General features: G+C 38.2%; 1 long non-coding RNA gene across 1 annotated transcript; it reads right to left on the bottom strand.

Annotated features, from left to right (window-relative positions):
• Positions 1-13,218: 13,218 nt before the first annotated feature.
• Positions 13,219-108,682, bottom strand: LOC309495910. Its single transcript, XR_014204866.1, has 4 exons — positions 108,072-108,682; positions 14,192-14,378; positions 13,829-13,982; positions 13,219-13,757 (listed from the first exon to the last, which is right to left on the bottom strand). It is a non-coding gene; the product is annotated as an uncharacterized lncRNA (long non-coding RNA).
• Positions 108,683-144,179: the final 35,497 nt, after the last annotated feature.

The following is a 144,179-nucleotide window of genomic DNA, read 5'->3' on the forward strand; positions in this document are numbered from 1 at the left end:
GAAGCCTTCAAAACAAATATGGCACTGATAAATATCTACTATAGTGATGCAGTGAGAGCCAGTCAGATGAAGGAATGAGGACACAAATAAATTACTTCTTAATAGCACATAGTATTTAATAATAATCATAACAGTTAAAAATGATTTCTATTATCTCTGAGTCAAATATTCTTGCGTAAGAAGAATAAAGTAGATACAGGTCCCTCTTGAAGTGCGAGAGAGAGGTAAGAGTAAGCTAGAGTCAGAAAGTGTCTTACTATGCAGGAAACATTGCACACTTCTTATACCCCTGTCTGGATCCGATAAGCAAGGGCAAGTTCCTACTGGGTGTAAATAAGGTCGATGTGACCTCTTGGTACCACAGCTGCAAAATTAGATAGCTGTTGTGGTTTTTATACCTTCAGAGCAAAAGTAACTTTTATCATATAGCTAGAGTTGTGACAGAACATTTAGTACTTCGATTCAAAGAAACAATACCAACTCATGCTGAAGTGAGAGATGATAACACTGTAGATGTGGCACTTGAATAAATCATAAAAACGTGATTAACAACAGCAGAAAAACAACCTGTTCCAGCAGTTATATGAAACATTGATCTTCAGAACAAATGTTAACTGAGATATTGATATGGTATAAATATAGATTTGGAAAAACAAAAATGATCACTGGGGAAGGGGGGCGTTGGAGTTCTCTCTTTTTCCTCACGGTGAAGTGAAGTGAAATCTCACTCCTGCTGCTGATCTGCATATGCGGAGAAGACCAGCCTGCAGAATCACATACTTTCTGCAAGGGGGTGCCCCTTGCTAAAGCTTGGGAGGAAGCGACCCCCCTGGTAGAATGAGCCCTAACACTTGAGGCGAAGCTTGACCGCACACCTCATGGGCTAAGGCAATAGCATCCCTCACACAGTGTGAAATTGTTTGCTTGGTTGCAGCCGCCCCCGTTTCGACCCCCATAGTAAACTGGCTAGTGCTGTGGATGTAGGTCTGAAGAGCACGAACTAGACACAGTCTGTGAAGTTTCTCCAGAAGCTTGATAGGCGCTGACTCTACAAGTTCAAAGGGGGTCTCAACCAGCCCCTCAAGGACTATGGCTAAGGCCCCCGAGGGGATCTGAAGTGGGCGAGCAGAGGTTGCTTCCCGACTTGCACCCCGTCAGTCAGGGCGTGGCAGGCTGATATGACGGCCATATAAACCCTGAGAGTGGCGGGGTATGTGCCTGCTGATCATTTTTCCTGCAGAAACTCCAGCACTAAAACAATCTAGCAGTACACTGGGTCTGCATGGCGTGCAGTACACAACCTTTCAAAACACCCCATTTAGTGGCATAAATCCTCGTGGAGGGAGCCCTAGCCCTGAGAATGATCTCTATGACGTCAGCTGAATGCCCAGTGTCCCTCAGTTGGTACCCTTCATTGGCCAAATGTGAAGGTTCCACAATGAAATATGGAATATAAAATATCCGGAGATGAAATATTGTCCCCTGCACTTGAGACGGAATGTGAGTTGTCGAGGAGAGACATTCTCTCCGAGAACCAAACTCTGTTCGGCTCTGTTTCCTAAGAGGCGAAGAGGTCAACCTCTGCTTAGAATCTGTTCCACATTTGTTTCACTACCTCGTGGTGGAGTTTCCATTCCCTGTTCGGCACTGTCTGTCTGGACAGTAAATCTGCTGCCACGTTCAGATATCCAGGGATATAAATTGACCTGAGGGACAGGAACTTGTCCTGAGCCCAATGCAGAATCTGTTGTGCTAGCCTGTTCAGATGGCGCAAATGCAGACCGCCGCTTGCGATTTTTATAGGAGACTACCGCAGTGTTGTCCACCCGCACCAGGAGATGGAGCCTCTCAGCTGCTGGAGGAAGTACTTCAGGGCCAGAAATACAGCCATCAATTTGAGAAAATTGATGTGCCAATCAAGATGATGGCCTCTCCAGATCCCTTGGGCTGGACAGCCATCTATGACCGTTCCCCAGCCCAACCGAGAATCGTCTGTCGTTAGCATCTTGTGACGACAAGACACAACTAGAGTTGGACCCAAGGTGAGGAACTAGGGTCTTAGCCACATAGAAAGGGTTCATAGTCCACGGCGTTTAACCCTTATTTACCTTTGTGGATTGGCCCTTGGAGCCACAACCGAAGCGCTCTAATGTGCAAAAGGTCCATAAGCATCACCATGGACGCAGCTGCTATAAGACCTAAAACTTATTGATGCTAATGTATCAAACAATAATGTCCTGACCTAGCCTGCTTAGGGTGTTAAAAATGGTCTCGACTCGAGCTGGAGACAGTTTTGCCCGCATGGTGACAGAGTCCCGTACAACCCCTAAGTACGTTGTCCTCTGGGCAGCAGAGATAATGTTTTTCTTAGTGTTGAGTCTCAACCCCAGAGAGACGAGATGAGCTAGGACGAAATCTTAATGTCGAAACGCAAGCTCTAGTATCAGCTAGTCGTCGATGTAGTTCAAAATGCAGATGCCCTGGATTTTCAGCCGAGCCAGAGCTACATCAATGCATTTTGTGTGTGTGCGGGGTGATAAGGCTAGGCTGAATGGAAGTACTCGAGAAAGCAAACCTCAAGAACTTTCTGTGTTGTGGCAGTATTTCTATATGAAAGTATGCGTCCTTGATCGTTTGTGACGAACCAATCGGGGTGTTGGATTTGCGACACAATCATCTTGATTGTTAGCATCTTGAACTTTCTGAGGGAATGGTTCAAGCCGCGAAGATCTAAAATTGTGCTGCTGAGTGTGACAAGCCGATCCCCAGCCTTGCTTAGGGGGAGTGTAAGATAATTTAGTGATTCTGACAGGTCAATTTAGCTCAAAAGGAATTATTAATTCATTTATAGGGAATTCGAAAGAATCACTTATTTACGACCGAGCAAATGATTCGTCCAGGGTTCATTTGAACCGGCCGCAACTATCAGCTCTGCAGCGGATATAAATATCCAAATTATAGTGAAACACTATTAGCAAGGTAACTTAGATCAGCAGTTTAAGACATTAAATTCGTAAGCACATAACACAAGTAACACTTCTCTTTAAAATACAAACAAGACTTTATTGATTATTCTAACACATAAAACTAATATCTAACACAAACACATGCACACACATTCATACGAGTTGCAGAAAGAAAGAGAGTGAGGAAAGAATGAGTTTTAAGAGTGAGATGATAAAATCCCAAGTTTCTATGCACTTATAAGACCTGACCTGAACGAACCATCAATCATTAATTTAACCCTTCTATGATTTCTTAGGCGGGTTATTAAATATATATCAATGCACCAGTTCAGCTTAAAAGTCTGAAGGCTACTTGCTTGTCATTTTGGGGATTCCCTTTTGTCATAGTAAAAAGGGGTTTCCCAGGTTCATTGGCTGGCGTTTCCTTGTGCCTGGATAGAGGTCTGGGGCGGCCAATCACGTGGTGTGCTGGCGGATGGATGGAAAGTCTTTGAAGTGGGAAGCAGGCTTTGCAGTCGAATCGTGGACCGAAACTTTGTCGCAAAACTTAACTGTTTTGCAAAACTTAACCGAGACTCACAACAGAAAAGAAAAGAAAACTAAGAAAAGAGGGCTTGAATGAAGCTGTTTAACCCATGTTCTTCTGATCTTGATTTGGGTTCTTTCGTCTGCTCGTCTACATAGTTACTGGTCTTCCTGGTTACTCCGTCATGGCTTCTCCATGATCGTTTTTGAATCTAATTTATTTTCTTCTCTTCTGCCCAAAGCTTTGTTCGGGTCCTAAGATTTTAAACTCAAATGTTTGTCCAGCCTTCTGGATGAGTTCTGACCAATTAGACACTGGTCAGTGACACTGGTGGGAAGGAAACTAAACAAAAGCTTCCTCATGCCTTTTCACCTCCCAGAAACTGCTAACTACTGTGTTGACCGAGTCGCCAAACAGCCTGGAAGGTGAGAGCAGAAACACTCTTTGGCTGTCTTTGATACCTGTTCGATTTCTCTCCGTGGCGACCGGGCCGTTTGTTTAGTCGCGCGGACAGATCTGTGGCCCCTTATTTGAGAGGTGGCATTTTCTTCACTTCTCATCGTAAATCATGCGTTATCTGTGATCCCCTTACTCTCCAAGCTCTAGCAGAGAGTACAGAGGCCACAGTTTAGACATCATTACTATTATAAGAATACGAAACATTTTACACAGATTTCAATCAAGCCATCTTTTTAATTAAGAACATACGATCATACTGATAGGAAACAAGATACACCTTCCTTTAAAAAATCTAACAGTTATAACAATTACATGACTTATAGGGGATCTAAGCAGATTAGACACACATATAGGTTGTAGACACAATATAGAATTATGTAGTTGAACGATGTTTGATTATAAGTCCATCCATAATTGTTTTGGGATGATTTTATGTATTTTTGTAGGTAAAGTCTCAGTCTCTTTGGTTTTAAGAGATTTCAACCTTGGGGTCATTGGGAGTTCCTTAAGAAGATGTAGGTCTGTTTTGTGTATCTGTCCTGGGATCCAGCAACTTCTGCTGTTATCTTGATCAAGCTCTAAACAGTGCCATCTCTGAACCAATCAGTCTTTTCAAAACCATCTAACATTGACAACGTTCTTCCTTTAGTTGCTTTAGTTGGCCATAAAGTTCTTAGCGTAGTAGACTGGCTGGAGCCTGGATTTTATGGCTCTGGATTGGTGATTTGGGGTCTGGAGTGTTGAGTTCTGTGTGGAATTATGTTTGAACAAATCACCTGGAAGATTAATTTGTGTTTGGTTCGCCCTCAAACCCTACAGGAGGGTGACTTGCAACACTCTACTTTTGTGCCTCTCTTTTGTGAGAAGGACTGGGTTGGGGCTGGGGGACTGACAGCCCCTCCCCTGGAGTGTGGTGGGATGGAAACTAAACAAAAGCTTCCTCATGCCTTTTCACCTCCCAGAAACTGCTAACTACTGTGTTGACCGAGTCGCCAAACAGCCTGGAAGGTGAGAGCAGAAACACTCTTTGGCTGTCTTTGATACCTGTTCGATTTCTCTCCGTGGCGACCGGGCCGTTTGTTTAGTCGCGCGGACAGATCTGTGGCTCGACAAAGCCCAGAGAAAGCCTCTTTGTTGATGGAACCACCTGCTCTCAAATCCTTACCAGGTCAGCCTGGCATGCCTGTAACACTGCCATGGTGTGGCTGAAACACTTTACCCACCAGCATGGAAGTTGTCCTGCACTACTTGGTGGGAGAGTTGTTTTTTTTTAATGACGATGCAGACCCAGGCGAGAGATAGCCCGATAGTCACCACCTTGAGTAGTTCCTCTTGCGCTTTGTCATCACGGGAGGAACGCTCAGAGATGGTGAACTTGAAATCCATGCCGGAAACAAGAAATTCACTGCCCTCTGCCTGAGCCGAAGAGGCACTGGGGCACACTTCGAAGTCAGGCAATAGGACATCCCGGTCTGAAGAGTGATAGGTGATGGACCTGTCTTTTGCTCCTCAGCCAGATCGACACGCGAGCCCCACAATCTCATTGTGGGTGCTGGCCCTTCGAAGTAAGCAAGGCGAGTGCGAAGCATTTTAACTGTGAACATTTAACACTGTTCGCAATTGCCATGCTCCAACGCAAGGGCAGCATGCTTTCCCCCAAACATACAAAGCAAAACTGGTGTGTGTCATATTCAGGCATGGGCTGTGAACATGGAGGAACACATCGTTTACCTTGAATGATGCTCATTTTCTTTCTTTCATCGTAAACATAGAGAAATTTCTGCACACTATCAGATTAACTCTTAAAAAAGAGTGACAGACAGAGGGTCTAGCTGGCCCTTCTATTTTAGAAAGGGGATGATCCTCACCTAGGGATCATCATATTTGGGGGTCAATGGCATAAAAAATGTTAAATGATGAATTTTCTACTTACTTTTGGCATATATTGTTAAAAAAAAAATTACAAGAAAAAGCTATTTAAGTTTTTCTACTTTGTGTTACTTGTCATATCTCTGTAATTATTTGTGAAATTTACTAGCAAGTTCTGAGTGAAAATAGTTTCAAAAGAAATCCTGCACCAAATAGTTGCAGTGTAGTTGATATTAGTTCTAGACTTTATTAGGGTGAGAGCACATTATCTTCCTTGACAGCACATTATCGAATATAAATTTCTGTCTCCTATGTACAACATGAGTCATGGATATTTTTGTACATTTTAAATGTGTCTGCTGGAGTGCTAAAAGTTTTTTTTTTTTACCAAGTTTTAGAAATGTACTCATATATAGATGGCCTCAAAACTAACTAACATGGGCTTTAAGCTACACAACTTACATTTTGATTTTGTATGGCTCTTTTCTCCTTTTATGAATTAATGCCATCTCATTTTTTAAATTAGTATGTTTGTGTATATGTGAGTGATATAATGATATAAATTTCTGCATTTTTATGCTCACTCAGCCCTCAGATAGACTTGTCGTCAACAGGGATTTCTGTTTTCCTGTGTGTGTATATGTGTGAGTGTTTGCTTGTCTTTACAGCTTTCCAACACAACCCCAGAACACTGACAGGAAGCTGTCTCTCTGTGTGACTTCTAACAGCATGACAGGCTTTAACATACAGAATGAATCTTTATGCTAATTTATTTCACTGCTAATATTTCATTACTCGACATCACTGAATTATTAAAGCTCAGACCAGGGGACTGATGCAGATTTGTTTGGATTTAGAAGTGTGAATCAGAAAGTGGTCTGTCACTAAGCTGTGTAGGCTATATGTCAAACAGAAAGATACACTGAACACATGCTGACAAAATTATAAATGTAAACTGATCATTTAAATTTCACACTGTGTGCAAGCCATGAAGCAGATAAGGGAAATTATAACAGGACTGTAAAAATACTATACACACATGCTTGCATTTAGATTTTTTGAGGGTGGTTTTTAACTTTATTATCTTCACCTATTTTGTATAATAAATGTTATCTCTGAGACTAAATTATAGTTGGACACTGAATGCACATCAAAGCTCAACAGTGGGGTCCAGTAGTGATGAAACTGTTATTTGTTCTTTCAGACTAATGATGCATTGCTATTAAAAATTTTACAATCAGTGGTCTTGCATATCCATTTTTATGCATTGCAAACTTAATTGAACTTAAACTTAATTATTGATTTGTAACCAAGATATTGGTGTCCAGCACGGTTGTAAAATTGCAGAAAATTGCAGTTGTGATAAGAATGTTGAAAACTACAAACCAATTAGTAATGTTTTGCTTAGTATGTCTTAGTTTTTGTGTTCATGAATGTATAGAATTTATAGAACATTATAGCTGTATTATTCCCAGCGTGTTGCAAACGGTCTTTCTGTAAAGAAAGATACAATTATTTTAGGGGGGGGGGAATACTACCAAATACAAAAAAATAAAATGTTATCATTGTTTTCTGTTGTCGGGGGTAGTGGATAATGTTGGCAGGGCAATTCATTCCTGGCCAACAGAAAAAAAAAAATAAATAGAAAAAAAAAATGACTGATGCATCCTGACATTTTAAGCACATTACTGGTACACTTTAGAGTTTGTATTCTGTTTTGTCTAACCTAATTACCATTTGATTGTAAATGTGGTTCTTTCGCAATGATAATAATTAATAATAATTATTCATTACTTTTATATAGTGCTTTTCTCTGCACTCAAAGCGCTTTACATATGGAGGGGGGAAATCTCCTCAACCACCACCACTATGCAGTATCCACCTGGATGAGCATCCACCTGATCAAGTAATAATTCTCTGTGGCACTCTCCCAATAACCATTTTATATAATTGATGTCTGTTGTTTATAATACTCAATATTGCTGCAGAATTTTCTCAAGTTGGCTTCTTAACTGTTCTAATACACATAATAAACGTTCTAATAAGCGTTCTAATAAGGAAGGGGGGAATTGTTGGATTTTACATGTCTGATGAGTTTGAGGACAATAAAATCATCATTTTAATTCAATGCATTTAATTCAGTGCAGAGGAGATGGTCATTTGGTCATTTGGTCCTTGAATAAAAGGACTTTTTTTAATGGGAATATAAACTGTTTAAGGAATAAAAACGAATGGAATAATCAATGTTTTTGACTGGTCATACAATAAAACAAAATTACTTTCAAAGGATTGGCCAATGTAGGCTGCATGATATGCGTGATGCCCCACCACCCAAAATCAGGGGTCACTTATTTTTGGGCTTGCTTTTCCAGACCGAGTTTCTTATTTCTCAAACAAAACTTGGTAACACTGTATAGCAGTGGGTTTTTATATTTTTTTTTGACAATGGCCCCTTATTGTCCAACACAACATTCGCTCCTTATTGTCCAACCTAATATTCGCCCTTTATTGTCCAACACAACATTCGCTCCTTATTGTCCAACACAATATTCAAAGAAATAATTCTAATATATTTTTATGTTTCCGATGATGACGTATATAATAATAATAATAATAATAATAATACTATATATATATATATATTTAGTCATTCTAAATGTTTACATTTTTTGCAGTATTCTTTAAAGAATAGAAAGTTTGAACGGTTTTGTGAACCCAGATAGGCCGGCACTTTGCTTTCACTGCAGATAAGTAGCCACAGTGAAGAAGAGCACTCACTGTTTCTCCTTAATCTTTAATATTAAGCATTTTAAGCATTAGTAAGCATTTTGGTGGCAAGAAAATGGATTTGTTGTCTACAACATGGAATAGGCAATCAGTAGAGAGGAACGCCCACTATCAACCTCACCACCAGCCACTGGCAGTATGCAATAACAAAGTTGCTGGTGGTGTGAACAGGGCTTTACTCTGCTGCTTCACTGGGTGTGCAGGTGGTATAAAATGGGCCTTTATAAAATTTCAGTAGACGTGAGGCTGCAGTTGTAGTTGTGTGAGGAAGAGGGCTTTCAACCGGCTCAGCATTAGCAGAGGTAATGATGCAGCGTTCTGCCGTTTGTTTGAGTGAGAGTCCTGACCTCACAGCTTGGGTCCTTTGAGACTCCTCTGCCCCGTTACCGTAAGCTAACTCAGCACATCCAACGCTCGGCCCCCACCACACAGAGAGAGTGACTAAGAGGAAGATAGAGATAGGAGAGGAGAGAGAGGAGAAAAAAATCCAACACATGCACTTTTCCCCAAGTCCTACCTTAGACTCTGCCGTGCCTCTTAATCCTCTGCGTCAAGCCTAACTTGCATTCCAGGCACACTCGTAAGAGGAGGAGAATGCTTGGCGTAACCTCTGCAGGTAATCATGGAGGAAGATGAGGGAAAAAGTGCAACCCTTAGGCAATTCTAGACCTAATTTAGGAGGACTTTCTTTCTTTGCAGCCCCCCTAAGTCTGCGATTAACACAATTGTCAGCACCCTAAAAATCTGACCATGCGATCTCACTTCATGTTTGCTGAAAACAGCAGCTACAGAGAGTTATCTTAGGTTATTTCACTCTGAATCCTCCTCTTATCAGTCTTTAAAAAGTTGAAAGTTTATTAGACTAAGTATTATCATTCCCTCCAGTGAGGGGCGGGTAGGCGTAGGCAAGAGCAGCACCATTTCAGTTAAATCACAAAATAAAGTGCATTCAAATATGCAGCAATCACTGATATGCATCTACTGGCAAAGAGATGCTGTTTTAATTGTTTAAAAAAAATAAAATGTCAGTCGAGCAAGATGAACTTGTGACCTCTCATGTTTAAAGTAAGAAATATTCCTCTGGGCAGCAAGATCTCATATTCAGACAAGAGGCTGAGCCTCGCAAGACTAAAATCCTAGAATCTCCCTGTTACAGCAACATGAAATGGCTGTTAAATGTTTAATAAGCATAAACTTGAACATCAGTTTAAAAATATTGATCAGATTAATTACATAGTGTGGCAGTTAATTAATAAACGTAACTGCAATATCAATGTTGTTCTGAAAATCCCCTGATGAAGTCACAATAATAAACATTACAAAAAGTAAACTTACAATTGAATATATTGTTGTTTCCCCCATATAATTTATTGAAATAGTAATACACTACCGTTCAAAAGTTCAGGGTTGGTAAGATTTTTTTTAAGGTTTCACAAAGAACTTTCTATGCTCACCAGGCCTGCATTTATCTAATCAAAAATAAATTAAAACAGTAATATTGTGAAATTATTACTAGCCTATTTTAAATGTTTTCTATTTTAAGTACACTCAGAGCCGCCTTAACCTAATGTAAGGCCCCGGGGCTGAGAGGTTTTGTAGGCCCCCCATCCCCTCGATTTATAGAGTCTCATTTAAAAAAAGTGTAATATCTCTAGAGGTAATCTACATCACAGAATGCACTAATTTCTTTCGAGACCTACAACAGTGAGTTATTTTATATTGTTTTCAATTTTAACATTGTTATTAACATATCACTGAGCACATAAACACAAGACACTTTATTTAACAACCACACACAGAAACTAAATTTAAACTTTATGCAAATGAGAAGCGATTTTCGCGAGCGACAACCAATAGGAAAGAAGCCTTTCAGTGAAGCCTGGTGAAGCTCAGCTCCCGTCACCGTCTGGAGTGCAGTGCAGGCAAGACAGAAGAGTTCGAGGGCGATTTCACTGTTTTATATGATTTACTGTAACCACAAACATGGATATAATAAAATGATGCATGGAAAAGAAACTGTCGACAGTCTCAGTGAGTTTGCTGGATTTAGTGCGTAAATCATTTTGTTTACAAATTAGACGCTTTGCAGTTGTTATATACATGTTAAAGATTTTATTTTGGATGTGTTTAATTGTGATTATATTGGCTGGGTTTATAAAAGTTTATAAAATTGAAAGGATCATTGCTTGGTACATTTGGAAACAAAGCTTGTCTATTTCTAAATGTAATCGCGTGCATCGCTGATGATTAGCCTATACTGTCCGTGTGTTGAAAAAAACTTAGATTAAACACACTTGCAACAGACACACCCCAAAGCGGAGACGTTACAGTGTTGCCAGCGGCACTGAGCGGACTTTTGTCGCTGTAGTGGACACGCACCGTAACGCCTCATTCGCGCCGCGGGACCTCTAGACGTGCGTAAACGCGTCTTTGCATTGACTTAACATTGAAATCACTCGCGCCTGACGCGCTATTCGCGTTTGGTGTGAACGCACCATAACAATAACATTAGAGCGACAGCACTACCAACGTCCACAAGCGACTAGCGACATACAGCGACAAAATCTGACAAGTTAAAACAATATGACCATTTCAGCTCATCGTGAACCTGAACATGGGAGGCCCCTGAACTTGGGAGGCCCCTGGGCTTCAGCCCAGGTAAGCCCGTGCATTAATGCGGTCTTGACTACACTCTCAAAAAAAAAAAAAAAAAACATCTGTCACTTGGACTGTACTAGAGACCTGCGCGGGACACAATTTTCAGTCCCGCTCCCGCCCGCTCCCGCAGTGTTCAGTCCCGCTCCCGCCCGCTCCCGCAAAGATTTGTCATTTTTAGTCCCGCTCCCGCCCGCATCTGTGATGTCCCGCTCCCGCCCGCAAATGCCCGCAAGACGGCAGGCAAGGATGTATGTTCACTTTCTGTCTCACGAAAGGTCTTGGAAAAAAATGCGATTTGTGTCCGTTGTATGTTAACACCTTTTGGCATTTATCGCAGCAGGCAAAAGGTAGTTGATTCCCCTCTCCATCATGCACAACCGAAAAAGACTGCCAAATGTCTGATTTGAGGTTTCGTGATTTTTTTTTTTTTTTTTTTTAGTAAATGTGCCTTTCTTTAGAGAAGTGCTTACATCTGAAGCGCTTAGGCCTATATCTGAAGCACTAGAGGTGCTCTTTTCCTCCTCCATGCTGTCTATTTTGAACTTGAAGCTTTCGAATTCGAACACGGAGCAGCGGGAAGGAATTGTCTCTAAACAAGTGTGCGTGAGATTAGGCCCCGCCCTACCCCAAACGACAACATCCAAGTTTAGGCTGCTTAAAACGTTTTTATTGCTGCCAAACAGAATCTCACTCACAACTACAAATTATGTACGCTACTTTAATAATTTATATATTTTACTTTACACTCATATTTAATTTGCGGGAGTGCAGCGTATCATCCCCCCCGCCCGCACCCGCAAGTGCACCTTCATCATCCCGCCCGCTCCCGCAATGACCTTTCAAAATTTGTCCCGCGCCGCTCTGTTTTGCGTCGGGTCCGCGGGTACCGCGGGACTCCCGCGGGAGTGCAGGTCTCTAGACTGTACCCTTTAAAAAGGCTCTAATATGTACCATTTAGGTAATAACATTTTGATACCAATATGTATCTTTGAGGTTCTAATATGCACTCTTTAGGTACAAAGGTGTACCTTTTGAAAGGATACCTCCCAGTGACAGCTTCTTTTTTTTTTTTTTTTTACCTTTTTTTCTGAGAGTATATTTTAACATTTCTGTGATGGCAAAGCTGCGTTTTCAGCAGCCATTAGTCTTCAGTGTCACATGATCCTTCAGAAATCATTTTAATATGCTGATTTTGTGCTAAAGAAACATTTATTCTAATTATCAATGTTGAAAACAGTTGTGCTATTTAATATTTTTGTGGAAACCTTGATACATTTGTTGCAGGATTCTTTGATGATTAGAAAGTTACTTGCCCTTTCTAGCTAATGCTGCTTCGTCACTGAAAATATTACCATGATTTATCTTTGTACATTCATTTTAGATAGATGGATGGACTTTGGAAAACTCTTACATTCTGTTACACTCTGTTGCGCTCCATCGAGCTGTCTTTGCAATAACGTGACCTGTGTGATCAACTTCTGACTCGTTCTGTGCCGTCCGTTCTCGGTAAGTGTGGTTCACTTGTTTCCTGTAGCAGCTGGGGCTGTGCTGACTGTAACGTACAGAAATAGGAAGGTGATACACTGTTAGACTTTTCAAGGGTTTTTTACAGTAACTTACTGGCAACACTGTTGCCAGTAAGTTACTGTAATTAAGAGTTACAGTACCAAACCGTATTTCAGTTTTGTGTAATACAGTGCATTACTGTAAAAACGAAGCTAATCAGTACAGTGCATTACTGTAAAAACTAAGCTAATCAGTACACTACTGTAATTATTTTTATTTGTACTAAATAAAAATTAGATTTGATAATTTTGATATATGATTAATTTTATTTTTATCCTACATAAGTACTACTTTCATACAAACCAATTAGACAAAGTTATCACAAAATACCATTTTTTTATTTAAAACATTTCATATATATCACAAAATAAACATGCCAATGCTGGAAATGATGTGTGAAATTTTTACACATTAATGGGTAAGTTTAGAGACAACATTTTTTGTGTTAATTTTAACTCATTCATTGTGTTAATGATTTTAACAAAGTAAATATGTCAGAGAGGTTAGCACAAAGATGTGTAAACGTGTTAAATTAACACATTATGTGCTGTCCTTCACTGCAAACATTTTTGAAAACATACATAAAATCATAAACAAAACATTAGCATTTGACTAAATGAATGTAGAGTCATTGGTTGTTTAGCTTATACAAGTATTATAATGAAATATCAACCATTACATTCATAAAACTGCAGAATATAAATACATTAAGCATTCAAAAAGGAAATGTCCAAAACAGGACAAAACACAGTTCTTTTCACAATACAAGACACATAACCCCACCTTCAAAATAATTTCACTTATTTCCAAAAATGTGTTGGATTCATGTACACTGGTGGCCAAAAGAAGTATTTAAGTGGCGTAATGTTTTTGAAAGAAGTCTCTTTGATGCTCAAGAAACATTTATTATTATTATCAATGTCTGACTGTCTACTCCATCTTTTCTACAGCATAGGAGTAAAAGTCATCATCAAAATAATCTTTAAAAAGCCAACACAATGTTTTTGTCCACCTTTGTGAATAAATGAACTTCTCCAAAGATTGGTTCCTGTTCAGAACTTGATTGACAACATCAGAGTGTTCCCTGGTCTGCATGCGTGCCCACAAACACAAATGTACTCAGTCCTTCAGAGGAGATCCCGGTTCCAAAACTATATGAGAGAGAGAGAGAGAGAGAGAGAGAGAGAGAGAGAGAGAGAGAGAGAGAATATTAGTGTCACATTATTTTTAACCTCCTTTTTTGTTAATTTTTATTATTATTTTCACAAAAACTTAATATATATTTGTAAACAGCTTTTGTCAATAAATAGCATACAAAAGAACTAAATTAAATTATGCCAGATTAAATTTTAATACTTACAAATCCTAAATTCTGTCCAAAAATGCTGAGATGCATAGAAAGAAGTTGAACGACTGAAATAGATGATTTTAGCCCATTTCAGCTTGTCTGCAGTGAAGGAGTACCTGTTTGAGACAAATACACAGTAAGATACATGCAAGAAATCACTGTGTGATGATCGTTCTCCTTCCTACAGTAGTTAACCCACCTGTGCGCTGATATTAGGACCTTCCTAGTCAGGTGGAACTGCAATGGTAGAGTCGCTGGCTAATAAAATATAAAAATAATGCAAAAATATAAACTTAAGTTGTTTAGAATGCTAGATTTGGTCTGAATGAATTAGTGAGAGTTTTACTGCAGTGCTTACCTGGATACATTTAATCTGGTGAGACTGAACAAAGACAATGGTCCATCTTCTGATTGGTTCATTTGCTGTGTAATAAAGTTAGACATAATGCAAAGGTCACTTATTTGATATAAAGTTAGCCAATTTTATAGAGATTTTATAAGATATTGTTAGCTACCTAGTCTGCACCAGTGGCTCAAAAGTTCCAAAGTAAATTTTCACATAGTGTATGCTAATCATTTCAGCAAACTTATCTCAAAATATATCACAAATGGGCTGGCCTACCTCTGGAATCTTGCTAAGTCACTGGCGCGAATTGGCGCTTTGTTGCAGTTGCCTTTAAACACAAAAATGGAAGTAAATATTAAATTCCATAAAAAAAAAAAAAAAACTATAATATGGTATAGTTTGCAAACTAATGCTAAAACTATAAAGGTTCTCATCAGTAGGCCAACATTAAGATATAAACAGAATTTCACATTAGTTTATTCACATTTATTGTTAATGTAAACGCGTTGCTCGTTGGCATTTTAACTCGACAATTCAATAATCTAACAAAGTGTGTAAAATGAAACGTTAGCTCAGTTTACCATGGTAAAGTTCGTTACCGCCATGTTGACGACGAGTAACGTTAGGCTAACGTTAACGTTATAACATACGTTAAACTGGGCACAATCCTGTCAACATACACAGAATGTTTTTTTTTTTTTTTTTTTTTTTTTTTACCTTGCTTGCTGATCTCTCTCTCGGTGAAGTGAATTCCGTCTCTTCCCCGGGCCAGACACGAACGTCGCGATCCAACAAAAGACAGACCCCATTACCTACACTGGATGTCTGTCTGACGCGACACGACAAATCCCAGACAGTGTAGTGATGCGCCGCGGCCGTTATATTTCAGACGTAGTCCGATACGAGTCCAAGCGCTCGCACTAGTTCTTACAAGGGATAAACAGGTTTGCATTTAAAGGTCCGGTCGCTTCAATGTGTCCAATATAGACAGCCTCTGGCTATTATAGCGTTGTAGACACGTGGTGTAAGGCAAAAATTAGGAAATAAAAAGCACGGTGGAATGGTGCCAGCCAGAGAGGCAGTTACGTCAAATACAGTAGTATACAGCAAATTTAAAAAATACAGTAAGTCTCTGTATGTGGTGTTAGACGTCACAGAAAATTCCCATGATGCAATTGGAATCACAGTTATTTACTGTAAAGAGAAATAGCAGTATAATACTGGGGGATTTAAAGTAAATAACTGTAGAAATTACAGAAAAGTCTAACAGTGTACTTCAGGTTTGATTTGCTCATATCATTGAAAAATGCATTATATGTACGGTTCAGGGGGGCATGATTAAATGCATTAATTAATCACAATAAATTAGCATTTTAAATTGACAAGCTTATAAATGAATATGTGCGGACTTACAGGGAGGGAGAGAGAGAGAGAGAGAGAGAGAGAGAGAGAGAGAGAGAGAGAGAGAGAGAGAGAAACACATCAGGAAAGGATGTGGGCACAGCTTCTTTCATCAACATCTCTTCAAATGTTTTTCAAATTATCACATCATTTCAGCCCAATCTATTTCCATTCCACTCTAAAATTAAAACCTTCAAACTTGAAGCCTTTCCTGGTGTGATTTTTCATACATAGATACACATATAGCCTTCTATCTTCACACATCTCTGAAGTGAAGCTGATATGATCACAGACATGTCTCTTTTTATGAACTTAAACATATTATGCTCTTTTTGGTTCACATACATTTTTGATGTTCTTTATCAGTGCTATACCTTCATTCATTAATGTTCATTAAACATTTCATCTGAGTTCTCCAAACCCCTGAGATGAAAGGCAAGCATCCTCTTTCAGACTGGTGTGCATGCTTGTTGTGATGAATGTATGTGACAGGGTTTGACCCTACCATGTCGCACTGCCTCTCACACTGGTTGAGATCGATGGAAGCGTTTGACGAACGCCCCTCAGCCGTGACATGCTTGGAAAGAGGATATTCTCTGTCCTTCTCATTAAAGTGCAAAATGACTTGACATTTACATGTAGATTGGGTGCCGGCTGCCGCTTTGCAACAGATAACATTATTTTAGAAGAAGGTTAGGGGAAAGTGACAGTGTGTGAGAGCATCTGTGTGTGTGTGTGTGTGTGTGTGTGTGTGTGTGTGTGTGTGTGTGTGTGTGTGTGTGTGTGTGTGTGTGTGTGTGTGTGTGTGTGTGAGGGTGTACAGTATGTGTGTGTTTTAAAGAGAGAGGGGCAAATTGTTTAACAGTTATTTGAGCTTCCTTTTTTTTTTAGCTTTTAACAACAGTCACCTAGTAGTATAGTAAACTGACTATGGCAAATAAGTTATATAAACTAGGGTACTTTTTCTAGATTTGTATTTGCTATTTTCTAAGTTTGTTCCGTTGAAGTGGTAAAATGTATTGATTATGGTTGCAACATGTCAACCAAATAAAGTTTATCTTGCATTCATTCAAACTTTCAGCTGGACATATGTTAAACAGTTACCAGTGATATTTGATTTTGAGTAAAATATTTGAATGTATTTTTAGAATACTAGAATCTTTTTTTACATCAAAACTATGTTGTAATTATATATCTTTATTTGCACATTGTCATATATTAACACTAACAGACAGTCAGTTAATAGACTAATTCAAATCATTAATTCACAAGTGAGTTCTAGGTTGTTTCGTATCTTAAAAAAAAAAAAAAAGAAAGAAGAAAAGTAGACTGAGACGTCATTAAAAATAAACAGTAATTTCTTTCTCGCAAATTGCAAATCCTGACTTACTCTGTGTTTGTAATGTGTGTGGCCGGTAAACACTGTTGACAAAACCACATATGGATGTTTACATGTTTTTTTAGACTAGATTCCCAATTATTGACAATTTTTTTGTTGCATTTGCAGCCATTTTTGTCAAAATTACAAAATGTTTGCCTGCGTTTTCAGCCATTACCTAATTTGCATAATTCTTTTTTATCGAATTGAGAGCTAGACAAAAGACAGGGTGTGCACTTCTTAGCAATTATATATATATGTAGTACATTTTGCCAGGTTTATGCGTAGAAGTAAAATTTTCTGTTGGTTATGGTCCCTCTTCCAGCATGTCACCCGAACAAAATTTATCTTACAGTTGATTCAAACTTTCAGTTGGACAACATGGGCCCTATCTTGCACCCAGCGCAAATGACTTTGTACAGCGACGCATGTATCATTCCTATTTTGCACCCGCGCAAAGCGGACTTTTCCCTCCACAGACGCACGTCGGTAAGTTAGGAAATACACTTGCGCTCCCGGGGGCGGTTCAGCGCAAAGAGGAGGCGTGTTCCAGCGCAAACGTTCCTTCATGCTATTTAGAAAACAATTGCGCCACTAACCAGGAAAAAATAGTTTAAAGTCAGTGGCGCGTTGCGCATGTTATTCATATGCTATTTTAAGGGCGCATGCTTGGCCATAATCAATGTAGAGTGTGCACAACGCGCACTTTGATTCTCTCATCTACACAGAAGCAGCAGTTTTCATTTTTACAAATCATACATTATTACGATAGATAGATAGATAGATAGATAGATAGATAGATAGATAGATAGATAGATAGATAGACAATTTATTATAAAAGCATACATCTAGCTTACACATTTACCCAAATTATCATACACCTGTTTAACCGAAGTTAATTTGGGTGGGTTTCTCCATCCCCAATGTCCCTGACGAGAACGTCGGTCTCCTTGGCTGTGAACCGCTCCTGGCGCGCACCTGACAAATCCGCCGTTATAATAGGAATCCACTTTAGAACAAGCGCGTCTGCTCTTAAAAGGAATGTGAGATGTCGCTCTGATTGGTTTATTTCACGTTACGCCCAAACCACACCTATGAATAATGAAGCTACTTCAGACCAACCCCTTTTAGATTTGCGCCGGGCGCAAGACCCTCCCACAAAGTTACTTGCGCTTTGCGCTTGATACTTGCGTTTCAGATCGTTAAAATAGGGCCCACTATGTTTAATAGTAACCAATATAATTTTTTTGTAAAATATGATATATTTTTAGAATGTTTAGTCATTTACTACATAAAAAAAAAAAAAAATCTGATTATGTATCTTTATTTAGACATTGTCATATTAAAGTCACCATGAAATCAGATCTTATTTCTTTTCATGGAATATCGCAGTATTGATTGTGAATATCCGTGCACATCATTATTTTATTTTTTTTGTAAACCACATTGATCCAACGATCCAATCAATTCCAGATGGACAAAAAGAAGTCCTGCCTTGCAATATGTCTAGAATATATCCATTTCACTCAGATACACATCACCATGGGGAAGAAAAGACTATCACAACTTTCGTTTCACGCCTACTTTACGAGGCAGTCACTAAAAAGAAGTCTAATTCAAATCATTATCACACTTGTGAGTTCGAGGCTGTTTAATGAATCTTGTAGACTGGGTCATTTAAAATAATGGGTTCATAAGAGTAATTTTTTCCGCAAATCTGACATCCATTGCTGTATTTATGTGTGCGGTAAACACTGTTGCACACACTAACAAAGGGATTTCTGTTTTCCTGTCTAGATTTATTGTCATGCATTTTTTGCATTTTTGACCATTTTATTTGAGGTCTGGAGCCCTGATTCAACACGAAATGCTTGCATGCATTTGCACTCATTACCTAATTTGCATAATTGCAATCGTATTGAGTGCTAAAAAAGCAGACAGGGCATGCACTTCTTAGCGAATTCCTTCTACTTAACTTCAAGATATCACTGAATATATCTGTAACTGAATTTGTTTTTTAATTATGAAGTGATTGTACAAAAAAATTGTAGGCTACCATATTATCGAATTACTTTTGTGCCAATAATAATGAACATAACTTTTCAAGAATCTCTAATGAAAATATAAATGAATAACATATCTTTGAAACTGAAAAAGAATAAATTGCAGGCACATTTTTTTTTTACTTTGTTTTTATACACTGCATGTTTTGCTAACTGTTTTCTCATCTTTCTTTCGCTGATCTGAACTTACAAATGCGCTTCCACAGTTTTCATTAATGACAATTGCGCTTATAGACGCTCACATCCACACATGGAAACACAACACTGAAGTCTTCACTTCCAGGTCAAGAAGCTGTCAATCAAAAACTCAGTAACCAATGAGAACACACTGCTGTTAGCCCCGCCCCCATGAGAGCAATGTGCCAGAATGGCGAACGAAAACTCAGGGAGCGTAAACAAAAACTTCAGAAGCATAAATTAAAACTCTGGAAGCGCATTTGTAAGTTCAGATCAGCGAAAGAAAGATGAGAAAACAGCTAGTAACATGCAATGTATTAAAAACGAAGTAAAAAAAATTGCTTGTGATTTATTCTTTTTCGGTCTCAAAGATATTTAATTTAGTTTCAATTTATATTTTCATTAGTTTCTTGAAAAGTTTCGTTCATTATTATTGGCACAGAAGTAATTCCATACTATCTTGTGAGGTTTATGCATAGAACAACATATCTTCCAAGACAAAATACATTTAGTAAGTTTTCTTAACACAGAAAGATATTCAGGATAAATACCCTGAAAACAAGTCTTAATTCCTCAAGGCATTTTCACTTCTCAGGGAAATTTATTTAATAAGGCCTTTCTTCAGATATTTGTGCTAAAAAAACCTTTTTTTTTTTTTTTTTTTGGAGGAATGAACTGCATGTATTGGTTACTATGTCTCTGTGTGTTTGTGTCACCTAGTAAACGTATCACAACGATTTTACCCTTTGTAAGTAATCTCCTTGGCATGTGGTGGAAGCTCATTTGGCCAATGAGGCATGTTTGCTTCTTGGCAATAGTAAATCGAGGTCTGAATCTATCACACTGAGAATGAGGATCAAGCCCTTGTCAGAGAGGTGAATGGCTCCGGAGAGAGCCCTATAAATCCAGAGCACTGGGGGCGGGGAGGTGGGACAGCACCTGTCAGATCAACCTGATGTCAAATGGTAATGCATGGAGCTCACATTATATAATTACATGACAATGAACTGTTCTTGTGTATAACTGACACACCGATCAACTGATTCTACGGATACCTTATATCATAATGTCTCTACTCTCTGGTGTTCATACAGCATGAAATTGTATTTAGCTTTACTTTTATGTGTGGTTTTGAGTGCTTTAGTATGACAGTGCAAGTTAGGCCTGTGATATTTTTGCTTTAGTAGATGAGTGCAGTGCATGGTGGGGGGTGGGAGAGAGAAAGCAGTCAAGACACTTTTACTTGGTCACACTGACAAGTCTCAGCATTCCCCTCGACGCACATAACCTCGTCCGAAAGTGTGTATTTTTGTCCTTGAGTGGACCCAAATGGCAGCAAGGAAAATTGTTGTTAAATGCTGACAATCTCCCTTTGCTCCTCTTTCTCTTTGTGTGTCAGTGTTTATAAAGACAGAGAAAGACAGAAAGAGACTGTAGGTAGAATTCAAAAAGAAGAAAATAAAGCTGCGACATGTAATTTCTGCACTAATAACAATGGAAGCCTGTTTCTGCCGTAAGAGTAAAAAATAAGTAAATAAATAAATAAATTTGCATTGTAAAATATAAAGCCACACTACAAGATAAAAGGTCATAGAAACAGAATTAAAGAAATAAATTCTAATTCTGACTGAAACAGAAACAGTCACATTTAGAGCTTCAAATAATTAAAGATGGGATCAGTAGTTTTGGAAATATGCTGTTTGGATGTTAGTCGGTCCGACACAATAACAAACTGTGTAGCCAACGAGCATTAGGGGGTGAATGACGGTGGAGGAGAGAGAACGAGCAAGAGGGAGATTTGAACTGAAGAAAGACTGCAGAAATAGAGATGAGACACAATACAAAGAGAAAAGCTCAGAAGAAATCACTGGAAAATGAAGGGTTATGTCTGGGCAAGAGCTTTAGGACCCGTGTTAATATTAGAAAAGCTTTCCAGTGCTGCAGAGAGTGAAGCGGGAAGGCCTGAAAATAGACGCAGAGGTTGCTTTGATTCACTCCACACGTGAGTAACACTGGGTTTGTCATTGTTTGTCTGGAGCTACTGTACGCTCGTTTTTTGTGCTTTCTTGTCATTCGTTCATCATCTGCGCTTTATTTTTCGTGAAGGATTATTCTATTGCGCTTCTGCTATGATAAACAAACATCCTCTCTTGGATTGCTTATGTAACAGAGGCCAGCTAGTCAGAGTCGTGCTGACGACTGCTAGTGAATGCTGTGTTTAGTGTCTTTGTTAGTGCACTCGACTCGCTTGCAGGGGGATCGGGGTTTGAGACCGACTCAGAGCCATAGACTGTAAAAAAAGATGTACGACGCCCCTTCGCTCTCTTCCATTGGTGAGAACTGAAGCCGCCAGTGTCCCGATATGGCGCTCACATCTTGGAACTTGAGTCTGCGCAGTAGCGATTTCGGGACCAGCTGTGCAGTAGTGAGCAGGAAGTAAAGCCACGAAATCAACGCTCTGCCCTCGCTCTCGCAGAAAGCACTCTCCCTGAGTGCACTTTTAAAAAAATGATTGCAGTACGACAAGAGGCTTGTTAAAATAAAGTAAATACAATCTCCTCAGTCCTCCAAAGATCCCGAAAAAAATGTCCGTTGGTGCTTCAGTGACTACTTCGCTCAGAGAACCTGTCAATCACAGCTGTCAATCATGACGTTACACCACCGTTTTTATAGCATCACGTAACTAACTAAAAACCAACTTATGTTAGAAACAGACACTTGAACTTACATCAGCGTGATAAAAACGACAGCAAATGAAAGAAACCACCTTTGGAAATGAAGTGTACCTTTTGAAGTGTAATTTAATTGTTTAGTTGGTCTCACGTCCCGTTGAATAACATGGGGAGGCGGGGCTTATGACCTATACTAGGGCCAGTCACCGGGGGGCGATCGAGACGTTTTGGCTTCACTTTTCAGGGCTTGTGCAGCACGCTTGCTCGGAGCAGGGCTGTTTGGATTGGAGGGTGAGTTTTGGAGGCGGAGCAATGAAGAAGGGGTGTGTTTGTTTGGGTTGATTTCAAATATCAACATTGGCTAACAGCATATTTAAAAAACTACTGATCCCACCTTTAATATCCGTAAATATATATATATATATAAAAAATATAGACTGTTTTCCAAACTGTTTTTGCATTGTAGCCCCACCCCTAAACTCATGCAATTGGTTGACACGATGTCGCTATACAGAAGAATGTTAAAAGCACCAAAGATCTACAGTTTGTTTGTGTGTGTGTGTCTTACTTTTTGTTCTCTGAAAATAAATGAGGCTGGAAAAGAAAAAAAGGGTTGTTTAAAAAAGAAAGAAAATAAGTACACCGCTTTAAGTCATTAACATTAAATATTTGTTAGAAAGGCCAGGAGAAAACAGTTTAGTTTTAAATTTCCACATCTTTTGAAGTTCGCAGTCAACATTAAAAGTGATAATTACAGCTGAAATCAACAGTCTGTTATTTCAGTGGACTTCTAAAAGGAAACTTTATGAACTTCGCCGCCTGAATTTGGGAAATCCATTAACAGATTATGTTTTCCGCATTTGGACTAAACAAACTTTTAAAATAAACCCAAAAACACAGATTGCTTATTATCTGTGCTAATTCTAAATGAGCAATTTCACACTAACAATAATTGATTTGCAAAAACTTTTTTAGAAACCACAACAGAATTAGCAGGCCTGAGTAATATCAGCTTCTACTTCTGTTTGGCATGCATGGTCTAATTGATAGAGACTAACACTGCCCAGTTACTGGTATATTAGAATTGATTATAATGTGGTGCAGACTTGAGTGTCCGTGTGCATTTATCACAGTAATAGTGTGTATTAGATGGTGCTGATGAATGCAGCATGAGTTTAGCCGATGCTAATGGAGTTGCTTTTGTCCGTTTGGCACTGAACTCCTGATTGAATCAACTGGATGGAAGGTCAGGGACTCAGGGGAGATGCGCTATTTATTTACATTATGTGTTTTATGGGTGGAGTGAAAAGTTTACTTGTGTGTATGCATGTGTATCTTAAATGTGGGAGAGCATTGAAAGTAAACTTGGTTTTCAATTTTGCCCATGCGTCAATGTGATTATCTAATATATATATATATATATATATATATATATATATATATATATATATATTATTTTTTTTATTTAAATTTTTTTTTTTGCTAAAAGTGTTTTTATTTTTTTGGTGGTTGTTTACTGGCCTAAGTCAAAATAGCCCCTTAAGTCTCTATGATATTTAGATTAATGTTTGCTCTTTTTATTGTCTGCCAGGTTAAAATTGTTACTTTGATTGCGTCAAAAAATTGTCTTATTGAGGAGAGATGCCCTATTACATGATTTGAGGTATTATTTGGGTTGAAACTGCATGATTTTCTTATAGGGAAACTGGAAAAAAAGGGGAAATCATGAACTGAAAATCTTGAAATCCACCATTTTCTCAATGGCATGGAATTAAGAGAATTAATAATGTCTGATTCATAAACAAATAAAGTCTTTTGAACAATTCGGTTGATCCAACCAAACCGATGCATATGATTTGTTTACAATTTGGACTGATCTAGTTCTTACCAACTCAATGTTTCAGAGTAGTTAACAGTCAGTGAATAAAGACTTAAGTTCGTATGGCTTCAGAAAACAAGAATAAGGATAATTTGATATAAAACCGAAATCGTGATATAGCTCAATGAGTTTATGAAATTGCAAAGCCTGCGATTTAAATAAACGAATGCGCTGCATGTTTTAAGTGCGGCACTGTGTTCTCTGACGCATGAACAGCTCATGATCCTGTATATTGGGGGTATAAATCAGCTGTTGTAAACAAAAGAGAAGCTTTAAAGGCTCAATGTGATTTTCAGCCAAATGAAAAGCTTGATGGTTTAATCGCAATCACGATTATATATGATATTTTTTCCCCCCAGATCGTGCAGTCCTACTAGAATATTGTAATGAATTTCCACTGAAGGCAAGTTGAAGTGAACCCAAATGCAACTTTAATTCAAAAACTTGATCAAACATAAAACAAAAGCATGATGAGGCATGGAACTCAAAAAAAGAACATGAACTTACACGACGTTACAGGAAACATTCAATACTCAACCAAGACACAACATGAGAGCTTACACAGACTTACAAGACAAGGAACACCTGTGAACAATGATCAGACGATTAACCAATGACAAGACACATGGCAGGATCACATGACAAACAGGGAATCACATGACAAGACACAGAAACATGACAATGACAAGAACAAGAACCAAAACCCAAAACGTGACAAATATAGTGCATGAGTCATATGGACCACCTCTGTGATCATCTCTTATCATGCTGGAGCTTGACAAACCCACTCCTGATTCTTTTACACTATTATTCATCTATATAATATTATTTACAAATTATTTATGTCAGGATAATATAAATAAATAAATTAAAAATCACACTTTATGTTTCACTGAATAAACAAAACATTTTTGGTGAACTTTTCCTTTAATGAGCAATAATAGTAGTGATTTTTTTCTGTCTTGGCAAGCACCAATAATCATTACGGTTTTAGAGAGAATGATGTGTGTGTGTGTGTGTGTGTGTGTGTGTGTGTGTGTGTGTGTGTGTGTGTGTGTGTGAGAATGGGAGAGGAAGAAGTCTCTTCATTTCTGTCATGAAAAGGGTCTCCATGGGACTGAAGAGAAGAGAAGAAGAAGGGGGGAGAGAGAGGGAGGGATAGACAGAAGACTATTTAAATCCATCACCTTGAGCAATTGTCAGTGCTGCAGAAGAGGAGAGAAGAGGATTGAGGGACCCGGGGAGGGAGGAGATGGAGGAGTGGATCTTGTCTTGTGATTCATCCCTCTATTGGGTGAATTAAATCTCAGTCAGTTGGCGAGCAAACAGATTTATTTAGAGTGGGAAACCAAGGCTTGGGCGCGGGTGGTGTGACCAGACCAAGCTGTACTGAATCAGCTAGCACGGGTGGGGGCAGGCTGTCAATCACCCATGCATCTACCCTCAACGTGATGCTGACTATCCCTCAGCCTCTCTGATACACACACACACATACTCGCTCATCATTCTAGGGCTGATCCTTTTAGGGCGGCCTGATTTATCATCCCCCCTGCGGATGAGAGTATGACAGCTGTCAGTCATAGCTTTGGTGTAGGAGATGGAGGAGAACGCTATTATGTGCACATACTGCTTGCATACTGCTTGCTGACACACCTATACACACACATATCCAACATAAGCCCTATTTCGATTGTAACAAGGACGTACAGTCATTTTTACATTGACAGGGGCTAGTCACAGTGATTTTATTGCCATCCCAATCCAAAATGTTTTTCATCCACCATCCACGTAAAAATTCCCAGCCGAATTGAACCTGTTTTTTGACAAACACCAAGGATTTGTGATAATTTGACTGCCATTCGAATCCACATCTTTTTATATCTTTGTTCTGTATAGAGTTCTATAAGGTTCTTGACTCAATTCTAATGAACCTTTTTAAGGAGAAATATCTTAAATGATTGCATAATACTTCCACGTTTACCAGGTTATTTCATTTTTTTCTAAGGATGAAGTATGTTTAAGAGCTGTATACTTCATCAAATTTTATTAATTTATCAAACTAAAACAAATTTATTTTCATGTGGTTCCTTGCACTATACTATGTTATGACCTCAAAATGCTTTTACCATAGTGCTGGATTTGTAAACTAATGCATTTTGATGCATTTTATGACTTTTATGAAGTAGTAAGCTCGGTAGCTCACCTGGTACAACTTTGCACTTGAGTTGTGAAGCGCTTAGGAGTGAATCCTGTGAAACAAGATATCACCAGATTCACGTTCATCTGCTTTGAATAAAACAGAATGCGTTTTTAATGCCACTCACTGGACACTTGACTTTGAATATGTTCAAAAATGTACGAATATGTCTTTTTGCAGAAATGTCGCCAGAGGCGTGTTTTTCCAGTGAGCCTGGGTTGCACATTTCAGTTCACACATGTGTTCAAGCTAAAACAGCAAGTCTTCTTAGCACAGTAAAGGAAAGCTTGATGTATGACACACTTTTCACAACCAACACAGACGCTTACCGAGTTCAGCAGAGGCACAAGCAGTTTTCGCTTTTTTCTGTAAGTCATTTTACATCTATAGCTCTTCTTAAAACCCAAGTGAGGTGTCTCGCTGTCAACTATCTACATAGGCAGCGACCTTCTAAGGCGGCATCTTGACTAAAATGAATCATCATAAGAGACTGATCTGAAATCTTCTTCATAAGCATCAACTAGGTTAACTGTCACGTAACGTGACCCCCATATGAAGCACATGAGAGACTTGACTAAACGTCAGTTGATTCCAATAGAGTTGGACATAAGCATTAGAGTTTCTAAGCTAATGACTCAGTTCTGTAATACACATTTTATTTTCATTTAGGCATTTGGCAAACACTCTTATTCAAGGGCCTACATTTGATTAATAGAGCAGTTTGTGTATTTAATTGGAATTGATCGAACTACATGGGGTGGCACAGAAGCTCACTAGGTAACACTGTTTCACAGCAAGAAGATCCCTGGTTTGAGTCCCAGCAGAGCCAGGAGGCCTTTTTTGTGTAGTTTGCAAGTATTCCCTGTGTCAGCGTGGGTTTTCTCTGAGCGCTCTAGTTTATCCTATGTAGTGTAAGTGAATAGAAGAGAAAACATTTCTTGTAGGTGAGAGTGTGCATGTCTTTACATCTGTGTGTATTAGCCTTGTGATACATTGGCCACCTGTCCAGGGTGTCCCCTGCCTTCGTCCGGAGATCCTGCGATAGGCTTCAGCCCTTTGCCGACACTACAGAGCATAAGTGGTATTGAGAATGGATGGATGATTGAGCTATATGCCTCAATGCATTTCACAAACAAATAGATCAACCCATTTTCTATCAATAATTTTTAGTACTGAATGACATTGACATTTTCATGATCAATATTCCCATTTGACAGCTGTATGATGGATGACAATTTCTCTGATCTCACCACAATGCATTCTGGGATTGCCTTATCAGGGAAGAATTCATGCAGGTTTAAAAACTTAAGTTTACTAAATTTAAACGAAAATTCGAAATATTGCCTTCACAACTAATTGAAGTAAAGATGATTTAAGGCACGATGAATCGGAAGGAGCAACATCTTTTCTTCTGTATTGTGATATACATCCAAGTGTATCGTATTATCGTTGTGAGCTTGCAGGGTTTGGGTTTAAGTTGACAAAATAATTAGAGAATTCTTGCATACTTCACCAGAGAGAAGTCTGTCGTTTTCCCTGGAAGGTCGAGTAATGACATTTTGAGGTTAAAACATTTACAGTTTTTCTTGATTGCTAACACACTATAACTGGTTCAGTTGGCCCAATTTCCCAAACCATTCATTCATTTCTAGAAACAAAGACACGTTTCTCAAAACGTTTAACACATTTCACCTGTTTTCATACACGTTCCAATTTTCTCAGTGTTTTTCTACAAAACTCTGCACAAAAATGGCCTCATTTTACACAGGTTTAACCATGTTCTCATTCAGAAAACACAAGTACACAATATAATTAACTCAAGTGTCACAATGTGAACTCAAATAGCACACATTTAGCCATGTGTAAACATTTAGAAGCAAAACTGATGACACACCAAAACAGAATCTCAGGATATTATAAATACGGCTATGGGAGATATGTGCTTTGGAAAATGAATCCTGGTGGAAGACAAAGAGGAAGATGAGAGGAAAAGAAAAGAAAAATGAAGGGGACAGGGTCAAAGGACATTTGTTCCTGATGAAATACAAAGCAAAATAGTTGACCGTGTTCTTTTGCAGAAGTGACCATGAGGGAAGTTGGTCTACAGGCTCATCAACAGGGTTTTATACTACTTGCGTGTACAGTATAATTAGAGCACACAATAGCAGTACTACAGATGAGAGAACTTTCACTATTATGTACAGTAAAAACTGTTGCACATATTGTACACCCTCAAACTAGTAATTGTCAAATTGATTTGTAGCCAAGTAGTTCTTAAATGGGGTATTTTTTAAAGCTTATTGTTGAATTTCACAATATCTGTACCCCTCTATTTATGTTGTATTCTGTAATAGACATTGAGCTGTAAAATGATTTCTGATTGCCAAAAGCAGGTTTTTGTAACAGTGTTTTGAATTGATCTCATCTGTGTGTAAGACTATGTTGGAATGTGTTTGAGGACTTTTGTGCCATTTCTGAAGGCAAAGTTTCAGCAATATTGAATGTTTATGAGTGGAGTGCTTTATCTTGACCTGAAGATAGGAAGTATGGGGAATTGGGTGAAAAGTTATGGATTTGTGTTTAGAGTGAAAGAAAAGGAGGCATAATTTCAAGAAATGTATGTGTTTAAGCAATCGAGAAAAACTGTAATGGGTTAGTTCACCCCAAAATGAATATGGTCCCATAATTTACTTACCCTCAAGCAATCCTAGGTGTAAATGACTTTTTTATTTCAGCCAAACACAATCAGAGTTATATTAAAAAATATATATCCTTGCTCTTCCAAGCTTTATAATGTGGGAGAGAAAAGTACCTGAGATTTTGAAGCCCCAAAAAGCGCATCCGTCCATCATAAATAACAAATAACAAATTTGACCTCAGTACAAAATTCACCATTAGAGACAAAATAACTTTTTGTTATTATTGTATTATTATCATTGCATGCCGTTTTAAGCCTGTATGATTTTCTTTCTTCTATGGAACACAAAATAAGTTATTTTGTCCATACAATGAAAGTCAGTTGTGTCCAGTGTTGTTTTGGATCCTTAAGTTTTGACTTTCATTTTATAGACAAAAACTTTCTTCAGAATATCATTTTTGTTTGTATGTGGGGTGAGGGTGCACAAATGATGACACAATTTTATTTTTGTAAGAACTGTCCCTCTGCTTTGAATATCCTTTACAAAATCAGGATGCATTTAAAGCATATTTGTAACATATCTCATATTACTCTGCGTAAACAGGTACAGAGGGAGAGGGAGGGGTGGTTAAATGTACACTCTTATCAGACACAAATAGATGAAAACATCAGGGAACAGAGGTGATGATAGGGACAGTTCCAATCATCAAAAGACAGATCCTGTGGATGTCTGTTTGTAGACTGGGGTCAAACTCATAGTCAGTTCCCAGACTCATCCGAACTTATCACTAGTCAGGCAGTCATGTTCCACAGATCACTGAGCTAAGTGATAAGATCCGGCGAGAAAAGATCAGATAATTTCAGCATAATTTAATCTCTCAGCCTGAAACACACAAACACGTGTTTGTGTGATTTAGTGGATATTTGTGTTAGTGATGAAGACAGGCTTCAATGTTGGGGAAGCTACTTTGAGTAATTTAATCATTTAAAAAGTTAAAATATATTTGGTTGAATATAATTATCAGATGAAATTGTTAAGGATAGCCAAAAAAAACTAAACGAAAAAACAATCTTACCATACCTAAATATATGATCAGCAATTTTTATAAAAACCAGTTTATATAAATTAACTATTTGAGAGAAGGGATGAATCTCTGATTACCCATTGCTTTATATGAAAGAGAAAGGTGACATTTTGGCTGAGCTCGTTTAATTAGTTATCTTGATATCTGTGCAGCTCTCAGCATTGTTTGGCAGCAGTGTCTCTACTGTTAGGGAAGTTTGATGTATACATTTACAGTAACATTACCACCTCGACACCATAGCTTTATAAAGTAACGAAATTAATAAGGTTATTGAAAAAGGAAACGCTGGCAACAAGTTTCCTTGTGCATGTAAGTCTGTAAATCTGTGTGTCTGAGAAAGAGAGCAGGAGAAAGATATTGAGAATGGAAATAGTCATTTGTATCCTATATTGTTTGCCATATTAATTTGCTTGGTCAATGTCTTTGTATAGTTTTTGGTTATTTTGTGATTGTATAGGCTTTGAGAATTAATTAAAAACTTGTGGCAGATCTTGGAACTACTAGCTTTGCATTTACTGAAAAATAATTGCACAACTTTGAATGTCCGTCAACCAGTCATAATCAAGCAACAGCCAATTTGTGTGTGCGTGTGTGTGTGTGTGTGTGTGTGTGTGTGTGTGTGTGTGTGTGTGTGTGTGTGTGTGTGTGTGTGTGTGTGTGTGTGTGTGTGTGTGTGTGTGTGAATGAATGAATGAATGAATAAATAAAGAAAACCAGGAGCGTCGCCAAGTGGTCAACCAATAGCGGTCAAGAGTTCAGGCGCCTGGCACGGCCCAATCCATCATGATCACAGAGGAGGCAGAAGGTAGAGGGGGAGAAAATGTGGGGGAGGAGCAGAGGAAGAGGCAGAGATGAGTAATAATTGAGTCAATGGTGTTGTGTTACAGAGGAGAGAATCTTTAATAGCATGCGTGTTAGTGTCATAGATTCAGAAGATGATGTGTGTGTGTGTGTGTGTGTGTGTGTGTGTGTGTGTGTGTGTGTGTGTGTGTGTGTGTGTGTGTGTGTGTGTGTGTGTGTGTGTGTGTGTGTGTGTGTGTGTGTGTGTGTGAATGAATGAATGAATGAATAAATAAAGAAAACATATTTACACAAAATTATTGTTAACAATTATTTTGGGCTGAACTATTTCGTTAGGTTTGTAGTTTCATTTCTACTTTGATTGGCTTCTCCTTAACACTCACCAGGTTAACATTGTTGTTCTCTATATGAAATCGCCCAAGGCCCGCATCAGCCAAAGGGAATTATCGAAATGATCAATTATGTGTGTGTGTGTGTGTGTGTGTGTGTGTGTGTGTGTGTGTGTGTGTGTGTGTGTGTGTGTGTGAGAGTGCTACTGAATAAGTTATATAGCTGTTGGCTATTGGAAAGCAGTTGGTAAGATTTTGAAGGATAAGAAGAGAGAGAGAGAGAATCAGAACTCAGCAGAAATATTGAACAGAGAGGTTGAATTGACAGACCACCGAGGAGGCCGAAATAGAGTCATACTGCCGAAATAAGCAAAGGGTGTGATAGAGATAGAGGTAGTGATAAGGAGAGTGAAATGCCAGGGCATTTCAAAGATGGAAAAGATAAGACAGGAAGGATGGAGCCAAAGAGAGAAATAGGGTGAGAATGCAGCAAAGAAAGGGTGATCAAGGGAAAGGATGAATTGAGGTGAGGCTGCAGTAAACCACTGAACCCATCAAAGAGCCCTACATTTACTGAGGCGTGTGTGTGTGTGTGTGTGTGTGTGTGTGTGTGTGTGTGTGTGTGTGTGTGTGTGTGTGTGTGTGTGTGTGTGTGTGTGTGTGTGTGTGTGTGTGTGTGTGTCTGAGTGATTGCAGCAAGGGAAACCGATCTAAACCTCTTTTCACATTGAGGTTTGATACTTCAGGAACAGCGCTGATATCTAGGTTACGATGACAGAAAACGTGAAGGGGAGTGAAATCTTGGGGGCAAGGCTAGTGAGACACGGAGAACATGAGAGCTGCAACAAATTCCTCTGGAGGGACAGAAAGATACATTTCTAGAGTGAAAGAAATGATCATGAAAAGAAAGAGGGAAAGTGAAGAGGCTGGTATACATTATATTAAAAAAGTGCTGGGTGTGCAGGTAGCAAGACATTTAGAGTCAGACCAAAAAAGGTGCTAGATCTGCGGCTAGGACAGAAATGTCCAATTGATTGAACCTATCTGAAATAGGAAGGACTTATGTTAAATCACAGTTGAAATTCCATTGTAGTCCTTGATAGTTCCATTCAAATCCTAGGTTATCTTGATCTACATTTCACACTGATTATACTTTATCATGGCTTAAAAATCAATGCTGGGTATTCAGGTTTTGAGCTTTCGCTACATTTGTAATTCCTGTGTTAACGTTCTCATTTGCATATTTATGAGGTCAATAACATTGCTTAGACAAACACAGCATGTGATGAGCTCGCTACTTGTTTTAATAACTGTGTGTTTATCTGTGGAAAAGTCAGCACATGGACTAGGCCTGGTTGCCTTGTTAAACATAAAGCAGTGATAATAATTATACTATATTTTTAAAGTCTGTTTGACATTTTTGTTTCCCTATATGGAGACCGAACACAGCGTGCAAGTTTCTGTGACTGTACAGAAGTGAATTAATATTTAATAAGGTACACAGAGGCTGTATATGATTGGTTGTCTGTTGCTAAACAACTTGTACTGCATTGTTTTACACCTTTGGCCTCGCAATTTACAAATTAAACCCCTTGTTAGCGGAGCTAACTCTGCTCTGAATCTTGTTTCTTCAGCTTGTTAAATGAGTCATATTATGCTTTTTTACATTTCCAACTTTCTTTAGTGTGTGATGTTGCTGTTTAAGCATGAAAAAGCTCAGCAAATTTACAAAGCACAAATTCCACTCCAAATGAAGTTATTCTCTTTATCAATAAGCACTGTTTCTGAACTCCCTGAAATGCCTCGATTGTAGTCTTGTGTTTTCTTCCGAGAACGTGCACGCCACAATATACCCTAATTTAAATAATTCCCACCTAAAACTACACAAAAAAAGGGGAGAGGGCTGGTTGACTTATGGTGTTTTGAAACTTGCGGTTATAACAGTAAGTGGTGTGACATTTCCAAAACACTCTCGGAGTAGTTGACCAATAACAACACACTGGTTTAGCCGACCAATCAGAGCAGATTGTGTTTTTCATAATGAGGGGCTTCATAGAGACTGGAATGCTGAAAAAACAAATTTAATAATAATAATAATAATAATAATAATAATATATATATATATATATATATATATATATATTAGTGGTGGGCCGTTATCGGCGTTAACGTGCTGCGTTAACGCGAGACTCTTATCGCGCGATAAAAAAAATATCGCCGTTAATCTATTCTCCAAGTTGGGTTGGGAGATGGCTCTATACTACAAAAGCTATGATGACGCAATCTACCCGCGGCCGCGAGGTAAACCCGGCTGCAACGCATATTCGTCGTCATCTTAAGTAAACACGGCTGAAAGTGAAAGCTGGTGAAAAAGATCGGTGCAACATCCATTATTTGGACTTGGTTCGGGTTTAAGCCGTCAGACGAGCAGCAGCAAACTATATACAGAGTGTGTGGGGTAACAGTTCGGTAGGTTAGCACACGACTAATCCGTTCGACCACCTCAAATTCAAAACGAAACATGATGTCACCAGCGCGCGCGTATTATTCCCATTCCAATATATCTTAGTGGTGTAGTAGCACATAATCTCGATTTTAAGAATCGTTGTTGTGTTTCTTTTTAACTGAAAAAACATAGACAATATTCTAATTTTAAATTTGGGGTTTCATAAACTCCAAGCCATAATAAACATTAGACCTACTTAAGTCTCTGCAGCTAGTGTACTTAAATTTTATTTATCTGCAAAATTATGTTGTATATGTTCTCAAAACTACATACACCCTTTAAAAAAAAAATACATTTAGCAGTTGTTTAGCATGGGTCTGTGTAATCTGTTCTGAAATGGTTTTATTATAATATACTGTATATCGTTATCGCAAGAGGCTGCAATGTATATCACAATATAGATTTTAGGCCATATCGCCCATCCCTAATTGATAGCCTATAGTAGTTGATAATAACATAGGCCTACCTAATGTTGCCTACGGACGGTAACAGTACAGTAGTAACCTTTTACAGTCTATGAGTAGAACAGCTTTCTCAAGCAGTTTGTGATGCATTTTGGAAACAGGAGATGAGCCCCTGGTCTAATGCGCCACCTGGCTTGAGAAACCCGTTCTCAAAGACTTACACTGTTAGAAAAATCTGTAGAAATTACAGTATTACTGGCAGCTACTTGCCAGTAACTTACTGTAGATTTAAATTGATGTTATTTACTGGCAACAATTTGTTCAAAATTAAATGAACATTAAACATTAACAAGTCTTTATCTTTACAGAATAAAACTAAAATAACAGCCTCATGCAAAGCATTCTGGGAACCAAAATCTAAAGGAAAAAAAACAGAAAAAGGTTGATGAAGATTTCTGGTTCCCAGAATGCTTTGCATTAGATTGTTATTTTATAATTTTATTCTGTAAAGACAAAGACTTGTTCATGTTTAATGTTCATTTAACTTTGAACAAACTGTTGCCAGTAAATAACATAAATTTAAATCTACAGTAAGTTACTGGCAAACAGCTGCATAACTACAGCAAATTTTTTACAGTGTACTTTTATAGTCATTATTTGGGTAGCACACATATTCTGAATGCCTTCGGCAGAATTCAAATGAGCCATTTTAATCTAGATTAATCTAGATTAATTTCAAAATTAATCTAGATTAATCTAGATTAAAAAAAATGAATCTATGCCCACCTCTAATATATATATATATATATATATATATATATATATATATATATATATATATATATATATATATATATATATATATATATATATAGTATATTAAAGAAATTAATGCTTTTATTGTTTATTTTCCCAATTTCCAGTTTATTTGCAAATCATTGGTATTCTAGCACTCGGTGGATCAGTACATCCGATCCCACCTCTTTGCTAGATAAGAAAGAGAGAGATATATAGAGGGGGGGAAGATTAATAGTCTAATGGAGTCTTATGTTTTATGTTCCTCACATTTTTGAACTTGGCTGTATCTAAAGAGCAGCACACAGGGACTCAAAGGAACAGGTTTTTTTTCCTTCAAGAAATATGTGACCACATCTCTAGTACGCATAATTCATCATCACGCCGGTATATTTATTTCACTGTGGCATAAACCCAACTTGGACACCGAAGTAAATAATTAATAAAAGGCATATATAATAAAACAAATGAATAATAAAGATGTACCCTGCTGTTTAGTGCTCATGGGTGGCTTGACAGAGCTCCAGTATGGATAGTACTCAGTAATGCATTACCCAGTTAATAAATTCATACTTTCACGCTTAAACCACTAGAAGTCATTCAACTTCAACAAAGGAAAAAAATAATACCTTGATTATAATCACTCATTAGCTATACATTGAAGCGATTATAATCAAGATATTAATATTTGTTTCCCCTTCTAAATATCACGAGTTGAATGACTTCTCTAGGCTTATGAGATTTTACTTTGTTATAGAAGTTACCAGTGTGATTACTGAAATGTTCTTTTAATGTATTCTTTCAAAGTCTGTATTAAATATCTGAGAGGTGACTGGAGCTGATGTAGGAATGCAGTAACAGTGCTTGCTCATTTAGCCCAGCTTCCAGAAATGAAATATGGACTTATTTTGTTTGAGAAAGGTCTCCAACATGTGTTAAAACATATAAAGGTCATTGGAACCAATAGTTTAAGGGACCATTTCTTTGTTAAAGCTTTACTTTACTGTGATATATTAAAGGTGTCCTCTCCTTGAGAGAAATAACATATTATCTTGATGTTTTGAGAAGACTCTCCTGTTTATAGTTAGAGCCTGGTCAAATCCAACTTCGAAAAAGCTGTGTGTTGGTGTGTGTCTTAGTCTTTTTGGTTACAGGTTAAGGAACCACTGGCATTATTAACTAAGTTGTTCTGGACAGGCTGGCGCCCAGCAATCCAAATCTGCGACCTGGAAGGTCACAACATGCCTAACTTTAGGGTCCGAGTGTCAGGTGCCTAATCAATGGAGATATTGTCTATCTGTATATGTGTGGAAAATTACTATGTTTATCTATTTCTTAGCAAATCAGAAACTGCAACCTGAAGCAAGTACGTAGCTTAGACCTTGGTGTAGTGTATAACTGCTGTGATCTTTGTAACTGTAAGCGGGACGGCCTACGGACCCCTTGTGAGTCTTGAAGCTGACTTTTGCCTGATGAAACTGCACACTATCTTCAGTAATTTTCTTCAATTTATTATAATTATGACTCCGGGTCTTCATTCATCATTCTGGGTCTTTAACTGTAAATCCCCTTACAGGGTTGTTTTGTTTCAAGATTAGTGCATATAAAGCATAGGTAACTATCTTTTTTTCCTAAAGACAATATGACTATGCTTTTCCACCGTTGGGTCGAACGGTACTAAGAACGGTAAGGAACAGTGTCATATTTCCACTTGAGCTTGGTTCGGCACGATGACAAACCGTTCTCGGCCTGGAATTCCCAGCAAAGTTGGGTAATATATATATATGTTTTTTATTTATAATTTTTTTTACCTGTTTTCGTGTCTGCAAGACACATTTTTTTATATTTGAAGTATTTTTCATCTCCGTATAGTACAAAAAAATGAGTTACATACCAGATACGAATACTTGTTAAAATACTAATTTGGTTTGTTCAAATACCTAATAGTGATAAAGAAAACGAGGGAAAAAATGCTCTTGTTTTTACTTTTCTGCTACTTTGGCTTATTTTATCCAGAGGTACAATGAACTGGACACCTCATGAATGCAGTAAGCAGTTGTTCAAGCATACCAAATTAACTGACAAAACAACTGACTGATTGACGGAATGATTGACTGAATTATAGACGTATTCAATCATGTATTCGTTAAATCGCTGGAGTGGGAGACTGTGTAGCCATTTTAGAGCAATGAATTTAACATAGCATGAAGTGCCTCTGCTGTAGGTTTAAGTCTTGGACTTACTTTGCCCTCGAAAAGACAAAATAGCAAATTATGGTAATGATGTTTAAATGATGAATGCCTTGGTTTCATCTCTGCTGCGTAACTTCTAATGAGCAAGTGAAGAGTTAGTGGAAGAGAATGAGAAAAAGAGAGCGTTCTACAATTAAACAAGTCTGTGCTTTTTTCCCCCTAGGAGAGAAAGGTTTCTTTCCTCATGGTCACATGTAATTTCACTTGAAGGTCTTCCTTTATAGGTTTGGCACAGCTCTGGCCAAACTTCATTAATATGCAATACAATAATAATCCAAATGAACATTTTACAAATTAATTTCCTAACTTTTATAACACACACACACTCACAAAATGAATCAAGTAGGCTGTGAGGGAGGTTTGTCCCTATTTTGTTTGGCCATATTTTATGTTTTAAGGGATAGTGCCTTCGGAAATGAAAATTGGCAATTTTTACAGGCCCAATTTTTTCCCCAAACCTCTCATTTTCGTTTATTTAATTAGTATTGTTATTATTTTGTATAGAGAGAATATTCTGACCACTCTATAAAGTACACTAATTGGGACTTGGGTTGTCAAGCTCCAAAATGACGAAAACACCATGAAGCCATAAGATATCTCTGTGTGAGCGACAGATAACTAAGCATTAATTAGTAAAAATCCTTTCTGCAGTACGTCATATGGACTCCTTTTATAATCATTTCGCTGTTTTGTCATTTTGGAGCTTTGAGAGTCAGAGTCCCCATTCGCTTCCATTATACTGAAAAGAGAGAAGGACATTCTTAAAAAAATGCACCTTTTTTGTCCTACGGATGAAAGTCATACAGGTTTGGAACGACATGAGGGTGATTAAATGATGACAGGATTCTCTTTACTTGCAGTTTTATTTAGATGCTGTAATATGAGACATGGATAAAAGAAAACAGTAACAGTAAAATATCAGTAAGAGAGACAAAACTTATGCAACACAAGAAATCACAATGATTTACCATCAAAAGTCTTTTTATACCTTTGCATAATTCCATTTTTTATGGAAAAAAATGACATTGAAATTCAAATTCATTGTATAATCACACACACACACACACACACACACACACACACACACACACACACACACACACACACACACACACAGACACATCATCTTCTGAATCTATGACACTAACACGCATGCTATTAAAGATTCTCTCCTCTGTAACACAACACCATTGACTCAATTATTACTCATCTCTGCCTCTTCCTCTGCTCCTCCCCCACATTTTCTCCCCCTCTACCTTCTGCCTCCTCTGTGATCATGATGGATTGGGCCGTGCCAGGCGCCTGAACTCTTGACCGCTATTGGTTGACCACTTGGCGACGCTCCTGTTCCTGGAGCGGTTGATTCGCTGATCTCTGTAAATGAGAAATGAGTGTTTCTCCAGCTTATATGAATAAATAAATGTGTATATTTATTTATATCTCCATAAATAAATGAAAGCACTCTTTAAATGAAAGTGACTTATAAAAGAGTGATGCATCACCCGCTATGCGATCCAGGGAGGGAGGAGAACAGTGTGCGTGTTAGTGAGAGTATTCAGAGGTCGAGTGAAAACCACCGAGCGGCAGTCTGTTTTGTTATATCATATTGCATTAAGAGAGACAACACACATCCTGTGGTATTGTTTCATAGGATGTACGGTTTCTCTCTTACACGTATCATGTAAACTTACTCAGGTTCAGTGATTAGAGCAGGCCCTGATGCATGGCAATCATTTGGGTGATCCAGGTTTTTTTCTGATCTGTGACATATCCTGTTTTCTTGGGATTTCATGGTTGACAATGTGAATGAGGAGAACTGAGATTCTAGCTGTTCAAATTCTCAAACTTAGAAACAATGTGTTTCTATGGCAACACTCATAATGCCAAATCGTTTTCGTGTCTGGTTTTACTGATGACCCGTCCTTCGGATGAGACGTTAAACCGAGGTCCTGACTCTATTTGGTCATTAAAAAAGTCCATGGCACTTTTTTTAAAAGAGTAGGGGTGTAACCCTGGTGTCCTGGCCAAATTCCCTCCATTGGCACTGAACAATCATGGCCTCCTTATAATCCCTATCCACTCAACTGGCTCTATCACTTTCTCTCTATCACCAATAGCTGGTGTGTGGTGAGCGCATTGGTACCGTTGTACTGTGGCTGCTGTCGCATCATCCAAGACAAGTGGAGGTGGTTGAGGAGAGACCCCTTGCTATGATTGTAAAGTGCATGGGTGTACAGTATATAGTAAAGTACTATATAAATGCCTCATTCATTCATTCATGATTTTTATTTCTATCCAAACATATTTTTGGGGTTCATAGGAAAATCATAGGAAATATAAAATAGAAATGTGTAGCCATAGTTACCTAGCCAATTAATACTAGAACTTACCTTTTCTTTTCTATTCAAATTTTTTTTTTCTCATAAAAAGAAAAAATGCCTTGCTATGTGTACTCTGCTTGTTACAGCACTTGTATACTGTTGCCCTCTTGTTTGGTCTGATTGCTTCTATTGTTCTCCTCATTTGTAAGTCGCTTTGGATAAAAGCATCTGCTAAAATTTTAAATGTAAGTGTAATGTAGTTAACTATTTTACTGCCAATGCTTCTGCCATTTTAGATTTTACATGACATAATGGTTAATTGAGTCAAGTATTCATCATGCAGTTTCTGAACATTTTATACATGTCAAATTTCGTAGTGATTATTTGCTATCTAGTTATTTAGCTAGTATATAACCAATACTTTGTACCATGTTATAGCGAACCAATTAGTTCTCTATTTAAAAACATACACAAATAACATTTGTTATATTAAATATTACATTAAATAAAAAAAATATATATAATTTATAGTAGTAACAGCACATACAAACAGTGTAAATATTATTTATAAAGAGTTAGAAATGTACATGCTTTGAGAATAGAATATGTCAAATCAAAAACAAAAATCATGGCATTCTATACAGTGCGGTTATTATACGTGTCACCCGTCACTTCTCAATCCAGACTGCTAGTTAAATGAAAGCTCTTTACATACAATGCATGCTTATATCTGACACACAGGGAGAAGTAATAGAACACCATTATTCGCCGAACCAAAAGCGTAGTGGACCCAATTTATTCCGTCTTTGACATTTACAAGAGAGACTTCATGCAAATTTTACAGAGTCTGGTTCTTGAGCACAATAATAGAAGTGAGGAACAAGGCACTTGAACATTGCGGTGGTCTAACAAGCTGTGTCCCATTGCTGAGATTCTGTATTTGAACCCCAATGACATTAGTTTGCAATTGGGCTTTAGAATTGCTACTGACCATTTTTCCAGAAACTTGAACTCTCATTGTAGTGGAGCACCAGTGGGGTGTCGGCTAATCGAAGGGAAAATGCAAAGGCCTGCATGTTCGTCCCTGTAGGTTCTCTTGCTGATGCAGGTGTTTGGATGTCAATGGCTACCGGTATACTTTTAGAGAATTGCCAGTTTGTGAATAATTGACTCTTTCAAATTAGGGGAAAGGGTCCTTTTTAAAAAGAAACGGAGGCATAATGTGCTAGCAGCCACAGAGACATCTGAGAGTATTTGCATTTAACTCAGTGCTTTAATTTACTTTATGGTGTTAATTTGCTTCGGAATTATGAGTTTAATACAGATCCTGAAATGAACCACGAAGGGGAAACCTTACTGACATGCCTCTTAGGAGGTTTTGCAGTTATTGGCCGATTATTTAAGTATAGTGTCCTAAATAATGACTGACAGCTCTAATTGCTTTGTGCTCTGTAGTCAGCAGAGAGATGAAAGAGGCATTTCTGTCAATACTGACACCTTCACCTCTCCTGGGAGGATCAACAGAGCAAGAGAGCATTTCCTTCCTTTTTGCCTCTTCTCTCCACCTATACCCCTTCCTCACCTCACCTCACCTCGCCATAGGCTGAACAACCCCCCCACCCCCCCCAACCCACACCAACCCACACAACCCACACACAGACACACACCACCACACCCCTGCTACATACTGAAGTCAGCAAGTGAAAATGAGTGTGAATTAACACATTCAGAATGAGTTTTTTTAAGTACTGAGTGTGAAAACCAGAGAGAGAAAGTTGTCATTACGGAGTAAAATGTTTTATTTTATAGTTATAGCTTTAATGCCTTTTAGCATAATTGATCACATGGCACCATCCTATAGTAAAAACAGGAAACATTCCATTTTGTGTTTCAAAGTGATTGAAACTGTCATGTACACACAAGTGGTTTGATGTCAGTGTCTGAGGCTGATGTTATTGAAACCACAGTATGTTGTCATCTGCACTTTGATGTTCTTGGCTTCCTATCCCCCTCTTTCACTGAGGTTTGTTTATGCTACTCTTTATTGAGATCAGACTGCTGTCAATCTCTAGAACGCTTCAGGGACAGTTTTATTGAGATTTGCTTTTAAAGATTTTCTTTAGATTTCAAATGCCTTACAACAATTAATTACAATTTTAGAAAGGGTTGGAGGAGTGGGATAAACAAACAAATAAATCTGCCCAGTCCAATTTATCAGTGAATGTATTATTAAATGAAATGGCGTTAAAGGAATGTTCTGGGTTTTATTACAATCACATGCAATCACTGAAATACCGCTCAAGGTCACCTAAAGTACTCAAGGTCACCTAAATGACTCACCATCATACAATCACAGTTACAGCATGTCTAGAAACATGCAATTTGTCTGTCCACACCAAACGTGACAAGTCAAGTCAAGTCAAGTTTATTTGTATAGCGCTTTTCACAATACAGATTGTATCAAAGCAGCTTCACAGTATTACATTTAAATAATACAACAAAGTTTGTTTCAAGAGGAATTTATTGATTGATAAAATTAAATTAAATATCCCCAAAATATCCCCAACTGAGCAAGCCAAAGGCAACAGTGGCAAGGAACCGAAAAACTCCATCAAGTGACCTAATGGTGTCCTAAAACTCCATCAGGTGACCTAATGGAGAAAATAAAAACCTTGGGAGAACCCAGGCTCAGTCGGGGGCCAGTTCTCCTCTGGCATTTATGAGCTAGAGGCCGGATTGTAGTTTGAACTGTGGGATTATATGAATGCCTGGCTGAAGAGATGCGACTTTAATCTAGTTTTAAACTGGGAGAGCGAGTCTGAGCAACGAACAGTATCAGGAAGACTATTCCAGAGTTTTGGAGCCAAATGTGAAAATGCTCCCCCTCCTTTGGTGGTCCTGAATATCCTAGGTATGACCAAAAGCCTTGAATTTAGTGATCTTAAAGAGCGCGATGGATTATAGGGCGATAGAAGATCCGTTAAATAGACTGGAGCTAAGCCGTTTAGGGCTTTATTAGTCAGTAGCAATACCTTGTAATTAATACAGAACTTTATAGGTAACCAATGCAGTGATGATAAAATCGGTGTTATATGATCATATTTTCTTGATCTCGTAAGAACTCTAGCGGCGGCATTTTGGACTAACTGTAGCTTGTTTATGCAGGACAACCAGCTAATAAGGCATTACAGTAATCCAGTCTCGAGGTCATGAATGCATGAACTAACTTTTCTGCATCAGAAACTGATAGCATATTACGTAGCTTAGCAATGTTTCTAAGGTGGAAAAAGGCTGTTTTTGTAACATATGAAATATGATTTTCAAAAGACAGGTTGCAATCGAGTATAACACCCAGGTCTTTTACTGTAGCGGATAAAGTAACAGGACATCCTATGATGTTAAAGTTGTATTGTGCGAGGTTTTGTGGGCGGTTTTTTGAACCGATAAGTATTACCTCTGTCTTGTCTGGATTTAATAAAAGAAAATTACGCGTCATCCAATCTTTTATATCTTTAACACACTCTGTCAATTTGGAAAATTTAGCGTTTTCATCCGGCCTTGATGAAATATATATTTGAGTGTCATCAGCATAACAATGGAAACTAATTCCATGTTTCCTTATAATATTTCCAAGTGGCATCATATATATTGAAAATAACAGAGGGCCTAACACAGATCCCTGCGGCACTCCATAGATGCCGATGCCGATAGACAACAACAAGATGCGACAAAATGTCATGATTGCTAGTGGAGAAATGGGTGGATCCAAATGCAGCAACACAGTACTCAGGGCAGTCCAAATCATCGTCATCCATGCAATGATTTGTAAGTTCTAAGTTATAGTAATCAGAATCGTAGTCATCCATGCCAGTGTCGAAAACCATTTAATCCGTCAGAATAACAACAAAACAAGCACAAAACAAAACAAGCACAAAACAAAACAAGCACAAAACAAAACAAGCACAAAACAAAACAAGCACAAAACAAAACAAGCACAAAACAAAACAAGCACAAAACAAAACAAGCACAAAACAAAACAAGCACAAAACAAAACAAGCACAAAAACGAGAACAGACTAGAAACAGACCTTAGTGTAGACAAATGACATACAATAATGACTCCGTGACATGAACTAACACAACAGGGTATTTATGCACAGACACTAACAACATAAATGGAAACAGCTGGGTGTAATCACAAGTGATGGGAACAAACAAGGAATCATGGGAAATGTGGTTCCAGGAAGAATGGAGACTGGAAGGAAGGAACCTCTAGTGACACACAGTGGAACACAACAGACACTGTGACACAAAACCAATCACAAATCACAGCCAATCAGACGAGCGGGTAGACAGACTCTTTCTCTGTAGGCACACTTCAAAATACATTGTCAAACCACTTGACTGTACAAACTTCATAAAATACACTTCTTTATCCACTGTTTGAGCATTCTTGTTTCCTTTTAAGTCATTTTCAAGATTGGTGCTAAATTATTAATTTACGAAGTTTGTTTGGAGTTTCAGGGAGTTCAAAACAATTTGCCAAAGCGAACTTTCCAGAACAGAACACTGGCTGGTAAACACCTTCAAACTACTATTGGTCCATGGTGAATATGTAATAGTTTTGTGTTCTCTGAGGCTCCACCTTCTTTGATGTGGACATTTTCCAGTTCATGTTTTCTATTCAGTCCGTTGAGGCCACACACAAGTAAAAAAACACACAAAAAAAACACACGAGAGCTGCTTTATAAGAAAAGTTGTGTCTGTTCAAGCACAAGAAGACGTGAAAGAGAACACGTTTTATTATTTGCACACTTTCTGAGATGCGCAGCTTTCTGTGCACATGGACACAACTTCAGTACAGAGTTCTCTTTCGCATTTTGCACTTATGTTTCAATTGGCAAGGCTTAAAAATGTGTGCAAATGATAAACCTTTGTGACCATGCAGCATTAGGCCGTGTATCCACTAAAGCGTTTTTAGCCAGCTGAAAACGCTAGGCGCTCTGCTGAAAATGCCTATGGGCGCTTGAGAGCGTTTTGGCAGCGCAGCATTTTTTTCAGTTGAGACGCTTTGCTTGTTATGATACGGAATATCCGCGAAAGTGTTACTAGTATCTCATTTCACACATATTTTGTTTCTGTGTTGATTCTATATTAAAATGACGATACAATGTAACATATTTTCTCTGGCTCTTGTTTTAAATGATTATGCTTGTAGTTGTCATCTGTTAACGTTGTACAAGCAGAATGTGGCGGTTGGTCGGTGTGGTATTAGTCCCGGCCTTCCTCCACTGTGATTGGACGGTTGGGTAAAAAGTGACAGTGATGAGCGCTGCGTTTTACCCAAAGTTTAAGATTCTTCAACTCTTGGACCTGCTTATAGTACAATGGAAGTAAACAGGCTCAGGCAATAAACTGTTCATAGCAACACGACTTCAATATAATATGTGAGAATAGTGAAATAGCATTTTTTTTTGTGTAAAATTCAATCCAGACAACTCTCAGAATAGTTTTTAGCATGTTTTTGAATATGGCAATGTTAATGTATTTGGTCTAAATATGCTATGCTGCTGCTCATGATGAACAACTATGGATTACTAATAGATACACAGACACGCTGCTGTGAGCATGTAAGGGTCTGTTTACACCTGGTCACTTCATGCGTTTCTGATCGAATTAGCTATCCAATCGTGAAAAGACCAGGTGTAAATGCCCTCCGTAACGCATTCGAGACGGATTTAAATCCTATCACTCAAATCACTTCAGGAGGTGGTCTGAGATGCATTCCAGTCAAAACTGAACAAGTCTAAATGCATCTGGTTGTTAAAACCACATACATTTTTATGAAGGTAAAATAGTAGCAAAACTCGAGAGCACGTAGATGTGAATTTGAGAACTTGTACAATAAATATTCGTACTTGAGCACAGAATATGAACGCAACGCGTTTAATTGTACGTTTTCCTCCCATAGAAAACCAAGAAAACGCTTAATGAGGCTTAATGGACCAACAGTTATAAAATAAAAAATAAAAAACAATAAAAAAACACATAATTCGTTACATTATTAATAAAACACAGGCAAGTTTATTTGCACTGAACACACATTTGCTTTCTTTCGTCATATTCTGTGCTCATCTGCTTTTCTGTAGTATGCATTATAAGCATTGCGTTTACTGAGTTTGATAATATCGTTTATTTCTTTTAATATCAGTCTAATGCATTAAGCCATGTTAGCGTTTCAGTGCACGCGGGTTTCGTGACATCATCGAAGTCCCATTTCATTGGCTAGCTGCCAACCAATAAAACGGCTCCTTTGAACCCCACACTCCCGCCCCCCTTTCTCTCTCGCCGCCTCTGAGTTTCAAGTGCACAAGTTAGTTTTGCACCTGATATATCGCGAAAAGAGTAGCAAAAGTCAAGGCGCGAAATTTGAAATTGCAGTGACAGATTTGAGAAGTTGCAAGTGCCTATTTGAGGTAGTACTGCGAATGTGAACGTAAGATTAAACGCAAAATATATATTACAAGTTTGTGTCTGTCGTTGTATTTCTGTGAATGGCATTTTACACATTTGTGTCTACTTGTCTGCAGCTTAAGATTCAGAATACAGGTTTGTGACTATTGTATGCGAGTGCAAATTTCAACATTCAACTTCAGATTTTTATTTTACAGGTTTTCTCATTGGAGCTGTGAGTGTAAATGTTCATGTACAAGTACGAATATTTATTGTACAAGTTCTCAAATTCACATCTACGTGCTCTCGAGTTTTGCTACTATTTTACCTTCATACATTTTACTCCTCCCAACAATGCTAAAAAATAAACGTGTGAGAGCGTGTTATAGGCTATATGTCATGTAATAGTCAGAAATGAAAGCGCTACTGCAGCACGCATCACCTCAGATGAGCAGCTGAGTATCTCTTCAGCAAACTGCCGCAAATTAAAGTGAAAGTAAGTCGCAGATGCTCACTACACAAATCTTTATTAAAAGTAAAGAAAATAAATAATATTACCAGTGCTGTTGCCGCACTTTCTCCAATTGTGGTCTTTGATTTTGAAATTAGCTGTTGATCAATAAAATGCAGCTCATATTTTGTTGCTTTCGGTGACGTGAATTCCATTAAATCTGCATAGCGCGGGAATTGAAGTTCGGATTTATATCCATTTTGAGGAGACACATTAATGTGACCATGTGTAAATGAAATCATTTTGATAAATCAGATATTTATCTGAACAGTAAAAACACATGAACTGACCAGGTGTAAATAGGCCCTAATATATGCTGCTGCATAAGTCCCACCACCACAGATCAGAGCAGGTGGAGCTGAGGGAGGTGGAAGACTTCAGAGGAACTCCAGGACTTGCTTACAACATGATGCAAACCAAACCAAACCAAATGTTGAGCAAGCAATCTCATAAGCTTGCAGGATCAGCAGAGGCCAATCAGCTTGTGCCATGCAGTAATGATGTGATTGCTCGCAGATTGCATGTAAAGGAAACTATCAGCCTGCTCCCTCTGGAGTTTCATGACTGAACTAGATATTTATGACAAGTCTTTCAGCTTTGTTTTTAGGAAAATACGAGCTTTACATTTTCGGCCTTTAAACCTCTCTTTACTTCCAACAGTGCCTTTCTGCAACTCTGTATTTAAAAAAAAAAAAATCTGTACCTAGAACATTGTTCTTACTTAAAAAAGGCATTCAAATTAGTGGTTTCGTTAAAGAAATCTGAACTATCACCATTCCTCTTTTAATCTACAAAGCACTTTGTAGGCTATTATAGTACTTCCTTATAGTACCTAATGCAGCAGATAGAGGCTAAATTTGGCTTGATAAATGTAAGCTTTCTCTTTTGATGGAGGCCGATTGCAGGCATTTAATAGCTATTGATTTTTAGCGAGCACAGCTCCATTTTAACATAATCTTCAAAAATGCAGCAATATAAATATACCCTGGAATTGAGGCCTTACTCCATCTAAAATGGATGAACTATTGATTTTCATGAATCTGGTCTGCCTCGTGACTCTTATTCTGCCGTAATCATCTGAGGTTAATTAACTTTAATATGTTGTTTTGTGAAGAGCTTGAGCTATAAATGTTACATCTGAAGAGAGGTTTATCTCAATCCATGATTCATAATGCATCTCTGTGTACTGTGTTAGTATCGCTTTGCTACATGCTGACTACCCAAATAAATGTTATGCACAGTGTATCTGAATTGAAGTTTGTTTTTAATATTTTTTTTTTTTTTTTTTTAACAGTAGGGCTGATAAACTTGCCACTAGAGATTGCAAAAGGTTAAAACAGCAATCAAGAATTGTTAAAACAGCCCAAAAGCTGCCATATGAAATCACAAAAGAAAGCTTTGAACATTTTCAGAGCATAAGGGTGATGACTGTGCTGATCCCTGCTGCAGCAAAAGCCACAACATAGAGAGTTTATTATTTGAAGCTCTCCGTGGCTGCGCATCCTCTCAGTTGGTGTAATTTTGAATGGTGGCTTCAACAGATTGGGAAATGTAAGCAACATCACTGAAGTCTGTTTACAAAATGCTGATTTTTGTTTTCACCAGGGTGCTGGCTTGCTCCAAGTGCAGGCATTTTAACCTGTCACAGACTATATCGTCAGTTAACAACAACGAGGGGTCGTGTGTGTGTGTGCATGCATTGGCATACAAGACACATCCAGCAACCCCCACGGTGCACCGCTCATGGTATTATGAGCTATAATGAAATTCTAGCTAGATTTGGCTGTCTAGGAGTATCTAGGGGTTGCGAATAACTAGAAGTTCATCTTGCTAGAACTGCAGTTCCACCGCAAAATGAACTTTACAGCTCAAATAATACACATTTACAGAAGAATTTATGTAAGTATTTTTATATGGCACCGTTTAATACTGGCAACCACCGACAAATATTACATCAGTGACAAATGACTATGTTGATTTTCCCAGAAAGCAAACCTATGCAATTCTGGTTAGATTTAGCTCTGTAGAAGTATAGGGATAGGTTTAGCTAGGTCAAATGCTGTCCTGTGACGTTTTAGAACATAGTTTCATTTAAGATTATTTCTGCAATTGCAAAACCACAGATTAAATCAATGATGACTCAGTGATGAGTAACTGGAAGCTAATTTGCCTAGACAAGGAAAGTCTGGTTAAATTTGACTATTTAGAAGTGCATGGTAGCTGTTGCTAGTTGCCTTAATGTAATGCGTTGCAAAAATGTATGTCGCTTTCAAATAACAGTATTTACAGTTTGCAGTAAAACTAGATTTAAATGTTCTAACCAGTGTAAAGTTTAGTTATGATTCTGTTTTTATGTTTTGTTTTATAAGGTGGACTTGTAGATTGTAGTTATGTAGTTTCCTCGTTTATCCCTGATTGTTTACACCTGTGTCTTGTTAGTCTAATTACCCCCTGTGTATACAACCCGTGTTTCACTTGTTCTTTGTCAGGATTTGTCCTTCCATGGTTGTTTTGTTATGGATTACTCAGTTATGTTCCCATGTTTCCTGGGGCCTATACCATGAAGCAAGCTTAGATGGCTGGCCAGATATGTTTCAGTTTAGTTTGCACCAACCCTGGGTTGTTGGCACCATGCAAGTGGCTCAGCTTTTAGCATTGTTCATCACCATTGTAACTTATGCTCCACAGCTAACCTGCTCCGGGGCAGGTTATGTTATTGGTAAAACATCTAAAAAAAAAAGTGGTTCAATCAGCTGTGAGCAAAGTGCCACTTCCATTATTTTTACTCCAAATTAAAGGTTACTATATAAAGATAATAAGTAGCCTAATATAAATAAGCTTTAAAGTCAATAGATAAAGATTTAAAAATGACTGCATGTTTGTTTACATTTTAACGTCTCTGTATGCCTATATGTATATGTGACCCTGGACCACAAAACCAGTCACATGGATACATAAAAAAATAATAAAAATAATTTCTGAATAAATAAGCTTTCCATTGATGTGTGGTTTGTTAGGATAGGACAATATTTGGCCGATATACACCTACTCAAAAATATGGAATCTGAGGGTGCAAAAAAATTTTAACATTGAGAAAATCGCCTTTAAGGGTCCCATATTGTCAAAACTGAAATCGGCTTTTGTCATGATAACAGAGGTCTAAGGGCTATGAAACTACCATATCAGTTTCAAAACAGTCAATCCACAGACAAATGCACACAGCCTGCATAAAGTAGCTGTGCTTTTCCACAGCAATTAGTTCGACCTTAACCGTCTGTTCTGCACAGTTCACAAGTGACTGCTTCGTCAATCAGTTCAATGCCGTTTTTTCAAAGAAGCTACTCCTCAAAGATGCTGCAGTCCCTACAGTTCATAGTTTTACAAGTTTACCTTGGGCGTCAATTGCAGCATGTTTTCGCGTTCTGTGAGCATCCTTGCACATTTACCACAAGTACACCTTTTACAGAAAAAAGTAACATTGTAAAAGAAATTGTAGCACGTCAACTTACTGTATCAGTAGGAAAGCAATAGTTACATAGCTTACTGCATTCGGTGTCTGTCTGCTAACGTTATAAAGCAGTTAAGTGTTTCAAAATCTGTGTATAACTAGCTACTAACGTACATATTTTGGAGATTTAAATCGTATTTGAGAAAAAAAATCGGAGTTTGTTTACAGACAGTTTTGTTAACTTTAAATCTGCGTGCAGCATTGATGTAATGGTAATTATAATACTCTTAATAACGCCGAAAGTAAGGAGGTGGTTGTTTGTTTCCTGTCGTCGCCGATTCGGGGTCTGAGTCCGGCTCGAACATATAATGCCGGATAATTTCCCTCAGCAATGTCCATCATTACAGGTGTTTTATTTACCTTACTTGTGAGCATCACCAAGCCACAGCAGGCTACAGCATACATGACCCTAGTTACCTGTGGTTGGTACAACAGGCCAATCAGAAGAGAGGCTCATGAATATTAATTAGACAGGCCAAAATCGACCTGTTCTTAAAAGAGCTCCTGAGAAAGGAGCTGTAAAAATATATTGGGATGGTTTTTGGTACTTATACCGCAAATATATATTCTTAAGGACATCACAACCTAAAATAAAAATTCAGAAAGGTGTACAATTTGGGACCTTTATATTCGCGATTGTGCTGCATTAACTCACAAATATAAATGTTTTATATATTTATGGTAGGAAATTTACAAAATATCTTCATGGAACATGATCTTTACTTAATATCCTAATGAGTTTTGGCATAAAAGAAAAAAACAATTATTTTGAGCAATACAATATATTGTTGTCTATTGCCACAAATATACACGTGACTTGTGACTGGTTTTGTGATATAGGGTCACATATATTATCAACTAAATAAACTAACTTCACCTCTTTTACTATAGCATGATGTCCCCTTTAATAGACCCTCTTTTCTTTTTGCTGTGCAAATGCATTTAAATTCTTCATATTTTTCAATCTTGTAATATTCAGCAGATGACAGAAGTGAATTGCAGTTTCACTGCATGTGATTGGCTGTTTGCTACTGATGTCACACTTTCATGGGCATGTGCCCCATATGTATTCCTGAACTCAGGATCAAAGCCTGAGTTGACAAAGAAAGTTGATGATCAGCGGTACCAACAAAGCCAGTTTGGTTTGGTTTTGTCAACTCAAAACTAATCCTGCAACCCTGAGATCATACACTGGAATTGCAAATTTGTAACAGAAATTGAGAATGGAATTGCTGACAACTCAGTTCAGAATCAATTCTTTCTTTCAGGAATCAGTTATTTCTTTATTTGTTGTATCTTAAAATTTGTTCAGACCATTTACATTCACAAACAGCTGTATTACGCACTGCATGAAAAGTAAAAATGCATAATGAGGCACTTAGATATAATATTTTAGCTTCAGCTTTTTTTCAGGTAAAGTTTTAATATTTTTAAGTAACAATAACAACACTGTAAATGACAAAACTTGCAGGTGCGAGAGGCCCCCTAATACTTTTTTTGCTGGGACCACAGATTCGTAGTACACAATTTGTTGCGGTTGATCAAAAGAAAGAAACAGGGGTACATTTTGGGAATGTGAGATTGTATTTTAACATGTTTTTCTTCTCATAAAGAGACTAAACTCTTCACAGCAGGAAAGAGTGTGTGGGCATGTTTGAGCAAATGTAAATTTCACAAATGTCAGGTGTATTAAAGTTTCATTTCATGGCTGTGGTGTTTGGTCTCTTAAAATAGTCAGTTAGGACATGAATTCTAGCAAGGCTTAATTAAGAGAAGACTGCTGTCATCAGCTTGTGCAAGTAATTATCATAGTGCATGAATTTGGAGGAGGAGGGGGTTCTTCCTAATTACCAACACATTGCGCTCTCTTATGATAATGCTATAATTTGATCTTGGTAAACCTCCTGCAGAGTGGAAATACACATGATGTTCTAGAATGTTACACTTTTCCAACTACCTTGCAAATGGGAACTTAAACTCAACATCACAAAATGAAAAATCTTTGAGAAGAAAAGACTGGTATTATCCATGCCCGACCCTCCTTCGTCCTTTTCATCTACTTCCTCTTGTACTACTTGTGCATTTTCCTTCTTATCTTCTTATAATTATTCCAGGTCCAGGTCAGGAGAATTTGAGGGGGCCATGACCCTGAAAATCTTGCGCTGGTCCAAGTAATTACCACTGGACATTTATCACACTACCTTCATCTTGTCCTGTAATTTCTTTCTCCTCAGCATGTGGACATTTTTATATAAACTCATGTTTCAAAATACTGAACCTTACCATCTGAATTTTCTGAAGTCATTACCAGGCTTTTATTTAAAACATTCACGCACACGCTGGACTAATTTTCCAACTTGCTTGTATTCAGTCAGCTAATACTCCTTGATGGGATAACACTCAAAATGTTATTTTAGAGAATGGTGGACGCAACAATGAGAACCCTTACATGAACGTAGACATTAGAGGAATAGCTTATACCCAAAAATGAAAGTCTGTCATTATGTACTCACTCTCATGTCATTCTGTATTATTATTATTATTATTATTATTTGGGTTGAGTTTGTTATATGATTTACAAAAATTTTGTGACTTAAATTTACAATATGTAAGATTTTTGTAATAAAATATCCAAAAATAACTTGCACAGTGAGATATATTTCCTGCAGTTGTGTACTTACAATATCCCAAAAGTTCCCAAAGATTTTTAATTTCAGAGAAATTCCAATTTTAAATAATGGCTCGTCCCTAGTCATTGTCGCCTGTCAATGACGTAAAATCCCAGTTATCCCTGGTTTCTGCTCATACTGCCATAGTAACTATGGCGACAGACGTGGACAACTGCATTACGTCTAGCGGCACGCTCCCGCTGTTGTTGTTTCGTTCAAATGTTATGGACCATGGCCAGCAGACTTTGGGACAAAAGGAGAACTAAATCAAGGATCAATATCAGCGTGGCGTTTTCGAGATGCCAGGAGCTCCAAATCCGCGACTAACTTCGACTTGATAGAGATGCCGCTTTTGCATGTATTTTATTAGACAGGTGAGCAAATGTACTTAAAACTAATCAATGTTATATAGCTCAACATGATGAAATGTTAGAATATGATCAGTATGTTATTCTAATGTTGATCTAGCTTACTGCTAGTCTCATACAGCCAACAAACTAACACAGTGAATAACATTATAACTTTCAACACACTCAAATGTTAAACAGTGCTGCGTTACCTCACAAGTTTAATTCGTCAAATAATCTGACCTGTGTGAGTAGTAATTCAGCACTTGTCCTTATTCCTTTATATCCACGAGACTCGCGTGTGGCGCTGATATCTGTCTCTTATTAGCAATTGTGCTATGCTTCATACCACAGTCATGTTAAAAACATTATTAGATCCATCAGCATGACGACAAGTTCTATAATTCCACTTATGCGTCATCAACGTACGCCTTTGTTATTGTAAGAGGTTAGCGACCCCTAGCGGCGAAAAAAAAGATATATTTTAGCTTTAAAAGGGTATAGTTCATCCGAAAATGGAAATTGTCATCATTTACTCACCCTTACATTATTCTAAATCCATATAAAAAATGTATTCAGTGGAATACAAAGATATTTTGAAGAATATTTCAACTGTACAATGAAAGTCCCATAATATAATTTTTTTTTATAATTTACTCACCCTCATGTTGTTCCAAACCTGTATGAGTTTTCTTTCTTCTGCTGAACACAAAATAAGATATTTTGAAGAATGTTGGTGGTCAAACAGTTGATGGTAGCCATTGACTTCCATAGTAGAAAAACAAACAAAACAAAAACTATGGAAGTCAATGGTTACAGTCAACTGTCTCGTTACCAACATTTTTCAAAATATCTTCTTTTGTGTTCAACAGAAGAAAGAATCTCATACAGATTTGGAACAACATGAATTATGACACAATTTTCCCTTTAACAGGATAATTACCCCAAAATTTACATTTGGTCATCATTTACTCACCCTCATGCCATTCTAAACTCATGTGCTGTGATGTTTTTGCCATAAAATGTATTTGTGCATCAATTCCCAAAAAGCATAATAAAGTAGTGCTTTTCATCCGTACGCTATGATGATCTTCATCTCTGCTGTGGCTCTTCTTTGAAACATAGTGCCTATGGCACTGCTTTGATGTCTTATTGTTTGACTATGAGAACTAAGGACGTTTAATGCTATTCACCTCCAGCCTGTGCCATAGGTGTTTCAATTCTGGTCTGTTGCTTACACAAAGCTATCATATGGCTTTAGAAGACATAGAATGTAGTGCACAGGTTGTATGGACTACTTTTATGGATTTTTTTTTGGAGCCTGTGGTCACTATTTACCATTTTTGTATGGCAAGGATTATTTGGAGAAAAAAAAAAAAAAAAAAAATTGTGTGATTGTGTTTCACAAAGACAAACAAACCAAAAATAGTTAATGGGTTTGGAACAAGACAGTGAGTAACTAACATAATTTATTACACAGCTGTCTGAAATGCTTAATTCTGGTCAGTCATGACATTCCAAAGTCAGTTATTCCACGATATTGACCGTTGTATAATGACTGCTCATCAGGTTCACTGCAGTAATAAATGTTCCAAAAGGGAGTTTTCGCAGCAATCTCATATAGAAAAACAAGTTTGGGTTCCTCAGAGAACATTTTAGTGAAACGTTTTTCTTAGTGGAAAGAATTATTTAAATAATCTGAAGAACCTTTTTTAACTATAAACAACCTTTTGTGCAATGGACAAGTTCCATTGATGTTTAAGGTTCTTCATTAAACCAAAAATGCCCATTAAGAACCTTTATTTTTAAGATTCTATTTGAGGCCTTTTGTATCACACTACGGACACACTTTCTCTCGTTTCATTCAAACACAGCTGGTGCCATCTTGCACCTTATTTCTCGCCTGTATTAACTGTAAAATGAGACCAGAGGACTTAAGTATTAATAGTAGGCCTACGGTGATATTGTTTAAGTGTTTTCTTGTTGCTAGAATGGTTGTTTTGTACACTGTAATGGATAATAAGATAAATAATAATAATAATAATAATAATAATAATAAAATAATAATATAAAAAAAAAATATATATATAATATATATATATTTATTTGTGACAGTTTCTTCTCATATCAGTATATCATATCCTTGTAATTATTTATATGGTGAAAAGCTGTGTAATAAGACTGTTCATTATTACTTAAATGTCCATCTTGTTTGCACTTTGTTTGTCTAGGCTTACATTTTGCATTTAATGAGCAAATAAAATATTTCAGCACAAATCTAATTATTTACTTATGCATCTATTTGGTTGTTATCACAAAAAAATAAGCTTCTATTTTGTGATAGCATCCAGCTGGATGTACATTTTCCCTAACTTTTGTTTTTGAGTGAACTATCTCTTTAGTCTGTCCTAAATTCGAGCCGACTTCTAGGGTACTTTTTACGCTATTTGGACCTTGACAGCCTCAGTCCGCATCCATTTTTGTTGGAACATGTGCAGCCATTTACTGCAACTGCCAAAGCTGGTGACCTGGTTGCTGTTTTAGACCCCTGACGGTGCTTTGCACTCACTTACACCATTTTTTACACTTGCTTGTGTTAAAAGACAAAAATGACTGCTGTTCCTTTGCTGCCAGGAGTACAGAGAAGCTGTAGGAGTTCTCATTGGTTACTTCCCGTTCAGCCCACTTGAGAAGTGCCATTATTGCAGCCACTCTGTTGGATGGTTCCTGGATGTGAAAATTGGCCATAATCATAAGGATAATGAATGATTATAACGCAACTGCTCGATTGCTCAATTGGCGTCCTGTCCTTCATTAAATGCTGCAGAGCCAACTCATATGTCACACTCAATCGGACAGCTGTTTCACCTCTTCGGCAACGTACCATTCGCCAATTCGGCTTCAGGAACATCACGTCATTAATCACTTGCGCTCAAGCAGCGCAGCTCATTAAATGCTTCAAAACCAAACACTGACACCCGCCTGCCCATCAGCATCCCGACAGCCTGTCTTTCCACGCATACACTTGCAATCTCACGTAGGCAGCACATACCCAGCATGTCCGCGTTTATTATGTCTGGCTTGGATGTCCCTTTGGGAAACCCACATCAATCATCATCACCATTTCTTCTTCATCTAATCACATAGCTTGACTTGCCCACTGGAAACCCTCTGCTGGCAATGTTGAACCAGGGTAAGATATTTTTGTCCGAAAATATTTCATCACACCGTATGACCTAATGAACACATCTTTCCATCCAAGTCACTAGTTGCTGGTCTCACCTGCCAACATCACAACATCAACTCCAAACTTTAGTGATGGGACTGTGTTTTTCAAGGTCTTTCAATGTCTTAACACCACCTACACACCAGATGCCAGGCCGAAAACTGTAATGACAACAAACACATATTCCAATGCATATACTCATGTTTTTTTTCAGTTTGAAGAGGATTGCATGCTTCACATTTCTTGGCATTTTCCTATACACATAGTAATCAGCATATTTCATATAAATTATGTTATGCATGTTATTTATTCTCTCTCTCTTTTGCATTTTTTTCTTGCATTTTTTAATAATTCTGAAGATGCTTTCTCTCAAATTCACAATATGCTGCATCAGACCAGCATTCAGTCTTTGAGTGCTTCTTGACACATAAAGGTTGTTTCTTTGGCTTCTTTTTAAACCATTTTCATTCCCGTTATACAGGCATATGCCAGATGTCTTATTTAGATTTCTAGTGCATTTGGATTACATTGCATTTGGAAGACATTTTCATCCAATGTCCATTGTTGCTGGCATGTGTGCTCCCTGGCAATCAAAACCCATGACCTTGGTGTTGCTAGTGCTATAATGTACAGCAAAAACACAATAATCAAGCATGTTTTTATACATAGTAATTAATTGGCTTAAGTGGTTTAAAGAAATTGGTTTAACATGTTTAAATGATATATATATTTGTGTATAATCAGAATATGACCAAACTCAAAAGTATGCAAAATATTCAAGTGCATGTAAACAGATAATGAAAGGAGAGATCTTCCAGCACCAATAGTCCTTATACAGCATAACCTTCATTAACCTTGATATTTTGTGTGTGAATAAAATGCTTAAAACTTGATAGCACTCCAAAAAAATCCATGAACTAGTCTACTGTTATTTCAGTATTTATTTTTATTTTTAGTAATTTTAGTTATGTGCTTGTGTATTTAATTTTTTTTTTGTTTTGTCTTTTTTTTTTAAGTTTTAGTAATAATTTTATTTTAATAACTTTAAGTCTCTGAGAGATTAGCATAATGAATATGGCAATGTTAATGTATTTGGTCTTGGCGGAATAGATCTGTTATGCTGCTGTTGACTATTTCTGCTGCTGCAGAGCAAGTACAGAGACTTACTTCTGCCAATACATTCACAGACACACTGCTGCTTCACTTATAACATACATGAAATAACCCCCATAGCAGATCTATACAGGTGGAGCCTGGGAAGGTGCAGGGTTCTGAAAGCGCGCTGCAGATTGCTAACAGCAAACAATGCCAAGTATTTGAATGTTGAGCAGCAAGCTAATTGGCTGCTGCTGCCATATCATCAACCAATCAGCTGCGCTATAAAGATAATGATGTGATTGCTACCAAATAGAGTTAAGGACCTATCAGCCTGCGCTATCTAGAGTTTCATGACAGAACTTTGTATTAATAATAATAAATTTTATTTACTGTATATAGCACTTTTAAAGCTACTTAGCACAAAGTGCTTTACAAAAGGTAAAAAGACATGAAGAGCTTTATACATAAACCAAAGGATTTATAAAACACAAAAAGACTTCACAAAGTAATAAAAGCAAGTCTTTACAAATTAGTCTTTAAATGAGAAAAAAAAAATCCATTGGCAGGCTATTCCATAACATTGAAGCCTTCACTGCAAAAGCTCTGTCACCTTTTGTTTTATATCTGGATCTTGGAACAGCCTACATTCCATGACTAGAAGATCTGAGACATCTAACTGTTTCATAAGATCTGAAAAGTTCCACTAAATACTTTGGTGCCAAACCATGTAGTGCTTTATATGTCAATAATAATATCTTTAAAAAAAAAAAATCTTAAAATGAATTGAGCCGCTTCTCCACCGTCGGGCCGAACAGTTCTTAGAATGGTAAGGTTAGCTAACCATGCCGAACTGTGCTGGTAGAATCCCTGAAGTGACACCGCCACTCAGGATTGGTCACTTGTCTGTTGAATGGCTACCAGTTTCTCTATAGCTGGTTAAGCATGCTATTCAAGTGAAGTAAACAAAGCAATAATAAAATTAAAAGCAACAGCTGATCATTCTCCATAACGCGGTCGCTATTCACATCTAATATCATCAGTAAACTGAAGCGTTTGATTTACATTCCATTGAGAAAATGAAACCGCAACCGTACCAGCTGGCCCGGATCGGCACGGAATGGAACGGTTGCGCAATGAGAACCGTTCGTCCCGATGGTGGAAAAGCGGCTTTGGTAACTACTGTAATGAAGCTAAAACTGGAGTAATATGATTTAAAGATCTAGTTAGTGTCAATAATCAAGTACAATTTAAGCGTATTATTTAAAAGCAATTTTAGTTTTAGTTAACGATAACAGCACCTCTAGTCTAGTGAGGATTGTATCCTTCAAATGAGCACAGTTGCCTGCTTTGCAAATTTTTAGAGTTTCCCTTAATGATTAACTACTCAAACTGGTCTTGCAAAAAGTAAAATGAAATCATATACTTACTGAATATAAGTAGAACTACTCATTAGTCCTGCGTTACTTCCTGCATAGTTACTTATTAATGACAGACCATTATTCTAAAGTGTTACCCACTAGCCTATTCGAAAATGATTTGTGGATGAGGATGTTTTCTCTATTTATCTGTCTCCCTAAAGAGGAAAACTGCATAAAATTGTTGTTTTCCCTTATTGGAAAACAGAGAAGGACAAAACAAGGACAGTGTGTTTGAACAGTGTTGTACGCACACAAATTCATAGCTGTTCTTTGTCATCAATAGCTGTGAATTTATCACGGTGAGAAAATAAATGTATCTCTACCAGCTTTCCGAGGGAGAACAAAAGCCAAATGCACTCTTCTTTTCCTGCTCAAAGACATGCAAACTTATTTTTGAGTCCTCTGCTGATAGTACACAATGATTATTAAGAAGGATGGAAAACGTATGCACACAAACAGTTTGCTGTCTGTTCTGTACTGTATTAGTTACTGAGAATAAGACTTCATGCGTGCACTGCAATTAGAAATTAACTCTTGCTGACTGTTCTGTAACCAATTTGTAACCGGACCTAACTGTGTGTCTTTTTCTTTCTGTGTGTGTGGAGAGAAAAAGAGTATCAGACTGTGTGTGTGTGTGTGTGTGTGTGTGTGTGTGTGTGTGTGTGTGTGTGTGTGTTCCATGCTTGTTAATAAGCTTTAACGGGGCCTGCATAAACCCTTCATTAAAAATCTCCACTAATCCGCATTTTTCTTTCTCCCTGAATCATCCCTCATTACTTTTCCTCTCCACACTTCCACACTTCTCCACCTCTCTCTCGCTCTCCCGTATGTGTTCTGTTTATTTCAGTATTATGGATTTCCTCTGTATTGTGGGTATGGAAATGCTGCGTGTGCCGTTATGCATTATTTGTGCTTCTGCAATTCAAAAGTCCTTTTAATTGACAAGCTCCTCCTCGTTTGCATATCTCCACCAAGAGTCGTGACCAGGAAGAAAATAAAGCTTGTGCGGTTAATGTGTGAGCTTTCTGTTAATATGGAACATTTTCTGTGACTTATCCACACGATTCTGCATTTGTATGATTAATTTTCCTTCAGAGGAAAGGCGTGGTGCTGCTCAGCTTTTTCACATATTCCTCCAGTCCTCCATTATTAATGCTAAAATTATGCTAATAGACAGCATATATGGCTCAATTTTTGTTTTTATTCTTTCTGTTATTTGTACAGTTGCCATGAGCATTCTATAATATTAAGAACACTGACATGACAACACAGAACAATGACCATGCAGATGTTCCTGCCACATATAAACAGTCATTGACCTCACAACCTGTGGCCAAACAGTCAATAAATAGAGCATATATGATGCAATTACTCTTTTTTTAGACAAAAAAGTAATTGAGATATTTATTTTACTTAAAGGGGTCATGAATTGAGAAAACATATTTTCCTTGATCGTTTGACATGTAACAGGTAATTTTGTACTATAAAATAGTTTCAGAACTTCCTCGTTAGTCCAAAAACAGCTTTTATTAAAACCCAGTTTAGAAAACATCTCATTTTGGATTTTGTCAAATTATTATGCCATAGTGCGACGAAAGACCGCCTCTGCAGAAGAAAATCAATGCCTACTTCTACATCATTGCCTCATTAGCCCCACTCACCCATTCACCCATGTCATGTAGTAGTAAATACGAGAGAGACACAGGATTACTCCAGCAACAAAACTATAGAGTTGCCTCTGAGGATTACAAGACGTTTGGAAGTGCCAACTTGTGGAAAAAAAATACTGGATCCGACACTACTGTCGCAACACACAAGTGTGAGTAACAGAGTTTCCCTTTCTGTCGGTCACTTTCAAAGTTGTGTCAAAATACCGATACTAGGGGTCCCTTGAGAGCCCCAAACACCTGAATACCACGTATTCAGTATAGGCCAATAGATTTGGTGTGTGGAATTTTTGTGTGAAAAACTGTGAGAACATGACCATGCCAACGTTGTGATCTTGCTTCCCTTTCCTGGCAAGAAAGAGAAAAACCCAGTCTGAGTGTAACGCTGAGTTGGCAGCCATGCTTGCCTAGGTCGCTGCAAGCATCGGACGAGATTGGAATTCCCCACCCTGTCCTGAGAACTCGCAGTAGGATGGTTTCTGGGTTCTGGTGCCTTTCTTCCCAGAAGTGCATGAAGAGCTCACAAAGTATGGAAGGAAGATACTGCCAAAACCTACTTCAAAATTTCTTTCGCCCTCAATACCCTCGACGGTGGGATGGCCAGGGGGTACACAGAGCGCTGCCACCTGGTGGAATCGTCCTAAACTCCTGTCCATGGCCTGTAAGACTACTTCCTCCCTAGGGATGAAGGCTTACAGTGCCGTTGGAGAGGTCACTTCCACCCTGGGTGCCATGGCCATCCTGCAGGTCCATCTGGCAAAAGCTATAAAAGAGCTGCACAAGCCGAGGTAGTGCTGAGCCAAGATTGATGCAGGAACTGCATTCGGTGACTGTTGTTGCTCTCAGAGCAACTAAAGTCACGGCTCAGTCTCTCGACCTGACGATGTCCACATTTGTAGCCCTAGAATGCCATTCTTGGCTAACGTTGTGGAGATGAGGAAGCTCAACAAGTGCACTTTCTCGTTGCCCTTTCTTGCACGGGTGGCCTCTTCGGCGACACTGTCAAGGACTTTGCCCAGCAATTCTCCTCTGCAGAAAAGCAGACTGAGGCAATTATGACATCTTGCCTCGGTGAGATGCCTCCAAACTGCGAGGCACGCTTGACTGCTTGTCGCCACACCAGCTCCGCTGCCGCTCGAGTCCACATCTAGGCTGCAGTGTTGAGCTGCCCGCAGGAAAGTGGTGCAGCCTGCTTGTCAGGTGACCAGGAAGAACCTGAGGAAGGCAACTTCGAAGTGTCCCTGAGACAGGCAACCCAGGGACAGCAGTGACTGCTCTTTGTCAGGATATCACATTAAATGGGTCCCATTATGCCCTTTTACAAAGTCTTGTTTTTGTTATTTGGGGTGTACTAGAATATTCTTTCATGCTTGATTGTTCAAAAAACACATAATTTTTCACATATTTTACATTATTACAGCTCCTCTCTCCCCAGTCTGTCCCCACTATATCAACACTAATATTGGCAAGCAGGCGAGCGCATAGCAGCAACATAAAACTTATAATTACAAATAATAAGACATACTTACAAGTTGTCATCCACAAACAACAGATTGTCCTGACAAAGTGGAAACTGCTCCATTTCAGAAGAAGCTTTTGGGTGTAGCCTGCATTGTGTTTCTGGAAGCTGTTCTTCATAAAATGTGCAGGGCACAGATAAACATCGGGATTATAATGTTCAAGAACAGTGTTTAAAATAGATTTTACCCGCACTAAGTTCATCAGCCTTAGGAAGGTCAAACAAATGAGTTAAAAAACAGCATCTCTTTGACACAGCAGCAGCTCATCCAGGCCTTGTCCGCTTTTCTCCGTATTCCGTTGGCGGGGATTATTTAAATGAGGAACATTATGACTTCATAAAGCCCGGAAAAATCACGTTGTAGTCCAAACAAGCCTTTCGTTGTAGTTCTTGGAAAGTGGATTCTGTTAAAATATCTCCCTTCGAAGTGGATTTTGAGCTTTGTAACCTTGCAGATCTTTTTTATGCTCAAACAGCAACATTACACATTAACTAAAGTTGAAAAAGTGAAAAAGCACAATAGGGCCCCTTTAAACATTACCAAACAGTAGATATTTTCAGAGAGAAGCCCCAAGCCAGCGAGAGATTTTTAGGACTTAAGAAGCCACAAGAAATTAAATAAATAACGCAATAATAATAATAGTGATTATTTCATCTGAAAAGCTTGAAATCTTTGATCGATGCGTAATGCATTATCTTGAAATTAATAGCCTTCTAGTTTCTAGTTAAAGACATTCCTATTCATTAGTCGTCCTGGGGAAACAGTCGTGCACACAGAAAGAAAGAAACAGAGAGCAAGAGTGCACCTGTCACACAACGCAATACCCCGATGATATATTTCCTCATAAACAGACAATATATTATTTTCAGTAAAAGAATATTTCCACATTAATGCATTGACACTGACTTTTAGAATCTTAATAAGTGCTGCTGCCCTGATGGATTGGATCATGATTGGCTTGCACACTGTAAAATCGATGATAAATGGGCACTTAAAGTGACATAAAATTCATAAAAAAATCTGATATTGTCATACACCAGAATTCAAAGTGTCCAAATGGTGGTCAACATGTGTGTAAGAATTGTAAAGGAAGATAAAAAGAAAATAGACAGAAAAACAGAGGGTGAATGAGAGCTATTTATATATTTTAAAGGTATAGATGGTTATGCAGTGAAATACAAATGCACATAGTCTATTCTAGGGAGCTCTTTGGTTACCAGGTTGGTTCATATTTCTACCTTCTTCAGTAATTGGCATTTAGCATGATAAATGTAGTCACCTGACCCATACTGAATTATGCAGTAATGCATGGATGCCAAAACGTTTTCTCTTTCTGTTTCAAACATTTGGGACATTTGGTGTGAAAACAGTTTGGGGTCCGTAAGTCTTATGCTCACTTATGCTCACCAAGGCTGCATGTATTCCATCAAAAATACAGTTATATTAAGAAATTTGATTACAATTTAAAATAACTGTTTTCTATTATATTATTTTTAATTTAATTTATTCCTGCAAAGGCAAAGTTGAATTTTCAGCAACATAACTCCAGTCTTCAATGTTGCATGACCCTTCAGAAATCATTTTAATATGCTGAATGTTGTTGTGATGCTTAATATATACAGTATATCTTTTTTTTTTTTTGTGGAACCTATCATACATTTTTTCCCCCAGTATTCTTTGACTGTGAAATTTAAAAGAACAGCATTTATTAGATTTTTTTTATATCAATGTAAAGGTCTTTTCTTTTCTTGTTTTCTTTTTGAGGAATTTAATGCATCATTCTTGAATAAAAGCATTTATTAATTTAAAAATAATCTGTAGTGAAATGCCATCACGAAAGGTCAACATTTGCTAAATGAACATGATTTTCCATTACTTTAACTCATCAAAATAATTTAACTAATTGTCAACTTCATTTTTTAAGATATACAAGACTCACTTAGTCAAGATTTAAAAAATAAAATAAAATTACTTGTACATCCAATTATATTTAAAAATGTAAGTCAGCAACTGAAATTGGTTTTAAGATGAATAGGGGGATTTTTTTTTTTTTTTACCGTATAGGGAAATTTACATTTTTATTTATTTATTTTATTTTATTCAAAAATAAACAGACCCTAGCCATGAGAGACATTCACTGGAGTTAAGGATGTGACAACTAGCCCCGGTCTCCCCTATAGTTTGCAGTATAAGTTAAATAAGTCAACGCAGTTCTCTATGTTAAACTCTCCCATGCTGAGATTCTTTCAGCTAAGTAGCACGTTTCTGAGGAAGAGAGAGCGAGAGGAAGCAGAACAGGAGTAAACGCACACAACATGACGCTTGTAAAGCATTTTGATACCTACAGGGGTGCATTTACGGCACTTAATACTGATGTGAGCGTGTGAATCGGCTTTTAAAGTTCATCATGAAAGAGGAAAGATTACAGGGATGTGTAAATCTGCTGATATGTTTAATTACTCACGAATGTTGGCGATTTACAAGCTTTCATTTGCAGAAGGGAAATAAATGCAGAATTGAATACACAATCATGTTTCCATTTAAGAAACAAGCTGTCTTCTACATTCACAGACGAATATCACCATCATATGAGCGTTCAGGTGGAAAAGCTCACAGTGTTTCATTGCTGGGATTTTTATCTGGGGCCTAGTTAGGCTTCAGCTGGGATCCATTTGAGCATCAAGAATCACAGCTAATTGTGTTTCAGAGTGCTTGATCAATTGCAGATTATCTGCTCTAGGTCAAATGGTAAATATTATCATGACATGACATGATTAACAGCTCATTATTTAGGAATCATTTCAGATTTGCAATGTGATGTTAAGTTAGTCACACAAGACACAATTCTGCATATTAAAAACATGATTACAAAACATGAGCATATTAGAAACATGGATTGTTTGTCAATCAATTATGTGATAACATTTTAATATACCTTCTAGTTTAAAGGATACATCTACATTCTCTACAACAGCATGGATTCGATGTTGCTTAGTTTATTATAAGTTGCATAGATGGGTGAATTATGAACCCCAGACAAGTTGAGTCAAAAGCAAGACCTCCAAAATTCCAAATTCAACCCTTGACTATTTTAATTTTGCTGCATGGCAGTGAACAGTTCGCAAGTCAGTCTTCTCCTTTTCCCCAAGTTCTCCTCTATCCTACGGGCATTTTTAGCCATTAATCATTTATTTTCTAGGGGGAATGCTCCCTCAATATTTTATTTTATTTTATTTTATTTTATTTTATTTTATTTTATTTTATTTTATTTTATTTTATTTTATTTTATTTTATTTTATTTTATTTTATTTTATTTTATTTTATTTTATTGTAAAAACAGCAATACAATCATACTGGCGACTTTGGGAACAGCATTTCCTCATTTCCTTTCAAAAATACAGTACAACATTTACAGAACTACGCTAATTAATTTTTTATCTGAATAGCATCAAAGGAAGTTGTAAGCGCTCAAAAAAGAAAACCAGCAGATTCTCAGGTGCATGGAGCAGAAGGAGTTTTTGTAAACAAATCTGAATAACATTATATATTTTATCACTGACCAAGCAAATGGATTGAAATTAACTTTAGCTCATTTTTAATCATTGCATCAGTCCCACTAAAGTTGTTCAAAGCATTTGTACTTACAAAGCATTGTACTTGTATCACGTCTAGCCAGTGTGTTGTTACTGGCGGATATGATAACAGCTAGCTAAGGCGACATTGATTTACCTGTATGTTTTAAAAGCAGCCTTATCTTATGATCAGGTATCCAAGGTATCAAATCTATTGCAAGGGAAGGGCACAACAGGATATCCATGAAAACGCTAAATAACCCAAACTCGTAAAAACTTACCTGTGGCAATTATGTAACTTCCCAAATTGCGACACATTCAAAGTGAAATGTCCAGTGAATGGTGATAAAAGCTTGCAGTATTAATTTAAACACATGAACGTGAATCTGGTAACATTTAATAACATGGATTGTTGTTCGTATCATGGCAGCTCTATCACATTTGAAAATGACGTACCACATAGACCCTACCCTAAAGCTATCCAATAGTTTTAACAAAAGCAAACATACGATAGAAAGGCATTTGCTGAAGCAACTGTGCCATTTTAGCTTGCTTCTACAAGTAATTGAGCTAATTTATCGTAACTCATGTTTCACAGGACTCGTACCGAAGTGCTCCACATTGCAAGTGCAATGTTGTACCAGGTGAGCTACCGAGCAAGTTTACTGTCAGAAAAGCCATCCATATGGAGCTGGTTATGTGATGCAAATATTGAAATATCTTGGTATACAAATCATGCACTATGGTAAATGTGTTTTCGGGTCATAACATAGTATTTGTTCAAGAAAATGTATTAAAGGGGACATATCATGCTAAATCCACTTTTTTAGCCCTTAAATGCATGTTGTTGTATATTTGGAGTGTTTAGAAGTACAGAAAAGTTGAAATTATTCTCTTCAGGTGCTTCGTTGATATCTTTATATTCTGTTTTGGTCATATTTTTCAACCGGTTCAGATTTTTCTGTCATCTATGACATTTTTTCAACTATTACGTCACAGTATTTGCAGCGGAACTGCCAAATAAGGACACCGACTTCCGGCCCAACACTTCCAGCAATCCGCCATTTTTATTTCTCGCTGCAATTTTGTAGTCCAAGCTAAAGGATGCAGAAGTTACGAGAGGGTAAGTTAAAATGTTCGGTTGTTGGATGTAGTAACCCACACGCTTCATTACACCGTCTAATGTAGATGAACTGCCGCGCTTGTGACAGGGCGCATGTTTAACTGAAAGAACGAGCAGAGAGAGAGACACGGTCGCGCGCGCACACACTCTCTCTCTTCGGAGCCAGGCGAAAGTGTAAACAAGACTTCACCGTCTCCAAACTAGGTGCTGTCTTGCTCTCTCTCCCTCGCACATATTAATCTAAATAAATCGACACGGTGGTAAAAGGTCGGAAGACCAAAGTTTCATGTGTAAATACAGTAACACACCATTGCGATACATACATCCATATGAAGACGTTGTTCTGCAGGTTCGTAGTCTTCATTTTCATCTCTCTCCGGCTCCGACTCTGGCTCGAACATGTAAGGCTGTATGGACAAGTCTTCCGTTGTTGACATTTTGTTAATAACGTGTGAATAAAAAGTTTCTGTGCCGCTAGATAATCGTATCTCTGCTATCAAACTACAAAAATGGCCGAACGGGGTGGAGTTGAACCGAGTGTCACCTCTGCAACCTGGAGAGGGGGCGGGGTATGAAGTGTCTCATTTGCATTTAAAGGCCTGTGGAGCTATAATAATGAGGAATTCAGACATTGCAGTTCCGCTTTATATAGACTACAAATGTATGATTTATATGTAAAAAGGAACGATTTAACAGCATGATATGTCTCCTTTAATCTAATCTGCTCCCGTTATCATAATTTGTTTTGTTTTTTAAAGAGTAAAACGTTTTTAGTGTTAAGCTGCCACTAATGTTAATTTTAGTTGGGAATTGCTGTCAATTGTATATATCCTTTTTTCTTTTTTTTTTCAGGTTAGTACAGTAGCCTATACACATTACAAAACAAAGATTTTTCTGAGGCACAGCGGAATTGCCACAAACTATCCCATAGTGTGATTCGACAGACTCTTGCTTCACATCCAATCAGCATTTCTGATGTAGATTGTTGTCATTGTTTTCACCAACGCTTATTGTTATTGTCCATATCAGCTAGAAGCCACATATGATCCCAAGCCTCCATTTTCGTCAATGAAATGCTGTTCACAAAGGTAATTTGACCACTTGACTTGTAGTTTAAGCCAACAATAATACTTTCCCGGTCAGCTCTGTAGCCATAATGGCATTGCAAGTGCTATAGCAAGCAAGCTTACGTTGTTATTACTTGCACAGATAAAGTTACAGCTCATGTTTTCAAATGAGTTCACAGGCTATTATTTATCTGAAATTGCGGCTGGCTGAGGTTGTTCTTTGTGATGAGAAGCCCTGTCTGTAATTTCAGAAATGCTGATGTTAAGCTTCAATCCGTATAGAGGCAGCATCTGCTGAATGTTTAACTTTGCTTTTTATCTTTGTAGAGTTGTTGTTCCACTGAAATTGCCATGTCCACACGGTTCAACTCACAAGCTGCTCTTTGATGCAGCAAACAGTATGGAAAAAAAGTACTGAAAAATCGGCAGAAGGTCACGCGTGTTTGTCTGCATTCTCACAGACTGTCTGTGCATCACTCCAGTCATTTCATCACCATGATGTTTGTGTCATTGCTGTTTTATAATTCAATGGAATTGTGTGGTTGTGCATGTCGTTGAGAAATATATGGATAGATGGATGGATGCTAGATAAGAAGTTTTCAACCAGGGGGCTGGGAGGGGGGCCTCAGAACTTTCAAGGAGGTCACAAGATGCTTTAAAACTTGTGTCGACCTATTTCAAATAGTTTTTAAATAAGCTTAAACAACTAAAAAGCAAGATATCCCCTAAAATTATATTCTTAGTTTAATTCGTTCTCATACAAAAATTTGGATGACTAATTTCCTACTACTTAACTCTGAAAAAACAGAGATTCTAATTATTGGACAAAAGACTTCCTCAATTAATAACCGAATACTGTCTTACAATTGATGACTGCTCTGTCAAGTCTTCGTCGGTTAGGAACCTGGGTGTGCTCTTTGATACCAATCTTTCATTTCAAAGTCACGTTTCTAGCATCTGTAAAATCGCATTCTTCCATCTTAAAAATATATCTAAATTACGACGTATGCTTTCAATGAAAAATGCAGAACAGTTAGTTCATGTGTTCATAACCTCAAGGCTATATTATTGTAACGCAGCAGCTAGAGTTCTCACTAGAACCAGGAAGTATGACCATATTAGCCCGGTTCTGTCAACACTGCATTGGCTCACTATTAAACATTGTATACATTTTTTAATATTGCTGACTACTTACAAAGCACTAAATGGTTTAGCTCCGCAGTACTTGAGCGAGCTCTTAATGCATTATAGTCCTTCACATCTATTGCAATTTCAAAATTCTGGCCAGTTGATAATACCTAGAATATCAAAATCAACTGCTGGTGGTAGATCATTTTCCCATTTAGTACCTAAACTTTGGACCAGCCTCCCTAACATTTTCCGGGAAGCAGACACACTCTGTCAGTTTAAATCTAGACTAAAAACGCATCTCTTTTACCTGGCATTCACATAGAACATTGTACATTTATATTATTCAGATCTGTTAAATGATTATTAGGCTGCATAGATTAGGTCAGCCGGAACCGGGGACACTTCCTATAACACCCGGTGTACTCGCTACATCATAAGAAGAATGGCATCTACGCTAATGTTAGTCTTTCCGTTTATTCCGAGGTTTACTGAAGTCAGCCAGATCCGGGCCTTATCCAGATCAGACGGTGAACCTGCGCCTTACTGTTTTTGTTTTAATGTCCTTAATTTTAATAAAGCTACTATCACCCGCAAACTGCCTAAATACAAACAGCACATCACATGCCCCACCAGGGTCAGTAACATACTGTAACGATCACCAGCTGGAGTGCCCTTGAGAGCCACCAGAGGGCACTCCACATAAGACTCTCCTATTCACTCACAAACTACAATTCCCATAACTCACTGCCTGGACTCATCATCACTTATCACTGATCACATTCACCTGTACCTCATTCACTGATTGTATTCACCTGTCTCATCCTGTTAGTCTGTCTATTTATACCATGTTCATTCATTCACTCACTGTGAAGTCTTGTTGTACTGTCAGTCTGCATTTCCGAGCGTTTATTCCGTGTTTGTTTTCTGTTTTGACCCTGGACTGTTTATTGGACTCTGTTTATTGCCGCCTGCCTTGACCACTGCCTGTTTACTGGTTTATGAATTTGGATTCCCCTTATTTAATAAAGCTGCATTTGGATCGATCCTCTTGTCTCTGAGCATTCATGACAGAAGACTTCGCCGCTGGTCCCGTCCAGCTCAGAGCCCTCTTCGCCGCTGGTCCTGCCCAGCTCAGAGCCCTCTTCGCCACTGGTCCTGCCCAGCTCAGAGCCCTCTTCGCCGCTGGTCCTGCCCAGCTCAGAGCCCTCTTCGCTGCTGGTCCTGTCCAGTTCAAAGTCCTCTTCGCCGCTGGTCCTACCCAGTTCAAAGCCCTCGCTGCCACTGGTCCCGTCAAGCTCAGAGCGCACTGATCCTGATCCAGAGCCAGAGCTTCACGTCAGTCCTGCCGAGCCAGAGCCAGAGCTTCACGTCAGTCCTGCCGAGCCAGAGCCAGAGCTTCACGTCAGTCCTGCCGAGCCAGAGCCAGAGCTTCACGTCAGTCCTGCCGAGCCAGAGCCAGAGCCAGAGCCAGAGCTTCACGTCACGTCCGCCCGTCCAGAGTCTCGTCCCGCCGAGACTGAATCTGTTCCTGAGCCTGAATCTGTTCCTTTTCCTACACCTGTGTCTTCGGACAAGATGGCAGAATCCACGCCTGTGTCTTCGGACAAGATGGCCGACTCCACGCCTGTGTCTTCGGACAAGATGGCCGACTCCACGCCTGTGTCTTCGGACAGGATGGCCGACTCCACGCCTGTGTCTTCGGACAAGATGGCCGACTCCACGCCTGTGTCTTCAGACAAGATGGCCGACTCCACACCTGTGTCTTCGGACAAGATGGCCACCGCCGAGCCAGTGTCTCAGGACAAGATGGTCTCCGTCGAACCAGTGTCTCGGGACAAGATGGTCTCCGCCGAGCCAGTGTCCTCAGCAGAGTTACCCTCAGCAGAGATGGCTTCCGACATGCCTTTCCCTGAGCCGGTGTCTGTTCCAGATCCAGAGCCGGAGCCAGTGTCTGTGTCTGTTCCAGTTCCTGAGCCGGAGCCAGTGTCTGTGTCTGTTCCTGTTCCTGAGCCAGTGGTGCCAGTTCCAGTGCCAGTTCCGGTGGTACCAGTTCCAGTGCCAGTTCCGGTGGTGCCAGTTCCAGTTCCCGAGCCGTTGGTGGCCGCCCGAGGGGTCTTCACCGCCGTGGCCGCCCGAGGGGTCTTCACCGCCGTGGCCGCCCGAGGGGTCTTCACCGCCGTGGCCGCCCGAGGGGTCTTCACCGCCGTGGCCGCCCGAGGGGTCTTCACCGCCGTGGCCGCCCGAGGGGTCTTCACCGCCGTGGCCGCCCGAGGGGTCTTCACCGCCGTGGCCGCCCGAGGGGTCTTCACCGCCGTGGCCGCCCGAGGGGTCTTCACCGCCGTGGCCGCCTGAAGGTTCGTCTCCTCCCTGGCCGCCTGAAGGGTTGTCTCCGCCCTGGTCGCCTGCACAGCCTGCTCCGCCCTGGTCGCCTGCCCAGCCTGCGCCGCCCTGGTCGCCTGCACACCCTGCTCCACCCTGGTCACCTGCACACCCTGCTCCACCCTGGTCACCTGCACAGCCTGATCCGCCCTGGCCTCCCATCCTGCTGCAGTATCCAGGTCCTCTGCCGCTCCACGGGCCTGGCCCTCCATCCCGCCCCCGGGTCCGCCTCCGCTCCACCTCCCTCCTGGACAGTTTAGGAGCGTCTGGAATCCGCTCCTTAAAGGGGGGGCTATGTAACGATCACCAGCTGGAGTGCCCTTGAGAGCCACCAGAGGGCACTCCACATAAGACTCTCCTATTCACTCACAAACTACAATTCCCATAACTCACTGCCTGGACTCATCATCACTGATCACATTCACCTGTACCTCATTCACTGATTGTATTCACCTGTCTCATCCTGTTAGTCTGTCTATTTATACCATGTTCATTCATTCACTCACTGCGAAGTCTTGTTGTACTGTCAGTCTGCATTTCCGAGCGTTTATTCCGTGTTTGTTTTCTGTTTTGACCCTGGACTGTTTATTGGACTCTGTTTATTGCCGCCTGCCTTGACCACTGCCTGTTTACTGGTTTACGAATTTGGATTCCCCTTATTTAATAAAGCTGCATTTGGATCGATCCTCTTGTCTCTGAGCATTCATGACACATACATTGCTACACTGTTTTGAAGGATCCATATCACGCTGTTCCTCGGGTGGCTCTGGGACTCTCTGATCACTGTTTGGTTCATCTTCTCCCAGCCTACAGGCAGAAACTTAAATCTGCTAAGCCTGTAGTAAGGATTGCAAAAAGATGGACCAACGAAACAGAGTGGGAATTACAAGCCTGTTTCGACTGCACTGATTGGTGTGTTTTTGAAGCTGCAGCCATTGATCTGCATGAGCTCACTGACACTGTGACATCTGACATCAGTTTCTGTGAGGACATGTGTGTTCCCACCAGGACTTATTTAACATATAGCAATGACAAACCCATGGTTCACTGCAAAACTCAAACAGCTTCACCTGGCCAAATAGGGTGCCTACAGGAGTGGGGACAAAGCCTTGTACAAACAGGCCACAAACACACTGACAAAGGAGATAAGAGTAGCTAGGAGAAGATCTGAAAACAGTTTTCAGCTTATGATCCTGCATCAGCATGGATATGCCTGAAAGCCATCACCAGATAAAATACACAATCCCCCAGCACTGTGGAGAATCAACAACTGGACAAAATCAACCTGAATTTGTTTTACTGCAGGTTTGAAAATCAGGTTTCACAACCCAAACCCACTCTGACCGTCTCTCCACACAACCATCAAGCCAAAAATCGCTGAACTAAATTACTACAGACATGTTGCTTTGCTGTCTGTGGTTATGAAGTCATATGAGAGATGTTGGCCTACCTGAAGGACATCACTGGACCCTTGCTGGACCTCCTGCAGTTTGCTTATTGAGCAAAAAGATCCGTGGATGATGCTGTCAATACTACATCCTGCAAAATCTGGACAAACCAGGGACTTATGCAAAGATCCTGTTTCTGTACTTCAACTCAGCTTTTAACAACATCTTCCCAGATATCCTCCTGACTAAACTAAGCCAGCTCTCTGTACCAACCTCCATCTGTCAGTGGATCATCAACTTCCTGACAGGCAGCAGCTATGTGAGGCTGGAAAACTCACATCTAGGACCCTCGCCATCAGCACTGGTGCTCCTCAGGGGTTTTGTGCTCTCCCCACTGCTCTTCTCCCTGTACACAAATGACTGCACCTCCAAAGACCGATCTGTCAAGCTCCTGAAGTTTGCAGATGATACTACAGTCATCTGCCTCATCCAGGAAGGTGATGAGTCTGCATACAGACAAGCGGTTTAGTTGCTGACTGTCTGCTGCAGTCATAACAACATGGAGATTAACATGCTCAAAACTGTGGAGATGATTGTGGACTTCACGAGGAACCCCACACTCACCATCATGAGCAGCACTGTGGCAGCAGTCATTCAGGTACCTGGGCATAGAGTTCTCAACGGGTCGGGTCGGCCCGACAAACCCGACGGGACCCGCGGGTTCGGGCCGGGTTCGGGTCGAAAATATAAGCAAATGACTCGGGTCGGGTCGGACCTCGGGCTTAATCTTTTCCGCTCAGTAAAAAACAAAACAAAATTCATTTATTAATCATCGCTGCTGTTCACCGTAAAGAAAGTCTGGCTGCTGTGTGCAACGTGCATCATGGAGAGGGGCGGGGGCAGACGCCGCTGCGTGCACGCCTTTAGCCTGGAGAAGAAGATGGAGTTGGTGAAAAGTAAACTTGCCGCAGGTGAATTCACCATCGCTACTAGGCCTACAGCCTATTTATATATTTAAAGTTTATTGTTTCAGTTGTTTGTATTGTTAAAAGGCGTGAACATTAAAGGTTGATTTGGATTCGCGTCTGCTGGTCATGATAATACGTGTATGAGAAAAAAAATTCCGACGCGGCGTCGGGCCGCGGGCCGGGTTCGGGCAGATAATTCATGTTGATGTGTCGGGTTACATCGGGTCCGGGCTTTAAAAGCCACGGGCCGGGTCGGGTCGGGTTGTAATTTTCAGGCCCGTTGAGAACTCTACCTGGGCACCACCATTTCTGAAGACCTGAAGTGGGACAGTCACATTGACTCCATTGTGAAAAAGTCCCAGCAGAGTTTGTACTTCCTTTATCAACTGAAGAAGTTTAACCTGCCACAGGCACAGATGACACAGTTTTACTCAGCTGTTATTAAGTCGTTTCTGTGCACTTTTATAACTGTCTAGTTTGGGTCAGCCAGCAAATCAGACAGAAGACTGTAACGGACTGTTAGGACAGCCGAGAAGATAATTGGTGTGCACTTGCCCAACCTTCAGGGCTTGTACATCTCCAGAGTGAAGAAACAGGCTGGTGACACCATCACAGACCCCTCTCAACCCGGCCACAACCTGTTTGCACTTCCAGCAGATGTTACAGATCACTGTGCACTAGAACATCTAGGCATAAAAACAGCCCCATCTTAAATAGCTAGCACACAATTACCTGCTTTTTTAATTCATAATTCAGTATTCTTATGCATTTTATTTCCACCTGAGAGTTAGGCAATACATACATACATGTCAATACATATTTTTATTTGTACAGTTGTATATACAGTACATAATGCACACATATGTACATAAGTGTTCTGACCTAGATGTTTATTACTTTATTGTTTTTATTTATTTATTGTTTTTTATTCTTATTTTTCTTAGTCTCACTTGTTTAAATGTTATTTATATTCTCTTCTGTATGTAGCTATGTATGTATGTACCCAGAGCTCCTAGTCTCGCGTAGCTAGACCTCCAGACTTACGGCAGAAGGTCTGGACTCCATCGCAGCTTTCTTTGGCCAAGGACCGCCCAAGAGGATGTTTGACTGACATGTAATGCAACCAATCACAGTTTGATTTCATCCGTGTCATGATTAGGGGCTTGAAAATGTAAAGTCGATGTTCCTACGATAACAGACCAGCGTGCATCTAACAAATTATTCAATCAAGAACATGGTTCAAGTTTACTGCAACAATGGAGCCACGAACTTCGTCACAGGTGTAAACACGACGGCTTTCTTCTTCCACGAAGGGGGTTTGGCGTCACAATGACTTTTTTTCCAGGCGGATTGTTAAAGAAAGCTACACACGACATCCCGTGGAATTCAACCAATCAGATGACGACTTCGAAAATCCTGAAGTGTGCAATATGCATCAGACATTAAGCCAAAAGTCTGTGGGTGTGACATCTGAGGCTGAGTCTACAGTGCTCCTGAAAACCACAACAAATTCCTTGTGTGTTTGCACACACTTGGCGAATAAATCTCATTCTGATTCTGATTCATAAAGCACGTACCATCTCCCGCAACTCAAACATCACAAACAGTTTTTACTGCATGTCTTAACAGTTAAAAGTAGGATACTTTCAATAAAAGTTTGAATATAGTAGGAAGACTAATTATATGTTGCTACTCCACTCACATCAACTCAAATTATTCTGTAAATAAAATATTCTTTTTTTAGAAATATCTTTGGGGACCTTAAAATATTGTTTTTGACAATAGGGGGCCTTGGAGACAGTTGCTAGGGTATTCTGACTAGTTGCTTGGTGCAGTAATGTCTTGTGCATGGCTAGCTCTGTTCATATGGAAGACCGTTTCCACTTCAGATAAATAATTTTAAAAGTAGTTGTAATTGTGAAATAAAATTTACAATAAAACAAAAAAAACACTTTCTCACAAATATGAGAAATAAAGTTGCAATTATAAGATATAAAGGATATCTGAAGCAGATACAGGCCTCTGTTGCCTAGATGGATTAAGTCGACATAATAAGGGTAAAATGAAACTAAGTTTAGTAAGTGAGTTGAAGACATCAGTTTGCTTTACCAAAGCTGCATTTCAAATTCTAATTCACTCTACACCATACACTTACACTGTTAGTAAAGTCAAATCGCCTTGGAAACTTGAACCCATTGAAAGTAACTGGAGCTAATCTAAAATTCAGCTTTTATATGGCAGAAAATGTATCACATGTTCTCTCTCTCTATGAGAAGTGGATCATGAGTTAAATGAAGTGTGGAGGAGAGGAACCCCTTCAGCTCCTTTAACTGTAGCACTCCTCAGGGATTCCTGCCTAATTCCATTTAATTCCATGGATGTCCTGCCATTCCCAGATGGGCACTAACTACTCAATTATGCCATGCTAAAACTCTTATTCTGGTGGACTGTGGACCTTGCTTGACTTCCTACAAATTTCCCTAACGATACCTAATGAGAATCTTTAGAACGGCTCAGTGTGCTCCTCCAATTTAAAACCAGGAAGTGTAGCCTGCATTTTTGATGCATTAGGTTTCAAATCACACAAATAGCATCAGTAATCTGGGTAGCACTTAAAGTTCAGTGAGACTGAAACTTTATTTTTAGAGCATCATCTTTGCGAGTCCTTTCACGGAAATGTGTGCAACTGAAGAAACTTTTCTTACAAAACCTTTTATCACGGTCCTGGACTCTTTTCAGAGTAGTTGCTCTCATGTTGTGCCGATGGATTACGCTGAGTCATCTGGGAAGAGATGGAGAAAGAGAGGGGGATACAGGGTGAATGCAGAGATATGGGATTTTAGATGCTACAATGGAAAACAGTACTAAATGCAAGAGCTTTAACACTCTTAATTCTGTCAATATTTATTACTCTTATTTATTATTCTTGTTCCATAGAACACAAAATATTTTTTTTGTTCATACTTTCCGCTTCTGTTGAGATCCACAAATAAAAAAATAAAAAATCAACTCCAAAAAAAACAAAACAAGTCCATGCGACTCATGCACTATACTGCAAACTCTTCTGAAGCCATATTAAAGTTTTGTGTGTGAGGACTAAACCGACTAAAATGTTAATTATTATTCACGCATAATCTTCTCTCCAAATATCTGTTAACTCACGAAGTGGTGCAACAAGATCAATAAGTCAAATCACTGATCCGATTCTTGAGTTCAGTTCACTGGAGGGAAAGGTAATCAGTAATTAACTATTTAACTGTCATTTTAATTAAAAGTTTAATTAAAATTAAAGGTAACACTTTATTTTAAGGTGACGTAGTTACACGTTACTACATGTTCTTACTATAGTAATAACAGTAAATAATGCATAATTACAATTAACTAACTCTAAACTAAACCCTAACCCTAAATCTATAGTATGTACATGTAGTTAATTAATATTACTCAGTACTTATTTGAGTAAGTACAATGTAACAACGTCACCTTAAAATAAACTGTAACCAAATTAAATTCTCCTTTCTCATTCGACTTGAGACATGAGACACTGTGTCATAGTAGCGACGCTGTGGGAACGTCTCGTTCCCTTCTCGTGGAACAATAGTTACAGTTGTAAAACCCGTTCCTGCTGGAAGTCTAGCACTGTACCAACAGGGCATTTGACGATTCTCACACCACGGAGTAAACACTCTCCACTTAAGGACGTACAGTTTCCTCATGGAGGGAGCTCTGGAGTGCAGTACAGTATGTTCTCCACAACCACAGCTGAGAGACCAGAGTCTGTGAATTGGGCCCCCTCAGAGGCCAAACCCACAGCTTCCACAACTGTGGGCGGGGGTGAAATATTAAGCTCCCCGCCTGAGACAGAATGCCCCTCCTGATCAGAATCTCCCAAGGGGAGCCATCGAGGTGGGCGCGTAACCTTGATCATGTGTAACGGGTTGCCCCTCGGGAAAAAAACCCTTGGTCTTGAGCCACCATTGCAAGGGTCTCTGCAATGTACAGCAGGCCAAAAGGTATCACGTTGGATGCTGCTGCCATCAGACCCAACAGTCTCTGAAACTGTTTGACAGTAAGTGACTGGCATAGCTTTAGCTTGTTTACGGCTGCGAGGATCAAAGCGATACAAGCAGGAGATAGACACGCCTGCATTATTGTCTAATCCCACACCATGCCCAGAAAAGTGGTTCTCTGTGCTGGAGAAAGCAAAATCTCCTTTGCATTCAGCTTTAACCCCAGCGCTTTCATATGGGCGAGGACGATGCCGAATCGCCATCTGCTCTGATTGAGCTAATATCAACCAATCATCAATATAATTTAATACAGGAATGCCCTGAAGTCGCAGTGGAGCCAGAGCTGCATCCACGCATTTTGCGAAAGTCTGGGGTGATAGAGCTAGGCCAAAGGGAAGAACTCGATATTGGTATGCTTCGCCCCCGAAAGCAAACCTTGGGAATCTACTGTGTTGTGGAAGGATGGATACATGAAAGTATGCGTCCTTGAGGTCTACCGTGACAAACCAGTCCTCGGATCTGTTTGAGTCACGATTTGTTTCAATGTCAACATCTTGGACTTCAAATCTTTGACCGACCGATTTAGATATACTATATCTAATATTGGACATTAAATTGAGCCAGAGATGCCTCTCCAAAGCCACCAGGGCTGCCATAGAATGACCAATGGCTGTGGCCATCTCCTCGGTGACCCAGAGAGACAAATCTGTAGCTCTGCGCAATTCTTGAACTGCATCCGGGTCCACCTCCTCCCTTTCGTCCAGGTCTCGAAGAAGGTCAGCCTGGTACACCTGCAACAGCGACATAGTATGCAGACATGCACCGGTCTGACCTGCTGTAGTACAAGCCTTACCCACCAAAGCCAACGTTGTTCTGCATGGCTTGGTGGGTAAAGTTGGGCCTTGATGGACAATGCCGTATTAGGGGACAGAAACCTAGCAAGCGTATGTTCCACTTTAGACATTTCCCCATACCCGTGCTCTTTCAGTCCCCTTATTTTAACTGGATAGCTGCTGCACCAGGCTCTTTTTCCGGGGGAAGAAACCGCAGCGCATGCTTCCACACCCAGTGAGAGAGTGCTAGATCCAATGGGTGAGGGCAGAGAAAGGTCTCTATCCGCTCCACTAGATCCATTTGTGATCCCCACGATCTAAGACCGCGAGCGTTGGGAGCAGAGGGAATGCAGTGAGAGCCGCTCACAGTGAACACAGTGAGAGAGCTGACCGAGAGCTGACCGTGCATGCTCCACTCCCAAACAAACAACGCACAAATAGTTTAAACACAATTTAAATTGTGTCTCCATGATCGTGTTTAAACAGATATATGATAGTGCTTGGACAGACAACAATAAATAGACAAGGACAATTCAACACAGAGCGGGCACTCTTTATAACTTCCTGGTCATGATGTCACCATGCCTGTGACGTCCCGCCATTCAATTGGACTGATTTGACACGTGCTTCAAGACGCAATCACGCAGAGGCGTTCCCACAGCGTCCCCATAGTATGACGCAGCTCAAGTTCCCTCAAAAGGGAACATACCTGTACATAAAATGCACTGCATTTACCAGGGGAAATGAACACTAGTGCTAGCGTTAAATGGCAACAACTTTTTTTATTTTCACACAAATATTGATTAATAAAGACTTTTTTTTTTTTTTTTACATTTCTTGTGCAATACTATGTCATGATTTCATAAAACTCTTAAAACATAGCATATAATACATTTTGACACTCATCACATAACCAGCTCCATCTGATGTAGTAAACTTGCTCGATAGCCCACCCGATGCAACATTGCACTTGCGGAGCGCTCGGTAATGAATCGCATGAAACTTGAATCATGCTAAAAGAGCTCAAAGATATGCCGCCACGTTTGCTTTTGTTAACACTATTGATTAGATTTAGGGTAGGGTTTTTCATGTAGGTGCTCCATTATTTTTCCAAAACGATAGAGCATTAATCTTTTAACGCCACTCACCTTACATTTCATTTGTCAACTGCCATGCGTGAAATGAACCAAAATATTAAAATGTTGCCAGATTCACGTTCATCTGTTTCAGATAAACAGAACCAGTGTTGGGGAAAGTTACTTTGAAAAGTAATGCATTACAATATTGTTTTACTCCCTTAAAAAGTAACTAATTGCGTTGCTTAGTTACTTTTTTGAAAAGTAATGCGTTACGCAAATGTAAAGACCCTTTCACACCAAAAGTGAAATAATAAGCTCCAGGCTGAAGGAAATGCAAGCAAACCTTTCAGCTGTCCTGCCATTCTGGATAACGGAAGAATAGGATGCAAAAATTATGTGTATGCCGTCACATGTTATGTCATTACGCGGCACCAATCAGGATTGGATTAATTTCATTCATACTTCCGATGCGTTACGCTAAGGGCGTTCTCCAAAGTGTCATATCGACGCAGTGTCTCGTTCCCTTGTGTATACCACTCACTGGACATTTCATTTTGAAAGTGTTGCAAAACATGCAGCAACGTAATATCAGTTCGCATAAATATCACCACAAGCACTTATTTCCACTTAGCCTGGGTTGCCAAAAAAAAAAAAAAATATATATATATATATACAGGTTTGGAATGACATGAGGGTAAATAAATAATGACAAATTTTCCATGTTAGCTTAAATATCTCTATAATGCTAGAGGAAATCAGTTGTCTTGAGTATCACATTAAAAACCAAGGCCCAAATGTAACTAAGCTAAGAAAACCCTTGGTTATATTTATAAACACATTATCACTAAGTGTTTCTTAATTAAGCAGTTACTGTCTTAGCCTAGACTTAGCCTAACCAATACTGCTTACCAAAGCCTCACTGTAGACAATCGTAGACTTTAGACTTTCACTTCTCAGTCTTCTTGGTGATAATCAGTTTCTCAAAGTATGACAAGTTGTGACTTGATCAAGATGATGCATCACATGTCAATATACAAGACCCTTGAGACAGTTAATACAAATTCCCATCATTCAGTCATAATTCACTCACTGTACAATATACACACATATACTGTCTATATATAATAATATATAATCAATTATCAATATACGTATGTGTCAATTATGCAAACAAAACATCTAATTTTCTGTTCTATAAATGAATACAGGCTTGGGACGAAATGGTGGTGAATAAATGATGACAATTTTAATTTTTGGGTGAGTTATTCCTTATATACCAAAAGAGAAAATATAAAAGACAAGAATGAATTAAATTGAAAAACTGCAGTGAAACTCCACTACAGAAATTATACATTAAATATCCTTGGGAAACAGTTAAAATTACTTGCATGCTTGAATTTTTATTTTATTTTTTTCTGGTAGATTGGTCCATTTGAATATTTTCAGAGCTTAGTTAAGGCAGCTATCACTAACAATGTCTTGTAATTTGTCATCTCACTTGGGTTCCACATACATTTTTTACTTCTCACGACTTCCGTCTACAGAACCCATGTCTTCAAACCATTCATTTTTTTTTATAAAGTCAAGAGTGTCATGCCTGAATAATTGCTGCCCAGTGGTGCACATTTCTGTAATTATGAATTGCCTGCACAGACTTCTGATGTCTCACATCGCCTGCATTAACCCTGACAACTATGGACTGTCCAGCTGGCATGTTACATGAAAAGACTTGTGTATGTTTTCATCACCCTCATTCTGAACAGCTTGCATGAGCATGTGAACATGTATGACACATATGTCAGGGTGAGGCTCATTATGTACGGTTCTCCCAATAACCATCCAATCTGGTTATGAAACTGCATAATCTTCATATATGCAGCTCTTCAGGGGATTTCCAAACAAACTACAAATACTAAAAATGGAAAACATAACCTCATTGATGCTGATTTAGAATAGGCAATCCAATATGGATGTTATATCAGTCTCCGACTGTACCCACTCATTTCCATATGCAGCTTTTCATCTTTGGCGGTTCTGCAACCCACAAAAACAGACACATCATCAAATTAATTCATAATGTGTCTAATCAGCAGCACTGGTAAAACCACAGTTCACATGCATCATCTATATATAATTTTATTGCATAAAATAATGTGTGTGCGATAGTGGCCAAAAGTGATGTCTGGAGGGGATATTTGTTTTTAATGACCCTACAAGGTTGACTAAACCATAATCATATGAGGAACATATTTTATCATTTTTAAACATTTGAAATATGAGGGTAGAGCAAAACACTAAACTTGATTGAGGCATTTATCTGACTAAATTATTTGGCAAAAAGCCAAACTACATCCTTTACTGTCTTGTTTTTGCACATGTTCATAATTCCTTTGCATGGCAGCCAGACCAAAAATGATGTCTGCACAATTTGGCATGTTTTTGTGTTATCAGAAATAAAACAACAAAATCGTCAACACATTTTTAATAATATTTTAATAAAGGGTGAGGAGACCGGACATCACTTTTGGCTACTACTGAATGCATCAAAATGCGTAAATAAGTCTAATAACGTAATGCAACAATAGTCGCTTGTTTACAGATGCTTGTTTTTACCTTTATTCTGGTCATACTTTGTAATTCATTTGTGGCTTAGTGACATAAAACTTTTATTATCCCTCTGTCTTTTGTAAAATCTGAAATCCATAAGCATAATTGCTCCAAATGCTCTTGTTAACTGACACTTTTGCCAACCAAAAGTTTTGTATAGTTTTCATATGACTGGACAATGAGAACGTGCTGTTATTTGATCACAACTGCCAACAGATTATCCTGTCTAAGAGCAGGATTACATTTAAGGCTTTAGAGTACCTGTCTTTGATATGTCCTCCATAATTAATGCGAAGCTAATACACCGCGTCATTCAGCAATGGTCATATGTTTTATAGTTTTAGTGTTCAAATAAGTATTTGTTTGACATTGGCCATGTTATTTTTAATTAAAGGGTAACTCACCAAAATGCAACCTATAAGGGCTTTTTGTTAACCTACCCGAGGCAAACTTTCATTTAAAAGCATAATTAGAATGGAAACGCCACTTTTAAGTTTGACCGTATTTTCGTTTTTGGTCAAATTGCCTTTTGAATGGGAGTGCTTGGGGCACTTCTATGATAGCATCAAAAATTAACACTATTTTTAAAACACTAAGAAGGCTCGACACAACATGAAACTTTGCTCGAAGTATCACCAGGGGCTCTACACATGAACTCGAGCATTGAGAACATTTTTTGTGTACACAGAATTTACTAAAAAGAAAGATTTTGAACAACTCACTGTAGCTGTGTCCGCCGGCATTTTGACAGTCAAAAATAGTTGATCTCCGAATGTGAATGAACTGACTCTGAATTTTAGTATTGCTTCTTATATGAGCATCCTTTTTCAAACGCAGGGTCAATATTGATTTTCACCAACGACAAAACAACAAATTATCCATGAATTTATATGGAACTAAGCTTTAGGAGCTTTCCATCTTTGCTCCCTGTTACGTTGCATTCGGAGATTGACTATTTTTGACTGTCAAAATGCCGGCGGACACAGCTACAGTGAGTTGTTCAAAATCTTTCTTTTTAGTAAACTCTGTGTACACAAACAATGTTCTCAATGCTCGAGTTCATGTGTAGAGCCCCTGCTGATACTTCGAGCAAAGTTTCATGTTGTGTCGAGCCTTCTTAGTGTTTTAAAAATAGTGATTTTTGATGCTATCATAGAAGTGCCCCAAGCACTCCCATTCAAAAGGTAATTTGACCTGAAAACGAAAATACGGTCAAACTTAAAAGTGGCGTTTCCATTCTAATTATGCTTTTAAATGAAAGTTTGCCTCAGGTAGATTAACAAAAAGACCCTAGGTTGCATTTTGGCGAGAGTTACCCTTTAAAGTCGTCATGAAACAAAAGTTGTTGTTGTCTTTTTTCTATTTCTAGAATGAGAAATATTTTTTTTAGGATGGGACTGGATTTCGTCCTCGGGAATTGTTTGGATCGTAGGCATTGGTAACTAAATGGAGGCAGATCTGAATGGCAGATATTTAGTCCCAGCCTCCATCGAGACACACATCTGTATGCCCAAAATTTTTGTATTTTAGGTTTCCGCTGTTATGAAGAAAAAATCCAGCAGAATGCGCCGGCACGTTCGTTGACCCCAGAGGGTTAAACAATGTTGTTTCTCTTACATTGACTGTATTGAAATTTTGGGTCAAGTCCCCTGTGCACTTAGCATGTTACATGCTGCATTTAGATACATTATGTACTGTAATATGTTCCAAGTCAGTCACTAATGAGGTTGTGTTTCAATAAGGATTCTGCATAGAAGGCACCTCCATACACAGACAGCTCACTAGGGTAACAGAGCTAGAATCATGCTTGTCCTGTCTCCTGTGACACCAATCAGACATATTCAATTCAGACATGGTTCTTGGTGCATCAAGAGGCTTTCAGCAGTGTAGCTCTCACTTTTGTGCTTTTCTTTTGACTCAGAGTGCAGTTGTTCAGGTCAGTGTAAGGCAATAAGGTAACTAATTACAAGCACAAACATACAGTGCTGACCACATCTAATCCAACTGTGAAGGTCGCCTTTTGCAAGGCCATTTCTAATGCTGTTAAAATGTGTTCCGATCTCTGGAAAACCTTCATTGTGTATACAGTATGTGGATGTGTATTTGTGTTTCTGCTTCATTTCTAAAATTTTTTGTACCACATGATCATTCAATATCAATTCCATAATAAAGAGTGCCCTCTGCTCTGAACATTTAACCTTTTTTAATAGATATACAAGCTATGTCCTGTAATATTTAGTTATAATCTGCTCTGTAAATCCAGCATAGTGCCGAACACACTGACGCATCCATCCTTGCTCCATCCTGATTTAATAAGCACCAAATATTTCATTCAATTATTCAGTTGTGCTTGAGGAATCTGCAGAATTTAAGACAATAGTCTGACCGCTTTCAGTTCTCGTAAAACTTTTTCAAGACACAATGCCAGAAATCTTGGTCCCCATGAGGAAAACAGCATAAAAGTAATTAGTTAGTAGTTAGGGGAAGGAGTATACAGTTTGACCTTGTACAGTATAAAATTCATTATGTCTAAGGAATGTCCCCATAAAACACACACACACGCACGCACGCACGCACGCACGCACGCACACACACACGCACACACACACACACACACACGTGTGTTCCACCATGTATTAAAGAATGTATTAGGCTCAACTTCAGACCTACTGCATATCTAAGGCGGATACTAAGGTTAGTAGGACCTTTTTAGCTTCAACTTCAGTAATACTGAAATATTTACTCAATAGAAAATGATACCCACAAATGTATTATAAGACCATATTTCAATATTTAATAAAGTATTGCTCCATTCAGTCATCTACTGAAGCCCTGAAAATCTACTCGCTCTGCTACGCATGGTCATTGAATTTTCATGAAATCCATATAGTAAAGTGTATTTCACCTTTGACTATGGTGGTTTACCAAAACTGTTGGATGATGATATGTCTGCATTCTAATCTTACCATGCGGGGTAAACTGTTGGCGTCCATCTGTCTCATTTGCAGCTGTTAGATGGCAAAATGTGCTCTAGACTGGTTAACATTGTCAACCATCATGATTTCTGCATTGCATACATGGAACAATAATTTGAAAGAATAACTCCCACATTTAAACGTGGTTGTCATAAACTTAAGCATTAACTTGCATTAAACGTAAGCAGTGTATATGTGGCCTACGGCACCTTGGTATTTCCAAATGTTGAAGGACCACAAACTTTAATTGCCAACATTGACAGTCTTAATGTAACCAACAAAACTCTTTCCAAACATCAACACCAACTGACTTGGTTGAAATGCAGGAGGCGCTCGTACATTACCATCCCTGGAGCTAAAGCTAACTTTTCTTAATTTGTGTAAATGGTAGCTGTTTAATGGTTGTCTCTACCACAGAGCTTTAGTAGAGTTTTCTCTGTTTCTGTTTGCCCAACTCAGAGAAAACATTCTTGTCATCTCCTTTTTGTGTTCAGTAAACAGTTTGGGAAAACGTGCTGGCTTGTGCAAAATTTCCTGTGAAATTCTCTAAAGTATAATGCCCACAATACTCTGGCAATTACAGCAGTACGGCACAGCAGTAATTACAGCTTTTTGTAGAGCTTCTGTCAAAAGAAGTTTCTTGTCTCAGTATCTCTCAAGTTTCTAGAAGGAGGTGTGACAAACCAAATCCTTTCATACGGCGAAGCAATTGATAAGCAGTGGATTTATTAATGACCCTTTTGCAAATGGATGGTCTCATAATATTCACTGTTGGTATATCTTCTTGTTTTTAGTAACATTATAATCACTTTCAAATAAATCATTTAAAAGAATCTTGTAACTAGATAATTTGAAATAGCATAGAGTGATTCCTTTGATAAATGTTCTGTTTGAAATTCTTTCCAAGTCTCTCAGTTGTGGTACAAATTTTATTTTCACAAAAACATTCCCTTCCGTTGCATCAAAAACCAGATCATCATAAACGAATTAATTACTGAAAGAATGTTTGCACATAAAATATGATCCGAGTCGAGTCTCTTTGTAGATGTAAAAAAAAATACGTTTGATTCATCACTAATTACATATTTAAGGTCATGGACTTTTCATTTCACTGACTTTTCATGAACCAGTTGGTTTGTTTGGGGGAAAGTAAGGGCATTTGCGGACCTGTAGATCATTTGCTTTGTTCCTAAACAGGGACTTCATTTTTTACAATGTTGCACTTTCATCGTGGTTCGGTTCACTTTCGCAAGGCAACATTTCAAAGTGTAACAAAATGTCTTAATGCAAGTCACATGCGAGTAAAACTGATTATCTTATTGGTCAGAGTTTCCTCTGCATCACCCACAAGCTTATTGTGGCTTATTTGTAACTGCCGACCGACCCACACGCAAATACACAAATTTAGCCGTCATTCCCGCATTATTATATAGCCTATATGATGCAGTTAGATCAGGAAGCAAGGCTTCAGGACAGCTTTTTTGCAATTCACGAAGAAGAGCAATTACACAACATTTTAAGATGAAGAGGCGCTCTTTGGTTTTCAACTGCAATATCTAATGTGCTTACTCACAGAATCAGACACTGCTGTTTTTTATATAACACATTTGCCGTTATGAATTATGATAACGCTTGGTTCATTTGTCCGTTGGGTCGGATTGCTTTCTCAACTCAACCGAACTTCTCCTTAGTTTATTTACAATTACCTCCTCTTTCAGGCGAGTGATTGTTTTGGTGCGGATCCAAGCGCGATTGCCATGTTCATATGCCTAAATGAACCAAACTAAGAAAATGCACCAGGTTCTGAAACAAACGCTCCAAACGAGCCAGGTGTGAATGCACCCTAAAACTCATGGGAGGGCCTGTCAGGAACACTCACTAATTTTAACTTTGGTTATAGAGATGTCCCTCGGACTTGACACATTCAGTCAGCATTTTCACACTTAATTGCCATTTTGATGTTAGTTTTCCAACAACCAAATTTAAAATTATCTGTAGGCACATTTTACTTTTGTGCCACAGGGGGAAAGGATAATTCTAGTTTCAAATTTAGTTAAGTGGCATAAAAGGGTCCAATGAATTAGTGAATTCAGAATGATATAATTTCTATCATTATTAGACAGTCATTGTTGTAGAGTTTGACTTTGATTTGCTCATGTCACTTCACTTCATGTCACAAAAAAAAGTGACAGTCGGACTGGCATTCTTGAAAGTTAAATTGTACTTTTGTTACCATTCCACATGGACACAAAACTCCATTTTGCCAGTGCATTTGCCGCTTGACTAGTGTTATCTTTGGACTCTTGGCATATAACAAAAGGTGTAATTACATAGACCTTTTAAATGCAAAGAGGCAGCATCAATATACTCAGTAATCGGAATCATGGAAAATTATGTATCATAAGTTTGCAGGTTGATTGTTGATTTGACACAAACTATGCAGAGATACACCATGTAATACAATCACACATTCTTATAAATAAAGGTTCCAAAAGGAGGTTTTCGCAGTGATGCCATATAATGCCATATAATTTTTGGTTCTCCAAAGAACCTCTCAGTTCTTAAACGACCCATTTCTTTTCTTAGTGTGAAGAACATTTTAATAATCTGAAGAACATTTTTCCACTATAAAGAACCTGGTTGGTTCCATGGGTGTTAAATGTAATTCATGTAGCCATTAATGCCCATAAAGAACCTTTATATTTAAGAGTGAAGTCCTGTTTACAAGCTCACTTTTCGTACTATTGTCAGGTCCACGGAAAGACCACACACTGCAACAACAAAACTTCACTCGATACATTGCCATGAATATGTAAATGTACTTTGGCAATTACCGCAGTCCGCATTACAGTAATTACAGTCATTTGTGGAGTTCCTGTCAAGAGATACACCTTTTTCTGGACAAAAGCGAAACTAATTGCAAAGCAGGTTCTTCGCAAAACCGGGTCTACCAATGCTCTTTTGTATTGAGGGCCATTAATATTAATGAATTTCTCTGTTTGAATCTTGTTTAATGTTTTATTGTAACTTTAAGGTATTAAAATTTATACCTTTCAATGTTTTATTACAAGACAGACATTGGCTATTGTTGAGCAGGAATGATACAAGCATTTTTCATGAAAAATAAAGCCAAAACAGGATATTCAAACAAAGGAAGTGCTCAACCTTAATAAAATGAAACTAAATATGATATAAGCCGTTGTATTTTCTGTATGAGTTTTTGCATACTGTTATGTATGCAATAAATGAAAATTAAATAAAAACAGAATGAGACAGTTACACATAAATGTTAGTCAAAATTAAATATAGCTAAAACCCAGTATTGAGTTTTGTTCTGCAAGAAACAATAAATAATTATCAAATAAACTTAATATATATATATATACAAAATAGATAAGTAGGTTATAAGTTTAACCCACATTAAAGGGTTAGTTCGCCCAATATTCAAATATTCTGTCATTAATTACTCGCCCTCATGTCAATTCAAACCTGTAAGACTTTTGAAGATCTTTTTTAATGAAATCTGAGGGATTCTTGTACCTCCATTACAGCCTATGAAACTTCCACTTTCAAGCCCCAAAAAGGTAGTAAAGACATCAAAAAAGTAATCCTTGTGACTTCAGGTTAAACCTCAATATTATGAAGCAATGCAAGATAATCGCCAATGGCGATTAATATTTTGTAATGGAAGTGGTAATTTATGGGGGTATTTGTGCGCAAACAAAGCAACCGCGTTGCTTCATAAAATGTAGGTTAAACCACTGGAGTCACATTTATTACTTTAATTATGTCTTTACTACCTTTCTGGGACTTGAAAAGGGTAGTTGCACAAGCTGTCAAAGAAGAGACAGAAAGCTCTCAGATTTTATTAAAAAGATTTTCATTTTTGGGTGAGTAATTAATGACAGAATTTAGATTTTTGGGTGAACTAACCCTTTCAGTGATCTACCAAGTTTTGGATCAAATGTTAGTTTGTGGTTATTATTGACCTAAAAAAAAAAATAAAAAAAAAAAAATATATATAATAAAAAAAAAATATATATATATATATAGGTTTCATCGTTTTCTCACAATAGCTTGGTTTCGGCAGTTGCAAGAACAAATCAGGTATAATTTGGCTGCTGTTGCTGCTGTGTTGTGCAGTCGGTCTGTATGTGTGTGTGTGTGTGTGTGTGTGTGTGTGTGTGTGTGTGTGTGTGTGTGTGTGTGTGTGTGTGTGTGTGTGTGTGTGTGTGTGTGTGTGTGTGTGTGTGTGTGTGTGTGTGTGCGCGTCAGGGTGAATAAAATTCAGGGGAGGTGAGAATGCTCTAAGGTGCATGGTCTACTTGCCTTTGCCAGTGAACTGAGGTAGTGTAACATCACTTAAACAAGCTTCTGCACTTGGTTCTGGTTCTAAATCAGTGCAGGTCACTCAGCTGCTCTAATGTACATGCTCCAGTCAACTGATTGTGAGGAGGCGGTAAAAATGACTGATCCAATTGGTAGTGAGAATGTCTTACAAGTCTTTCCCCTTTCCCTCCACTCTCGTGAATTGAAAAGGGAATTTTGAGTAGTGCAGGCAGAGAGAAGAAAGAGAGAGGAAGATCTGAAGAAATATTAAAATATGGAGAGACTTTTAGTTCTTCTGACATGCACACTACAAGGACACAGCGTTGCAGTGTGAGCAACACATCTACATCGCAATGGGTTATCATTGTCAACAAGTAAAAAGAAACAGAGTAGGCAATTCACCAAATCTGAAATGTGCCGGCTGATAGTGCCGATTATTTGCACATGCTTTCTGTGTTGTTTTTCTGGCAGGTTCAAATCAGGTAAGGGCGCAAATGTGCTCACAATATCTGCGCTGTACACTTGCACAGTGTAATCCCCAGGGATGGAAGTAACAGATTACAACTACTGAGGTTACTTGTCTTGTATTTGTACTTGTAGGAGTATATAATTCTACTTGTACTTAAGTATAAACAATCTGAATTAATATTCAAACCTTTGACCACATTTGGTATTCATTAAAGACATCCGATCGTAAACGTTTGTTAAAAATAAAAACCAGTGGCGGCTGTTGGGTTTTACAATGGAGGCACACAAAATTGTAGCGGTCGGATCCCCTCCCAAGGATTTTTAACTGCATTAGTTTTAACTGGTCACGTTTAGACAGAAAATTGACAGAAAATGACATATAAAGCAAGACGAATTCCACTCACCTAGCCTATCACTATGATGAGGTGTTTGGCGAGGGCGGGACAATGTGCCACTCACATGACATCACAGCAATAGCAAACCACAACAATCCAATCAATTCCCAAAAGACAAAATCAAGCCCTACATTTTTTTTTTCTTGTTCGAGAAGCTGTATCACTCAGAAACAAATCACAAAAGTCAAGAAAATACTATTTCAACTTACGTTTCTTGACAACTTTAAAATAAGAGGATAAATATAATGGAATACATCACAAATTATATTTTATTGCATGCAATCTGGCATAAAATTATCTGTATGTAAATGTATCTGTCGTGGAATAGATTTAAAACCCTATTCATGTATTCGGCCATCATTGTGTGTCATTTATTAGAGAAAGCCATGTTTTGTTGTTAGATGACTTAATTTAGACTCCTAGATGAAAATATCTGTTCGGTTTTCAGACGTTTGCCGCTTTGACTTTCACATCCCTAATCTCTCTGTCCTTCTCTCGTCCCATTCTTTCTCTCTCCGCCCGGGACAACTCGTTTAATGACATGCTGCTAATCCTATTAGACAGCTCGCTCGTTCTGTTACTCTAGTGGATATCCCTCTGTCACAAATCCTGTTCGCCTGGACAAACCTAAAATGGTTTTCTAATTGTGGATTGTTAATTGCTAATCAAGAATCTAAGATAAGACAGAGACTCTCGTAGGCCTATTATCTATTATATTACTTTGGATGATATCATCTTATACACGTGAGGTTTGAAAGACACGCAAAAGTGCCTCTGTAATTCTGCTCAGCCACCGACGCAAATTTGAATTGTTTGTCTGTTTGTGTTACGGGGTGGAGTGATACGGAGGGGTCGGAGAGATGGAATGACACTTGACAGATCTTATGTCTTGCAAGTCAATGTTCTCTCTCATTCTTTCGCCCCCTCTTTCTTTCTGTCTCTTGACACCTGATGTGTGCATCTCACTCCCTCGGCCTCTGATTTTTGATGCTCTGCATAGTGGCAGAATGAGAAATTGTCATATTTTATCTCTATTTTTCATTCTGTCTGTTTTTATTCTCATCATTTTGTGTGTGTGTGTGTGTGTTTGTGTGTCTCATTTGATTTGACTTGATTCACTTTGCTTTGTTTGTGTCTGAACTTATGTGTGTAAAAAGATTCATACAATCAGTAACCTCCTGCAAAAACACAGGTTAAACCAGCATAAGGGGTTTTGGCTAGGTGTTTTGGGGTACTTGTCAGCTAAAAACCAGCTGGCTGATCTGCTAAACCAGTTGAAGGCCATTTAGCAAAAACCCACTTAAACCAGTAAACCTCCTTTTCAGCTGGGTAAGTAATGTGTTAATTTATAGATTCTCAAGAATAAGAATCCTACAAACCGCTCCTTAAGATACCAGGGAATAAACCAGCAGCCCACCAGCCCCTTTCATTATTAATTCATTATCAGCTCTCAAGAGTAATTTGCACAGTTTCACAAATAACATTTATTTTTATTTTTTAAATAACCAAGCGTTCCTTTTAAAATGGAATCTAGTGTGGAATTAAATATTCAAGCAAAAACAAACAAAAAATCAACTAACATGATCATGATTCACCCACATGTCATTCCACTACATCTGTGGAATACCAAAATATATATTTAGTAAAATGTCTTTTATACAGTGAAAGACTCCAAAGAATAATAATAAAAAATAACGGTAAGCTTAATAAACCTCTCATGCCATATTCCAAATTTTCTCAAGCCATGTGACAATTTAGAAAATTAGGAATGAACGTAAATTTGTTTTTCCTCACTGAAAACCTTGAAATCTTTTGACAATAATTCCTTTTGTGTTCCGTAGCAGGTGGATGATAAAACAGGTTTCAAAACACATGAAATGTATTGAATAGATGTAAATGGAAAACTGTAAGAAAATAAATTCAAGGTTCTGTGTCTGCAGGAGTTGTGTGCGAGTTCAAGATAAATCCAAAACTGTGACAGATGTGTGTTACTGGAGAGAGCCATGTTTTGTCATCAGAAGGTCTTAAATTAGACATTTGGATCAAAATGCCAATCTGTTCTGTTTCCAGACATTTGCTGCTTTGATTTTCACATCCCTAATCTAATGTTATCTAATCTATTATAATCTCCATAAGAGTGTGTGTGTGTGTGTGTGTGTGTGTGTGTGTGTTTGTGTGTGTGTGTGTGTGTGTGTGTGTGTGTGTGTGTGTGTGTGTGTGTGTGTAGCATATGTGTGTGTGTGTTTGTGTAGTTGAGTGTGTTATAATGTCTCTATTAGTCATCTGTAGTGTGGTGTTCTGGTTCAATAGGGCTACAGACAAGACAAAGTGCTGCAGATAAATGTTCCTGTGACAATAAAATGCATGCACCCTCTATCACCTTCTCTCTCTTGCTTTCTCTTTCATACTCTTAGAGATTTTCAGTACTATGTTTACAGATTTACAAAACTTACAAGTGTGAAAAGGCATTTTTTGTGTGGGTAGACACACAATTGTTCACATCCCTCAGACTGTCCTCCATTGTTTTTTTGTGAATCAGAGTCCTGTGTGGCTTGTTAAAGATTTTTGTTGGGAGATTGTCGTGGTGTAAATAGCCTATACGTGTCTGTGTTTCAAGTTCATATCTGATGTTACATCTTGCCTCTCGAGGTTCATTAGAGGGCATGCAATTCTCATGAGTGTCCAGCATGAACCCGTATAAGTTTTTTGGGTGGTTTAGTGGCATGCAAGTGTGTCAGAGTGAGACAGAGTGTCGCAGTGCTTCCTTTGGCCTGTGAATACTAATCTGCATAGTGAGTGCCTAAAGTATTCCCACAGTGTATACTCAAGAGAGCCAGAAGAAACCACTTCTGCTATTGCACACATGCCTAGTTTGACACAGCAAAACACACACATACACAAAAAGAGAATATAGAGTGAGTGCAATGCACTTTCATTTTAAACTGACCCCTATGCTAGTTTTATTAGTTCTAAAATATAATGAAATTTGATATATATTTTCTGTATTTATATTTTAATTATATAAAATATGTATTCGTCCTAAATACATTTATAAAAAAATAAATAAATTGTAATTATAAGAAATTTGAAGAAATACAATAATATAATATAATATAATAAATAAATATTATATTTATTTATTTTTATATTACCACATAAGTCATAAAATATACACCCGCATTTCACCCGCAAGTGAGTACCCTGGAAATCCAGAGTTCTCGCGAGAGCACAAATTGAATTTGCTCAGCGAGTTTACTCTGGCGTTGAGTAATGATGCTCATTAAATATGCCCTTGTATCCGAGCTGCACCAATCACATCGGGTTATCTGATATAGGCCAGAGGCGAGCTAAACGGATGACGACAGCGTTGTGACGTCGAAGTCATTAGTAAACATTGCAAGATGGCTATGGATGAACACCATTTGTTTGAAACGGCTTTGACCGCTACAATGAACGAGTTAGACTTGGTTTTTTATCTAAAAGAGGAACAGAAGACGGCGCTCGAATCCTTCCTTTGCAAGAAGGACGTTTTTGGTGTTTTGCCGACCGGATACGGCAAGAGTCTAATCTACCAGTTAGCTTCGATGGTAGCTAAGCGTATGGGGCTAGTTGTTGTTGTGATTGGTCGTAGTGTTATTCAATTGTGTGCAGTGAGATTTTCAAATGCATGCTTGGTGCCGCCCATTGCCGCTTGGAGGCGGCCGATTTTCATTAGTCGATGCCAGACCCTTAATCTTTCAGAATTGGGTCTGGATTTCCAGGCTACACAGTGCAATTGTAAAGATTTGAGTTCTGTTTTGAGTTTGCATTTTGAGTTCTCTTATCAAGCTTGAATGGTTTAAAAGCACTTGAAAGAATGATTGGCTAATCATAGGACAGGCCTAATATATATATATATTAGGGGTTGCACAGATTAGTCACCTTAAATGCCATGACGCTTTAAGCTTGACATCAACTAGTCGCTGGTCATGGCCTATGGAGGGCGCAACAAAAAATAAATCTTTGAAGTCAAACAGTTAGAAACGACAAATAAATGCATACTCCGAGAATGCTCCACGAGACATGTTTGATTATAACATCTGGATTCTCACAACTGATCGGGACAATGCACGTTTTAAAAAGCTTATTTCTTACTCACTAAGTAACAAAAAACCCACTCTCACACACATAAATACAACTTTCTCATGTCCCATGTGTATATTGATTTTCTCTTGCCTTATTTAAGCCCTGGAGACAAAATCTGTTTAGATTTTAAATAACGATCGACTAGATCACAAGCAACATGCACGCACGCACGCACGCACACGCACACACACACACACTAAAGTACATATATCCATATAGCAAGACCTAATATTGAGGGGGATTCATTTATATCTATTTGTAGTCTGTTGATCAATACCTGTTTGTGCAAAAGAATACAGGATTGTTATTAGCCATAATGTGTTGCCTTATTGATGGGGTCAAATGACAAAACATATCTGAGCGATTTTTGCTTAAAAGCAGCATTTACTCATGGATGCATTTTTTTTTTTTTTTTACAATGTATAGTAGATTGCTATGGCTGCAGTTACAATCTGTGGACAATAAATGAATAGTAAATGTGTGGAAATACAACTATTCAACGAATTGTGTGGAAATACAACTATTCTTTTATTTCAGGCAGAGGGGAGAGAAGATTTTAATTATGCGTTTCAGCTGCAATTATGATTTTCAGGCATGTGATTAAACAATTGCAAACAACATTCATTTATTTTTGCTTTATCTGTGTTTGAACTCATGTGAACTGCAGTTTTTGTGTGTTTGACCCTAAAAGGTTAGTCAAACTCTTTTAAGCAAAAGTAGAAGTTAATTTGTCTTCTTAACATCCATATTTTCATCTCTCTGTTCTCTCTCTCCCCTTCGCTTCCCGTTTTCTCTTCTTTTTGCTTGTTGTTTTAAGTAGGTATTAGATAGGACAACTCTTGCCTCCGGCAATATTGTGCTGAGCTCTCTAAATTTAAATTCACCAGCGTGTGTCACAACCCGACTGATCCGTCCATAGCCACCTACCCAAAGCACACAGCCGCATACACGCAAATACACACACACACACAACACACATGCACAAGCCTTTTATGTTGACTCTGATGTGACGAGAGAAAGCAAGGCACTGACCCTTGTTTGGCATAACACACACACACCATCCCACACACAATGTGTTCATAGATGATGAACACTGGCTTTAACACGAGCATGCATGCCTTGCATGGACATAAACACGTACACACACACCCATACACTCTCAAACTTCCCCCAGGCTGTGTCTGTTTTTAAGCTCTGTCTATCAGTGCATACAGTGTAGAGGAGACAAAACCCCTGACTCTGCAGTAAGAAAGAGGAGAAAAGAACAATCACTCAAAAGAGAGAGAAAAAAGATTGTCCTTCAAAGATTGCCCAACCCTCCCACAACGACCACCTGAGGGCAGCACGCATGTCGCCACAACAACTACCATGATGACTGATACATTACTGCACCTGTTCTGTACCCATAGTCATACATCCTGGTTAGTGATCAACCTGGCGCATTTAGTGCCTCATGGATCACGTTCCATTCCAATAAAATGGAATATAATACAATATTGGTTAATAATTGCATTTTTTAAAAATGCATACAAATACTACACAAATAGTACAAATAAAGCTGCACGTGAGTGAATTACAAAAATAGTGACTGTTTCCAAACAGGTTTACCAAATTCCATGCCCCCAAACTTATGCTGTTGGTTGAGCCTATATATATATATATATTTAATATATATCTGAAAGAACCTGTACTGAATCTGTGTACTGCAGCGAATGAGCAATACAGTTGAGAGCTTTGTGCGGGGGTGGCGCCCGTGTCACCCTGGAGAACATTGGTGCCCTAGGCGGTTGCCTACATCGTCTATGCCAGGATCCGCCTCTGATCCTCATACACTCATACGCCGAAGGGTTTGAATTCAATGCAGAGCTTGATGTCTCTGTCATGTGTGCTAATTAAAAATAGTAATAAAGTGCATCAAAGTACCTTTCAAGGAAAGTCTGTTCACTCTGCGTCTGCGGCCATTTTTGCAACGCCTCCGGGCAACTATTTCGGGCATACAAGACTAACTCCGAGAATAGAGAAATACTGAAATCTCAAAAACTGCTACAAATTCTCATTTAAATAATATATTTCAGCAGTAAAATCTGAACCTGCACTGACCCATAAATGTTGCTTCTTATTGTCAAATAGCATTTAAAAAACGTATATTTCAAGTTGGACCAGCCAATGCACATGTGCAGTCCCAAGCGGAACTGGGAACCGGAGCGTCTAATGTCAGCTTACCGATTGACGATTGCTTATTTTATTTAGACATCAGGACTTGTTCTGCCATATTGCAAAGACATTTTCTGTAGCACGTTCAACAGGAAAACAGCGGCAGACACAAAAACACTTGCTTGGGAAGCAACTTTTGTTACCAAAAAAGTTCTGGGAACGTTAGTCTTCCTGGAAAGTTCTCAGAACGTTCCCAGAACATGCATGGTACCATGGTTAGCCAGGCACGGTTTCTTTCAAAATTAGAATGTTTTTATGTTTGCAGAACTTTCCCCTAAGATTCTAACATTATAGGAACATAACTCTTTACTCCAATATCATTTACCCTGCTATACAGATGAAGATGGATGAATGGATGCCAATAATCAGTTCTATACAAATCATGTCTTATTTTGATCTATTATTTAATTAATAAAAATAATCCAAGCACATCAACCATCTGCTTGTTTTACTGACTGAGAAAATGCCGTTTTGAACATATGCAAATTGATTCAGACTGTTTGACTAATTCACCGAAAAGAAAGAACCGACTCAAAAGAATTATTAAGTTATGAATAATTAGGATCGCTGGTTGAGTCAACAGAAATATGGGACAGACATACAGTATTAACTGTTGATGATATAAATCAAAACTGCCTATTACTGAATGAAATTTCGACCCAGGACGAGGTATATAACTGTGCAAGCAGGGGTGTTGATGAACTCGATCTACTCCATCTATCTTTTGATCATCGTTCTGGATCCGATCTAGAGGTAATGTATCATTCAAGTGTTGATTGAAAAAGAATGCATGAATCTAGAATCTCGTTTTTTTTTTTTTTTTTTAAACAGAGGGTCTTTTTTCTTTTGACATGCATGTTCACGAATTCATACAACAAATTTGAACATATTTTTGTGAAAATTATCAAAAACGCTGGCGGTGGCAAAAAAAAAAAAAAAAAAAAACGTGGGCGGGGAAAGAGTTAATTACAATAATAATGAAAAAAAAAACCCCAGCATAATAGTGTAATTACAGCATCTGCCATCAACCTTTGAACTGATGATTGAGACTCTTTCATGTGTGCTGAATGAATAAAACCTCACTGCACCTCAAAATAACAGAATTTCTTCTTAACCCAAAAAGCCATCATGTCTATATGTCTTTTACTTTAAAATGGTAAGATGATCTATTAAAGAATAAAACCTCATCATATCTTTCATATTTAACAAAGCTCTGTGAGGGTATTTAAAGAACCAGAGAGAGGCTCCAGGGGAGGATTGGCATGCTACAGACTCCCTCATGCCTAATATGTCATGCTTTCTTTCTCTCTTGCGTTCTCTCCCTGTTCTCTTCTTTTTATCCTCCTCCTCCATCCCTCTCCCACTCTCCCACTCTCCCCCTCCATTCTCTCTCTTGCTGTTTCTCCGGTCCAGTGCCTTGACCTTGACACCCACTTTTTACACTCTCCCTTGTTTTTTCCTCCCCTCGCTCTACACGGTTCTCTCTAAATCTTCATGTCTTTATCCAGCGTGATGCCCATCCACTTTCTGCCAAGATTAACCATGAAACTGCTTTTATTAAATGCTTTGTATTCTGATCTCTTCTTAATGAGCCTTTGGAGAGCCCGCTCGTGGATTTTCTCTTTATCTCTTTTTGCTGCAGGTTATTCTCAGCTGGATGTGGAAACCTGCCGCCCCGTGTTAAATCTGTTCAATCAGCATTTCTCAGCTCCTCCCTGTTAGTGCAGGACCGGCTGATGTGAGGTCAGCACACTTTGATCCTTCTGCTTTCTGAAGCCTGACACAATGTCAAGCTAGTGGTGCGACACAACTAGACCACTCCTGTTATGATCAATGAAGCTGCAGACAAGCAATAATGTATAATGAGAGTGTTCTAGTTTTTTTGCGATGTTATCAGTGCGGGGTGTGCGAGTATTGGGAGAAATCTGTCGGCTAGCCTTCTCATTTGTCTCATCAGCAGCTGCTCGCTTGGCACAGCCCCTAGCATACAATATGAAATCTGCCTTTTTTTTTATAAATACAATAAATAAAATAATATATATGATATTAAAGCATATATTTATACTTCATGAGCAAGTATACCCTCCCCCCGGACACCACGCCAAATACACATATCCCTTACTCTAATTAATTATATTTACGTGTGAACTCGTGAAACCCATGCATTTTTTTTTTTTTTTTTTTTACAGTGCTGTGTTGGAGATGCCCACATAACATATGACTAAGCTGGCGGTATTTGAGATATAGATTTTTTTTTTAACTGTAGTCGTCTGTATGTAGGTCTATCCTCTTTAATGGATTGACACTGTTGTGTAAGGTCAGTGGGTTCTGTGGGACACGCACGGCCAACTAGCAGATACATGGATTACTGATATTATTTGGGGGGGGATGAATAAATAAATATGCACAATAAATAAAAAATTGTAAGTAAATAAATAAATATATGGACAAAACAATAAATAAATAAACAAACACATACATACGGTCATTCACATACATATCCATATTGTCATGATTCCTGTCTTGTGTTCTCCTTGTCTTGTGTGGACTTTTGTTATTTCCTATTCTGTGCCATTTTTTGTAGTCCTTTGTAGTTGTTCTTGTTTATTAGTCTCTCCAGGTGTTTCTAATTAGCCCCGCCCCATTGTTATCTTGTTTAGCTTGTTTGCCTGTGTATTTAAACCTCTGTGCTTCAGTTGTTGTTGGTCGGTCGTTGTAGCTGTATCCTATTCCATGTTCTTGTCCTGAGTTCCATGTTTTGTTGTTTGCTCTGGATTACCTGTTTGTTTCATTAAAGTAGTGCTTGCATGTAGATTATCTCTCCGCTTCATACTTGCCTCATCGTTACACATATATGCATGCATAAAAATGTCATAACCTTTTCCATGCTATTTGCCATTTTTCCAACGGAGACAATTTGATAGTTTAGTAATAGATAGTTTAGAGTAATAGTTTAGAGTAATATTTTGACATTCTAGGGTTTGTGACATTTTACACTCTGGATTGACATCTGAAGTTTTTATTTATTTATTTTATTTTATTTACTCTGCATTCCACCCAAAAAAATAAATAAACACCATAGACAAGTTGTTTTCATGATTTCTAATCCTGGCTATATCCTTCTTGCACACTTTCATGTAATTTAATGACTTCCTAGTTAGAAAAAAAAAGATGTCATACTGTGGCCATTGAACGTTAAGTTCTCGAGTGCTATACCTGCTGGGAGATGATGGAGGTGGACTTTGGGAGAAGAAGAGATAATAGGATTAAGTTAGAAAGCAATTTTTTCGTAAATGCTTCATGTTGGCACATAGAAGTGATGTCGTTAAGCTACTTTCTGAAACACCTTTTAGTATGGCAACCTTAAAGGGATTATTGAAAAAATAATTATTTACTGTATGTGAAAACTTAATTGATTAGACCATTTCGAGTGCATTAGCATTTTACGGTGAACATTTAGCCAAGTGCTCCCACTGGACTTGCTCCTGTGGATTTGTTGGAAAGCGTTAATGTTAGAAAATGCTCTCTGTTTGTATTCTTTGGGTTTTTCCCTTATTAATATAGGGAGTAGAGACAGCAATTGCCTAGTGAAGCAACTTTGCAGTTTTTTGATAAGCAGAATATTGCTCTTTACAGCGCTGTACTCTCTCTCTCTCTCTCTCTCTCTCTGTCTCTCTCTCTCTTTCACACAAACACACCGTCACTGCACTGACCATAAAACACACCAATTCCCTGCATGTCCATCCTTGTCAAGGGAGTCACTGGTGCTCTCAAATCCTTGTTTTAAATCAGTGTGATATAGAAACAGCTCACTAAGCTCATGGCAGGTGAGATAGCTGGGTATTTCTTCAATCACAGGCAATGTTGATGTCCCAGTGGTTCAATGCTTATTAAAACAGATTACTTCTTTTTTGCTATGTGAAGGTCACTTTGAAACTGTCTTGGAAACTTTGTATGATGCCTTTGTAATTTATTGCAAATAGTATATTTTAGGATTACTTGTATAATATTAAAGATTATGCATATATATATATATATATATATATATATATATATATATATATATATATATATATATATATATATATATGCATAATTTACATATATCTTTATTATACTATTTATTTATATATATATATATATATATATATATATATATATATAATTTTGATTTTAGTTTAATTTGTATTATTTTTATGTACTTTAGTATTTTGTTATGTGCTTTTTTAGTTTTTAGTTAGTTAAAATATATATTTTTTGTATTTCTATTTAGCTCTATTTTTTAAGTTACCATGAATAATCAAGGTAAATATCATGGACAGAACATTTTTGTTGTGCATAATTCAAATCAAATTGTAATTTTGTCAAATTTAGGATATGAAATTGATCTTATTTTTTGTTCTAAAATGTTTAAAATGTAATGTCCACCATGAAATGAATGCTGATGTGATATGTTTTGGAAAATACATTTATTCATCGCAGTTCAGGAAACGTCCATATTGCCATCTTTGCCAACAGTGGACCAACTAGTAGACAAATTAAATTATAGAGTTTTTTTTGTTTTGTTTTGTTGTTGTTGTTTTTTATGTGGGTTTCATTTCTCCAAAATATCCCTTAATTAAAGAAGATGAGATGTTACATCAATGGAGGAGTTCGAAACATGTATTAGAAACAGATAAACATAAAAAAGTCTGGACAGATAAACATAAAAAAGAGGAGAAAAAGCGTGGCCGAGTTAAAGTAGAGATATAAATCTCAGGATTCAAGTCGGAGCCGGGCCGTGCATTATTTGTCCCCTACGGCAAGACACTATATGAAGTACTGTAATTTAGTCTCTTAGCTGATCTTGTCAGGCTGCATTATGACAGAAGACAGATCATAACTAGTGTTCAGAGATTGTTATGAATGATTAATACTCTAGTGGCAAAAAAGCAGGATGATGGGATTGGGGTTACGCCTGAAGTGTCAGTGAGAGACAACAATGAAACGAGAGAGAGGGAGAAGCAGACAAAGAGAGAGAGAGTTGGTCACATACTTCATGTGATATTATTGGGTTGATTATGTGCATGTGTGTATTGGGGGCTGAGGCAGATGGTGAGTGAGAGAGAGAGAGAGAGAGAGAGAGAGAGAGAGAGAGAGAGAGAGAGAGAGAGAGAGAGAGAGAGAGAGAGAGAGGGAGAGAGGGAGTGTGTGTGTGTTTGAGAAAAAAAGATAGAGAGGATAACTGCTCTTTATGATTTTCGTGACTTGAATGTGTAATGTCCTTGACTCAAGGGACACATAAACATGTTCATATAATGAGCCTTTGAAGAGTCTTCAGTGAATAAGATGTCTAGATTCAAAAGTACATTTGTTGTGCATGTGCGTCCGTTTTTGTGTGCATTTGTTTGTTTGTGCGTGTGGGTTCTGTCCTCTAAGTGCATGTGTTTACCCTGCGGGCACTGCTAAGCTAGTGAAGCACTCTTTGTATGTAAATTTGTTAAGCTGTTTTTCCTGTCCTTTACTTTTCCAAATTCTACTCCACTCTTTTCCAAATGTTCTTGAACAGTGGTTCTCATCTGGTGGGTTGTGACCCCTAAAAGGGGCACAGGTCTGTTGTGACAGGGTCACTGACAGCAGGGGGGAAAAACTGCTAAAATCTAATAAAATAATTCATTTAACCATATAATCATGCACAGGTTGCAAAATACGGTAACACTTTACAAGTTTGTATATGTTTGTTAAAGGGATAGTTCAACAAAATGTTCCACAGAAGAAAGAAAGTAATACAGGTTTGGAATGACATTAAGGTGAGCAGGGCCGGCCCTGACCAATTTGCTGCCCTAGGCAAGATTTTACCTGGCGCCCCATGCATCACAGCCCATTTCACCCCATCATTGTGTTCATGATTTAGCATATATATATATATCTATATATACCAAGAGCATTACATAGCATTCAAGTCAAGTCCCCATTATCTTTTATAGCACGATTTACAATAAAGATTTAATGTGAACTTTGCTATTTTTAATAAACCTGTAAATAAATATCATTACTATGCCATAAAATGTACAGGCCAAAAGTTTGGAAACATTACTATTTTTTATGTTTTTGAAATAAATTTCTTCTGCTCATCAAGCCTGCATTTATTTGATCAAAAATACAGAAAAAAATTTAATATTGTGATATATTATTACAATTTAAAATAATTGGTTTTCAATTTATTATACTTTAAATTATCATTTATTTCTGTGATGCAAAGCTGAATTTTCAGCATCATTACTCCAGTCTTCAGTGTCACATGTGACATCCGGTCTATCACATGATCCTTTAGAAATCATTCTAATATGATTCATTATCAAAGTTGGAAACAGTTCTGCTGCTTAATATTTTTTCATAACCTGTGATACTTTTTTAGGATACTTTGATAAATAAATAGTAAAAAAAAATTTTTTTTAAATGTTTTAAAAATAGAAATCTTTTGTAACAACAATATACACTAATGGTCAGTAATTTGGGGTCAGTTGTTTTTTTTTGTTTTGTTTTTTTTTGGTTGAAATAAATCAATACTTTTATTCAGCAAGGATGTGTTAAATTGATAAAAAGTGATCGTAAAGATGATTTATATAATTAGAAAATATTTTTATTTTATTTTAAATAAATGCAGTTCTTTTTAACATTTTATTCATCAAATATATTAGGCAGCAGAACTGTTTCCAACACTCATAATAAATCAGAATATTAAAATGATTTCTAAAGGATCATGTGATAGACTGGATGTCACATGTGACACTGAAGACTGGAGTAATGATGCTGAAAATTCAGCTTTGCATCACAGAAATAAATGATAATTTAAAGTATAATAAATTGAAAACCAATTATTTTAAATTGTAATAATATATCACAATATTTATTATTTTTTCTGTATTTTTGATCAAATAAATGCAGGCTTGATGAGCAGAAGAAACTTTTTTCAAAAACATTAAAAATAGTAATGTTTCCAAACTTTTGGCCTGTACTGTATCCCCACAACTGCACAACTGTAGAGTAAAACAGTAATAAAAAAGTTATAATAAAAAATGCGTCTTAAAACTGACATGATTGTTACAAAACCACACAGTCTGGGGACTCTGGAGAACTCAGAACAACTGCTAACATTAAGTTTAAGGTAAAAATAACAGCCATGAAATTATAGTATCTTACTCCTATGCCATAAATTGTTCATTCACTACATCACTTTACCTCTGTCTTTATCCCCTTTTATCCTCTTCTCTTCTTTTTGGCACTGTATCTATCGCAGACTATGCTCATTTATAATGTGTCATGTAAATTCGGCCTTCCGTCACAATCAGGAAACTTTCACCGTGTCTAGAACTGGCGCGAGCTGCCAGGTCCGTTTCTACGAGCTGTGTGTTAACAAAAGCAGTGCTGTCTACATTGGATGCGGAGTCGCGCACGCTACACAACAAATGACCAACAACTGATCGCGCGCGCGCTCTGTTTCTGACGCACTTCAAGCTCTCGATGGGCGGGGGACGATTGGTGAGCCGGACTTTTTTTTTTTTTGGGGTAGTATTTCGAATGAATGGTTTTAAAATAGTATTATATATTAAAAAAAAAAAATTTGTAAAAAAAAAAAAAAAAAAAAAAAAATTCACTCGTTCACTCATTCTGGCGCCCCTATGGATGAGTGGCGCCCCTAGCATTTGCCTATACCGCCTATGCCGCGGGCCGGCCCTGAAGGTGAGTAAATGATGAGAGAACTTTCATTTTTGGGTTAAATGCAATAGCTTACATGAAATTGCAATGACCAATACAGTACTACCAGCATTTATCAATCTTGGTTCATGTTAATTCCAATAATACATGTTAATTTTCACTTTGATGCTGGAACAGGCAATAATCTAATAGCAAGTTTATTAACAAAAACAAAGATAATTCAAATGGGAAAACAACAGATGAAAATAATCCAAAAACCATAAATCCAAGCATGAAGACGATACTATTCCAATGGGGAAACATAACATCTTTACAAAAGGATGTAAAGACAATGGCCAACAATCAAGGACTGAAACACAGGGATATAAATACATGGGTAACAAGAGGCAGGTGAAATTGATTAAACACTATGGTGACTAACAAGGGTAACAAAGGAAACAATGGCAAACAGTAACTAAACATAGGAAGTGAAAAAACAACAGAAACAGTAAGGCAGCAGAATATCAAAATAAGAGTCCTTGAAAATAAAACACACAAAATCATGACATTAATTTCTATGAATACATTTTAACATTTCAAGTTGATAAATTATATATAATTTTATAAATCATGCTTGGTATAAATACAAATAAATTAATATGAAAAATATATACCCAAATAAATTAAAAATGGAGGAAAAAATCCTTCTCATTTCATTTACTGTTCATGTCAAATGTGGTGCCAGTCAAACTCATTATTTTGGGCCAAATTCATATGTCACTTGGTAAGCTATAGCCAAATTAGCCATATGCCAACATTGACAGGTTGTGACACGTTCTCACTGAAAACCAGGCGCAAACCAGTTATATTTTAGTATTATGTATATACTTTTATAGTATTTAGCTTTTATTTCTATATTTTCAGTTTTCATTTAATTTTAGTTTTGGTTTGATTTAATTTTGTTAGCTGCTTTATTTGTCATTTTTATTCTTTTTTTTTTTTTTTTTTTGGTAACACATTATTTTAGTATTCAATTCTCACTTTTAACTAGTTTCATATTAGCATATTAGTTTGCATATTACAAGGATATTAGCTGTTTATAAGTACTGATAAAGCACAAAAAGTCAGAGGCACACAATAATTAATTTAATTAGTTGAATGTTTTTTTTTTGTTTTTTTTTTTGTTTTTGTTTTTTTGTTTAAGATTTCCATCTATTTTATTTCAGCTTTACTTCAATTACCAAAAACAATTTTTAATAGTTTTAGCAGTATTAACAATAACAACACTGGAATAAACAGCACAAGTTATAAAATAAAATACATGACCCAGTTCATCCTTGCAAGTTTATCCAATTCAAGAGACCAATAATAAACCAATCTACATTTCAGTATTTCATTTTAAAGATTTTTTTTTGTTTACTTTTGTATGCTAAATTACTAAGGTTCACCACTTGAGGTTCAGTGTAAAATCTGGGTTTTGAATGAAAGCTGGTTGAGAACCATTGGTCAAAATGTATGAATGTAATGTAAAATGTAAGAAAAATATACAGTAAATCATGTTTGCATATTTCTGAGTAGATGAAAATCAAGATGTAATATATTAATATGACAGAATATAAATCATTAGTTTGTTAGTCGTTGATTGCATTTATCAAACATCCGTTGCGCAGTGTAAGCTGCATATGCATGAGAGCTTGTTAAACATCCACCCCAAGGCGATGTCAGGCCTTTCACCGAAGCTTACTGAACCCCTTCCGGCTCCTGTGACTCGTCCCCTGGGATGCTGGGAGAGGAAGGCAGCTATGCAGAGCATACGTTTCCAACAGGGTGGAGAGTATACTGTAGACCACTGGTATAAAAACAAAAAGTGATAAAAGCTTTGGACTCTGCGAGACCTCAATGTGAAGTGCCATACAAAATAACAGCATTCTGTACATAAACTCAAGTGAAGATCTTTGTTATATATAGGTGCCGTGCCGCTGTGTGAGAAGACTCAATAAGACCTTCTTTTTTGGCCTTCCTGTTCTGTTGGTATCACATTCATTTTCTCTGTAAATTGCGTAGACCTTGAGCTGAATGATAACTTACGACTGTGGCTGATGAAATAAAAGTGCTGTACATATTCACTTCACATTAATCGCTGCTGTGACCTTGACTGATTACATACAGACAGAGGCACACTATAGTTCTTTGAGAAGAGTTTATGTGTGTGTGTGTGTGTGTGTGTGTGTGTGTGTGTGTGTGTGTGTGTGTGTGTGTGTGTGTGTGTGTGTGTGTGTGTGTGTGTGTGTGTGTGTGTGTGTCTGTTGTGACTGTGCTCCATGATAATTGGCCCCAATAGATTTGCTGGTTCCAGCAGCCAGAGGGCGTTAGCCAGGTGGGGCTAAAATCAGCCTGAAACCTCTGATTCAACTACTGTCAAAATAGTAGAAAGAGCATTCAGCTTTGTCATAGTAGACTTACGCATAATGACATGACAGACTTTTCAAGGGTTTTTTACAGTAACTTACTGGCAACACTGTTGCCAGTAAGTTACTGTAATTAAGAGTTAAAGTACCAAACCGTATTTCAGTTTTACAGTACATGGTACTGTAATTGTGTAATACAGTGCATTACTGTAAAAACGACGCTAATCAGTACTCTACTGTAATTATTTTTATTTGTACTAAATATAAATTAGATTTCATAATTTTGATATTATGATTAATTTTATTTGTATCCTGCATAAGTACTACTGACATACAAACCAATTAGACAAAGTTATCACAAAATAAAAATTTTTTATTTAAAACATTTAATATATATCACAAAATAAACATGCCAATGCTGGAAATGATGTGTGAAATTTTTACACATGAATGGGTGAGTTCAGGGATAACATTTTTTGTGTTAATTTTAACTCATTCATTGTGTTAATGATTTTGACAAAGTAAATATGTCAGAAAGGTTAGCACAAAGATGTGTAAACGTGTTAAATTAACACATTATGTACTGTCCTTCACTGCACACATTTTTAAAAACATACATAAAACCATAAACAAAACATTAGCATTTGACTAAATGAATGTAGAGTCATTGGTTGTTTAGTTTATACAAGTATTATAATGAAATATCAACCATTACGTTCATAAAACTGCAGAATATAAATACATTTTTAAGCAGTCAAAAAGGAAATGCCAAACACAGGGCAAAACACAGTTCTTTTCACAATACATGACATATAACCCCACCTTCAAAATAATTTCACTTATTTACAAAAATGTGTTGGATTCATGTACACTGGTGGCCAAAAGAAGTATTTAAGTGTCTTAATGTTTTTGAAAGAAGTCTCTTTGATGCTCAAGAAACATTTCTTATTATTATCAATGTCTGACTGTCTACTCCTCCATCTTTTCTACAGCATAGGAGTAAAAGTCATCATCAAAATAATCTTTAAAAAGCCAACACAATGTTTTTGTCCACCTTTGCGAATAAATGAACTTCTCCAAAGATTGGTTCCTGTTCAGAACTTGATTGACAACATCAGAATGTTCCCTGGTCTGCATGCGTGTCCACAAACACAGATGTACTCAGTCCTTCAGAGGAGATCCCGGTTCCAACACTATATGAGAGAGAGAGAGAGAGAGAGAGAGAGAGAGAGAGAGAGAGAGAGAGAGAGAGAGAGAGAGAGAGAGAGAGAGAGAGAGAGAGAGAGAGAAATCCTCAATTCTGTCCAAAAATGCTGAGATCCATAGAAAGAAAGACTGAAATCGATGATTTTAGCCCATTTCAGCTTGTCTGCAGTGAAGGGGTTCCTGTTTGAGACAAATACACAGTAAGAAACATGCAAGAAATCACTGTGTGATGATTGTTCTCCTTCCTACAGTAGTTAACCCACCGCTGATATTAGGACCTTCCTGGTCAGGTGGGACTGCAATGGTAGAGTCTTCTGCCTAATAAAATATCAAAATAATGCAAAAATATAAACTTAAGTTGTTTAGAATGCTAGATTTGGTATGAATGAATTAGTGAGAGTTTTACTGCAGTGCTTACCTGGATACATTTAATCTGGTGAGACTGAACAAAGAAAATGGTCCATCTTCTGATTGGTTCATTTGCTGTGTAATAAATATAAAGTTAGACATGATGCAAAGGTCACTTATTTGATATAAAGTTAGCCAATTTTATAGAGATTTTATAATATATTGTAAGCTACCTAGTCTGCACCAGTGGCTCCAAAGCAATTTTCACATATTGCTAATCATTTCAGCAAACTTATCTCAAAATATATCACAAATGGCCTAACGTTACCTCTGGAATCTTGCTAGACGTCACTGGCGCGAATTGGCGCTTTGTTGCAGTTGCCTTTAAACACATATAAAAATGGAAGTAAATATTAAATTACATTTAAAAAAAAACTATAATATATTATAGTTTGCAAACTAATGCTAAAACTATAAAGGTTCTCATCAGTAGGCCAACATTATCTACAACCAAAACAGAATTTCACATTAGTTTATTCACATGTATTGTTAATGTAAACGCGTTGCTCGTTGGCGTATTTTAACTCGACAATTCAATAATATAACAAAATGTGTAAAATGAAATGTTAGCTCAGTTTACCGTGGTAAAGTTCGTTACCGCCATGTTGACGACGTTAGGCTAACGTTAACATAGGTTAAACTGGGCACAATCCTGTCAACACACACAGAATGTTTTTTTTTTATACATATATTTTTTTACCTTGGTTGCTGATCTCTCTCTCGGTGAAGTAAATTCCGTCTCTTCCCCGGGCCAGACACGAACGGCGCGATCCAACAAAAGACAGACCCAACTGATATTACACTGGATGCTCTGGCGCGACACGAGTCACGACAAATCCCAGACAGTGTAGTGATGCGCCGCGGACCGCGGCCGTTATATTTCTGACGTACGGTACTCCGAGTCCAAGCGCTCGCGCTATTTCTGACAAGGGACAAACAAGTTTGCATTTTGTATTAAAGGTCCGGTCGCTTCAATGTGTCCAATATAGACAGCCTCTGGCTATTATAGCGTTGTAGACACACGGTGTAAGGCAAAAATTAGGAAATAAAAAGCATGATGGAATGGTGCCAGCAAGAGAAGCTGTTACGTCAAATACAGTAGTGTACAGCAAATTTAAAAAATACAGTAAGTCTCTGTATGTGGTGTTAGACGTCACAGACAATTCCCATGATGCAATGGGAATCACAGTTATTTACTGTAAAGAGAAATAGCAGTATAATACTGGGGGATTTAAAGTAAATAACTGTAGAAATTACAGAAAAGTCTAACAGTGCATGATCATTTTAAAATATCTCAGTGAGTCCTCTCAGTGTCAGTTCAGGGTTCGTCATGAGTACTACTGTATTGTGTCGTCATGAGAAAAAGCATCGAATGTCAGCCTATATAATAATGTTTAAATCGTCACCTAAACTATGGTGTCATATTGCTAACGTTCGCACTTAAACACTGGGGGTTGACAAGTTGCTGTCGACTCATCCCATAAATCAGTTTAGTGGCTATATGAATGGTCCTGTCTTTTGAGTAAAAGAGGCAAATGCCAGTTCGATAGAAGTATAAAACATGCATGCAAATTTATTTAGAATATCCTGCCTTTTAATTTTGTTGGAAATTGGTAAAATATGATAAGCTGCTTCCGTTTAGTGCCTGATCATTTTGAGTATTCCTAGAAGCTACCTATTTTATTTTATTTTATTTTTATTTATTTGTTTATTTATTGCATCTATTTCTGACTTAAAAGAACTGTTTGGAACCACTGGCCAAGAGGGTGCTAAGTGTAAGTTGACTTATTTTGTGGAATGGAAGGGAAAGTATAAAAACCATCTTGTGATCCAGACAACCCTTTTTGCGAACAAAATACATGTTATTAATGCATTTCTTGATAACATGTTTTCTGCTATATGACAAATGAAAAATGCATTAATTCATTCAACTTTTCGGAATTTTCATGTCATGTAGTTTATTCATCCTTCAAAATTCTGTCAGTTTATACTTGACATCCCACTGGTTGATAGTAGGCGTTTATAATACACTGAATTGAGGCTAATACAAGTGCTTATTGGTTATCCCACATCGTGCTACTATACATTTGCATAAAGTCCATAAATGCCTCTGGTCGTTTTGTTGTTCAGTGTGAGTGTGTTATAAGGTCTTGATGTGTATTTATTTATAGTCTTATGGTCTTCTCCACAATGTCATAGAGCACTTGATATTGTTTTGTATTACAGTAATTAAATCTTCAGCTTTTGTTACACATACAATACTTTTTACAAAAAGTTATTTTCTGGTTATGTAAAAAAAGAGAAAAAAGTCAATGGAAACAGACCGCAAATGAATCACAATGTTGTGCAGCGGTAACAGTCAACATTACAGCTCTGTAATGACAGTAAAAGCCTGGATTTGCCCATAACCTTATAAATAAGTGAAGAGGTATGCATATTACCAGAGCACAGGGGCATTGAGTTGCATTCCATTTCCTGCTGCCGTTGTTGACCCTCTCTTGACTTTCAATGTCATAACTGTAAGTGAAATCATCATGGAGATCTCTGCTGTCTATAGCAGATTAAGAAAATGATGGAGCTTTAGCTTTTTGAAAGGTGTCCGTTTCTGCAAGCATGTGCATCTTCTCTCTTTCGCTTTCTCTCCCCACCTCTCTTTCTTTGAATTCTTTGTCTTCCTCTCTAAGAGATTTAAGAGTAACAAAGATAACACGCTGTTCCCAGAGCACTGAAAGAGGGCGAAATATAGAGAAGAATGTAAAAATAGAAGACGTTAGCTGTCATGATTGATTTTAAAGCGCGATTTGAGATTTCCCTGAGATAATTAAAAAGGAGCTCTCCTGACAGCAGTTTCCAGTACAGTACAGTACAGTACAGTACAGTACAGTACAATGGTACAGATAACAGACCGTAGCACTGTAAGAAGCTCACGAGCAAATGCGTGTCTGTGTGCAACTTTGAGCGTATTTTAAGTGTGAGATTGTATTTACAGACTTATTAAGCCTTAATGTCTTTTAACATGCAGCAACGGGAGTCTCCCAGGAGACCAATTATCTGACTTTGTGTACAAAAATGAACTACGGCACAAGAAATCTTCATGCTTTTTGCACCACTATGCAGTGTGTGTTGGTTTGAATCAAATTATTTCATCTTCGCAGCCACCAAATGAGACATGAGGCAGAGCAATGCCGCACATCCTCTGCAGTTCTCACGTGAATGCAGTCCGAGAGCTGTTGGCATCGCTTCATAATCAATTTTGGAAAGAAGCCCAGTGCTGGCGAGTTCCACGTAGTGTTGAGATATTTATAGTTGTTTTTTCATTATCTTTGTACATGTTTTGAGGTACTAGAAATTGCTAAATTTATAAAAGTCCTATGTCTGTTCGGTATTGTTATGTTATACCGATTTATTTGGCTGTATCAAAACATGTGATGTGCATTGAAACCACTGGACTCAGCATATAAAGGACATACTGAGCTGAGGTTGAAGATTAGCTCACCTTTAACACTGCGGTTAAATCGTCAATAAACCTAGAAGCCCCTCTGTCCCCTGAGATCTGCAGTCATGAAGAATTTCTCTCTGAATCGCATGTGGGCAGTGCAGCTGAGCAGCGTGCGCAGTTATGTTGACGATGTTGTTTGCGCTCTCTGCAGACTCATGGAGCATTTAAAGAGTCTATTTCCATCTCTCTTTCCTGGATGAGGGGGTAAATGTGACCCTGGACCACAAAACCAGTCACATGGGTCAATTTTTTGATTTATTTTTTTTGATTTATATATTACCTGAAAGCTGAATAAATTAGCTTTCCATTGATGTAAGTTTTTTTTAAGATATAACAATATTTGGCCAAGATACAACTATTTGAATATCTGGAATCTGAGGGTGACAAATGGTTGTAATTCCCTTATTTTTTATCTTTGTTTTTATCTGGGGTGTAAAGTACTTTAGTAATTGTACTGAAGTATTATTTAGATGAATTTGTACTTTACTCAACTGAAACCGAATACTTGCATTTTTTTTTAACTCAAATCTCGGTTTCACTTTATTTTGATGGTCCCTTTAACACATTCTGTTGACTATAAGTAACGTTGAACCTACATGTCTACTCACTCTCATTAGAGTGATAGTAGAGTATTAGTAGACTGGTAGGGTTAGGGTTAGAACACTGTAAAAAATGTCTAACCCTCCCAAATCAAAAATCTCAAGTGACCGATAACATCTAAATTTTTCAATTGGCCCAAGTGAAATTCTTGTTGCAAATAGTCTGTTAACATTGGCTCAATGAGAAATAATACGTCAGACTAATTGAAAAATGTAGATGTTATCGGTCACTTGACATTTTTGACTTGGGGATGTAATTTGTTTTTTACAGTGAATAAGTTGACCTGTGCAAAGTTACTTATAGTCAGAATATCTGTTGGGGAGCATCACAATAAAGAGTTAGCAGATATAAAGCAGCTACATGAGAGTTAGTTGACATGTAGTTGCAAAGTTACTTATATTCAACAGAATGTTCAAAAGGGACAATCAAAATAAAGTATTTTGGAAAAAAAACTTTTTGCAAATGCAGGCCTCCAAAAGGTCACAGTGGCTTAGATTTTTCCTCTTATATAAAAACAACATCCAATTAAATTATAAAACATTTTTTTAACTTTAATTTAAAATTCCTGAAAACATTTCTGTGTACAATCTAATTGGCAACAACTATGGTCATTCGTCCTTGCAAGAAGACCTCTCTTTAGTCTCCACAATACAGAGGTACACCCAAAACAAATGCTTTAATTAAAGCATTAATTCATGTAGTTTTAATATTCAACATTGATGATGGTTGAACTTTACTTGAACTACATTTATAATGCCTTGAGCATTACAAAGTCATTGACCTGAGATCATTGTGGTTAAACAAGTTGCTTTGCAAAGTTTGGTCATCAGTTTCTTTAATGGGAAAATCACCTTCGCTTGCTTGAGGTCATGTTTCAGTTACTGAAGCTTAGAACATATTTACCTTTAATACCTTATAATTTTTACTTGTTAAAACGTAATAAATTATAGAAACTTTCACCCAAATACTGTGCCGATACAGTACTTTGGCTTTTAATGAGGTACATTTTAACACGGTAACCATCATTTGAGTTTAAATTTGCTGTACTTTTTACACCTCTTAAATCTTTCTAGTTATCACACGTGTACACCAACATATATTTCCCAGAATAGGGAATCTACCATTTAACAGCCAATTAGTATGTAAAAAGTACAATTAGCCTAAGATTAAACAGCAAAAAAAAAAAAAATACCAAAAAATAATAATTGTTTTGGCAAATAGAAATAAAAAAATTATATAAAATTAAACAGTAACACTTTATATTGATAGTCTACTTTAGACATTCTATTAACTTATAAATAACAACATGCCAATTAACTCTCATTAGAGTAGACTGCCTGCTTAGTATCTGCTAACACTTTATTTCTGATGCTCCCCAACAGTCATTCTTCTAAGTAACTTTGCAACCACGTCAACTTATTCTACTAACCCTAATCCTAACAGTCTACTAACAGTCTTCTACAGTCTACTAACACTAATGAGAGTCAGTTGACATGTAGTTTACAAAGTTACTTATAGTTAGTAGAATGTCTAAAGTGGACCATCGTAACCATCGTAAAGTGCAAGCAATTAAACATATAAACATGTGACAATTTACCCCAATACAAATTTCCAACCTGGCATTTATGAAAAATAGTGAAAAATAATAATTTTACAACAAGGTTTCATTAGTTAGCATGAAATTACAATGAACAACAATACTTCTAAAGCATCTGTTAGTAAATGTTAATTTCAACATTTACTAATACATATAAAAAATCAAAAGTTAACATTAGTAAACACATGTATTTTTATTAACTAGCATCAACCAATGTTAATAAATACTATGAAAATATATTGTTCATGGTTAGTTCATGCATTAACTAATGCATTAACTGCACCAAAAATGTTACCGGTTACACTTTACAATAAGGTTTCCTTAGTTAATGTATTAAATAACATGAATTAAAAAACATTGTTACAGTATTAAGGCCATTGCACACTGAGTCCGAAATTTTCGTATGCGTTTTTTCGTGTTCGTCAGCCTTAAAATTCGTCACGCACAGAAACCTTGCACACTGAGTCCGATGCGTATTTATTAAACCTTTGCGGAAAAAAACCCGCAAAAAATACCAAATGGATTCGTCAAGCAGTGAGGATGATTTTGTTGCCCTCTTTCTTCTTAAAAAGTGAAAAAGAAAGAGGAAATATTGGATCCATGCAATCCAGAGATTGCGCCGAGAGGAAGGAGAGTTTCACCTCCTTATCAAGGAGTTGCGAAATTATCCCGAGCGATTCAAAATTTACCTCAGAATGTCAGTGGAACAGTTTGATGCTTTGCTAGCGATACTGAAGCCACATATTAAAAAGACCACCACCAATTTCCGTGAACAGAGACCATTGCACACTGAGTCCGAAATTCGCATCCGAAATTTTCGCACGTAAAAAAAAAAAAATTCGACCTCACTTTATGTCAATCACGCTTGCACACTTGTCTACGAAACTTTCGTCCGTAATAAAAAAATTCAGATCGGGTTCGATTTTCTGCGTTTTTCGCATCCACAGCCAGTATTTTGAAAGGTTTTTTGACAATTCAGAGCCACCGTACAAGCGAACGACAAAATCCAGAATGGCGTCTGACAAGTTGATACACTTCGTCTCGCAGCACAAAGTACTGTATGAAAAACAAAAAACGTGTGTGTCCATACCTTAGACAAACTGCCAGTCTCTGTTCAGGATCGATTGGTTCATGGAAATTGGTGGTCTTCTTTTTAATATGTGGCTCCAGTATCGCTAGCAAAGGCATCAAACTGTTCCACTGACATTCTGAGGTAAATTTTGAATCGCTCGGGATAATTTCGCAACTCCTTGATAAGGAGGTGAAACTCTCCTTCCTCTCGACACAATCTCTGGATTGCATGGATCCAATATTTCCTCTTTCTTTTTCACTTTTTAAGAAGAAAGAGGGCAACAAAATCATCCTCACTGCTTGACATTTGGTATTTTTTGCGTTTTTTTCCGCAAAGATTTAATAAATACGCATCGGACTCAGTGTGCAAGGTTTCTGTGCGTGACGAATTTTAAAGCTGACGAACACGAAAAAACGCATACGAAAATTTCGTGTGCAATGGCCAATCCTGAGATTGCGCCGAGAGGAAGGACAGTTTCACCTCCTTATCAAGGAGTTGCGAAATTATCCCGAGCAATTCAAAATTTACCTCAGAATGTCAGTGGAAAAGTTTGATGCTGTGCCAGCGATACTGGAGCCACATATTATAAAGAAGACCACCAATTTCCGTGAACCAATCGATCCTGAACTAGTCTGGTATGGACAGACACACACACGGAAGCGCTGGGCAGACAGAACAGCTGTATACAGGTTATTTTATACCCAAATAATACATGATTAGTAATCGAATTGGCTGCTCAATCACACCTTAATCGATCCGAAATTTCGATCTGATTGAAAGGGGAGGTATTCCTTTTCTAATCCGATCGAGAGAACATGTAAACACTTGATTGTCAAATTGTCAATTGTCAAAAAACCTCTCAAAATACTGGCTGTGGATGCGAAAAACGCAGAAAATCGAACCCGATCCGAATTTTTTTATTACGGACGAAAGTTTCGTAGACAGTGTGCAAGCGTGATTGACATAATGTGAGGTCGATTTTTTTTTTTTACGTACGGAAATTTCGGATGCGAATTTCGGACTCAGTGTGCAATGGCCTTCAGTGTGCAATGGCCTTTAATCTTAGTTAATAAAAATACAGTCGTTCATTGTTTGTTCATCACTGTAAAAAAAAATTACATCCCCAAGTCAAAAATTTCTAGTGACTGATAACATCTACATTTTTCAATTAGTTTGACGTATTATTTCTCATTGAGCCAATGTTAACAGACTATTGCAACAAGAATTGCACTTGGGCCAATTAAAAAATTTAGATGTGACCAGTCACTAGAAAATTTTGACTTGGAGAGGTTAGACATTTTTTACAGTGATGTTAGTTCACAGTGCATTAACTAATGTTAACAAAAACAACTTTGGATTTGAATAATGTATTAGTAAATGTTGAAATGAATATTAATTTAGAATAATAAATACTTTAGAAGACTTGTTAATTCTTAATTCATGTTAACCAATATGTTGTTACCAAAATATTTGTGTCCTAAGAGCACAGTTAAATCTTTTCTTATACAGTTGGCACATGCCTGAATGTATCTTAGTGTGGTTTTATTGCAAAAATATGATGATTAATTTAGGGTAGTTTGGACAGAATTCACTGCACTATTCTATTTTAAGAGGTTTTGATCTTTAAAAGGTGCTTGACTCGTGTGACAACTAGTCCCGGTCTCCCTATTTATTATTTTTGTTGAAAAAGAAATGTGTCAAGAATGTCCATCCTGCCTGTGTGTGTGAGTTTGTGTACTGCCTGTGCCCTCTCGTGCAATTTGTCGTACCCTTGCTTGTTTTTATATGCGGCTATATTTGTTAAACTCTAAATGTATGCATGAGCTTGTCAATTCTGAGTTGATGGAGAGTGTGATGGTCTGGTGCACTCCGGGTATGCGCCTGTGCATATGTGAACATGTGCATGTGTGTAAGTGCATCTGGCCATGAATGAATAGTTCGATTCTCTACCTCTTACTTTTTCAGATGCTATTCTAACACACTTCCATTCAACGGAGGCTCTGTTAGCGTGACCAAATCACGTTACCATGGCTCCCCTCTGGGACGATAACCCACCCCAACCCCTCACAGTCTTCATCAACCCGGTTTCCGTGAAAAGTACTAGAGTTCTTTCGCTACCAACTTCCTTAGAAAGAGCAGGCACATTCCTATTACAGTGCAGCATATGTAAGAGGCTTAAAGGGAATAGCTGTAACCTTGGAGACACTCCGCGGCTCAGAGCTTCACTTTCAACCAGCCAGATGTCGTGTAATAAATAGCGAGGGAGTTAATTCACTCTGAAGTACAGCTGGGCTCAGGAAAAGAACCAGAGGACCCACTGTGTCCCAGATGCAGCTCAGTGCAGCTACAGTTAATTCACAGTAAGGCCTATTGTTCCTAGCTGGGCCAGTATAGGCCAATGGAAAAATCGCATCTAGCCCTTCTGTGGCATGGGAGTGGTAATGCATTATAACATATGTGTAACACTTCATTTCAATGGGAGCAAAGAATCTGCAACCACGACTCAAATGTTGGTTATGTATGTAAAGGCTGTGACACACCAAGCCAACAGTCGTCTTTCAGCCAAAGTCAGGCCATCGTTGAGAGTCTGTCGGCTCAGTTTTTGAAGTGTGTTCCGCACTATTGGTACAAGTTGGGCCCCGTCTGTGCCTTTTTTGACGATTGAGCATGTTGAATCGACGATAGGCGGTCGGTGAGACAGATCACTCTGATTGGCTATTCAGCTTTGCAAAGTAGTGCACGAGAAGAATAGCGAAAGTGATAAAAGCGAGCAAAGAGTGCACACAGAGAAGGCATTCCGACACAGAATGAAGAAAGCGAAGACCAATGTGATTCATGTTCAAAATGGTAAGCAAGCGTTGATTTGTCCACGATTTGCATATCTGCAGTCCTAGTTTCGGTTTCTCTTTTTGAATGACGAATATAGACTACTGCCACCTGCTGGTATAGCCAGTCATTTCCTCTCACTTAGGTGCAGAACGTGCTAGTTAGCTGTTAGCTCTAGTCTTTGATGTGTTTAAATGCAACTTAAACAGGTGATGCGATGCGAAAACAGAAAACTTTGATTTCAGTTTGGTGTGTCATGGCCTTTACTCAATGGCCAAATTTGGGCATCCTGGCCAAATTTGCCCCTTGGCCTCTGTCCATCATGGCCTCCTAAGCATCTCCATATACTGATTGGCTTCATCACTGTCTCCTCTCCACCAGTAAGCTGGTGTGTGGTGGGCGTTCTGGCGCAATATGGCTGCCGTCGCATCATCCAAGTGGATGCTGCACATTGGTGGTGGTTGAGGAGATTCCCCCATCTATGTAAAGCGCTTTGAGGTCTCAGAAAAAGCGCTATATAAATGTAACAAATTAATTATTATAATTATTAATGGGCAACTTGTTTTGTTAAATATTTTTCTCTCTTTCTCTAAACTTTCTCTAAAAATTTCTCCTAAAAGTCTTTGAAATAAAATTCAATAAATACGTAAAATAGTAATAAAGACCATTGTTGATATTCAACAAGAAGTACACTATTCAATTAATAATTTATGAAGAAATTGTTAGAATTTGGATTGCAAACTTTTGTGTCTCGATAAATTTGAACATAGTTTGTGAATTTGTTGAGATCTCATGAAAGTATATAGGAGACGCTTGGAAACGCAGCGATTACTTTTTCTAAATACAAAAGGAAGAAAGGGATTGTTTACCCCAAAATGAAAATTCGGTCATCATTTATCATGTCATTCCAAACCTGTAACTTTCTTTTTTCTATATGGAAGTCAATGGTAACCAAACCAAAACAGTAAACAATCCTTATAAGCAAACGTCTAATTTTGCGCTCTGTTTATTCTCATGACGTCTATGACAAACAATTTATATTTCTCTTGCTATATTTCTTTCAGGGTTCACCAAAAAAGGAAATAGTCCTTGGGAATATCTCTCTGTATAGCACAGAAGGACCATGGGTTCCAGTATCACTGGCCTTCCTGTGACCAATGCCCTTGTGTCCCTCAGCAAGCCACTTACTGCTGCGCCGCTCCAGGGGAAGCCCAGCGTGCCACCACTATCACCCTGCAATCTGTCAAACCATGACAACCTTTTAAAAGAGCTTTGGCTCCACAGACGCGCAAGTAAACACACGCAGGCTGTTGAACAATGTCACAACGGGGAACAGTTCAACAGTTACAGTATTAATATGGCTTCACCTCCCTCATTCACATTAAAGTACCATTTAAATTAGCTTAAATTGGGCAACTGGGAGTCGATGTTATTTTAGAGTTCATTTAAGTTCAAGTCATACGAATATAGGAAGATTTTCAGTGACAAAGCATTTCAGATATAAAATAGTTTCACCTCCTTAAGTAAGTTGTATATATATATATATGTATATATATATATATATATATATATATATATATATATATATATATATATATATAATCAATTTATTTTGTTGCTTCTTGCACGTTTCACGACACATCCACAGTGATTTTTCCAGTGAGTTGCACTAAAAGCATGTTCATTATTCTTTAAAACAGATGAACATGAATGTGACAACACTTTATTACATTTGTTGTTGTACATGGAGTGGCAGTTCATTAAAAGTAAATACCCGGTGAGTGGCACTAAAGCGAGTTTGAACATACCATCTACACTAAACCCTCCCTATTTTTTTATTACCCTACCCTAAACCTAATCAACAGTGTTAACAAAAGCAAGTGTGAGATTATATATATATATATATATATATATATATATATATATATATATATATAAAAAACATTTTCTGAAGCAACCATGCTACATGCTTGCTTCTACAAGTAATTGAGCTCTTTTATTGTAATACGTGTTTCTCGGGACTCATAACCGAGTGCTTCATATTGAAAGTGCAGTGTTGTACCAGGTGAGCTATCGAGCAAGTTTACTAGCAAAGCCATCCATATGGAACTTCTAATGTGATGCAAACATGAAAATGTATTCGTTTACAAATCATGCACTATGTTAAAAGTGTTTTTGTAGTCATAACATTATACTGTGCAAGGATCCATGCAAAAATATGTTTTTATTAATCAATAATTATTGGTGTTTTACTGCCACTAGAGTTCATCTCAGATGGAAACTGCAGTGAATTTGATGTATTTATTTTGCAAAAACAAATACAATGAGTTTTGCAAAAATTCAGGTAGAGGCACATTTTTCAAATGACCCTAGGGGACGTTTACACGACACAGTTTTCAACTAAAAGCGTAAATAAATGTATGCGCTGTGGCTGTTCATTTGTACGACAACATTGTTTTGGGAGCCTGAAAATGCAAACTTTTAAAAAGCGGGGTTCAAAGTGGAAGTTTTTAAAAACGATCTTCTTGAAAACAACAAAAAAACGTGAATCTCTGAAAACGACGACATCATACATGGGCATTACGTGTTCTATCTATAGTGTTTCATAATGACCTGGCAGCAGAATACAGCGTTTTTGGCCGTTTTTCGCGGATCCATGTGAATAGGGATCGTTTTGACAATGGTGTCGTCTGTACGCAGGAAACTCAAAGGAAAAACGTCTCCGTTTTAAGCATATCGTTGTCGTGTAAACGTACCCTAAGTTTAATCTTGGTGTCCCCCACAAATGATACAGGAAGCCTTCAATAACTAATGACATCACACACAACAGACAGTTATTTGTGTCTCTCTCTTAATTTTTTATTCATTCTGTGCTGCAATGTTTTCCACTCATCTGTCTTTTCTGTAGATTTATGTCATTAGGGTTAGAGAAGGGTTTGGCTTAGGGTGGGCTTAGTAATATCCAATAGGCTACAGCAAGTCTACAGCGAGTTAAGACTATCAATTTTAAACCATCCAGTCAACATTTGGCTGTGACATAAAAGAGACAGAGGGAAGCGTTTCCAGGATGGCGCTCTGTTCTGAAACTTTCCTTCACATCACAGGAAAGCCATTGGACTGGTAGAGAATCCTACGGCGTATTTACACTGTCGCTCTCTCATGTCAATTAGCATCTACCAGCATGAATTCCTGTGTAAATACATGTAGGCCGTCTCTGTGTGGGATTAAAAGGTCTGCGTAAATACACAATATGTTTGCTGCTTTGGGACTGCGTACAGTTGTTCTAGATGTAAATTGAACCATAATATAATTGGCTCATAATGCTGGAAGGGGGTCTCTTGCTCTGTAGGGGCCAGTGGTTTCAAAAGAAATATGGTGGCTGTGTAAGTTGACAGAGACAAAATGAAATATTGTTTTGACTGACAGGAACAGAACGAACTAGTCCATTCTCAGAACTCGTTTTCTTTCATGCAGACAGTCACCTGCTCCCAGAACACACTAAAAAGTCTCCATTACAGCCCTTGCATACAGATGTAAGTCCAGAGGAGTGTTTCAGCATAGCTTGTCCTGCATGAGAAATAAGTGTACACAGACCTGTGTGTTTAATATCCAGAGTGCCTGCAAATCATTGCCCTGATTCCGTATTTTGAAAGGTATATTATTTACCTTCTCTTATTCTCCCATGCAATCATAAACACATGCTTGCATGCAAACACACTCATTTAAAGAGCCAAAGAGTTTGGTTAGCAAAGATGTTGGCTGTCACAGGTTATTATAGGTATCTGTTGCCAGCAGTTACCATGTGGCCAGTGGCCATAGCAACGTTGTTTCCATGGAATTTGGCAACGTTTTTTTTTTTTTTTTTTTGTCATCACTGGTAAAAGTATATTATCTATATTAAGGTTAAAATAGGTAATGAGTGAAATATGTAAGTGACTTTTATTTAGTAAGAATATTAATTCAACATTCATACAAAGACGTTAACCACATAGGAACTAATAATTTAATAATCAACCACTGCAAACCCCATATTGAAACACATCAAAAGCTGTGTACACAGATATAGGCACAAGCACAAAAATGCATCTGAATTTTAATGTGTTTGTCTATGTACAGTCAGTTGCATGCGTATGCACATATTTCATCAGCATTGGCAAAGAAGAATGATGCTTAATGTATGATGGGCAACAAAACAGGCCCCTTTTGAGTATAATTAATGAAGCTGCATAAACGCAATCATGTCCAAGGGGCATAATTAGCCTCTTATTTAATGATTCCAGGCACACACGTCTTTATGATCATTCAAACATGCTATATCAGGCTCTCGCGCACATGCTTCCCTATCTCACACACATTTATATGTGCACTTGCACACGAGGCGAATGTTCATTTGCATATAATCTTTAAAATGTTTTGTCCTCTCACTTCAAAGGGCACATTCACACTTTCTGCTTTACTGTAAAGTGGCTCTGTACCATCTCCTCCCACATTGTATATGGGATGAAACAGCACTAGGTAGGTCTTTGGAAAAAGGGCAATATATTGACTCAAAACCAAAATATATGGATGCTTTACATTTAAATAGTTTTTGGGACTAACTAATGTTAGAGATCACATTGATTTATAAATTGGTTTTGACCCTTTGTCCCTATTGGACAAGCTACATTTGGAATAAATAGATTTTTTTGTGGAAACTGTGATACATTACAATTCAAAAGTGTGGGCAGAGGAAGATTTAAAGTAATAATACTATTTTGGTTGCACTTTATTTAACACACTGTGTACTTCCATGTGCTTACAGTGTACTTACCTAAAAAATATTGGGTAATATAAGGTAACTACAGGGGTTAATGTTAGGTTTAGATGTAGGTTATGGGTTAGTACCTAGTTATTACCCAATATTGCTATAATAAGTACATAGTATGTACATGGGGAACAAGACTGTAAAAATAAAGTGCTACCAATACTTTTAATCACAAAGGACGCATTAAATTGATCAAAAGTGACAGTGATTATATTTATAATGTAATAAAATATTTCTATTTCAAATAAAGGCTGTTCTTTTGAACTCTGCTTTTTACTGTATTTCAGATTATATAAATATACCACTTTCAAAATCATTAAAAAAGTATTATTGATAATCTTAATGAACCAGAATAGCCTGTGTGTGTGTGTGTGTGTGTGTGTGTGTGTGTGTGTGTGTGTGTGTGTGTGTGTGTGTGTGTGTGTGTGTGTGTGTGTGTGTGTGTGTGTGTGTGTGTGTGTGTGTGTGTGTGTGTGTCCATCCATCCATCCACCCATCCATCTCTGTGAAGCACCCATATGTGACCCTGGATCACAAAACCAGTCACAAGTCGCACGGGTATAATTGTGGCAATAGCCAACAATACATTGTATGGGTCAAAATTATCGATTTTTCTTTTATGCCGAAAATCATTAGGATATTTAGAAAAGATTATGTTCCATGAAGATATTTTGTCAATTTCCAACCGTAAATATATAAAACATTTATATTAAATCATTATTTTTGTGAGTGAATGCTGCACAATCATGAACATAAATGCACAACTTTATAGGAGATTTTCTCAATATTTTGATTTTTTTGCACCCTCAGATTCCAGATTTTCAAATAGTTGTATCTCGACCAAATATTGTCCTATCCTAACAAACCACACATCAATGGAAAGCTTATTTATTCATCTTTCAGATGATGTATACATCTCAATTTCAAAAAAAGGACCCATGTGACTGGTTTTGTGGTCCAGGGTCACATATTATATGTATAGATAGTTGGTCTATAATAGCCTTAACCTACATGTTACATGGTTACATGTCAGGGAAGTAAACCTTCTCGGATGAAAATGCTTTTAGCAATTAGCTTGATAATAGTGTTTTAATAAAAAGAAAATCTGTTATTTGTATGTTTAGTGGCAGTTTTATAAGGCATTCGAGGCCTTGCTGTATTGTGAAAAATAGACACAGCTGAAGGGGTTGCGGGCACAGGTGCTTAGAACTGCCCTTTAGCCATCATTATATTCACAATATAGCAGCGCCTTAAGTGTGTAATTGCTTAATTAATGCAGCAGGTCTGCTATATCACCTACAGTTACACTTATGAACTCTTTGCACACTGGAAGCGCAAACTCACACTCGCAGGCTCTCTAAAGGGCCGGTAAATAGCCACTGACTCGGTTATGATGTCAGTGAAGAAGATGTCACTAAGCTGGCCTGACTCCAGCACAGTCCTCCCTCGTGTGTTCTGTGTCTACTGCACCTCCTTTTGTCTCTCTCGCTCACACATGCTGTGAGATGGTGCACACCTCTCCATCACTGCAGAATGACTCATCTCCCTCTAGCTTACTTTTACTCCCTGTCCTCTTCATTCTCACACTTCGTCCTTTTTTGCAGTTATTTGCGTCTAATCAGGGTGACCAGACATTCCTGTTTACACAGGACAGTCCCAGTTTCACAAGGTGTACCCTAGTGTCCTGACAATTCACTTACAAATTGTAAATTTGTCCTGGTTTCAGCTGTTGAACTGACTTAAAATGACGTGTCTTCAGTGTCCCTCTCAATAGAATGCCATTACAGAGAAGGAAAAACTTGTTCTTTTCCATGCTATAAAAAAATCACACAGTAACAATATCACACTCTCAGTATGCAGTCAATTTCTAAAGATATCTAGCTAGTTAAATCCATTTATTTGAGCAACATAAAAAAAGTTAGATTTACTGGTAATAATTTTTTCATCGTCCACAGTGATAAATCTGAAATGGCACCTGACATAATTTAAACAGCTAAGAGACACTGCACTTTTCTATATAGTTGAAGCACTTAAGTGTTATATATGGATGTGAAAGTATATTTAGTGTGAGGTTCTAATATTGTTGTCGAGTTGCAAGTCGAAAATGATTTAAACGGTTTAAATGTTAAAACCAACCAATTAATATACATGAAAAATTATATATAAGATTGGGGCCAGTACAATGTTTTTAAATAAATGTATACTTTTATTAAAAAATTACTGTACAGACATTTATAATGATGCAAAAGTTTCTCAAATAAATGTTATTCTTTTGAACTTTTTATTATTCAAATATTCTGGGGCGACGTTTAAGGACAATCAGATGTTCTACAAATCGCTATAAATTTACTTTTGTGCCTGAAGCAATTCGTTTATGTAATAAATTTAGTTGATTATATATATTTTTATTTATTTATCCCTTTTATATCCTTTTTTATTTTATTTGTATGTACTACTTGCCCCATGGGGATTAATAAAGCAATCAATCAATCAATCAATCAATCAATCAATAAATAAATAAATAAATATATATATATATATATATTCATTGGGGAAAAAACTGTATCACAGTTTCCACAAAAATATTAGGCAGCACAACTGTTTTCAACATTGATAATAAGAAATGTTTCTTGCACCACATCATCATATTAGAATGATTTCTGAAGGATCGTGTGACACTGAAGACTGGAGTAATGATGCTGAAAATTCAGCTTTGATCACAGGAATAAATTGCATTTTAAAATATATTAACATATTTTCTTTAAATAATATTCTGATCAAATGAATACAGCCTTAGTGAGCATAAAAATAATAAATATTTTATATTATTTACAATCAACATTTATTTAGCCTCATCCACCATCTTGGATTTTTTTTTATTCACTAAGCTAATTGCAATGCATTACTAGTTTGCCTCATCTGTGACAGATACACGAAGTGCTGGCTTAGAATTTGGCCAAAATGAGGTATCTTAGGAGGCAGCATAATTAAGTTGTTTATGTTTTGGAAGCACGCACTAGGTTTTGGAACAGAGCGAATATGTTTTGTTATTTGCATTTTATTCTCTTCGAAATTCAGGCCAACTGAATGAAAGTGAGATACCCATGAAGATGCGCGAAACACACTAAGATTAACCTAAAGGAATAATGCTAACAGGAAATGCACTGAATACACTGTAAGGCATTTTCTGTCATTTAAATTAAATACACTACTGTTATTCACATCATTATTTTAAACAACGATGTATGGGCACCTCCACAACCTGCCAATGTTTCCCAGACTGGGACTTGAAACAAAAAACTGCTCATATCTAATTTGTTATAAACTCTCTCCGACTTTCTCCTCCCCCTTATCTACTTCATATGTTATCCTTCATTAAAAAGAGAGTGTGGTGTCCGTATGAAGTTGAGAATAAATGTGATAGTGTGTTAAAGCAGGATTGGAGGGAGGGGGAAAGAGACAGAGTGGTTGGCAGGCTAGTGCAGTGGGGAGTGGGGCTAAACGAAAACAGATCTGAGACGGAAAGGGTGAGAATGAGCTGGCACAGCAAACGACAGAGACTGGCAGGAGTCTGAGTGTGTATGTGTGTGTATGTGTGACAGAGAGAGGGAGTTGTGTCTCTGTTTCCGAAAGATACTGTGTACATGTGTGTATGTGTGCATGTGCGCTTTGTGTGTGCGGCCATGTGTGTTTGTGGACATTAACTCTGTTTCACCCTCAGTAATGCATTGTGATTGGCTGGATAGGGGCTGGCTTTGGCACAGTCTCATTTCCGCAGAAGGCCGTACAACAGGAGGGACTCGACCACATGCCGCATCTGCCTCCTCTTTTGCTGCCAACGCACACACACACACACACACGCACACACACAAACACACACAGGTGCTCATATACAGGTGCTCATATCATAGACCTTGTAACATCATTTTAGAGACTTTGGTAACATAATCCCAGAATATATATATATGTATAAATATATATAGGCTATATTAGTGCTGTCAACGTTAATATATTTAATGCAATTAACGCAGTATCCATTTTTTCTGTCATCCTTTAACTATAGTGTTACACTACATGATCACGCTCTTATTCATGCAAATGCTTTTAAACCATTCAAGCGCAACAAGACAAGAGAATGCGCGTGCGCACACAGCGCCAGAATCAAGTTCTCTTTCGTGCTTGAACGAACAATAACACGCACAATTGTGCCACAATGTCTGTTTTGTCGAGTACCCTCATAAGAGCAGTCTTAAATGAGTTAAATAAAGTCTTAAATGAACATAAAGAGTTGTGAGGTCCGCATCATGTGCAGCAGCGGCAAGTCTTAAAGTAACAGCAGCCACTAAAGCTGTCTGTCATTCATTTTAATCAAAGAACAAAGGTAACAGAGACTACGTTTACATGCTGTCAAATATCGGGTTATGGTCGGGTTAAGGTCACTATTTGGGTTTCTGAAACATTCGGAATAAACCCGTTTACATGCCTGAGCAGAGAGAGTTACTCCTGTATACATGGAATTTGTAATCAATTGGCAATATCCCGATGTAAACGGCGATGCACGGTTAGCGTCTGGACGTACGGACAACCTTAAGACGCAATATGCGTCATTTCCGATTCTTCTTCCTGTATCCAAAGACAACAACAACAGCAGCAGCACGCGGATAATGAATAGTTCGGGGCAGATAGCGATCGCCTTTGTTTGCGCTTTCCTCCTCGTTCCAAAAGTGTGGTGCTGTGCTGCGTCTCGCCATGTTTACCTCTACTTCTTGTTTACTTCCGGTTTACTGCACGCGGGTTTTTGTATGCGCCGTCTCTCCTCAAAAGACCAAGATTCCTTGCGAATAGAACATGCGCAGAACACAAATCAATGTTCCTTTTGATGGGGATATGCCGATATGCGTTTACATGACCAAATATTCGGGTTAGAAAAGGGGTACCCCAGGGATCATATCTGGGTTTTTAAAAACCGGGATATGAGCATATCCGGGTTTTTGCCGGTGTTTACATGGCCGTGCGCGACCGGGTTATTGCTAATATTCCGGTGTTGAACGGGTTATTGGCTGCATGTAAACGTAGTCAATGACTCACTGCTATTATTGACTAAATAACTTTTGTAGCTTTAATTAGGATCAATCTATATTTAATTTATAATTTATGCAGTGCAGACTGTTTGATAACTTTATTCAATTTCTCAATATGTCCTACCTGTAGACAGGTACACAGGTAAATTACATTTATTATGGGTTTATGTGAGGATTGTTTTAAGTTTACTTAAAAGTTGTTACATTTTTTGAAGCCTAATAAATGTTTAAAAAATGTATAGCTTTCAATACACTGTAATGTTGAATGGATATGGTGGGATGAAATAATTTTCATCGAGGCATCAGTAGCTGTATTAAATTACATTAAATTAAAACATTACATTAAATTAAATTAAAAACAGAAAAATAAGTAACTTTTTTACCTCCATGCTCAACATTATCAGATATTAATGTATATTAATGTAAAAAAAAATTGATCACGCAATATCAAAGTCAGTCCTCTTCCTGAAGGTCGTATTCTTTCCATAGTTCAGCTGATATGAATTTAAATAGGATCTGGCAAGTTTCTGATGTAATTTTAAGAAATTGTGCTTCAGATAAACCAATTGGTAAACATTTTGGATGGTATTTTTAGATAATCTCCCTCATTTTTAATTGTTCTCATAAGCAGCATTAATCATTCATTAATTTTTTGACTATTACATTATTTTTTAGCAGTTTTGACAGTAGATGAAACAAATTTAAAAGTTTTAAATAAATATTCTAGGATTATAGAAAGATTCATTCAAATGAGTTTTGTTAATTGCTCCCAGACAGCCTGTGTTTTTGATATTAAGTATAGTGTTTCGTGTTTTTTGTGCCGTTATTGGACTGGACAGTAGGAGGAGAGACAGTAATGGGAGTCAAGAGGGAAACAGGAGCTCAAACGGACAGTTTACCCAAAAATAATCCCGTGATTTACTCTCCTTCAAGCCATCATAGGTGTATATATGGCTCTCTTTTTTCAGACGAACACAATCGGAGTTATATAAAAAAAAAAATTTGCAATGCTCCTCCAAGCTTTATAATGGTAATGAATAGCGGTCCTGATTTTGAACTCCAAAAAAGTGCATCCATCATTAAAGTAATCCATACAACTCCAGGGGGTTAATAAAGGCCTTCTGAAGTAAGCTTTGACGCCTCTGCATTTCAAACAAATAGGGCTGGGCAACAGACTCAAGATCCTCTTCTTTTATATCGAAATCCTCAGACATTTCTCCTTAAAAATTCTCGTTTTAGACTTCTAATTTGTGACCGGTGTTTTGTTTTGCTCTATCCTCTGCACTTCCGCGTTGGTCATGCGTCAGGTCAGTGGTTACTCTTTCGCCGTAAATCGATGCGTACGGACCTCTGTCGGAAGCTAGTTATTTTAGTTTATAAAGTTTTAAATATGGATATTTTTCTTACAAAAAAAGTAGTAGTAAAATACTTTAATGCAACTTTAGTGCTGTTTTTGGCACTTGAGAACTTTCATACTCATTCATTGGAATTGCCTAGAAAAATAATTTAGTGAACCGTCTTTAAAAAGATAGGGCACTCAAAAATGTTAATTCTCTCATCATTTACTCACCTTCATTTGAAGTAATTCGATTTTATGGTGCATAAAAGCTGCATGCAATGATAATTAAAGTGATTAAAATGCACAAATTAGATCCAAAGAAAGAGCACTATCAGCCAAAATGGTTTTTATGTATTTTTACTGACTCCAAATTGGTGTTTGTAGGATTAACTATAATCTGTTAACACTTGCATAGATAAATTCAGAGAACATATATAATACTCCACATTATAGATCTATGATATTAGCTATTTTATGCAAAGTCGAGCACTGGGCTGTTCTGAAAATAGAGCAATTAGTTTGAACAAGTGTGAGGAAGGACTAGGATAAAAGGTGTGAGCTTGAGCTTCAAGTGTTCATTAAGATACAGAAGAGTGTGCTTTTGCCCTGCAGCTACAGGACAGGATCATGCACCTCCTCAGCATACTTTGGGCGGGTGTATGTGTGTGTATAGCGGGGTGTTGGGGGTCCAACAGAGAGCATTGATTATTACATTTGTGCATATTCTTATATGCGTGGGTGTTTGGGTGCGTGTATCTTTTATGAGTGTATGAGTGTGAGGAAGTAGTTCTAGGCTTTTCACAAGAAGTGTCTTTGTGTGAAAGAATAAAACAAGATAACACAAATACAGGGATGAAGCGTGATGTCCGCAGGTTTAACATGATCTAATATCAAACAAGAGCTCACATTCCTGCTGAAAACACCCGATTAGACCAGCATGAATGCTGGTCCGGGCTGGTTTTGATGTGTATCCTTGAACATCAAGATTTTATATTCAAATTTCATACAAATAATCAAAGGAATGTGTATCTTTTGGTTTTCTATCTGGGTGCCAAATGTAAAAAAAAAAAAAATTCTCTCTCTATTTTAATCACATTTTTTTACTTCAATTATAGTGAAAGTAGTCCTACTATTTCACAAATAAATTTTTGGTACAAATATTCCACTCATGCAAAATGTTTATTTAAAAAATGAGAAAATTTTTGTTTAAAATACTTTTTGACCATGTCATGTTGAAGGACACGTCCACCTCCGAAAAGTATTTTATGTCAGCTAAAGTTATGCTGGTTAGTGCTTATTTGGCGCTCGCTCAGGAAAACTTGTCTTTCTGGTGAAACTGATTTAGCTTAATGTCAAAATGATCTGGTCTAAAAAGAAAAGAAAAAAATTGTTAACAAGCTTCTCATTTTCACATGGGCCAATTTTGACGTATTGTATGCATTTTGTCGGGGTACATATGCATTTAGGGTTAAGCTAGTCAAGAAGCCTGAAAGCATCCAAACACAATAGATTAGCTTGTCTTTTCAACAATTCAAGCAGTTCTTCACTGCAAAAGTCCTATTTTTAATCCATGTTTTATTTTTTTTAGTGAAAAAAAAATCTATGAAACAAGATAAATGTGCATGTGAAGCAAAATCACATATTAATGTTTGTTTTCAGAGAATATATCTTAAGTGTTTCTTGTCTTGTGCCGCTGGCAGATGTTTTTTTTTTTCTTTCTTTTCTCGCCTATGTTTTTTACATTTAGTGAGGTTTATTACACCCATCTGCCAGTGGAAGAAGATGAAATACACTTATATTTAAGATGCATTCTCTGAAAATAAATCTTAAAATCGTATGCACTTTTGTTTTACTGGTAAATCCCCAAAGCTAATCAGATTGTTTCTGCTCACATAGCGCATATAATGCATTTTGGACCCAACGAAGTGGATATGGCCAACACATTAGCCAACACGATGACCTTTTAAAAGAGCTGAAGCTGGTGTCCACCACTTTTATTTTGCTTCATTTACATAGTTTATATGGCAGATTTAAAGCACACACAAATCATCTTTACAATCTGCAATAAGAAAGAAAGAAAGAAAGAAAGAAAGAAAGAAAGAAAGAAAGAAAGAAAGAAAGAAAGAAAGAAAGAAAGAAAGAAAAAGAAAGAGAAAAAAACAAAAGTGGGGTGTGTGGGTCTAAAGATCCTGGGAGAGAGATAGCTGCAGGGAAGAGAGAGAGAGAGAGAGAGAGAGAGAGAGAGAGAGAGAGAGCGCAGACTAAAGGAAATGGAGAGGGAGCGAGGGAGACTTTGATGCAGCTGTGAAGGCATAATTTGATCTCCTATGCCACCAAAACTGAGACATGAGGCATGAAATATTTATTTGACCCAACAATCAGCAAAACCGGAGACGAACAAGAAATACAGGCAGACACTCGGGCTCTGAGAGGATGCCGCTGACTGTCAAAGAAATCTCTGCACTTTTTTTGCAGCCATTTGTTTTTATTATTATGACTCATGAAAATTTTGCTTAAGCTATGTTTTCCTCTGAAACGATATGTATTTTTGTATTTTGTATATTTTATTGAGGGCTTTCCAATCTTGTTAGAGTGATTAGAGTTCGCCTTAATTGGATGCAGTGATATTGAATAATTGAAGAGATATTTACCTTGTGTGGATGGGCTTGTGTGTGTGTGTGTGTGTGTGTGTGTGTGTGTGTGTGTGTGTGTGTGTGTGTGTGTGTGTGTGTGTGTGTGTGTGTGTGTGTGTGTGTGTGTGTGTGTGTGTGTGTGTGTGTGTGTACTTAATCATTAATGATAGAATGTGTGTTTACACCCACTAAAGCCTTCCCGTGCCCTTAAAGATCTGAAGGTAATAACACCATCCATCACCTGTATGTGTGTGTGTGTGTGTGTGTGTGTGTGTGTGTGTGTGTGTGTGTGTGTGTGTGTGTGTGTGTGTGTGTGTGTGTGTGTGTGTGTGTGTGTGTGTTTGTGAAAGAGAGAAAGAAACGAAAAAGGAAAGTAGACTGGCGATTCAGCATACACCCTCTCCAGGCATTCTGTATGTGTTAAAAAAGGAATATCACCATGTTGGGCATAAAATAAAATCTTAAATTCTGTTGAGACTCCTAAAAATAAATGATTTTATCTATGGCACTTTAATAAACCAATAAAATTTGCAGATTATCAAAAAGATACAACCTAAAAATCACCATTACACATCCACTTTACACTTAAAGCTACACTGTGTGATTTTTTTAGTTGATTCTTAGCAAAAAACACGTAGTTCTTTCAAAAATATATGTGCTCATTAATGTATATTTACTTCTTTCAAGTAATAAAGTATTCTCGTAAGTTTATAATCTGCCATTGAGAAAATACATACGGTTGAGGGGTTCGAATGCCGGTCGCCATGTTGCCCCTCCATCTTGAAACTACATTATCCAAAGAGGGACATACCTGTAAATTCAAGCTTCGCCTTTCGCGCTTTACACGCAGTGACACAGAGACGAATGCGAGGGGAAGATTTGAAAGATTGCTGATGGAGGATCACGCCTGTTTTCGAGGACGAAAGAGCAGAGTCGCCAAGGAAGCGAAAGAGAGAATTAAAACGTCAACGCAACAGGCAAATCAGCAAGACCAAAGTCAATACTGGAGTAACTTTTCCTAGATGGAAAGAGCTCATGAGGAGCAAAGATTTTAAAACGGACGCCGAAGTTGCCTGCTTTCTTCTCGACAGGTAATTCAGCCTATTTGTGTAAATTCGAAGTTTTATAGTTGCTTTTCTACCCATAGCATGGTTGTGCATAACGCCAGAACGACCTCTAGTATAACTTGTGTTACTTTTCCTCACGTCAATGGTGAAAAAGTATTGTTTACCTTGTAACATAAATCTGTGCTGCGACGGATCACAGGTGATAGTTTTAAAGGCGCAATTGGACGAAGTCGAACTGGAAGCCATGTTAATCTTGGAATAATACGGCCACCGTAGGAGTTAAAACGCCCTCGAAATTGAAAGGAACAGAAACTAATATTCTAGTGAGTTTTTTACTACTTTTGTTCTACCCTTCTTTGTTTCTTTTTCTTTTTGTAACAGAGGATGATGGGACACATTTTATAAAGTTGAAAGCTGTTAATTTAGGGATTGTTTTTGTTCTATGTTGAGTGAGCATCACTGAATGTGAGAGATGTATCTAAATTATTCATGAGAATAATAATTATTTAACTTCTACTTTTTTCTGTGATTTGCAAGCATTGGTTTTGAATGCATGGAAGTGTGTTTCTGCCACAGAAAAAAAGGGAAATTGTAAAAAAAAATTGGTTATATGTAAACTCTAACATAAAGGTGACAATTTTGAGATATAAACTCGCAATTCGTTTTTTTTATTTATTTTTTTTATTTTGAAATATAAACTTGTGAGATGAAAAAAAAGTTGCAATTTCTTTTCTTTTTTTTATTCACAAGCTGTCATATGAATGTGTGTTTTTGCATGGTACAAAGTTTGAAGGAGTCTTTGCTCATATATTGACAGCGTTGTCCATCAAGCATATCTTTAAAATATGTTGTGTTCAACATACATTTCTTTTTCAAAAGAGCTTTGAGAATTATGGAGTCGTGGACTGGGATTTATTTGAAACAAGTCTACTGTTACTATAGACTCAGCATCAAAAATGCCCTCCATCCTCACTGTGCGTTTTCACAAGTCCACCCACTTACATTTGTGAATAAAAAATAACAGCCTAAAAATGTATGCCAAATACAAAAAGTGCATCCATGACTTTTTAGTTGTTGTTGTTGTTGCTTTGCAAAGGACAAATTTAAAGAAGTAGACCCACATTAAATTGAAGAAACAAAACTACCCGGCTGAATTGTAACCTCAAAACAGTATATGGGTCAGTGATGGTGATGGTGACTTACCGACTAAATCCAAATCCCAAAAAATGGGGTCCATTAACAGTTTGATTCTTCAAAATATCTTGTGTTCTTCAGCAGAGGAAAGGAAATTCATACAGGTTTGGAAAAACTTGAGGGTGAGTAAATGATGACAGCATTTTCATTTTTGGGTGAACTATTGCTTTAATCTTAGTTAATGTTAATCTCAACATTTGCTTATAAATTTTTAAGATCAAAAGTTGTTGACGTCTGTTGACATTAGTTCTCATGAGAACTCTCAGAGGAGTTTTAGCACAGAAATACCCAGCTAACAGGGAACGTCCCAGCATTCCCAGAGAACAAAAATAGATTCTTAGAATGTTTTTCTAACATTACCATTAAGTTATGAAAACGTTATTTCTGAATGTTTTCTCAACGTTCAAAACATCAGGTTTTTTTAAGTATTAAGAATGTTAGTTAAACGTTATTTCTGAATGTTTTCTTAACGTTCCAAACATCCGTTTTTCAAAGTATTAAGAACCTTTTTTCTTTGTTTATGTGAACGTTAGAAGGACATTCCATTCTATCATTTTGGAAATGTTAGGAAAACGTTATTTCTGAATGTTTTCTCAATGTTCCTAACATCCGTTTTTTTAAAAAGTATTAATGTTTTATCATTTTGAAAATGTTATCAAAACATAATTTGTTTTATGTTTTCTGAACGTTCAAAACATCCCGTTTAAAAAAAAAAAAATTTAAGAACGTTTTGTCTTAACACATAACTTTTAAAGAACGTTAGTAAACGTTATGGGAACGCTCTCTTTAGGTAAAAAAAACAACAACAACTAACTTGCTGGAAAGCTCTCTTCAAAATATACTGTAAAATAAAACCTAAAAATAACCTGAAGGGAACGTTCTGGAAAGGTTTTCTTTAGGTTATAAAATAAAACATAAAAATAACCTGCAGGGAAAGTTCTTGAAAGTTCTCTTTAGGTTATAAAAAACCTAGAACGTTCCTAGAATGTTCTTATTTGGTTCCCAAAACAATAACCAAATGGGAACCAAATGGGAACGTTAGGGGGAAAGTTCTGTGTTTTTTGGGTTCTTTGTTAGCTATGACTGGGGCTGGGCGGTATGACGGTATATATCGTTACCGCGGTAGAAAATGTCAACCGTAACAGATTTTTTCATTCCGTGATACCGCGACATGTAAATAAGGAATTACGTTTTCTAAAGCAGACCTGCAAACTCCTCAGACTAAAAAAGGTGACGCAGTGGGGCGGGGGGCGGGGGGGGGGGGGGGGGGGGGGGCATTAATCAATGCATGCTGATGAATGATGTATAATAATAATAATGAATCTGCATACCCTAGTTTTGCACTGATGTAACAAGACTGACAGTGACACAATGAGACCTCTAGCAATCCGGCCTGTAGCTCATAAATGCCAGAGGAGAACTGGCCCCCGACTGAGCCTGGGTTCTCCCAAGGTTTTTTTTTCTCCATTAGGTCACCTGATGGAGTTTTAGGACACCATTAGGTCACTTGATGGAGTTTTTCGGTTCCTTGCCACTGTTGCCTTTGGCTTGCTCAGTTGGGGATATTTTGGGGATATTTTATTTTATTTTATCAATCAATAAATTCTTCTTGAAACAAACTTTGTTGTATTATTTTAATTTAATACTGTGAAGCTGCTTTGATACAATCTGTATTGTGAAAAGCGCTATACAAATAAACTTGACTTGACTATAAGACCTCATGTTAGCATCTTTTTACTCTTAAAAAAAAAATATTAAAAAACATGTATGTTAATTCTTTAATGTTTGATTATAATTTTACTGTCTTCACATAGGGATGGGATTTGATAAGATTTTATCAATAATAATGCCACTGACGATTCTGATTATCGATCCAATTCTTTACCGATTCTCTTATCGATTCTTGATAGCACTGTGTGGAAAAATGTTTTAAATGCTTTTTTTAAAAAAGTGGTTTTATTTATTTTAAAGTTTAAGCTTGAGTTAGTAAACTGTACTTTTTATATAATGTATGTAATAAATAGAACCTTATTGTAAAGTGTAACTGATTAGTTATACACCGATTCAGACGTCTCCTGAGTTCACTGTTGGAAAGATCAGTTGTTTTAACGATTCATTAAAATGAATCGGTTCAAAGGAGTCATTATTAGTTCGCGAATTGGACGTGTCGTGCGCGTTGTGTGATTATCCCAGCAGTTAGGACATGGACATCCAAGATTTGTGTCAAGTTGTCAACATAGAAAACATTTCATCACTGTATAGTTTTATTTCGTTTAATTAAAGTGTTGTTTTATGTCAGCTGAATGTCCGGAACGCTTTTCAGAGAAGATAAGGAAACTTTTTAGCACAATTCACACCCAGCAGTATAATTCAGGGAAAAAAAATCTCCGAATGCTCCACACGAAACTTTGGTCTTCCGACCTTTTACCACCGTGTCGATTTATTTTGATTAATATGTGCGAGGAAGAGAGAGCAACACAGCGCCAAGTTTGGAGACGGTGAAGTCGTTTACACAGAGAGTGCGCGCGCGCGACCGGCTCTCTCTCTCTCTGGTCGTTCTTTTAGTTAAAACACGCGCCCTGTCACAAACGCAGCCGTTCATCTACATTACTCACCGATCAAATAAGACTTTGGCGGGACAAAAATTCACTTTGGCGGGCGCTAAAACAAGTTCAATGCAGGAAAATTCATGCGTGAGTTTCCATTAGACTCGCACGGTAGCCAGGCAAATGGCGAGCTCAGCTGTTGTTTTGACGCTGTGTGTCATCATGGTGTGTGTGCTTCAAGATTATGACGCAAGTGCTAAGATTCCGATTGGCCAAGAGAAAAAGTGCTAAGATTCCGATTGGCCCAGAGAAATGTAAATTATAAGAATTATCCAATAATGTTTCGCAATTCTAGCCTGTATGGCAGTTTACTGTGAGAAACAATACCGAATTTTGGTCATACCGCCCAGCCCTAGCTATGACTGAACCTAATGCATTACACTAATCAATCAAGACTTTGAATTTCCCTTCAGTAACAGCATTTCATCTCATTCTGAACTAAATTCTCTCATTGTCTTTCTATCACTCACAACTCTGCGCATGAACTCTTTAAACCAAACATCCAGCGTCTCCAGACAACCATTACAGGTCTCTCTTCAGCCTGAAGCACCACTGTAAAATGACAGTATTTGAAACTCGGTATGAAACAATTAATATGCACAGAACATAATATTGTGGTGTTTTTTTTCTTTCTATTGTCTTGTTTTCCATGTTTTGTTATATTTGACTTGTGTTCTTTTTTCCCTTGTGGTGGGGTTGTGTTTTTGGTTTAGAAAATGTAATTTTTGCTCTTTATGATTTCATTGTTTGGACTGTGTACTTCCCAGAGACTCTTACACAATTGTGTGTACTATTACAGTAAATTGTGAATCTTAAAGTAAAGTCTTATCTGTTAATTCAAATATTTAATGCACTTAGAAACTTTATACTTTGGAAAAATGTAAACACTCTGGACAAATGTGTCAACAGTTTTTGGTGCTTAAAAACCCTGTTACTTTGAAAATACAGACCTGTAGCTGTAAGAAATTAATTGCTTACATTTTATGAATTCAAATAAAAATAAATAGAAACAGGGCAGCACAGCGGCTCAGTGGGTAGCACTATCACCTCGCAGCAAGAAGGTCCCGGTTCGAGTCCCGGCTGAGCCAGGAGTTAGCAGGTTCTTTGTGATTTCCTTCAGGTACAACAGTTTCAAACACATGCAGCATAGGTTAATCAGCGATACTCGAGTGTCTGTGTGTAAGCCCGGTGATGGATGGGGCATCCGTTCACGGTGATGTGCACCTCCAGAAAACTTTAAGAAATAATGTTTTCAAAACATTTTCAAAACGATTGAATGGAATGTTCCTTTAACGTTCACATTAACCAAGAAAAAAACTTTCTTAATTAATCTACAGCAGCAGCGTAGCAGGACTATTCCACCAAGACCAAATGCATTAACATTCATACCCAGCTAACAAAAAAAAGTTGTCAGAACGGTTTGCTAACATTCCAAATATAGGAAAGCGTTATTTCTGAATGTTTTTTAAACATTGAAAACGTCCATTTTTTTTATTTTTTTTTATTTTTTTTTATGTATTAAAGCTGCTGCTGCTGCTGCTGCTGCTGCTGCAGAGCAAGTACAGGGACTTGCTACTGCCAATACATACACCAATTACACTGCTGTGAGCATGTAAGACATACTGCTTCAGCACAAATAGCAGATCAACAGGTGGAGGGTTTCAGAACAACTCTGAAAGCACACTGCAAACTGCTGGTGAACGCCAACAAGCTATTTAAATGTTGAGCAGCAAGCTCATTGGTTGCAGATGTGACATTAACCAATCAGCTTGTGCCATGTAGTTAACCCATTTAATCCCATCCCCCCCCCCCCCCCCCCCCCCCCCCCAATAATGTCAATAATGTAAATTATTTTTTTTTTAAGTCCATGAAAAAATGGTAGAACAAAGGGAGTGGTGTATATAAATAAATAAAAAATCTCCAGAAATTAGTATAAAGACTGGATTAAATTGTTGAAGTGTTTTATTCGATTAACAAATAATGTGAACATTGTCTGGTTTAGTTTCAAAAATGACAAAATAGCAATCCTATGCAGCAGCATGGCACAAATATTTTAATAAAATTATGATAAAATAAAAAATTATAGGAAATTGCTTAGAATGTAATCATTATAAATGACACAAAATACTTAAAATTACAAAATGAAAAAAACCTTACAGAAATAAAATAATAAATTAAAACAAATAAATAAACAAATGAAAATAAATTAAGAACAGATTAAATATGAGCCTATGGTAGGAAACATGTAACAATGCCAAGGAACATGTAACAATTCATTAATAACAAGAAATCATCACAAAAATGATCAATCAACTGTGTGCTGGTGTGGAACTCATGTAACTCATAGATTAGATATCACCTTCCTAAAGACATAACAGTGGAATTATAAAAAAAAAATCACAACTGTGTCCTGGTGTGGAACTCATTGATTAGATAACAACTCCCTCAGACGTTATGACACGTCTTGAAGCACTCAATATGGCCTGGCACACTTTTCACAACCAAATTATGTGCGACAAGTGTCAAGTAAATCCAAAACTTGACTTAAAGTCAGTCTGAAAGAGAGTTCATAAAAATAACACAGAATTACATATGGGGAACATAGACTCCTTGTGTTATACCACCGGTCACAATTGTAACCGTCTTCATTTATTTGCAGTTTGACAACAGAATAAAGCATGTATTCATTTAATTTTAATGTGTATAGATAACCCTTTCATGATGATATGTGCAAAAAATGTATGAGCTATTCAAAAAGGAACTTAGTATTCTTACCTGTCCTTTCTGAGCTTTGATGTCATCCTTCCATTAAGATGGCAGCAACAGGAAATAAATGTGTGTGGTCACATGACCATACAAACCAATCATGTTATACCTGCCATAAACTCAAATAGACATCTTACATTTTCATTATATATGAACATGTGCTTCATAATATGAGTTACTTTTCATAGTGGGATTAAATGGGTTAACAATGTAAATATCATTAGATAAGGACCCATCAGCCTGCAGTATCTAGAGATTCATGACATAACTTGGTATTGTCACGGTTCATGGATTCATTGGCTCGCCCTTGCTATGTGTGTGCGTGTTGTATGAATGGGCGTGGCTCATCAGCACGGCTCGTTATCGCTGATGAGCTGATCAACGCCAGCTGTTTTGAATGAGGATGTCCTATATATTGTTTGTCACCTCGTCTTGTCTTTGTCAGATGGTTGTGGAGGTTCCCAGGCACAGCTCACAGTTCTCTCTCCCTCGCTCCAGTTCCCGATTTCCTGTTCTGAGATTCGTCTGCCTGTTCTGTGGATTGGACACTAGTTCCTGTGTTCCCGTTCTGAGTTGCGTCTGCCTGTTCTGAGGATTGTCTGCAGTTCGTCCGTTGCTGCCTGCTCACTGAGTCCTGCGTTGCCGAGCCTGTCATTCTACTGTTTGCCTGACATCTCAACCTGCACTGCCATTTCTATTGTGTTAATAAACACCAGTATTCACTTGCTATTGAATCCTTGACTTTTCCTTCGAGCCATGACAGAACCATCTGACCAGATCATGGATTCAGCGAGTGCGGTTACATTTGAGCAGATGTATGCCGATAATCACGCCCGTATGGACCGTCAGGATGAACAGATCGGTTCCTCGGGTCGGGCGATACAGGCTCTGGTAACGCAGGTGTCCGAGCTCACCTCTCAATTACAACGTCTGAGGCGTCCCACTGCGCCAGCACCGCCCCCGCCTGTTCCCCCGGAAAGTAGCAACATCAACCGACCGGAGCCGCGCATCCCTACCCCCGAGAGATACTCTGGAGAACCGAATATGTGCCGAACTTTTCTAACCAAATGTTCGATTTACTTCTCTCTTCAGCCTGTGACGTTTTCCTCCGAGGAGAGTAAAGTGGCACTGGTGATGACGCTGTTATCTGGACGCGCGGCTCTGTGGGGAACAGCGGTGTGGAAGAATCAACATCCATGCTGCTCCTCGTTCCAAGCACTCGAGCAAGAGATGAGCCGCGTTTTCGATCGCGCGGTCGCCGGACGCGAGGCGGCTCGCCAACTTGCCGATCTCCGACAGAACAACAGCTCGGTTTCCGACTATTCCATCCAGTTCCGGACGTTGGCCGCCGAGTGCAAATGGAACGAGGAGGCGCAGTGGGACTTGTTCCTGCATGGGTTGGCTGATCGTGTTCAAAAGGAGATCTACACGTTGGATTTACCCAAGACTCTTGATGGACTGATTGAACTGGCACTACGAGTCGATGCACGATTACAACAGAGAACGAATCGATCGTTCCAGACTCCAGTGGGGGATTTTGCTGAATTCCCCAGTCTCAGGGGAGTGAACACGGTCAGCCCCTCGGACGATCCTGAACCCATGCAGGTAGGTCGAGCTCGGCTCTCCCGGGAGGAGAGAGAACATCGCCGTTCGAGAGGTCTGTGTCTCTACTGTGGAGAGGCCGGCCACTTCATTTCCACCTGTCCTTTAAAAGGCCAAGCCCGGCGGTAGGACGGAGGCTACTGTCGGGCGGGATATCCTTGGCCAGACCCTCGAACGCCACCCTCCTCCCGGTGAGACTCATGTGGGCAGGCCACGCCTTCAACGGCCAGGCGCTGGTGGACTCAGGAGCGGAAGGGAATCTGATGGACTTTTCCTTGGCTCAGAAACTTCACATCCCCATCACACCTCTTGAGCACGGTATCACCATCCACGCACTAAATGGACAGGAACTTCCGGGCATCACTCACATCACTGGACCCATCACACTGATCACTTCGGGTAACCACACTGAGAGGATCTCACTCTACCTCACTCAGTCACCTCACGCTCCCATTGTCCTGGGTCATCCGTGGTTGGTGAAACACGGACCCAGGATAGAGTGGGGTCAGAACTCCGTGTCCAGTTGGAGCAATCAATGTTATGCCTCATGTCTTTCGTCTGCTGTTCCGTCTGTTTCTTGTTCTGTGTTGCAGGAGGAGCCAGTGAATCTGTCTAACGTGCCACCAGAGTATCTCGACCTGAAGGAAGTGTTCAGTAAGTCTCGGGCTGCTTCTCTTCCTCCGCATCGTCCCTATGACTGTGCTATAGATCTACTGCCAGGTACGTCTCCGCCTAAGGGCAAGTTATATTCGCTTTCTGTTCCAGAAAGGGAGGCTATGGAGAAATATATTTCTGATTCTCTAGCAACGGGATTCATCCGTCCTTCCTCTTCTCCAGCGGGGGCGGGATTCTTTTTTGTGGGGAAGAAGGATGGTTCCCTGCGACCTTGTATTGATTACCGGGGGTTGAACAGCATCACGGTAAAGAATACTTATCCTTTGCCGTTGATGTCTTCAGCTTTCGAGAGGTTGCAGGGAGCATCAATCTTCACAAAATTGGATTTACGTAATGCATATCATTTGGTTCGCATCAAGAAGGGGGATGAATGGAAGACCGCGTTCAACACCCCCAGGGGGCACTTTGAATATTTGGTTATGCCGTTCGGGCTTTCCAACTCCCCAGCGGTCTTCCAGGCACTCGTCAATGATGTGTTGAGAGACATGGTAGACCAGTTCATATATGTTTACCTGGATGACATATTGATTTTCTCTTCGTCTCTCCAGGAGCACGTTCAACACGTCAGACGAGTGCTTCAGAGGTTGCTAGAGAATGGGCTTTTTGTCAAGGCGGAGAAATGCGCTTTTCATGCACAGTCTGTTCCTTTCCTAGGGTACATCATTTCGTCTGAGGGAATACGAATGGATCCTGAGAAGGTTAAGGCTGTGGTGGAGTGGCCAAGCCCAGATTCCCGTAAGGCCCTACAGAGGTTTCTGGGGTTCGCCAACTTCTACCGGCGTTTTATTCGCAACTTCAGCCAACTAGCCGCACCTCTGACTGCCTTGACCTCCCCCAGAACGGCGTTCAGGTGGTCAGACACAGCTGAGGCTGTGTTTGCTAAACTGAAAGGCCGCTTCGTTTCAGCCCCCATCCTTATTGCCCCTGATCCATCACGTCAGTTCGTGGTGGAGGTCGATGCGTCAGAGGTGGGGGTAGGAGCAGTGCTATCCCAGCGTTCTCCCACAGACGACAAGTTGCATCCCTGCGCGTTTTTGTCCCGTCGTTTATCACCTGCCGAACGTAACTACGACATTGGTAACAGGGAGTTGTTGGCAGTAAAGTTAGCGTTGGAAGAGTGGCGTCATTGGTTAGAAGGGTCGGGGGTACCTTTTATCGTCTGGACCGATCATAAGAACCTGGAATATATCAGAACCGCCAAAAGATTGAACTCCAGGCAGGCTCGGTGGGCACTTTTTTTCGGTCGTTTTGATTTTTCTCTATCGTACCGCCCGGGTTCCAAGAACATCAAACCCGACTCTTTATCGCGTATTTTTGACCATACCGATCGCCCGTCTACTCCCGAGTGCATTTTACCCGAGACCCTATTTGTCTCCACACTCACATGGGAGGTCGAGTCGAAGGTCAAATCGGCCTTAGAAGGGGTAACGCCTCCGCCCGGTTGCCCACCGAATCGCTTGTTTGTGCCGGAGGGATTACGGTCCGACGTTATTCAGTGGGGTCATTGTTCCAACGTAGCTTGCCACCCAGGAGTAAATCGCACTAGTTTTTTAGTCAAGCAACGATTCTGGTGGCCACTGATGGCTCGTGACATTCACAGTTTTGTTTTGGCTTGCTCGGTTTGTGCCACTGGTAAGACTTCCAATCGTCCCCCAGATGGGTTACTTCAACCGCTGCCTGTCCCTTCGAGACCCTGGTCCCACATAGCGCTAGATTTTATCACCGCCCTCCCACCCTCTCAGGGCAATACAGTCGTTTTGACTGTGGTGGACCGGTTCTCGAAGGCGGCTCATTTTATTCCCTTGCCCAAATTACCCTCAGCCAAGGAGACAGCGTTGACCGTTGTTGATCACGTCTTTCGCTTACATGGCCTCCCGATAGACGTGGTTTCTGACAGAGGACCCCAGTTTGTGTCCAAATTTTGGCGAGAGTTTTGTAAGTTACTGGGAGCGACTGTCAGTCTGTCCTCAGGGTTTCACCCCCAGAGCAATGGTCAAACCGAGAGAGCCAACCAAGATTTGGAAAGGGTGTTACGATGTTTGGTCTCCAAGAATCCTTCCTCCTTGAGTCAGCAACTTTCAATGGTGGAGTACGCACACAATACGTTGCCAGTGTCGTCCACGGGCCTATCTCCGTTTGAATGTAGTGTAGGTTACCAGCCACCAATTTTCCCCAGTCTGGAATCCGAAGTCGCGGTCCCCTCCGCTCACGCCTTCGTCCAGAGGTGTCACCGCACATGGACTAGAGCCCGTGAGACTCTACTCCAGGTGGGGGCGCGCACCAAGGCTAAAGCCGATCGCCACCGGTCTAAGCCTCCCGTATACGTCGTTGGTCAAAAAGTGTGGCTTTCAACCAGGAACATTCCTCTCCGCTCCGTTTCTAATAAACTTGCTCCCAAATTCATTGGCCCGTTTACTGTCACCAAGATCATTAGTCCGGTGGCAGTCCGCCTCAACCTCCCCCCAGCGTACAGGAGGGTTCATCCCGTCTTTCATGTATCCAAAATTAAGCCCGTATTTCGTTCTCACATTAATCCGCCTGCCCCGGTTCCCCCCCCGCCGCGACTCGTAGATGGGGAGCCTACTTATTCGGTTAATCGTATACTGGACTCAAGGCG

This window comes from Leuciscus leuciscus (assembly GCF_965113295.1).
Source record: "Leuciscus leuciscus genome assembly, chromosome: 3".
NCBI lineage: Eukaryota > Metazoa > Chordata > Actinopteri > Cypriniformes > Leuciscidae > Leuciscus > Leuciscus leuciscus.